Source organism: Chelon labrosus (assembly GCF_963514085.1).
Source record: "Chelon labrosus genome assembly, chromosome: 17".
NCBI lineage: Eukaryota > Metazoa > Chordata > Actinopteri > Mugiliformes > Mugilidae > Chelon > Chelon labrosus.
The window spans coordinates 24294182-24436484 of NC_140350.1; the positions used below are offsets into that span (position 1 = coordinate 24294182).

At 42.0% G+C, this 142303-nt stretch overlaps 9 protein-coding genes across 13 annotated transcripts; 5 read left to right on the plus strand and 4 right to left on the minus strand.

The window, feature by feature from the left end:
• Positions 1–8961: 8961 nt before the first annotated feature.
• pof1b (POF1B actin binding protein) lies at positions 8962–41823 on the minus strand. Of its 2 annotated transcripts, none has more exons than XM_084565423.1 (13): positions 41154–41823; positions 38021–38107; positions 23508–23752; positions 21659–21692; positions 21409–21486; positions 20616–20708; positions 18221–18334; positions 17322–17474; positions 17107–17229; positions 16554–16703; positions 14810–14880; positions 14543–14657; positions 8962–12924 (listed from the first exon to the last, which is right to left on the minus strand). In XM_084565423.1, exons 1-13 carry the CDS (start codon positions 41577–41579, stop codon positions 12919–12921), a joined length of 1695 nt encoding a protein of 564 aa, XP_084421549.1. In that variant the 5' UTR covers positions 41580–41823; the 3' UTR covers positions 8962–12918. The 2 variants fall into 2 exon arrangements, with proteins under 2 accessions (XP_084421549.1, XP_084421548.1); XM_084565422.1 differs by having other exon boundaries at positions 8962–12969.
• A 1445-nt stretch (positions 41824–43268) lies between these two features.
• Positions 43269–53859, plus strand: LOC311502320 (putative monooxygenase p33MONOX). 3 transcript variants are annotated; one of them, XM_084564499.1, is made up of 9 exons: positions 43269–43523; positions 44795–44918; positions 45051–45117; positions 45209–45384; positions 45466–45580; positions 45689–45816; positions 49605–49708; positions 49803–49987; positions 52029–53859. In XM_084564499.1, exons 3-9 carry the CDS (start codon positions 45093–45095, stop codon positions 52232–52234), a joined length of 939 nt encoding a protein of 312 aa, XP_084420625.1. In that variant the 5' UTR covers positions 43269–43523; positions 44795–44918; positions 45051–45092; the 3' UTR covers positions 52235–53859. The 3 variants fall into 3 exon arrangements, with proteins under 3 accessions (XP_084420625.1, XP_084420626.1, XP_084420624.1); XM_084564500.1 differs by lacking the exon at positions 52029–53859 and adding an exon at positions 50170–50321; XM_084564498.1 differs by having other exon boundaries at positions 43271–43523; positions 52026–53859.
• Positions 53860–54862: 1003 nt separating this feature from the next.
• On the minus strand, positions 54863–59827 carry LOC311502498 (rho GTPase-activating protein 24; the record flags this gene model as incomplete). The annotated part of the gene is made up of 9 exons (XM_084564746.1): positions 59745–59827; positions 59007–59120; positions 58498–58705; positions 58290–58422; positions 58115–58188; positions 57905–58026; positions 57527–57761; positions 55265–56233; positions 54863–55103 (listed from the first exon to the last, which is right to left on the minus strand). The coding sequence occupies exons 1-9, from the start codon at positions 59794–59796 to the stop codon at positions 54863–54865; spliced, it is 2148 nt and encodes a 715-aa protein (XP_084420872.1). The 5' UTR covers positions 59797–59827.
• A 10902-nt stretch (positions 59828–70729) lies between these two features.
• LOC311502499 (dual specificity protein kinase CLK4-like) lies at positions 70730–75996 on the plus strand (the record flags this gene model as incomplete). Its single annotated transcript, XM_084564747.1, has 12 exons — positions 70730–71073; positions 71174–71256; positions 71900–72065; positions 72923–72989; positions 73095–73208; positions 73318–73484; positions 73732–73826; positions 73924–74053; positions 74191–74273; positions 74365–74444; positions 75669–75759; positions 75844–75996. The coding sequence occupies exons 1-12, from the start codon at positions 71037–71039 to the stop codon at positions 75994–75996; spliced, it is 1266 nt and encodes a 421-aa protein (XP_084420873.1). The 5' UTR covers positions 70730–71036.
• A 6456-nt stretch (positions 75997–82452) lies between these two features.
• Positions 82453–85470, minus strand: gpr119 (G protein-coupled receptor 119; the record flags this gene model as incomplete). Its single annotated transcript, XM_084564563.1, has 2 exons — positions 84545–85470; positions 82453–83138 (listed from the first exon to the last, which is right to left on the minus strand). The coding sequence occupies exons 1-2, from the start codon at positions 85107–85109 to the stop codon at positions 82453–82455; spliced, it is 1251 nt and encodes a 416-aa protein (XP_084420689.1). The 5' UTR covers positions 85110–85470.
• A 7300-nt stretch (positions 85471–92770) lies between these two features.
• slc25a14 (solute carrier family 25 member 14) lies at positions 92771–107177 on the plus strand. Of its 2 annotated transcripts, XM_084565046.1 has the most exons (9): positions 92771–92986; positions 93620–93724; positions 94313–94451; positions 95698–95792; positions 100449–100534; positions 100640–100735; positions 101083–101207; positions 101292–101505; positions 103011–107177. In XM_084565046.1, exons 2-9 carry the CDS (start codon positions 93661–93663, stop codon positions 103050–103052), a joined length of 861 nt encoding a protein of 286 aa, XP_084421172.1. In that variant the 5' UTR covers positions 92771–92986; positions 93620–93660; the 3' UTR covers positions 103053–107177. The 2 variants fall into 2 exon arrangements, with proteins under 2 accessions (XP_084421172.1, XP_084421171.1); XM_084565045.1 differs by lacking the exon at positions 92771–92986 and having other exon boundaries at positions 93003–93724.
• Positions 107178–114456: 7279 nt separating this feature from the next.
• btg4 (B-cell translocation gene 4) lies at positions 114457–118124 on the minus strand. The gene is made up of 4 exons (XM_084564243.1): positions 117517–118124; positions 116208–116345; positions 115200–115485; positions 114457–114752 (listed from the first exon to the last, which is right to left on the minus strand). Exons 1-4 carry the CDS (start codon positions 117687–117689, stop codon positions 114549–114551), a joined length of 801 nt encoding a protein of 266 aa, XP_084420369.1. The 5' UTR covers positions 117690–118124; the 3' UTR covers positions 114457–114548.
• A 1794-nt stretch (positions 118125–119918) lies between these two features.
• LOC311502710 (heterogeneous nuclear ribonucleoprotein A/B-like) lies at positions 119919–123612 on the plus strand. Its single transcript, XM_084565051.1, has 9 exons — positions 119919–120010; positions 121086–121327; positions 121457–121625; positions 121714–121872; positions 122035–122166; positions 122364–122472; positions 122587–122733; positions 122884–122974; positions 123244–123612. The coding sequence occupies exons 2-8, from the start codon at positions 121110–121112 to the stop codon at positions 122952–122954; spliced, it is 1005 nt and encodes a 334-aa protein (XP_084421177.1). The 5' UTR covers positions 119919–120010; positions 121086–121109; the 3' UTR covers positions 122955–122974; positions 123244–123612.
• Positions 123613–126606: 2994 nt separating this feature from the next.
• LOC311502066 (cornifelin-like) lies at positions 126607–137903 on the plus strand. Its single transcript, XM_084564178.1, has 5 exons — positions 126607–127212; positions 132592–132679; positions 133406–133519; positions 134040–134197; positions 135301–137903. Exons 3-5 carry the CDS (start codon positions 133414–133416, stop codon positions 135421–135423), a joined length of 387 nt encoding a protein of 128 aa, XP_084420304.1. The 5' UTR covers positions 126607–127212; positions 132592–132679; positions 133406–133413; the 3' UTR covers positions 135424–137903.
• The last annotated feature ends 4400 nt before the right edge of the window (positions 137904–142303 follow it).

Sequence of the window (142303 nt, forward strand, 5' to 3'; positions counted from 1 at the left end):
TGAGATTAGTTCAACTATGTACCCACTTATGCCACATGGCTAAAGATAATTTTTTTTGCTTATCTCTACAACACATCACTGCTAGCCTCTTCCTGTGTGTACGCCCCTCAAACCACACCTTTATCCAAAAGGAATGCTCTCTGTTTCCCTTTGTTATAATCTCATGTCACATTAACATCAACAGCTAAATACAACTGATTTTTGGTCGTACCATCTCCCACCTTGGTTACCCCACCCCACCCCTTCTAATTTTTTTTTGCTGATATTTTGGTGTAGAGAGGAGAGTAGAGCCACTGATCCATTAACTGACCAGGCCCAGCTTGATTGGCTCCGGACGAACCCCTGAAATAGCAGGATTGGCTGCTGGCCAAGCGCCCATTTCCTGTGTGTCTGAGAGGAGCTCCAGCCACCGGGGCTCAAATGCATTTCCTGACTGTGTATAAAACTTTTATTAATGACCAGGAGTGCATCAGCGGCTCTGCTCGCTCACCCATACTCACTCGCTCATTCACTCACTCATCAAGGGAGAGAGAGAGAGAGAGGGAAAAAAAGGAAGCATGATTGAAGTGAAAATGAGTTGCGAAGAGACACGATGTGACACGAGCCAAGGAGGCGAAAAGGAAAAGGGTGTGTGCGTGGCAACGAGTGCGTGAGGGACGAACTGACACTGATGGATGGATCAGGAGATGGGTAGATAGAATTAAGTGAGACAAACCAGAGCCGAGACATTAAAAGAGGGAAAGCGAGACAGGGAGGGGATTTTCTACTGGCTCACAATCTACCATATCTCTTACAGTGTTACTCAATTATGTCCAAATACGCCGCAGGTCAGCGAGTCTACCTTTCCTTCCACTTAAGGCAAGACTAACGCACAAAAAAGACGCCTTAGGTTGATCTAAGATATGGACAGATTCAGGTGTTTCAATCAGACATGTAGTCTGAAGAATGTCTGATACAAAAGAGCTCAGTGTCTTCAAGCGCTGTACTCTGATGTCACCTTTGCAATAAGACGGTTTCTTGAAATTTCATCCCTGCTGGATATTCCACCGTCAGCTGGAAGTGGTATTATTAGAACATCGAAGCGTTTAGGAACAACAACAACTCAGCCACGAAGCGGAAGACCAAATAACAGAGCGGGGTCCACGACTGCTAAAGTGCATGGCTTCTGATTCCATAGTTAAAGAGTTCTGAACTTCCGCTGGTATTAATCTAAGCGCAAAGGAGCTTCGTGGGATTGGTTTCTCTGGCCGAGCAGCTGCGTGCAAGCCTCACATCACCAAGTCCAATGCCAAGCATCGGATGGAGTGTTGTAAAGGAGTGGCAACGAGTTCTGTAGAGTGATGAATCACACTTCACTGTTTGGCACTCAGATGGACGAGTCTGGGTTTGGCGGATGGCAGGAGATCATTACCTGCCTGACTACCTTGTGAAGTTTGGTGGAGGAGGGACCAAAGGGTTTAGGTTGGGCCCCTTATCTCCAGTGAAAGGCACACTTAATGCCTCAGCAAACCAAGACATTTTGGACAATGCTATGCTTCCAACTTTGTGGCAACAGCCTGGGAAAGGCCCTTTACCATTCCAACATGACTGCGTCCAAGCGCACAAATCACGAACTCTACAGAATCGATGAGTTCGGTGTGAAAGAACTTGCCTGGCCCACACAGAGCCCCATGGAGCACCTTTGGGATGAACTGGGGTGAACTGGAACGGGAGCCAGTCCTTCTCATCCAACATCAGGACCTCATAATGAATAAATGTGCACAAATTCCCACAGAAACACTCCAGAGTCTTGTGGAAACCCTTCCAAGAACAGTGGAAGCTGTTATAGCTGCAAAAGTATATGCATTTGAACGCAATAACATTACAGTACCTGTTGGTGTAACGCTTAGGCGTGGCCACATAAAGAATTCCACTGCAAAAGTCTAAAGTCACACTCTGGTTAATAATCTGGTAAATTTTCAATAGTACACCTTCGCTAGGGAAGTGCCAGCAATGCAAACCGGAAAGATGATGTTTGTCTTGAGGGTGCAGCTACAGAAAAGGTTAATATTTAATAAGAATAAGAAGACATTTCAGCCCTGCTGGCGACTCCAGTGGTGTCTGTGTTGGTGAGTCAGACGCATATTTTACTCACATTTATGATCCCTAGAAGATGAAACTTGCATTCTTGAGATTTTGTATTAATTTTTCCTCCTGTACAACCAGCAGATATAAGTTTTCACTCGTGGTAAAAGGCCAGTAAACAGATATTCACGGCTGATGTATCCTAATGAATGTTGTGCTCTTCTGACTTTTCCTCCAGTGACGCAGCGAGGTTGTCATGGTTCTGCGTTTTGATTTCCTGTGCTCATATTTTGAGTTTCGTTCATGTTTCATGTTTTTCAGTTTCCTGATTTATTTTGTTAAGTTCTTGGTTTCCTGTCTTGTGTCTCTTCCTGTATCTTCCCACCTGTTGTAATTGTCTGCCCCGCCCTGATTGTTTTCACCTGTGTCTCCTCTGCCCTTCAGTGCATATATCGTCCTGCCTTTCCCTTTGTCCTCTGTCACGTCATACTGTTTTCCACTGTTTATCTGTATTCCCTGTGATTTTATGCTCTCGTCTTGTCCTGTTAGGTTCTTGTCTTTTTTTGAAGGTTTTGATTTTTGTTTTTGGATCTCCTGCCTTTTTGCAGTGCCTTTTGTTACTTTTGGTTTAATTAAATTCATTTTTTGCCTACTCCTGCCTCGTCGCCTAGTGTCCAGCATTTGGGTCCTACCTCACCCTGAAAATCCATGACAGAGGTTCTCATTTGGGAGTTAAATATCACTCGGCACAACTCGTGGATTGTCAGTCATAGAATTATTGTTTCTTAAAAAAAAACTTCCCGTAACTTTTCATTAAACGCCATTGTCTGGTCAAAGTATTTGTGTCTAATACCAAAATGAATGATATTTTCTGACATTCTGCATTCTGTCGTTATTAAATTATAATCTGTTAACCTGGTTCAGAGTTTAGATTTTGGCAAAAGGGATAAGTTTGTGTCTGGATGACTATATTATATCTTGCTTTTTAATATGTGTACAAGTAGACAGAAGGTTGGAGAGGCTCTTTTCAGACATACTGCATATCTATATACTGTAAATATGTTTAAGATGTTAACTCAATGTTAAAGGGGTTTTCTTTTTCACAATGGATAAATATTTCTGTGCCAAGGTTAGCCAAATGCTTATTTTCACCAGACGTCCCTTGCCAAATGTTGTAGAGCCTCCTTTTAAAATAACAAAAACATGTGCAAATGCATATAAGAAAAATGAAAAGGAGCATTTTTGGAGAGAGTTTCAATGCTTTGAACATGCACAGTATTAAAGCACTCATTTGAATTTTGGTTTTCTGGAAAAATACATTTGTATTAGAATATGAGTCCGGTTACACGCTATTTGGATTTTAGTTTGGAGCGATCAGATGATGCAGAGTTGAATGGCGATGTTGCTTTAAGTCCACTACCGCATAAAGTTTGGGTTTGTTTTGTGGGTGGGGGAAGTGGGGCTGACTTCCAAGCCAGTCGATTTTCAGTATATAATGAAAAATACAAGTGGCCCCAAAGTTGGTCCTTGTGGGATGCCAATAAGTAGACGGTAGGTTGCTGATTGTTGTTTGTGAGCTCTTACAGATTCTATTCAGTCCAAAATGTAAAATCTGGTCCAGCTAAGAGCTCAAGAGGAACAGAAGTTAATATTCTGTGAAAACCAGCCTGCACTGGATGCAGGTAAAGTGAGTTGTCTGTACTGCTAAAGGTTTCTCTGCAACTTTAAAAACAGTAGGAAGGGTACTGATTGGCCTGTAGTTACACAAATACTTGATCAGCTTCTTCTGTGTGCAACAGATTTCCAAATCGTTGGGTCCGCCGTCTGTGACATGCGAAATGTTTTCCTAAAAATCCTGAGCTTTATCTAAGAACCATAAAAGCAGCCGAGTTCGTGTCTGAGCGATGAGAATCTGAGAAGGCAAATCTGTGAGACGGCAACACTGCGTGGCCTTTCATCCCGCCATAAAATGTGAATGGAGAGCTTCAAACGTGTATAGAGGAGGATAATTACATCAAATGGATGAAAGATGAGAGCTGTCGACACTTTCCAGGCAGGATGGAGAGACGGAGGCGGAGGAGGAGGAGCGAGGCAGAGAGAATGACGACTGCCATGACTGGTGGAAAACAGAAAATATCCAGACTGATTAGATGCAACCTGGACATGAACCAACCCAGGGCTGATTTCATTCTGTAAAAGTAGAAGTATGTATTAGATGTAGATGTTTGTACTTGACTATAATTTGTGAGTGATGTAAACGGTGTAAAAGTGATAAAGTGTTCACGTAGTTTACTTAGAGAGTGGTTCAAATACAACAATACGGCTGCATCGGCTTTGCTATAGAACTATCCCTGTGCCCAGATTACTTTGAGGAAAATAATACCAAGATCATTAAACCGAGGTGACCATGCAATTAACTTTGTGCTTTACATTTCACTCTCATTTCATTTGCATCGGTGCGAGCTGCAGCCTTTTGCCCTCCACAAATTCCTGGCTCTGCTCCAGTGTGGATGTGTGTGTGTGTGTGTGTGGGGTGAGGGGGGGTTGGAGATCATGTGTGGAGTGACTATGCACCCACTGCACGCACACACTTCCCAGCCCCACAGCCAGGCAGGGGGCTTCAGCGGGTCGCTGACCCCAGGCATGGGACCTGGTTACTCTGAGAGAAGGGGTCGATAGGCCTGGTTGTGTGGGGGAGAGGAGTCGATACGCTACGAAAGACACCGGAAAAATGGGATTTTCTTTGCCTTGTTGTATTTTGACCATTCTGTGTCAGTAAATGGGAATTGAATCATTACGTTCCACGATCTGGTCTAGAATTTTATTATTGTCAGTTAAATTAACCATAACTGAATTCATCCGAGTCTCATCTCAACTAATGACTGCCTTTACAAGCAGACAACAAGGACTTGTGCAATATCCCTCTATAGTGGATCTCTAGTTGCACTTAACTGTGCATATTTGTAAAGGGGCACATGACAGGTTTTGATATGCATGGTTGCAAATGTCCAATTTTTTCAGCTGTGGAAATCCTGCAGACAGAAGTGTTGACAGGTTTAAATTTTGAATACAAACATGTTTTGTTTCATGTAATGATACGTGCATCGCTGTAAAAGTGTAAAAAGCTGACTTAAACCAGACTGCAGAAACTGAATTATGTTATTACTGTGACATTTAAAGACCCAGAATAAAACAACATGGGCATCAACAGGTGTTTTAATTTTTTTTTGTGAGTAGCTTCTCATTTCTTAAACAACCATGTCTAAAGACACATCCTGTGGTCGTGGAGAAGATGTTTGAGAAGGGTCAAATCATTGGCATGCATCAAGCAGAGAAAACATCTGAGGAGATTGTAGAAACTACTTAAACTGGGTTAAGAACTGTCCAACGCATTATTAAAAACTGTAAGGATAGTGGAGAACCATCAGGGTAAGAAGAGAGGCAGATGAAGTGATGCACCCATCATGCCTAGTGTCTACTGTACAAGCCTGTGGGGGCAGTGCTATGATCTGGGGTTGCTGCAGTTGCTCAGGTCTAGGTTCAGCAACATTATGTTGCCCAAAGAATGAGGTCAGCTGACTACCTGAATATACTGAATGACCAGGTTATTCCATCAATGGATCATATTCCAAGATGACAATGCCAGGATTCATGGGGCTCAGATTGTGAAAGAGTGGTTCAAGGAGCATGAAACATCATTTTCACACATAGATTGTCCACCACAGAGTCCAGACCTTAACCCCATTGAGAATCTTTGGGATGTGCTGGAGAAGGCTTTGTGCAGTGGTCAGACTCTCCCATCATCAATACAAGATCTTGGTGAAAAATTAATGAAACATTGAAACACACTGGATGGAAATAAATCTGGTGACATTGGAGAAGATTATTTTGGCCAGGCAGTGTACAGTATTTGCTTGTTCGTCTGTACAGACATGTCTTAATAGTGCCACTCGTGGCCAACTCCACAACATTTAATTTAATGAATGTATGTATCTACTGGTGTATATCTGATTTTACATCATCAATGCTTTGCGGCCGGCGGTTCAACCATAATACAAATATTTTCCAGTTGCTCATTCAACTTCCAGAACAAGATTAAATCTGAAGTTTGGGAAGCTGTTCAGACTTCACATCTACAGCTTTAAACATTTAATCATCATTTTCCTGTGCATTGCCACCTTGTTGATGAAGCTTTTGCCGATATTAATATCATGCTTCCATTCATGCCAATAAACCATATTGATCTGATTAGAGAGAGAGAGAGAGCTAGAGAGCCAGAGAGAGAGGGAGGCTGACTGTAGAGTGTAATGGGGAAGCATTGATTATGGCTGATAACTCGGGCTCTTTGATGTGGATAATGCAGTCTCTCTCTTCCTGCCTCTGCACTGCCTTTACACTCTAAAACCCCCAGGCCTCAGAGGATATTGGGTTTACAGAGAGAGAGGGAGAGAGAGAGGGTTTGTGTTTGCACATGGTGCACGAGCCTGAATGTGACATAAAGAGGATTCATATGGGGGCGGCTGTGTGTTAGAGATTAAATGTTCCCATGAAGAAAAGACAAACGTGTGCAAAATAAAAACACAGCAAGGGAAAGTGTTAAGTGCTTATTGTTGGGGGAGCTGTGGAGCAGTGGTTAGAGGTGCAGCTTGGGACAGAGGGGTCCCAGGTTCACCCCCTGCTGTGTCCATGGCTGAGGCGCCTTGAGCAAGCATCTAACCCCTAAATTGCTCCCCGGGTGCAGTCCTTAGAGGCTGCACCAGGCTCCAACTGTATCACACTACTATTGCAGGACAATTAAAGGTTAAATTTCTTTCTTTCTACAGAAACAGCATCAGTCGCTTTAGCAAATGTCCAAAGACAACGCGTTTGTGTTGATGCGGAAAAGCCCAAAAGAATTTAAAGGTAGGAAATAGTGCAACCTCGTTATAGAGCCAATAGTTCTGCAGATAGAGGAGGTCAGGAACGATGGACGGGTCAATCAAGTGTCACAATAACTGTTGCTGCTACAATAAACAGGTTCTACATTCATGATATTACTGTGTATTTAGAAACTGTTCTGGTTATTTTATGTCCCACAACTTAAGCCCCCTGTTTACTATCCGCCCCGCACCGAACTGTACGCGAACATCTGTAATAACACCGGAAAGTTAAAATGTTTAAGTCGCATATTTCCCTTCGCCCTTGGTGATAATATATCAGTGTTGTGTTTACAACTAGTTTCCGCTCCCCTTGACCCAAAGGTTAAGTCAGGCGACGGCAGTTTACTCAAGTCAACATATGCTTTAAGATCTATGGTATGCCTAAAGGAAAGTCAAGGCCATGAAACACACTGAACGGATCTCATCAAAACAAAGAAAGTAAAATTGTTTGTTTTTGGCCTTGTGATTTGGGTGAACCGGTCCTTTAAAGCCCCTGATTTAAGAGCAGTCAGAGTTGCACGAGTGTCTCTATATTAAAGAAAATATAGAACAGGTCACGACTGTATCCTCGTTGTTTCAATGTATGTCCTCATATTTAATTTATGAGGCCGACATAGGAGCTGCACAACTGATTCAGTAAAAGAATGTGTCTGTAAGGAGAAACATAAAATGATATGTCCAGCCATATCATTATTAAGTATTAGTTTTAATGGTATGTCTTTATCAAGCTATTTGAGAAGGCACAATAAACTTAGAAAGAATAAAGTAGATGTATTAAACATCGCTGCACGGTTTTGTTTTAATTTCCCATGTCTCCTTTTCCAGAGTCCAAACCCAGATGATACCAAACTAATTCAATAATCTGATTAGTGGTAGTCTGATCATTTTTTTTTCTTTGGTGGGGGGATGTGATCCGTTACTTCCCAGAAGCGCTCTGTGATGGTTGGTGCTTTCTGTGTGACCATGTTGGCTTTGAGAACAGTGACTGAAGTCAAAATGGTTGACAGGCGGCCAACTGAGCCAAGCCCTACAGAGCTGCGATGACCTCATTCTCCCGACTCTCTGCTCCATCAGCTGCTCCGCTCGTTGACCACGGGGTCGGGACTGAGCTGCTGAGGAGAGCTGGCTCCCTCTGCCTGAGACACTTGGACTAGCAAGCTGGTGGAAATACTACAGCAGCTGTTTGTGAGCACGAGTTGCTTCTAGTGGCCACATTTTAAGAAAATTCATATGGTTTTCTAAGAATTTCCCCTCAAAGTTCAGAGTAGATCCTGGTAAAGATAAAAGGTATTCCTAAAGAATCTTCAGAGAGCTCCTAAGGTGAGATTTGTTCAGAGCAAGGATGAGTTTCTGAATCAGAAAGGAGTCATTTATCTGTTGTGCTATATTTCCTCATGCCTGCTTCTTGGCTTGTAGTGTGACACTGGAGCCAAATCTACATCTCAAAACACTTATATTCTCATTGACCAACTGAGCCAGAAGCAAACAGGCTGTCATTGGGTGAGAGTCATTGGATTTCAAGCTGTTTTTGCAGTGTCAAATCATGGCATGCTCTTCATTCCACAGAGATGGATAAAAGGAAGATGGGTTCCTCCATATGAGCTGGGTTCTTCCTGTTAAAAGTGAAGAATAAAGGGCTTGCTCTGGGGGTTTCAGGGAACAATGTGTGTCGCTATTGACGCTATATAAATAAAACTGAATTGAAGTGAAAGAGCAAATTTTCAAGCATCGTTAGCTCATGCCAGCTTACTTGCGTTTCTGGGATTTGCACCACGTTTAACAGCCTTCACGAAGCCAACAGAGACTCCTCAGGTGAGTCCTGGTTGAAAGTTATACAGAAAAGAGAAAGATAGGAAAAGCAAGACAGGCAATACATGCACAGATAACAGAAAGGTAAAAGTAATGAAGGACGAAGGCCTGTGACGCGCTGGGCGTGATCGTGCTGTAACTCCGTGAAGTAAAAACACAACAAGTGCACTTTTGAAAAGATATATTACTGACTTTAATCACAATCTATCTCAGCGGAAACATGTCTAATTGTGGAGGACCGAGGCAGCGCAGTCAGCCTAGCGGCCCATATCCCCTCTGGACTGAAAAATAAAGAAAACTGCATACGAAAATATATTTAGACACATATCTATCTGCATACAAGCTTCAACCAGTTAATTTAGCTCAACGTACAATTTATCATATGCTGGAAAAGTAAGGCAGGATTTGGTCAGATAGCAAGCCAATGACAGCCTTTCTTTTGGACTCTGCAGGTTACCAGACTGAGCTACGGATCAGATTCTAAACCAGGTAGGCCTCACATTAGCTTGCTAGCTTGGTAAAAAAAAAAAACATTAAGGCACTTGAGGTTCCACAATGTCAAAATATTTGTTCAGACTTCCTACAGAAATGTGGCTCTGTGTCCTCTGGGCAGCCATGTCCTGTTAGTCACGTCAATGAGATGTCCAGGGAGGATGCTGTTGCAATATGGCTGAGTATATTAGAGCTGCAGCCTGTTAAACCAGCATGACTGTAGTTTATGATTCCAAATTCAACAGAATTTACATGTAGTGGTGGATGACACACCGTGTGACCGGTGGTGCATGCAGAGACTCTTGCAGTTTATAGGGACAGAGTTAAAACCCAAGTTAGCTGCAGCCTGCTAAACCAGCGTATCTGTAATTTATTATCTGATCCACAAATAGTTTAAAATTAAATGATTAAATTCAGTGTGAAACTCGTCCTGACCCCTGAGCAGCAGAGAAATCAAATCATGCAAGCTTTAAGCATCATGCATTGCTCAACACACAGAACCCAGATTAAAAAAAAACAATACTTCACATCCCCTGAACAGTTTCATATCCTCTCTCTTTATATGTCTTTGTTACACTAATTGGGGCACTATGCAAATGAGATAACGTCTCTTTTTTTTTTTTGCTCCCATCACTCAAGCTGACCGTTCTCTAACAGGAATAAACTCTTTCGGTTTAACTTCTTTTCTAGCATTACTCAGCTCTTACTCTAAATCTGGAGCATCTCAGGCGTTCATTTGTCTAATCCACACACAACTGTGACCTCCACGACTGAAATCAGTGCAATGAGAAAAGAGAATCAATTACAAAGTTTGATTTCAATGGCCTTTTTTTTCTCTTCCCCTGCAGTGTTTCCAAATTCAAAAGAATTTACTTGTGGTGGTGTAGGACGCACCGTGTGACCAGGTTAAATTGTGCTGCTACAATTTACAGACGTCCCCTAAACGCCACACGTGCAGGCTCTGTGAGTAGACGGCTAAATAAGAGGAAAACTTCCACAATAAAATCCTGCGAATCAGGATTATAATTCTTCACCGACATTTAAGGACACGACATCCGACACTGGATTAGTTCCCGGGCAGCGTGCAATAAAAAAATAAAAGTAAAAATGCTCCAGAATTAATCACATATCTGCCAAAAAGTTCCATAAATAAAACATATCAGAATAAATGAAAGGCTGCAGTAGTTCGATTTCATAACACCTTCACTGATGCACCCGAGGCACTGACAATCACAGGTAGTTAGTAGTGGTCCCATACATACATATATGTGTGCATTATGTTTAGTTTGGGAGACAAACCACCAATCATCTGATTTCAGTGTTGTGTTTTCTGTAAACTACTGATCAGCTGGTGAATCAGGCTGCGGTCTCTTCCACACTGCCACCTAGTGGACACAAAGCCTTTGACATCCAAACTTATTCACTTGAGTAAGAAGCCGGAACAGAAACAACCATGAAAACACAAAAAGAGAGAGAATCGATGTACAGTTGACATGATATTGTGCTTTAAAAGGTTCTCCCACCATCATACACCCCTTTACAATCATGCCACATTTCCATTATACTCCTAACCCTCATGCCCACCCACCCACCTGGATGCCTTACACCCATGGGAGTCTGTACGAACTTTTCCTCTCATGGATGTGAGACATCACACAAACAGCCTCTGACCCAGATCCCACTGTCGCCTGCAAACACATCGAATGCGCATGTTGAACCCTTGCAGCTTCAGAGTGAAACTAAAACTTACCGCTAAGAACAAAACAAAAAGGACCAACAACCCGACCAGAACATTTACTTATGTTTTTTTTTTTTTTTTTTCAAATGTTCGTCAAACCCAGGAGGGCCGCTCTGCAGTCAGGCTGGAGAAAACCTTCACTGAGCATGCCCACCTTAAACAGCAATACACATATGTACACAGATATTTACATGCAATCACAGTGACGCATCCACTTCCTCGTCCCCCTGGGCTAGCATGGCTGTGGTGGTGGCTTTGCATGCTACCAGTCTCGCTTCAACATGCATTAGTGACAACTGGAAGCTGAGGTGTTGCCGCTGCATTTTGGTTCCACTACAGGACGTAGTCATCCCTTAAAGGAAAAGATGTCTGAACTTCAGTTAACGTGTCTGCAGGAGTTGTCGTCTTGTAGAGATTCAGTCTTAAATCAGATGTTTAGTGAGTTTAAAGCAAATTTATAAACTAGCTTCACATTTTTTTGTTGAGAAACTGCAAATGCTCAAAGTAAAGAGTACTTTTAATCAACCTGATCTGAGGCCACTTTATTAGGTACACCTGTAAACTCTACTCATGTCTGAATGAACTGAACTGGACGTCAAGAATCTCATGGAACAAAAACTGCCAAAGAAAAGCTCAGTAAAGGTTGAGGTGACGATTATGTGCACCTGTGCAACCTGTGCAATCTAATGCAGCGTCTAGTGCAGGGGTGTCAAACTCATCTTAGTTCGTGGGCCACGTACAGTCCAATTTGATCTCAAGCGGGCCGGAACGGTAAGATAACGGAATAATAACCTTTAAATAACGACAACTCCAGATTTAGTGCAAAGAAGAACAAGTAAACTAGGAGAATCCTTAAAAAAAAAAAAAGATATTTTTTAAGAAAAATTAGTGCAATTTGGGCACATTGCTGTCTGCTGTTTATTCCTGGGCCTCAGTGTTGTGTACATAATTTTCGCACTTTGCAACTTCATCCTGCGGGCCACATAAGACCCTCTGGTGGGCCACTTTTGGCCCGCGGGCCGTTTGTTGACACCCGTGGCCTCACTGAAGGGAGGAAAAGTATTATGAGGGATTCCGATGCAGACTGCAGGGATGACGACGTCCACGTGGAGCCAGATGCAGACCTACTGTGACTTATTAGCACCTCTACCGAGCAGGGATGGGACAAATGAATCAATATACCACAATGCAAATCTCCTGTGATACACAAAGCTGCATCTTTTGAGTGTTTAAGTCTAAACCGGTAGTTTAGGTGTTCCGGTTAAATCCCAGCTGTCTGTAAGGTTTAGCGAAACTGAAAATTCTCCTCCAGAGCTCCACGCTGTGCTGCATCACAGACGATTGCATTGTAGTATATTGTAGAATCACTTCTTTAGTGATTCTTTAGTGAAATGTTTCACATTTCCCACCCCAACTACATTAATAAAAGGTACTAAACTCATTAAAATATTGACACAGACGATGTTTTACTTAGTTAATGGACATGGGCGCTTTATTGAGAACTTACTTCAGCAGGACGAGGTCATAAAGGCGAGAGAAGACAATCTGAGCTCTGATCTTTAAGACAGAAACTCAACTATCACCCAGATCCCAGTTGTCATGATTACTTCATCGCCACCAGCCCTGATAACTGGCCGTGGCGCAGTCTGAATATAAATTTGTTGCCTGATCCTGATTGGATTTTATTTTTAAAAAAAAGAAAAAATAAGAAACACCCCAAACAAGCCCAATTTGCTCAAACCAAATATCCCAAATTTATATCGGGGAGGGGGAGGGAGAGGGGGCTGGAACAGGGGGAAAATTTCAACCACCACCGACCCTAGGAGCCCTGAGGGGAGGGGGAGGAGCATGCGGGGGGGAAAGCGTGGGTGACGTCTGGGTCTTCCTGTCGATCAATCATTCCTGTCGGAGAGAAGCAGTGTGTCTTTAAGGGGTTGTAATGATTTCCTGTTCCGAAATAAACAAAACACAGGTACAGCTGTTATATTTCGTTCAAAGTTATTTAGTTTGAGAAGATAAACTGAGAAAATGAAGGATGCGAAACAGTGACACAGCAACAACAACACACACTGTGTTCTCTCCCAGTCTTGGGTCGTTCCTCTCACTCAGTGCAGATGTATGACGTTTTATAATTCAGTTTTGCACCAATAGTTAGATTGCGTCTGCTTATTTCACTGCATGTTAAACTGAGGTTGAACTGCAGTGAAACGTGGAAGCTGCCTTGATTCTCTCACTTTTAATAACTTTAATAAAGTTATTAAAAGTGCATAAACACTTTCATAAAACTAGAAGATGACATCATTTACACGTCAGAAAAACCTTAAGATATTCTTATACTGCCTTATATATTCCTATATATTATTAAGTTTCATTATTTATCTTTAATATCGCTTTAGATCTTTAATATATTTGATTTGTTATTTTAAAAAACGTGAATTCGGTGACTTCTAGTTCTTCTAGTGTTCAAAGCAGACCAGACAATAAATCCAACAGAAATACATAAATAATAAATTTCATTTAAATAATTTGAAAAAGGCAGTAACCAAAAAAATAAAAACAAAATAATTAAACAAAAGAAAAGAAAAGAAATTAAAAAAAAGATTAATTACTATCAGACAGTTTGGGCTAATGCACAGTCATCATGCAAAAAAAATATACCAAGTAGAAAATTGTTCATTTCCTTCTCGTCATTTTCCTGACAACAATGCGATATATGTGTTTAAACTGGAAACAAGATTAGAAACCCCAAAATAAATAAGAAAAATAAAATAAAAATAGAAACCCCACATCATCCGTCATCTGGCCTCTTAAGGAGAAGGTGATAAACTGAACAATATCTCAAATATGATATTAAATAAAACTGTCTGCAGCTGCAGCTTTACTCCACAAGGTGGCACCAAATCACCAGCACAAATAACATAAGAGTAAAAGCACAGAATGCAGTGCAGCACTGCAGAGCTAGCAAAAATGATTTTGCATTTTGCAGATGGCCGTGTAAAGGAATGAAAGCAATAGTTATCGCTGTAAGTGTTTTATTTCCACTTGACTGGATCCAGCCGAATGATTCCCAACTTCACTGGAGAAGGGCTCACGTGAATCAAATTCTCTTTTCAAAGTGAGGTGTAATTAAACAAAAATGCACGTAGAGAAGTTCCAGAAGCTAAGCACCTTTTAAACTCTGTCATGTATTTTTAGATTGCTTCGCTCACGCTGCAGCCTCTGACCTCTGGGTCCTGCCTTCACTACATCAATGTGGAATGTAGTGCGACTCAGCGAAGCTAATCTGCTGTAAGACAGAATTTAGCACGGTGCCTCAACGCCAGCAGGTTCCTGAGAAGTGATCTGTCCGTCGTTCGCTCTCAGACCTTCTCTCTCATCCAGCTGGATTTCTGCTGTTTCATTTCACCAAACATTCACTATAAAGAAAGACTCCTGCACCTCCTGCTGACATCTTACCATACGACTCATCGAGCATCAATCTTTGGAGAGTGTAGTTTTATTTTTGTATTTGTTATTTTACCTGTTTGATCATCTCTCCGGTTCTCTCGATGACGATGGTCTTAGCTTCTTTGATGGGAGAGGTGACCTGGTAGTCGTCGCTTAGCAGGCCGAGGATCGGATACTGGTTCCTGTATCTGAAAACACACGGAAATATTACACAATACTCTGGTTGAGAGCTGATCGTGGCCTGGCAGATGTACACTGGGTCACCTGCACAGTCAAATAGTTTCATTCTGTCTTTTAGTGACTCAAACTGATTATATTATCTCAGCATCAAATACAGTACCTCTTGGTGATGATGGTTTTGGTGACGTTCTTGGAGGGGTCGTTCTTTTCCTGCATTAGCCTCCTGATCTCCTGAGGGCCGCAAGAGAACAAAGGTCAGCACAGTCGAGCACAGGTTTTATTAAAAATATACAGAATTGAACATTTTACAACTTCTGTTTATAGGTCTTTGTTTCTGAGCAGATTTTGTCACATTTTCCTTTTTCTTCACTGCAAATTAACTCCGAGCCAAGCTCCCTTTGTGTGTCATTATGAGAAACTACAGCACAGGTATGCGGTGCCAGCACCCTGAGGTGGCAAAAACATTCCTGAGCTTAAATTAAGAGCCACGCTCCAGCCGATGCCGCTAAAAGGTCAGAATGCGGTCGGACCTGAAAGGTGGCAACAAATCAGGTGAAATAAGGGAAGGAAGCAGCTCACAGGTTTAGTATTTCAGTAACGAGCTGTTTTCATTCACACACTTCATTCCAGGTAAGTCATGCAGCTTGTTTCTGCCTGACTGGATGAAAACCAGGAACGGCTTTGTCTTCAGCAGCCGTGTCTGCAGAGACTTATTCTGGGTCATTACACTGAATTTATCCACATTGGTTTCTATTCAGGATGAAAAGAAGAAGCGCTTACGTCAGCAGCGCCGTCGCTCCAGTGGTAAAGTAATAACAAAACATTAATCAGTCTGATGTAATATGTTGTATTTCAGTGTCTAACTGAGGATTACTGAGACTTCAGGTGTGCTCTCCTCCAGGTTTCAGACCGTTTCCTTTTTATAAACACGTCACTGTTTCAAGATCTTGGCAATAAAACAAAGTAAATATAATTTTATACACGACGGTTAAAACTGTGGGAATATGACGCACACAGACGCTGCGGCCTAGAGCTATTTCTGGTTTTTATACACACACGTCTATTTAATTTCTGCTCTATTTAATTAGTATTTCTCTTCTTTTTAATCTTTGTAAATATTTAGTTAGTTAGATTGCTTCCTTTGCACTGCATGGGATTTCACACAATTTTGTTGTACTGTTTTTTTAATGACAGTAAAGATTCTGTTTCTGATTTCCAATTAAATGAGGTTTTGCATGTTTTGGTCAATTTACTGCAAACCCATCCACGCTGCCTTAACTGAAAACCTCCTGAAATGATTTCTACCATTCCAGGCTTCCACCGTTTTCAGTGCAACTTAATGTAAAGTTATGCATGAAACTTGCTCCTTTTAATCTGTATTTAAATTAAAAAAATATGCCAAGCCGCTGTGAAAGAGGTCAGCAGCAAAAGGTATTTTAACGTATTGGATGTGAATTATCGAGGCAACGGTGGACAGGAAGCTTCTGTGTTGTGTGCATGTAAAATTATCATTTTTATCAATGGAGTCTGGTGGCTGTCTGGATTTCTTTCCCTGCCTTACATGCAGGTACTACCATGCTGTAATACTACGGTGGCTGAGAGAGCTCAACTTGTGCGCTGCGAATACACCAACGAATACAGAAGCACGGTGCAAGAAGAACTGAAGTAATGAAAAGACTCGAAATGAATCTTTAAATATTATTAACGCTATGAAATCTGTGAATGTTGGATGAACTCAGGCCATTTATGTCTGGTCTCCTAACCTAAGTTTGTCGCTTTTGAGCTACGAGACCTGAAGATATCTCGGTCTCGGGACAGAGGCCTTTAAATAAATAAATGAATCTGTCTGGTTCCAAACGACAGCGAAACGGCTGAAGATAAAAACAGTGTTCGCTGCTGCAGACCTCCTCCTGTCGGGTGATGGTGGTCTGCCGCTGGTCCAGCATGGTGAGCAGCTCTGAGATCTTCAGCTGGAGGGTCTTCTCTGAAGCTGAGGACGACTGGCTAGTGCTGCTGAAGGTGCTGATCTCCATCTCCATCCTTGATATCTGGGTCTGGAACAAAAACAACCGGAAGTGAAACCAGCATGTAAATGACAGTATTTTGCTTTTATGTTGATTTGTTCATCATAAGAGATGTTTGTTTTTTTGTTCATTGACTGGAGAGAGCTTATATGCATGAATATAAACGGTCAGAGAGCGTTACGGTAGATAATGTGAAACTAATGGATATGTAGGTAGTGCTGCACGTATGTTTTCATAAAAATGGTTAAACCAGGCAAAGGAAGCTACAAAACAATGAGGATATGTCTTCAGGAGATCATGAGTCACACATTTTACTTTAGTTGGGTTTTTCTCTGACTTCCTGTCCACAAACACAGCTGTCCAAAGCACATCTGTAACTTTCTGTTTGGTTCGTAGTGTGAAGATTAAGTAAATGAATCTTTGTCCCTCTCACCCTGAGCCTCTGTAGCTCCTCTTCTTTTTCTTCTCTTATCGTCCGGAGCTGTTCGCTGTACTGACGCGTCAGCTCGTCTGTTTTCAAGCGCAGGGTGCTGGTGCTGGTGCCTTGGCCTGCCAGCTAACGGACACAGAGAGATTCATTGAAACACTGAACCCTTTCATGCAGCTGCAGATAAAAATGTCTGGGAGTTGGGGCGAACGGTGAATGACCTTCTGTCGGAGCATCTCGTTCTCCTTCTCCAGCGCTCTCACTCTTCCCTCCACCTCTTTGAGCTGGAAGTCGCGGCTGGAGTCGGAGCCCCTGGTGCTCATCAGCTGGCTCTCCAGGGAGCGCTGGGCGGCGGTGGTTTCCTTCAGAGACAGCTGCAGAGAAGAACCAACATAGATTCAGAAACGCCCGATGTGATCTGCTGCTCTTTGCAGCGACAGGTTCCTGCAACCCTGACGGTCGTGAGGTTCACTTTTAGTTTTTATATTTACATTTTAGGCTGCTGAGGGCGTTCTGTGATATTTCATCCACCACATTTATATCAGTTTGAACTAAATATTTATGTCAGTATGGCAGAGACGTTAGCTATTTCGCTAATTGCATATCTTGTGCAATAACTTCTGTCACCTGCAATATATTCCATTTGTCTTAATGTTCACTTATTTTATCCTAACGGTCTGCTGCTGCAAATTTATTAAGGGATTACTTCATCTCGTCTTCTTTAATTTAACAGTTACTGTCAGAGTTTATTGCACGAGTTTAATTAACAACTCGTGTCTCGTTCTTGTTGTTTCAGCAGTAATAAAACTGTCCTCCTCAAGCTTCCGCACTAAACGAGAAGACGACACCAAAAGTCAGCAGATCACACGCATGTGAAGCAAAATGACGAGTTAGCACGACTTATTTGGAAGAGAAATAAGGCAATAATTGTGCAGTAAGAGTTTCTTCCTGCTATATAGTGTGCACAAGACCAGATACTGTGTAGTTAGTTGTATTACAACTGGTAGAAAGCATTGAAAATAAGGGATAAAGACATAAATTGTGTATTTTTATTTGTAGAAGAAAAAGAATAAATGTGTGCACCGTCCACAGTAACTCCAAACACAAACAGAGCACCTACCTGGAGCTGTCTGTTGTTTTCTCTGACGGCCTCCAGCAGCGAGTCGTACTGCCGGGCCTGGTCCGCTTTGAAGTTCAGATCTCTCTCCAAAGACTCCTTCTCACTCTCCAGACGCTGTGAGCACAGACAGAGCACAGTAAGTAATTTAGCTTATTTTGCTCTTACACAGATGCCTCACACGTTTAGTGAGGATGAGGATCTCAGCTGGTGACGCCACACGGGCGCCTCTTCTTCCTGCAGCATCTGAGGCACGAACACCAGGATACTCTCAAACTTTTACAGATGCACCGTCGAGAGTATTCTGGTTGCTGCGTCTGTAAAAGTTTGAGAGTATCCTGGTGTCCGTGCTGCAGAGGCTGGTAAAATCAGCCCAATGCATCACCAGGTCAGAGCTGCCAACCATCCAGGACATTTACAGGCAGCGCTGCAGGAGGAAGGCTCAGCGGATCCTCTGACCCCAGCCACCCCAGCTAGAGACCATTTGCACTCCTAGCGTCTGGCAAGCGGTTCTGGAGAACCTGCACTCGAACCAGCAGGTTCAGGGGCAGTTTCTACCCACAAGCCATCAGGCTACTGAACAGCTGAATTGCCACAAATACACATGCACAATTCTGTTTCTATATATTTATCTTATTTTGCTAAATATATCTTTTATTTTATTTATCGTATTTTTGCTTCCATGAAGTCAAGTGGGCTCCATGCACCAAGAATTTAATTACTGGTGATGATGCTGCATTGTTACAGAGTATTGGACAATAAAGAATCTTACATCACTTTGTTCCACTTTATCACTTTCTGATCTGAATATGTTCAGGAATTCGAGGGCACTACACAATAAATACGACCGCAGTGTGTGAGTAATGACAGTAATAAGCTGTAATTATCTGGCATCAAACCTGCACATACCTGCTGAACTAATTTGCATGTCTCATAAAAATCTCATGCGATATGTGCTCTTAATCCCGTGGGTACATACTGTTCTAGCCTGACACAGCCTGGAGTAAAGACCTGGATTTTATTTGATGTAGTTTAGTCGCAGTCCTGCCAAAAGGAATAAATATGACAGAATCTGGGCTGCAGCAATAGCAGTGGTGGGCCGTCAAACTTTATCAAAATCACTCACTTACATTTTAATATTTTCCCTTTAATCTTATGAAATTATTCCCAGTAGTTTATTCTTTTCATGTTAAGTCTTGTCTGTCTCTCAGCTGTGGTGTTTCTGCCAGTGTAACTTTGCATCAGATCTTTTATCCAATCATATTTCAGACGTCACGTGCTGCTGGAGTCACAGAAATCTGCCTATCCGGCTATCGATCTGGTTGCAGATCTTCTTAGAAAGACATTTTCACGGTGAACTTTCCAGGAAAAGCTGGATATTGTGAGGAAAGGCCGCCCAACCCTGGAGCTAGCTAGCCTGACCCAGCCAGAGACACTTTCAGGTCAGCAACTATGAGCGCTACCCCTGGTTGACAGGCTCTGAGGAGAACTCTGAATAGTTTCTAAGTTCTGGTGAGTAAAATGAATTATATTTACATCTGTTATGGACATTTTTGATATTTTATTGGGTGCTGGTGGCTGCAGAAAGTGAGTTTTTTGCTTTAGTAGTGGCATTCGTCCTGTTGTATTGCATATACACAAGGTAATTGAAGGCCTTGGTGGAAAATGCACGGCCTAAATAGTAAAAACACTGCTCAATCCCTCAGTTTATGCTGCCAGCTGTGAGCCATGTTTGACTATTCAGGAACTTGAAATGTGTATTTATGCAACAATTACACGAGAACAAATCTGTAGGAGAAGAACCGCAAATAAAAAGCCTGAAAATAAAGTAATAATCTATGCAGTCAGTGTTTTGCCTTCACTAGTGTTTGTGTCTGCTAGACTATTTGCATTCTTTGTTTTACAACATGAAAATGTGACCGTCTGAAATGTAGTGTTTGTTCTTTTAATTATTTTAAGTAGCCTAGAAAATAGCAACTTTAAAACGAACAAGTAACAGCGATTAAGCTTTTCATTGAGAATGCCCTCCTTGCTCTGGTAGGACTTATCAAACTGCGTGCAGAGGTTTAATTTCTGCTCTGTATTGGTTGAAACATGCTCCACAATGTCCATACCTTTGTGGATACTTATTCCAGAGAAATTTGTTTATTACGTACTGAACTCCCATCGGCAAGATGGTTTGATAATGTGCTAATGAGTTTGTTACCGTAGATAATTGTTTTGTTCTACTGCCAACGCGAGTCAAACTGGAAGCTCCGGTTTCTTCAAAAACCACAATTACTGATGAACTGCTCTCTAATGATCCTGTTTCACCTATCAGCCAGAAGTCAGGCTCATTGTGTTTGTACCGGAGCCCTTTTAGCATCTGTTAGCCTCAGAGCAAGGTGTGGACTCTCACCCTCAGGTCCTCAGACATGTGGAGGAGCTCTTCTCTCAGACTGCTGAAGGTGGACAGCAGCAGACGCATGCTCTTGTCTGCAGTGAGACGAGTCTGAAACAGAAAGACACAGAAGGGTTAAGACCAGGGCCGCCAGAGAGACACCTCCACTTATTTAAAGAATCACCAATGAACCTAACCAGCATGTCTTTGGACGGTGGGAGGAAGCTGGAGAACCTGGAGAGAACCCACGCAGACACGGGGAGAACATGCAAAGGGATGACATGGATAACAAACCAGAACCTTCTGGCTGTGAAGCATCAGTGCCATCCCTAAATAATTCATATTTATGCCAATTTTTTTCTCTCCCTTAATAAATTATGTGATCTATTTCCAACATCATGTAAAGTATTAATCTGTAATTAGCAGCAGCAGGTGCATTACTCTCCACTGCTGCTAAACCCATGTACATTTATTTATTTTGTTCTTTGCTTATATTTCTTACCTTTTTAATAAAAGTGCATTGTAATTTTTGCTCTGTTTAATATTATTTCCTTCTGTGTTAATAAAGTTCAGCCTTATCTTATCTTATATTTACTTACAGATACATAATGGTATAATAATGGGGTTAAAAAAAGCGATATCAGACTTTAGTGGAGCAGTTCACATCATCTTCTTTATGACCTGATACCTGATGTGATGAAATACACATGCACGTTACAGGAAAGGGTTTCAATGCAGAGAAATGCCTCATAATTACATTAAAACTAACTTAGCAACGTTTATTTAACTGGAATGATGGTTGAGTTCTCACCTGCAGCAGGTAGCGCATTTGTTGTTTGGTCAGCTCAGTGGCTCCTTTGGGAATCAAAGCCTCCACCTCTTTCTCCGTCTGAACGCAGAACACAGAAATGAAACTGATGAGGGTCAAACCTTCACTCTGTACGCCTGAGAAAAACACGGAAACCTAACGCCTGTGTTCAGCGTGCACGCGAGTGGTGAGTAAGCGCTCGATGCCGACCGCACTGACCGCACGCCTCCGTCCAGACTTGTGTGTTTCTCACCTTGTAGTCGTTGCAGGAATCCATCTGGAGTTTCCTGTAACACACAGAGGGGAAACGCAAACAATCAGGGTGGCTGTGTGTGAGTGTGTATCTGCAGGATGAACGCAGTGATTCACACGTCTGAGGCCTTGCTTTAACATCTGACCTGGGCAGTCTGGGGTCACAGCTGGCATTAAATTATGTCTCCATGTGCATCCCCTGCCAGTATTTGAGCTTCACACTGTATGCAGACAAACATCATCTGGGACGCAGCAGAGCAGTTTAACAGCTGCTGATACATCACACACCATGGATTAGAACCCAGAGCCTTCCTGCTGTGAGGCATCAGTGCTAACCACCACACCTTTTTATGTTTAAAAGAGAGTGATTTGATTAGATTTGGAAATGAAGGAACATGTGATTATGTATATCCTGGTTCCTTGTTAGTATAATCCTAGTAGGATCAGCTGATGAACCATAACGCCCTGTCCTGAGTCACTGTCCCTGAGAGACTCCCGTGTCATGGGTCGCTGACAGAGAGGTGAAAAGTTGGAGGATGAGTTTATTGCTGCTCTCTAACGGGACACTGTCACTGCCACATGCATCAGCCGGGCGTTAACCTGATGATCACAATCCTCACTTAAGCTTTCTCTGACTCCGATTGGCTGCCTGGGATCACCTGACCTACAGCTCCTGGGTTACCTGTCAACACCTGCCTCGTCGAGGTTTTCAGGTGACGTCAGCCGCGTAACGATAAACTGATGACTACGAAAACTGAACAAAGTCGTCCTAAACATCTCAGTGAAACCGTAGAGCCTCATGGATTCTGTACAGATCCAGAGTGAAGGGTTGTTGTATAAATCTCTGCATGTTTCTGTCTGTAATCTTCTTTGGGACGATAAAGCCTTATCTATTTGTGTCTTTTCCCAGGCGTCACTTTCCCAAGCCTTCATTCCCCAGCGTAGCTCCACGGTGGCACCCCCTGACCCTGCAGGAGAAGTGTGAAGTAACCGCAACCGTGACTTGTAACTGCAAGAATTTTGATTTGACTGAACAAACCGAAACTAGCCTTTGACCTGTCTGAGCTTGCGGCTCACTAATCAAAGCTGCCAAACCCAGCGTCTGTCTCCGTGACAGTGTCCCACAAATGAATGTTGATAGAGATTCTACTCACGCTGATGCCAGGACAATAAAACCAGAACGTTTATGATATCATTGTTGGTTATTCGTCTGCAGTCAGTCCCATCCAATAAAAACATTTTTGTAGCAGCTATAAAAACTACCCTGTGGTTTAGAGTCAGTCTAAGGACTGGGTGCACATAAACTGATCAGGCATAACATTATGACCACCTTTCTAATATTGTGTAGGTCTCCCTTGTGGTGACTCATCAGAGAATGGACATGGGCCTTCTGAGGGCGTTGAATGTTGTTAGTGGGGGGGCCTTGAGGGGAGGGGCCTCTGTGGATCATCCCACAGATACTTGATCAGTTTGGGATCTAGTGAATTTGGAGGCCAGGTCAACACCTTGTGCTGTTCTTCATGTTTTTTTTTTTTGTTGTTCCTAAAGTGTTTTTGTGTGTGTGTCTGTGTCAGGCTGCATCCTGCTGGGGATGGGTGCTGCCATCAAGGAGTGTCATTGCTATGGGGTGGGGGTGCCTGGTCTGGTCTAGGTGGGTGCTACATGTCTAAGTAACATCCACACCAATGAATGTCAGGTCCAGAAGTTTCCCAGCAGAACACTGAACTGTCACAAGATGGTCGATGTTATTTACTACTCCTGTCAGTGGTTTTAATGTTGTGGCTGATTGGTTTTATGAATATCACAGTTGGAAATGTCCTGCAGACAAGAGCTGAATGTAATGTACTTACTGTCCACTGATCTTGGACACATTGTCGGAGATGTACGAGTGGATGTCGCGGTTCTTCCTGTAGACGTCGGCCAGCAGCTCGCCGAAGTAGCGCGTGTCCAGCTTCGTGGGCTCTGGTATCTCCCTCAGCTCGGTCCTCACCTGACATCTGGAGATCCTCTCTATGGCCGGCGGTGGCTTCTGCTGTATGACGTTAACAATCTCCATCTCCTCCACCTCCACCGTTTGCTCCTCCTCCTCCTCCTCCTGCAGATAACAGGGACAGGGACAGATGTCTAACCACTGTGTGTTTGTTTTTTTTTGTTCTATACATTTTCTGCACTTGGCCTATTTTCAAGTTAAAGATTCTGGTGCTACTTCATCTAAAATACTTTAATGGAAGTTCTTGTAAAGAATTCCAATCAGATTTACCAACCACCCAATCCAGGCTAGAGCATCAGTTCCCATCGGAGAGACTCCAGACCAACTTTCCACCACAAAACAACGCGTGGGTGGCGAAAGTTCGTCTGGTTTCCAGGCTAGCCCTGTGTCAGAAAGTGCTGGGAGTCATGAATAACCATTTCACCCTAGACATCTCTACAAGTACGGACAAGCGCGGGTAAATCATATGTTAGTCATGTTGTGTGGACAATCAAAATCCATAGTCGAACACGCCATGCAAAAACATGGCCCTTAATCTGCTGCTGTAACAGTCAGACTCTCCACGGGGGAAGATTTAGGAGCTGTCAGCAGGGATTTGTTCCCATTCATTCACAAGACACTCCTGTCGGTGTGTGATAGAGTTTGGGTTTCGGTCTGAGTTCCAGCTCATCCCTAAAATCGTTGTATGGGGTTTAGGATCAAAAATCATCATCCAAACTATTTCTTTATGGATTTGACTTTGTGCATTGAAGCATTGGGCCGTACCCATATTATCGACACATGCCAGAAATTGAACTGTTGCATAGCAGCGAGTGAATCCTACACTTTCCGTGCTGCAGTTTACAAACTGTACCTACAACGTGATGCGAACACACCCATCGCCTCCTGTTAGCTACATGTAGCAACAGAGTCCACTCGAGCAGTAGTTGCATAACTGGTTATCTAACGCTGAGCTGTGTACTCTTCCCACACTGAGCACCTTCACTCTCTGCAAACACCTGCCAGTCACACTCTGTGTTTGTTCATGCATGAGCGACCGGTCGTCCACGATAACGCTGTTTGAGGAAGTCTTGCTCCAACCTCTCACACGTCCATTTTTAGACCGGGCGCTGCACTTTGAGACAGAGCCGGTGGTTAAAAAGTAATTTGCATATTATTTCTTCTCAGTTACACCCATCCGACCTTCAGTAAACCCCTGTGGCAACACCGTATTCTCTGGGCTTTCCGGTCCTGAGTCCTGACTTTGATTACAGCCTGATCCTTCTCAAATTCACACAATGGACTGTTTTTCTTGGAGATACAATAAAAATGACATAATACAATAACAGGTTTTGGTACACAGGTTTTTGCTTAGCAATAAGCTGCTATTATTACCTTCATTGGAGACAATAATATTTCTGTCAAAATGATGCATTCGTTTTCTTTTGCATGAAATCCTCGGGGGTTCATTCCCCAACATGCATCTACTTTAACAGAATACGTGAGTGTTCTTGTGCACTGAATGAATTCATCAGTGCTACGCCTGACAGTGGTGAAAAGATATTTCATTTTTGCCAGCGCATACTATGACCATGCCTGAGGTGCCTCGAGCAAGCAGCTAATCCCCAAACCACTCCCTGGGCGGCACATGGGTGGTAAACGGATGTTAAACTTTTGTGGTTATATCTGATTTATTTTGTCTCACCAGGCTAACCTTAACTACCACTTACACGACTTAAACGTTTTAACAACTGAATTTCTGATCAGAATTAACAAATAACGTGCAACAGAACAAAAACCGTATATATCAGCGGCCATATTTATATTTATCTTTCATGTTTTAGGTGCATTCTGCTGGTTAAACTTTTACTGAAATAGGGACTTTTAATTATATAGGGAAAAATATATGCAATATATATACGAATATTGTATGTTGGTAACCGTTGGTGCAAAAACGTGCATTTTATTTTGATCCTACAGTATAATTAGAGATTATGGGAATAAAGCTGAATTCAAGAGAAGTTCTTCCATTTCCGCAAAGATCAGTTTTGCACTTATTATTATTTTAATCTCATAGTGTTCATTGCCCACATGAAATTATCTTTGGAATAAAAACCAAGTGAGTTACCCCTTCCCAAATGTTTAGACAGGTCAGGTAAAGGAGAAACTGAGTCATTTCTACATATTTATCTCAGTTACATTATTACTCCATGTCCACTGACTAGGTTAAACATGATGTCACGGCTGTGCAGAGCGGTCCAGCCAGATTCCACGAAGGCTCCGGAGAAGATCAGGAGGCCGAACTTTACACTACTGTGTCACTGGAGGACAGCGAAGACGAGCACAGTGCCCCGCAGCAGTTAGACATAATGTTCGGTAACATTCTTAGTTGCAGCTCAGACAAAAGGTAAATATTTAAGCTTCAACTGAAGTTGCCGCAAAACAGTTGCATTTGATAGCACCAGAGTTGTACTGTACACGTGTTCCTGATAAACTGGTATTTCAGATTGCAAGGAGAAGAAATACTACTGATGGGAAAGGTCCCCTGTCTCATATATCTCCAAGGATTTCATGTGACAATCCCCCAGCAGCACAGCCGATGGGATTAGGAGTAAACTATGAAGTCACCACAACCAAAGGTGATTCTCGGGACTACTGGGGCCCTTGGCAAAAACCTCCAGTTTGCAGTTAATAAACATGACAGAAAGATAGCAGGGCCGAGTTCAAAGGATAGGTTTCCCAATTCAAATGCATCTTGATCTTGAAAGATCTACGAGCACATTCACAATCTTACAGCTCGCTCACTAAGCTGACAAGTCGCCTCGTGGCAGTATTTCGACTCACGCTGGCAGCTCACATGCAGTCATGGACAATGGAGCAGGTGAAATAAACAACTAAAGAAATAATGTGGTGCTAGTGGGACTTATTTTATTTAAATGCCTGTCCCCCATAGTTAAGGCTAGACAAGCAGCATTCAGTTAGCTATTTATTATTAGCCTTGCTTTCTTATCTCCCTTTTCCTCTTTCATTATCTGTCATTTTTTTTATTCTTAGACATAGACAGTATAAAGATAGCTGATGGAACTGAAGTGAAGCCAAAGCAAGTAGAGCTCCCCCTGGTGACTGGGTGCAGTATAGGTCATAAGCTCCACCCCCTCCATGTTAGTGGGCGGGACTTGGGCCAAACTAAAACATGGAAAGGATGGTTTCTGTCATTTTAGGTACTTAATATAATATTTATGCATACGCAAGTGTCCATTTTTCTTTTAAGTTTCGTTTTAGTTAGTTATTTGATGCTATCGAAACAGAATGTGACATCACGATGACTACAGGTTGCCATGCCAACCGCTCCATGAGTCCAATAACACTGTGAGAGTTGAACAAAATAAATAAATAAACAAGTGCAGTGTATAATCCAACATTTCCTTGTAACTGGTGGAGGCAGAGCAGAGAGTAGTTTTATTTAAACGAAAACGCGAGTGAGTCTGGAGGAAGTGTGGGCGGGGCATCGATGTCGCGGCTCCACGTGGCTCCACTTTTGGATCGTACTGATCGTACTGGCTGCGCCTGTATCAAGGAAGTGGAGACGTATTGTCCATATTTATATACAGTCTATGCTCCCAGCCGGATATCTTCTTGACATGTAACAGGGTTGTGTGTGCACAGTTGTATTAGGTGCCTTTACAGAAGTCCCTGTCTACTGTCACTGAAAACACTGAAACACATTGCCAATGCTGTAGTTTTAAGTGGAGTGGGGGGGGGGGCTGTGCCGGCCCTGGGCCCCAAGCATTTGCCTGCCTGTTGACGAGCTGCGTCTCGGGCCACAACCAGGAAACCAAGGCTCATGTGTTGAGTTACAGTATTGTTTTCATTAAGAAAAATAACGCAGGAAATTCCAAGGAAGTGGAGAACAACACAAGCAGCGAGGTGGCCTTCCATGGAAGTCAGATCTGATTCAAATCCAACATAAACTCTGGCTTCTCCAAAACTGTAATGCCTCAAAAGACCAACCCAAGCGCTCACTCATGATGAATAAGCTTGTGATAATGTGATGAATGGAGACTTTCTAAATTATTAACTGTGAATAAAAGCAGATATTTTAAACACAACGAACAGCAAGTTTCAGGGCTTTCACCGTGTTTGAATAGCAGCTTGGCACCAAAGCAAGACACTCCAGTGACACATAACTCTGGTATCTGGAGAGCTGTAAAGTCAAACCCTGTAAAGTCTGGCTGCAGCGAAGACGGCGTGAAACCTTGAGCCTGGTTTATGATCCGGAACGGCTCAAAGGTCACGGCGGGATTAAGGGCTCTGCTTTTCTTGTTCTTTTCACATCAGAAAAGTGAGAAGCAATTATATAAGTGTAGAAGGAATGTCCATGTGTGGTGCCTGGGATTGTACGGGAGTGGGTGTGTCTGCAGGGCTGTGGCTGCTACACTAACATACCTGTCATTCTTCCAGAGAAAGGGAGAGTGGAGATAACAGACATTCATAAACCAGTCTGGAGTCAAAAAAAAAAAAACAGGAGCAAGGTGCTCGGTATCACCAGACATGCAGCTACATATCAGTCCTGTTTGAATGCCAGTAAATACAAGCCGGTGTCTAATGTTTCTTCTTTAAGACGTTATTAACATACAAAGCTCTCATCGTCTTACATTTAAAGTTTGCAGTCAATGGTTCAGTTTAAACTGACTTCACACAGGATCCATTTTCTTTCACTTCATTTGATGAACTGTCACAATAGTATTTTCTCTGAAAACAAAGCAAACTTAACCTCAATGACTCCCTCTGTGTGCCTGATAGTCTTACACTCTAAATCTTTTTATATTTGGGTCATTTGGGTCATGTTGTAGAGTAGTGCAGCAGTGCGTGCATGTATAGTGGAGAATGTCTTGTCAGCGTATGTGAGACTAGGAGAAACAGTATTTCACTCTTAACCTCTCCTAACACACTGACGGAAGTGACAGTTGAACTTGAAGCTTTACAACAACAACAAGAAGCAATTTTCCGACTCAAATCGATCTGGATTAAAAAGCTCCAACATCGATTCATAAACCCCCCCGATCGATTTATTAATTTTCTGTGATCTCGCTGCAGTTTCACGCAACCAGATTAGTCCAAGATGTGAGAGAGATCCAAAGCATGACAGAACCCTGACGGCTTCGTCAGACCTGAAAGCCGTTTGGATTTAAACAGTATTAAAGAGACTACTGGAGGTAAAGCACCGTGCAAATGCAACAAATCTTTGTATAAGCAGTTACAGAAGATGAATGAATGAATAATTTCTGTTGAATCAGGAAATCAGTAGCGATAGATTTACAATGATTATGGCCAATAAAATATGAAATGAGCTTCATAAACAGAGGCTATAGTTCTCATAGCAGTGTCACAGGTTCAGTTCCAGCTTTCGCCCTTTGCTGCATGTCTTCCAAACTCACCACCATTAAACTAAATGCACCTCAGAACCCCTCAGGAGCTCATTCCTGCCCATGGCCACCAAACTCTAGACTTAATGTCACCATCCTCTGCTAATATTTCTATTTTTATTTTATTCTATTTGTATTTTACTCCATCTCCTTGCAACTGTCACTTTGTGGGAAACAATTTCCTTGAAGGTTTGATAAAGTTTTCTGATTCTGACTGATTCCTGTCTCTCTCTCCACTAGCAACTGTCAAAATAAAGACCACGAAATGAAATACGAAATGAATAAGCAATTAATAATCACCTGGAACATTAAGGAATTTTTCTGGATTAATTCAACCATCCAGTAAATCTACTTTCAAAAACAGACTAATATTTAAAGGATATATTAAAAGGTAAATAAAAAAGGATGACGCCTTTGTTCAAACCAAACATTTACCTATATATAAGAGCAGGGATTCTGAATATCGATTCATGATGTGTTGCACTGATCAAAATAGTTTAGAAGATAAGTTTTTGGCCCGGGAAAATCTCTGCAGAGACATCATCAAACATTTTCAACCAAACTAAATTGTGACTTTTCTGACACAGGAGCAGCTGTGAAGCTGAAGCTGTTTTTGTTTTGTCAGGTTCTGCAGATAAAGAAAAAACGCCCCGGGTGGACTCTGACAGGCTTTAATAAGCAGCTAACCTTCAGACGCTAAATTCCAGGGATCCTGAGCTGCACCGAGCACAAGCTGTGAAGACCATGTGGGAGGAAAACAACAGCTTTGTGATGATAGGTTTAGTAAAGCAGACTGACCGTGAAAAGAGTCAGAGTACAGAGAGAACAGAGTATATCTCTGTCACACCAGTTATTTCCTTTAAATTAAGTCATTTTATGGACTCTTATAGCAGAAATGTGAAATACTGTTTGGTCCCAGCAGCTTAAATGTGAGAAATGAATATCTCTCTGCTCTGATAAACTGAGAATAAACTATTTTTTGCATCAGTTGAGGTTTTATTTGACCAGGCTGTGTAGTTTGAACCGTCTCTGTCCAAGTTGACAAATAAGCTTACAAAGCAGCACCGTCCTGTTTCGAATGCAAACAAAAATCTTTTTATCGTCATCAGCTGACTGCTCTGGCTTTATGTCACTCCTGCGAGCTATGAGATGAGAACCCCCGAGGACCAGTAACTCAGTATCTAAACTCAATACGTCACCTCGCTTCTTCACCGTGTGTGATGTAGGTCAACGTCCTGGGCTCCCAGCACTCTGTGTGACCGAGTAACACTAGAGGTTGTTATTGGAGAGAGAAGAATCACCTTACCACACAGCCTCTTTGTGTGAGTCTCTGTGAATGTCTTTGTGTGCGGCTACTGTAAAAACCCTCAAGTCATTCCTGTGTGTGGCTCAGTGCGACAGTGAAGCAAGACAAAAACTGAGACGACTGAATCGCAGCAAGTTTTTAGTCTCTTTTCAAAGTGTTTTCCAGAATAAGGTTTAAGTCTGTAAATAGTTTAAGATATTTAATCGCGATTAATCGCATAATTTGCACAGTTAATTCACATTAACTCAAATTAATCGCATTTATTTGGAGGGATATTTTTCAAGTTTGCATTACTTCAGTATCTCAGCTGCTCAGATGTCTTGTCTAGCAGGACTTTGGAGCTGAACCAGCTTCTTGCTTGCTTTCTGCTGTTTCGATCACTTCCCGATTTCCCAAACTATGACAAACAGGTCGATGAGATAAAGGTTTCGGTTGTGTGTGAGAAATGATAAGAGACCGAAAGAAAAATATTAAGGATGCCTGGGATAATATGAGCTTTGCGCATACTCAGTGTCTCAAACTTTCATGCAACTGCAAACCAGGCCTCAAATCTACCACCTTTGATTCCCAACCGTTTATCTAAATGAATAAAGTGTGATCTCACATTCTGAGCATTAAGCCGGTCTTTCTGTGCACAGGATGCTTCATCAAAGCAAAACATCAAAACCAGCAACCTTCAGCCGCACCTTTTTAGGGAGACAGATTTATTCATTCAAAACCAAAAAGGGAAGCGCAGGAACAACCGCAGTTAAGCCGAGGATGAGATCAGAGGCAGGTGATGCTAAGTGAAGATTTTCAACCACATCTTGAGGTAATCCAGAGGTCGCCGTAGCAACCGAGTTAATTAACGACAACACATCAGTTTAGAGGGGAGGTTCTGTGTGTGGGAAAACTGCAGGAGAAACTGATACTACTGTACATACGTTAAACAGTCATCATCAGAGGTGTGTGACTAACGCCGTCAGAGGCGTCGGAGCTGTCATCATTTCACTGCGATTGAGTTTATGTCCACAATGTCCGTGAGACAAGACCGTGTTCTTTCAACAAAATGTGTTCAGTCTCATTTATTTATTATTACAAATCTGAATCACTCTGGGTTTGTTCAGCCAATAGTTCTGATATCACACATTTGTATGTCAGAAAAACGGCATGAGAAAAAGCATGGGTGAGGTCGACACGGTTGTACAGGTTGTTGCAAGACTTCTATAACAACAACGACGGGTTTCTGCTGACCGGTTGGTCAGAGCATGACTAACAAGTAGGGATGTCGGTATCTGGGTCAGTCCAGGCATTTCTAAAATGATTGGTATCGAGGTTCACCCAAGTCTGATGCAGCCTACAGTAACTGTAGTGGCTCCATTTACTGCGGGGGAGCAAAATAAATATGATTGGGACATGCATGAAAAACAGGATTTCAGTTTTGTTAATCAGGCTCATCTTTCACAACCACAATATAAACCAAAAAAACTCCACACTTACACATGATGCAATCAGACTGCACCACTAGGCCATAACTCAGTCACCCCCCCCCCACCCCACCCTCCCGGCTTCAGCAGTGAGGGCGTGCTACAGCAGCAGATGGCGTACTGATGTGATGAGATTAAAAAAAAGATACACACGTGTTTCAGCTTTTTGAGGATGAATGAAAACGAGTCGTTTAAAAGAGTGAAAGTTCCACGTGTGCCACTTTCCCTGCGTACTGCACATGCACCACCATAGCGGCTGCAGAGCGGAGCCGTATTATCTGTTTACTCGTAACATCACTGATGCGGCGAACGCTGACGGCGCAGAAATTACGACTGCAAACCCGTATATCCAGAGCGAAGCTGTGAATCTTGTTGACGCCGTAAAAGTGTGGAATGAGAGGCTTTGAATTTGTTTTGGTGTTATTTCTTAAAGCTGCAAATCAACTCCAGAGAGACAACCCTAATGTGAGGAAGCTAAAAAAAATATAGAAATATATTTAAGACCTTTTAATTAAAGCTGGGGAGCCACTTTTAACAGATTTGTTTGGCTCAGAGACTGAAGCACTAAAGAGATTTGCTCCTAAAAGCGTGACGTCCTCTTGCCTCACCACAATGCAACGCCCTCCTTCACCATCCTATAATTAAGTGTGAATGCTTCACATGCCCTGCAGTGGTGAGAAAAGCCTCTAACGAACCCCCCCCCCCAAAAAAAAAAAAAATTAGTTCTCAGATTCGTCATTTTCACATAGTCCTTGAATCTCAAACATTCATTACCGCTGCAGCACACGAGGAGCAGGTGGAGAGAAAGGAAAGTCCGAAGCCTCATCAGTAAACATGTCCATCAACAACCCTCCTGCCTAATGACACTTCAGACTACAGGAGAAACACCTTTCACTCAGGTCGACTAGCTCTTCTCTCATCGCACCGCTGAAGTGACAACGTCAGAAAATCTCCCAAAGCATGGAAGAATTTGCTGAATGTTACAGCCAGGACAAATATCCCCTCACCAGTGTTGTTAGACTTTAAAGTACAGGTGGTGCGGGGCATTCAAATAAAAATAAAGCCACCCTAAGTGAAAAGTGAAAGTATAGTAAGGCTGCAGCAAAAGCGGAATATTCAAATCCAAACTGTATTATGTGCAGTCCTTTGTACCTTAGCTCAACATCAAGGCAGACTAAACATTAGCTAAAAGAGCCTTAGAAAGGTCCAGCACTCAGAATAAATAATCAAGTCAATGACTGAAAGATTTAATTGAGGATTTTTTGCATTTTAAAATGAACATAATCTGCTTTTGAGTTTCTGCTTGGACCAAAAAAAGTACGTTCCAGTACATTTCAGACAATATATATACTTAACTAATAAAGAAAATAATGTGGAGACTGCTACAGCCCTATTCCCATTCAATTCATGAGATAAGATAATTTGTCCCACTCCCATATCACTGTAGAACTCAGGTTTCTATTTACTGTAAAGTAAGCCAGAGAAAAACACGTATACATGCTCAGACTTGGTTTTACCTATATCCTGCAGAAATTAAACCCTCTGTCAGGTCATAAACATCACAACATATATGAGGTTTTCTGTGGCGTCTTGTACACACCTGCAAACATCTTCCTATAGACTCATTGGCGTGCCACAGTTCAGGTGTCGCACCAGTTCAGAGAGGCCTCCCTTTATTATGTGTCACTGTTTGATCTTCCACGTTTGTGGTTTTCTGTGGAAGGTAAACAGGCTGACGACAAATACGATTCAGATCAGTGCAAAAGCTGAATTCCCCCTCATCTCTGCAGGCCCACGGTGTGAGACAGAAGCACAAAGCAGGCCCAGTCTGAGCCTGAGAAGAGTCAGTTAATCAGAACATGCTTCTGCTACCGTGCCCGTGCCAAGCCTTCTATTGACTCATCGCCGATCCTCATTGTTAATTTATCAAGTCGTGTTGGTTTTGGCAGTGACGTTGTTTCACTGCTGTCAAACGCTTGAAAAGATCATGAAAAGGGACATTCTTTCAAACTATAACAGCATGTGAACAACTGCCCGGGTGTCATTTTTATGACATTTTTATGACTTTACTGCTTAAAACAAATGATTCCTCAGTTTAAAACGAGACTCAAGCTGTGACTCTGACTGCAGGAAAACAGCTATATTTACACAGACGGCAATGTTCCACTAATAATCAGAATAAAAATGCCCCACGTGACCACCCTTTAATCAGAACCGGACCAGGTCGATCAGAGGGAGTTTTTAATCAGACTGAGAGGGGTGGTGTAAACCTGTGATAATTCATTCAACAGGAAGAAAGTAGCTCCTAAGAACCATGCAAACACTTGATCTATCTGCTGGTTTCTCTCTGGTTGGAATAAATCCATTCTCTCTGAGCACGTTTGCTCAGCACGTTGGGTAAACCTCAGGTGAGGAGTTTCCAGGAGGGACAGGAACATGGAGGTAGAAAAACAAGATGAACAGGGGCAGAGTCTATGTGGACACCTTGATCATCGTCTTCTGTTGAATTCAGTGTCCACATATTTGCAGCAGATCCAACTTTCCACAATGTGCACGCTGCACAGTGTCAACCAAACACGGTGCAGCGTGCACATGTTAAGTCACTGCCTATTAACTTCCCCTCCTCCTACGGAGTCACATGGAAGCCTCCACATCTGTGGCTCCTGCAGGTGTGCTACATAGCAGGAATTCCTTTCGTTACTCTCATTCTACACTGCAGATTCTTTCATTTCATTGTGCTCTGTGTGGCTTCTTCATTTTGCAAAGTGCTATGACTTATGAAAAAGCCAAAAAGCAAAGCCTCCCTGACACCTGGCACTTCAACTTTCACTCCACTCTACAGCCATTTGCCCTCCCACTCACACGTCCATACACATTCCAACCGTCCGACCCGCCAGCTCCACCTCTGGGTCTGTTTTTATTTCCAACACATGCCGCAAGTCGAGAAATTTCTACATCCCGGTCAAGAACCTCAAGTCTCCAAAAATAGCAATCATGTCACGCAGCAGCAGCCCTCGCCCTCGGAGTGTCTTCTGGTGTAAAGTCATGATGTTACAAATCAGGGCAAGGCTGAGAAACTTTCCTGTTCCTGTAGAAAAAACACGTAGGGGTGTGGCCCTCGTGGCTCCTCGACAGCCGTTTTCATCCGACTTTGCCCTCGCTGAACAATGAAATCATCAAAAGGTTTCCTCAGCTAGGTCGAGGAGCAGAGGATAAGAGCCTGAAGCCTGACAGCACAAATCATTTTCCATAAGCGGCAGCAGACAAGAATGAACACGCACCGAGTGAGTCGGAGCAAAAGCAGATTAGAGGGGTGACTCTGGTAAGCTGTGCACATGACGTACAGGAGAAGAAATATCGGAGTTCACCCTTCATTTCATTCTAACCTTCATGACCGTAAACCAGACACTGATGAACGGGTTAATTCAGGATAATTTCAACCAACTTCCAAATAAACAAACTACAAATGATGCCACTGGAGAGCTCTACTTCTATAACTGCAAACAAGATCCCTGATTTCATCTGCAACTTCAAAGAGTCTGGCGCTTTATCTCATCTTGATTCTCAGATATGGGTGATTTCATTGTGGACCTTTGCACTGAGCAATGTTTTTTTTTTTTTTTTAATGTTTTATCATGTTAGGTTTACGGCTTTTTAAGCTGGTACACTTCAAAACATTTCCTCTTGTAGAAAAATAAAGATAGGAACTAAACTGAGCTGAATTATTCAAGAGTCAAAAAACTATTGGCTGATTTATTGCTTGACTTATTACTGAGAAGCTTCTTGTTCTAAGTGTGAAATATTAATTTAGGGTTTTTCAGCAATGCTTAGAAATGGATAACTTCTGCAAAATCAAGTGCTCGATTTCAGGACTGATCTCTTTCTGGTCAAACTGGCCAAGGACTGTTTGGGTGGCAGGGAGACAAACGACAGCTTTTGACTTCATCGAGCTGTGCCAAAGAAAAACGAGGCCATAAATCAGAGAACCTCCCTGTTATGACAGGCTTCCATACATGACGCTGCAGGTTCAAATCAAAGGAATGCCCCCACCTACAACGGAGGCCTCAGGGAAGCATCCAGACACGCCTCAGTTCAGCACCCACCCTGTGTGGTTTGTTAATGTTGCGACAGTTTTAAGGTCCTGTGATTATGAACAAAGTGCAGGGCGTAGCTGCTGCACACCGAAAGCCGCCGTGCGCAGTGATCTGCCGCCGGCTCAGCCGAGAAGATTTTTAAACAAAACCTGCACTTTTGCAAACAGACGTGTTCCTGATTTGAGGCTTCATGCTTCATGGGTGTGTCTCTGCCGCGCTAACAAAGGGACTGCACGCCCCCCCCTGCATGTTTTTTCTTCTTTTTGTTTCTCAGGTTGAAGGAACAGCTTCACGTTCTACCACATAATTACAATTCTAACGTAGAAGCCTCTGGAGAGCTGGCGCAGACGCCGGCGTTTGGAAAAAAACTTTGGCTTTATTGAAACAGTGACGGTTGTAACCCCATTAAGAAATCCAAGTGGAACCTGGGCAGCATTTGGTTGAATGTTTTAAATTTCTAACCATCTAGGTCTCATGTAAGATCTTTTTGGTACCAACCAAAAGGCGTCTTTAGCATTGTAGTGTCAAAAATACTTTAATACGGTCATGTATTCATTCAGCAATGAGACTATAAATCACAAATTTGCCCATTTATGTCTTAAAGCGACAGTATCAAACTCTGGCAGTGAGTAATTATACAAACACTGTACAGTTCCTCTTCAACGAGGAAAAGCCACATCAGCTTGTTTAGACTGTAATCCTTCACCTGCACAGCGTCAGAAACTTTTTTTTGCTTCCTAGATTCTATTTCATTCTTCATAACCGCAAAGATCACAACACACACTCCCCTAGACCAAGCAACATGATGACAAACACTCACAGGCCGACACATGCACGGAAAAGACCAGTCAGTGATTAGAAGGTAAGGCTGATGCTTGAATGGTTGGTTGGGTTTACAGCGTGGAGAGTGGTGAGATAGAATGGAAACCTAGCGGGACTATTAGCACGCTGCTAGGAGTGGCAGACTAGTGAGGAACATGAGTGGACGGAGTGGTCTTTTACCTGCACATGTCAGCCTGTGTGTATGCGCCACACTGCTTTTTAAAGGCACCCATTCGTTGGTGTAGGGGTGTTTACATGCGTGACATAGGGGGCGCATCCCTAAAAGTGGATATCAAACCTTAGCTACACTCTTTCATCCCCAGCAAATAACATAATGCTGGTTGACCTAACAACACCGGCAACGAAACGGCAGCACTTACACTAGATTTCATTTGGCGCTGATGGAGTTAACACAGAAACTATTTTTAAAAGTCCAGCACTATCTCTTTAAGGTTGTCCTCTGCATCTCAGAAGTTTGGCATCTTTTGTTGACCTAAAAATACCGAAACAACATCTGATCAATCTGTTACGGAGACAGCCAGAAGCCAGACCAACTAGCACGAGTACAAATATTTTGTGGAGGAAAGTTGGTCTGGGGTCTCTCCGTTGGGATCTCATTAGGCTCCTGCAACGTTCTGCTGGGCCAGAAGACGGACAGAAGAGTAACAGTGACAGGGTCATACACGTCTACAAATGACGCCGATAGTGTGCAGAGGTGTTTTTGTCTCGTTTAAATTCAGAGGAACATTAAAGTGGAGGAATGATTGTCACCTGCTTGCTGTTTGTTTTCATAGGAACAGCGTCTAAATTCCTGAGATACCAGTCCCGTAATTTGATTTAAGGTAGATGTCTATCTCTCAAAGGTCTTTTCTCTTTCTTTCAAAAAGCTAAACCCGCCGACTAAACTACAGCACGTTTCTCTCATGGACGTTTTCAGACATTGGGATCACCTACAACTTGCAAGTGTTCCCCAAAGGTCTTTCATCGACTGTTAATGAGGTTTCAATGTGTAGTTTCCTCATCCTCGACTGTATTATTGTAACTGTTGTAATAATTTCTGCGTTTTTAATCAGTTTTCATATGTTTCATTAGTAAAACAACAATAAAATGTTAAAGACTTTTGCTGTAGTTTATTTACACACAAGCAACGAACACATGCTTGTGCATTAGCCAGACTTCTACTTTTACTTCACTCAACATTTTTTACTTATCAGAAGGAATGTGTAGCGTTGTATGTGTGTGTGTGTGCAGACTGTTTATGTGCGTGTGCGTGTCCTTGCCTCCTCTTCCTCCTCCTGTACGCTCGGCTCAGGGCTCTTGTTAGAACTGGACGACTGGCTGAACGCCGAAGACATCCCGCTGGTGAACTGGAACAGATGACAAAAGAAAAAAAAGGAACAACTTTATGAATTGAAACTGCAGGAGAAAATGATTTACACCATATCTGAGCTCAGGCAACAAGAACCTTCAAGAAAAGTCATTCAGCTAAATGCATGCATGTGGTTTGCACATAAGCACTTGATGAAGACAAACGGGTCGTGATTTGTTCTGTTTCAAAGCAGCAGAGTTGAAAATATGGTTATGTGCTGCAGGGGGAATGACTGAAACACTGAGGACGTGGAATGTCTGTAAATAACTTCACTCTGATAAAATAGACCCACGACTTTAAAAGGGAGACACCACCATTCATCTTCAGACACTGTAAAGAATGTCACTGCCTGCAAATGCTCTGATTACTTAGTCGTCTCCAAAGCTTCACTCATTGCATCATTACGACACAGAAACCGTGTCTGTCTGAGGTTCAACTTGTAGTAAGCGGTCACAAACATAAATCACGTCTGGTTGAAAGCCGAGTAAAATAACGTTTAAAAGGAACTTGACCTGATAGTGAACCAGTCGTCATCAGGAACAAACCAGGCTATATCAACTGGATAAAAGTGGGAAACGTATTTCACCCTTGTATAAAGTTCAGAAGATGTCACTACTTGTCCTCATACCTTGATGTCACTCTGAAGGCATCAGCTGTATCAAAAATTGAATCAGAGCCACTAACAGTCAAAATGCATTCGCACGAACTGGTGGACAAGAAACGCAAAGTCCCTCTAAAGCCTGCACTGTGGCTAAAAATGTAAAATAATCTATTAATTCAGTGATCAAGGAAATAATGAGGGAGGCACAGGTTAGTTTGAGCTTTTACATGCGACAAATAAGGGAATTCAGAGTTAATGAGAAGCTGAAATCAGTATATTAAAGTAATAGGTGGCACAGTGGCTTGGTGGTTAGCACTGGTGCCTCACAACCAGAAGGTTCTAGGTTCTAATCCAGGCCAAATTTGCCTTTCTGTGTGTAGTTTGCATGTTCCCCCTGTGTCTGCGTGGGTTCTCTCCAGGTTCTCCAGCTTCCTCCCACCGTCCAAAGACATGCTGGTTAGGTTCACTGGTGATTCTAAATTGGCCGTAGGTGTGAGTGTCTCTCTGTGTTAGCCCTGTGATAGACTGGAGACCTAACCCTAACCCTAACCCGCCGGTTACAGAAGATGAATGAATGAATGAATGAACATTAAAGTAATCATGTTTACTCTGACTTGCACTGCACATAATGCAAGAAGGTAGGACTCAAACCAGCCGATCAGAATTACGTGTCCTTGCACGGCATGTTTTCTTTAAAGTTTTTTTTTTGTGAGCTACAAATTACTGACATAACACAAAGCAGACGGTCAAGTTTAAACCAACACCTGCTGTGTAACCTCTGGTCAGTGTGATTTACTTCAGCAGAGGTGATGCAGCCGGGTGGGACAATGTGTCTTTAAAAGCCAAGGTGTGTCACCTCTGTAGAGTCATACGGGGCGCGGCTGATCTTCTTCTTCAAACTATTTCTGAACGTAGCAACACTTACAGCAGAATGAAGTCGAGTTAATAAATTATCAGGGCGGGCAGCTGATAAAAACAAAAGTCCCTAAGGAAGAACTCTGGCAATATTCTACTGCACTCAAGACTAGAAATACTGTGAAATAAAATCAGGAAGCTGGTAGTTTAGGATGCAGAGGAGGAACATGTGGGAGAGCTGATATTATTCAAATGTTTTCAGGCGACACAAGAAGGCTCAGAGGCCAACACATTCAGGAAGTGGTTGTTAACAGATCCAGGACCAGAACGCCGCCACCTATGAGGCAGTGACAGTTATCAGAGAGTCTATGAAGCAGTTGATAAACTGGAAATAGTCCAAATTGGCAAGTTTCTTAATCCTTCGATGAATGTGAGGAAACGTTATGCTACTAGAGCTCGTCCTAAAGAGATCCGATCAAGCATTCAGTGTTAACCTTCGATGCTTGACAGCTGTTCATGCTCAAGTCTGTGGACGCGGACCGCACGCAACCGCTACTAAAGATAATTGGATATGTTTTGTATCACTCAGTGAAGGTTATTTGCATTTAGTAGAGTTAGAGACATGTACTGACAGCAGACAGCTGAGACTGAAAGGAGACATCTGTCAGACATTCTTCTCAGCTTTTTAAAGTGCAGTCATCAAATAGAAGAGCTCATTTTAATTGTGCGTACAATTCAAGATCCCAGAAAAGTTTCTAAAAGTAAAAGAAAGCAACAAAACTCTGGTTAACTCCCACTTTTTTGGACGAATTTGCGTAAATAATCAAGTTAGGTTACCCACAAGACAAAAAGAGCATCTGAAAATTAGGTACACAGATAGCAAATGACAAAGAGAGAAAGGTTTCTTTAAGTAGGCCGGCAAGTAGGAGGCCTGAAAGCCTTCCAGAGCTGCAGCTTGAGCCTTCTATCCATCATATTCTCCTGTTTATCCGAGATCACAAGTTGTGAAAATCCATTGCTCGGTGTGAGAAATAATACACTGATGCCACACGGGAAACATGCTTTATCTGGCGGCTGCAAGCTGACTCCCACTGTTTACATCCTGCAGTACAACGCTTTTCCTAAAGAGCTAACCAAGACGTTCAACAAGCCAGAAGGAGCAGGGACGGATTCATGGTTTTATGAATCCATTATAACCCCTCAACAAACAACAAACATGAATCTATGTTCATTCCTGCCTGAATGTGCATTAAAGCAAATCACCTTAACAATTAAGCACAAAAATGCAGATAAAAGGCAAACTTAATTTATCAAGAGAACTGTATTACCGTCAGATTAAGATCTTATATTTGTTGTTTCTAATTCTATCCTGCAAACGTCATGTATTTTGTACCGTTTTTAATCATTTAAAGTCACATAACAAGATAAACTTCATTTGAAAGGACCTGGAGGGTTTTATAGTTGTAATATTAGCTGTTAATAAACCAGGGTTTTTTCTCCAAAATCTGATGTGACACTGAGTTAAAGGGGGAGATTTGGTGCAGCCCTGCTTAAATATAATAAAGTTGTCATCATTCTGAGGACTCACATCCACGGTGTGGTGCTGCTGCTGGTACATCAGGTCGGACTCCTGGCTGCTGACGCTCAGGCGCTGCATGCCCTGCAAGCCCTGCACGGTCTGCACATTCTGCAGGTACACCGGGGACATCACCTGCTGCATCATGGGCTGCTGTATCACGGGCTGCTGCATCATGGGCTGCTGCACCATGTAGTAGGACTGCTGCGGCATCGCCTGCTGCACCGGCACCAGGTAGCGCAGCGTCTCGTAGGAGCCGTTCACGGTGTACGGCAGCGGCGACACGGGAGACGCCTGAGACACCTGAGCCACCTGAGACACCTGAGTCACCTGAGCCGGTGACGCGGGCCTGGCCGAGATGGTCAAGGGCTCCGGAGAGGCTACGTTCACCGTCCGGTAGGTCGTTCTCGTCGTCTTGTGGCTCGACTGGAGAGACATCTTGATGGATCAGATGATCGGCTCGGACCCCCCACGCGCACAAAAACCGAGAGAGAAGGAGCAGCAACAACGAAAAGTTCTCAAATCAGAAATAAAAGCCGCGCTGTGCCGTTTAAACCACGCAGGGTACTCAGGGGACCGAGCTGAGAGCTGATCCGCCCCAGTTTAACTTCCTCTTATGCAGGGTATAGACCAGAGTAGAAAGTCCGGTTGGAGGAGTCGCTGCTTGCGGGGAAAGGAAAACCAGACTATTGAGGGAGGTGCTCCTCTCTGTATGCAAATCCTGCTCTGTGCATCAGAGGGTGGGAGGTCTCAGGGTAACATGCTGATCTCAGCTGACTCACTCAGAAGGAGCGCACAGGTTCAAACCAGTCTGTCCTCCTGACTACCGGGAAAAATATATTGTCCAATCACATTTTCCTAAATGAGAAAGAGAAACGTACCAAAGCCCCACAACTTCACATTCGGTGTCATTGAAATTCAGTAGTATGCAGTGGGTGGGAGATATTCAGGTTTGCAAATGTCTTCCACAGTGGACACAGTTTGAGGTACTGGTAGGAGGATGTGGTTCAAACTTGAAATCACGGTTAACCTGACCGTGGAGTTTCCTTCAAAGCATATTTACACTTTTATCTGTATTCTGAATACTACAGTAACGGGGTTTCCCCTTTAATAAACGTGTTTTATGCCGGAAGTACAAAGGATTGAAATTTGATTCAAAACACTATCACCTGCAGAGAAAAAACGCCACAGGTGGTTAGTACAGGTAAAGAAGCAGCTCAGTGTAAGTCTGCCACTAGGTGGAGACAAACACTAATGATATGAACCTTATGTGAGCACAGATGGTCTTTAATATTTCAGCACGAGTCTAGTATTTCAGGAAAATATGTGAAAGGAACATGGTTAAAAATATGGGACCAACAAAAAAAAGTGCAGTATTGTTAAATAAACAATAAAACATTAGGAAGAATCCAATAATCCTACATTTTATTTCATGGTTATTGTCACAGTGATAGTGTTGTTTACTTTCTTTTGTTATTATTTTATTATAATTATTATTTACAGTTTTGTACAAAAACAACATACCAATTAACACAGTTTTGATTTTTTCTTTTTCTTCTTCTTCTCTTTCTTTATTAAACTTCTTTAAACAAATTAATTATTCAGTTTACTGAGCACAGTAACATTTATTTATAAAATAAATGTGAAAGTGCATCTTGTTCATTTGTAGAATAAAGTAAAAATAATTCATTTTGTCAGAATTCAGCTTATATCATATTGAACGTGAACACATGTAAGTGAATGTGCAGATATGAAAATATGTTGTTGATTATTATCATTTTATCTATAAAATATTTTTATTCATTCACTTATCACTGTTTGGAGGTTATTTCAAGTTTTAGAGTTTGCAAGTTTTCAAGGATGAGATTTCAAAGTAGGGTACTGTCCTCATGTATTTATGTATTTCATGTAATTGAATGAAAAATTCTGTAATTCCAGGTTTAATATATTTGCATTAATGTATGAGATAATTCAACAGAATGATATTGTCTATGATAAACCTGTTTCTTTGTCCTCCACAACTACTCCACATATGTTTCATTTAAATGTTTTTTAAATGTTTTAAATTTAGTTTTACACATCTATTTATTTGTAAAGTTCATTAAATTGAGATTGTGTAAGTAAATGGTCCAAATAGGGAAAGAAATAAAATATTTCAGTGAGCGTCCTCCCTCACACACCAGGAAGACGTTTGAGCTAAAAGGAACTCTCGCGATATCTAGCGAGAACAAGCCAAGGTCTCGTTCATCAAGGAAACGTCTTTTATTTATCCAACACAATAATGGCCGTTTCCCGACAACTGCGTTCTTCTCTGAACGGACGAGTCGACTTTGGAGGGTTACCGATGTTTAAGTCGTCGCTTTGAAGCTGCCGTTACCTCCGGTGAGTTAAAATAATTCATACCAGGCTGTCAGCCGTCCTTAGTGACCGGCTGTGCGGCATCTTGTCCAGCTCAGACTGGTTCCGCTATCTCGTACGGCCAGGACTGCCACAGAGCTACATTAAAAAAAGAGTTAATTCAACGATGCGACGTTTCTCGGTGAATTGTCTAAATGGAAACGCTTAAGTTTAGACATTTTATAAATCCGTAATGGCTACGGTTAAATTCGGCATGAGTTAAAACTTACTAATCAATGCCAGCATTGTAAAATACGTGTTTAATCGAGTGTTGAAAAGCTGCTTCCTCTGTTTCCTTTATTGACGTGCAGACTAAAAAAGCATCCTGTAGGATTTTCCTTTATTCTAGATAAGACTGAAAAATGCCTGCATTTCTGAATGGAGTTTGGTGGCCTCTATTGTAAATAAGCCTGGCAGAATTTTGTTGCTGTAATGTGAGTTTATATTTACTCTGTAGGGTACAAAACGATTATGATTCCACTTTAAACATAACATATAAACCTGTCACACAGAGGTCGTAGCTTGTTTACTTTGTGGGAATAAGTTATCTGGTACATCTGCACACATGCATCCATATTTGTTATATCCTGAAGTGCTGACAGTGGTTGTGTGCATGCATATATGTGTACTACATGAGACGTTGTCTTGTCTGTAGTGAAATTATGTAAATGTCTCATCTGTGCTGCAAGGTTTGATTAAAACTCCACCTCAGGAGAAACTGTCAGCTTTTATTTTGAAGTGTGGTCTTTGTCAGTGATGCTGCATCCTTGCTGCTGCAGCAGGAGTTACGTAATCCTGCTTGTCTGCCATCATCCTCTGGAATAATCCTGCAGTCAAGCTGATTGTAGACAGTATTATCAGACAAGCTCCTTACATATAGCTCCACTTTTTCTCTTTATTTGTGTCCGTATTGCTTTGTAACTGTGACTTAGAAACTGAGATTTAGAAATGACTTAAAATCTATATTCTGTGTTTGTTTAACATTAAAATCGTGCACAAGTTCAGTCATGGTGTCTTGAATTTGAATGCATCATCCTGTTTAGATAATTTTGTTTTAGGTCAACATTGAAACTATTTAAGTGGATCTGCAAATAACAGAATTTACATATATGGATGAAACAGAAAAAAATATATATTGATGAGAAGTTAAAGAGGGAATGCATGTTTTTTTTTTTTTACTCTGCAACGTTAACACGGCTTTGCCTATAAATTAATTGAACAATACAAGTGACCTTTGACCTCTGCTCTCTCCTCAGTTGCTTCCCTGGCCACGCTGCTGTCCCACAATGCATTGCCAGAGGCTTTTGTGTGCCTCATACAGACCACTTTAACTGTTGCCGCCACCTCTGCTTGTCCACATAAGACCAACGAAGCAGGAAGGTAGGAGCCCGTGAGCCAGTTGTTGTGCTAACTTAAACTCTTTTGTTTCTGCACATTTTATAATTATCTCAGTCATGTCACCAGATCCACAGTTTGCAGACAGAAATGTAAAGTCCTCTCTTTCTGTTTCAGGTCCTACATCTGTCTGATCTTGTTCATTGTCTTACTGCGATCATGTCTGGTTCGGGCGACCTACCAGGTGACTATTTCCCCACAGCGTGACATTTTGACGTGGGATAGTTTTTCCATGGGTTTTGGACGAGGCCTCACTTTTTGTTTTTCGTTTGCAGCCATTGAAGGCTCCGGGATGGGCGGGATGAAGCTCCCGATCGGGATGACCCGACGAGCCCTCAGCTACGACGACAACCTGGAGGCCCCCATGTCCACGCCCCCGCACGACATCAGCATCAACAACCTGTGGAGACGGCCCATCATACCGGAAAGGAAGTTCTCACAACTGGCTGAGGTAAGGGAGCGTCTCCTCCACAGGTACAGCTGCAGAGGCAGAGGACCTGATGATGATGGTGGTGTGTTTTATTCCCACTAGGAGGATGAAAGTGGCGTTGCCAGTCAGTCCACAGTGCAGGACAGTGCACCCTCCAGGTCGCCAACTGTAGTGAAAACAAAGGCCTCTTCCGTCATCATGAATTCCCTAATCACCAGTAGGTTGACTTGATGTCAGAGTAATGCTCAGCCCATTTGCTTTATTTTGTTAATGTTTTGCACTTTATTAAATTTGAAAACGTGGTTCTAATTTCTCTCTTTCTCAGAGCAAACTCAGGACAGTGTGTACAAGTTTGAGCAGAGGGCAGGGCTCACCGACACCAGCTACACGCCCCACAAAGGACTTACCGCTGAGGAGACGAGACACCACCATCGCATACCCGAATCCCTCCAGGTCAGACACGCACAACGCATCACGTACAGCGTGTACATCCAGAATAAAGCTGATCAACATTAACTGCAGATAAGAGTCCGGCGCTAAAGCGATGTAATGGTCTGGGATCTTCGTTTGTTTAAGTTTGTGTGCACACCTACGGTGAAGCTTAAGCTTTTTGCACCCTACGAAATTTTCTGCATTTCTGCATAAAACTTCAGATTCAGAAAACCTTATTTGTCCCCATTGTGTCAATTTAAGACACAATGGACCAAACAGTCCATGGACGAGGTAAACATGACTGTGAGTAAAGTGAATAAAGTGCAAATGTAAACAGGAATTACAGGGATTATATATTTACATACGAGTACGAAAAAAATGTGCTTGGGGAAAAATATTTGGGAATTGGGAAAATAATAATGACTCAAAACATCCTTAATGTAGACGAACAAATGAGACATAGACCAAATATTTGGGCATTTACTTATTCAAGCAGCAAATGAATCATTTTACACATCTGTGAGTTACAAAAGTAAGTCAACCCTTGTTTTCAGTATCTGCTGTGACAGTAACATCAACTAAATGTTTCTGGTAACTGCTGATCTGTCGTCTACAGCGGCTTGGAGGAAGTTTAGCCCATTTCTCAGAACAGAACCTTTTCAGTTCTGAGATGTTGGTGGGTTTCCTCACATGAACTGCTTGCTTCAGGTCAGACAGGTGGGAGTCACAACATCCACAGAAAACAAGGCTGGTTCTCCAGGTTTTAGCATTTAAATAGGTGAACTACAGTTTGCTTTGCGGCTGCACCTGCGGTTATTGTAAACACCTGTGTTCTCATTTAACCCTTAGTTGGGTCAGATGAGCCAGTTGTGTGATTTATTTATTTCATCTTGGGAGTTATTAAGAGATCTACCTGGTGCAGAAGTTAATAATAACATACTGTAGTTGTTCTTGTTGTTTCCATGTGTAATATCGCTGAGTATACTGTTCAAGGTGATCGTTGTTCACTAGTGTATAGTCCAGGCTCTGGTTACCTAGGTAACTCTCTAGTGAAACAAGCAGAACATGAATTGCTAATGTGGATATAGACAGAGCTAGCTCTTCTTGCCGGCACCGCTCTCTGTTTGAAGGGGAAAATATCATCAATGCGGTCGCAGCACCGCCTGGGTTCACCCAATGCTCCAAGCCTGCTATTAGCATGGTGACTTTGGTGGTAGGAACCAAAGTGTTGGACGGTGTTTCCTTGTGTTTGGGGAACTCTATGTTAGTGTCACATGCAACTGGATGCGTTGCTCCCGTCGGCCAACGCCTTGAGATTATTTCAGCTTGATACCTTCTCAATTTGCGTTTCCAAAGATGTGAACTCGCTGAGTTTCACGAAGATAAGATTAGACTCTATTCGTCCATGTGTGGAAATTTATGTGTTAAAGCGGTTAGATATGAAATAGAATAAGGTAAGAGAAGGAAAAACTATATATTTACAGACTTAATCAAGTTTTAAGTAAGTGTATAGCAGGCTACTACAAATTAATAACTACAGTTTGGTTTAAATAAAAGGCTGAAAATACATCATTGACATTAATGAATATCATAAATAATAACAAACTAGGAGGACTTCTTTAAGAAATGATTGCACCAAGAATTCCATGATTATGAGAACAAAGTGAAAGTAGCATAGATCTGGGCGTTGCACTTGAGAAACAAAACAAAATCACACAATACAATGATGAACAGGTTTACACAGATGTATTGGGTCCTTCCATGGAGTTAACATTACATTGTGTCTTGTTGCCACAGTGCTGCCGGTCTCTTCCTCTGTGTACAGTACCTAGAAAGCCTAGAATTCCCTCTGGCCTTTTTCCTGGAAAGACATCCCTTGTTGATGACGTAGTGAATACGGCCATGTCTGGTGAATAGAGCCCAGCCAGTAAGCTGCCTCTGCTCTCTGATGAGAGATTATGTAAAGTTTATCTAACGTTTAAAACCTGAATTCAGGTTTTATCCTGCGTGTTTGTAAGTGATTTTTATGCAGAAAATACCTGAAAGAAGTTATCAATACCTTTTGAATATGATATTTAGTTTTAGCTGTTTTAGCTGTGACACTAAATAATTAACGTTACTAGAAGAATACTTGGATGAGAAACAAAACACTCTCAAGAAACCCAACGCTCCAGTTGCCCTTGTTCCAGCTTTACTTTTTAGACACTCACTGTTTCAGGTTAGGCCTGTTTTTTATGCTAAGACAGTAATTTGTTTGTATTCTACATAAACCAAGTCTACAAGCAGGGATGCAAAATTAATTATATGTCAAAGGTAGTGTTCCACATAGTTTACAAAGCATCTTCTAAGTCATTGACTCAAAAAACAGCAGATTTCCAAAGAGGCTCAATAACACCTCTTCCTTCCAGTGCAGGAAAGAGTCCAGACAAAGATCTGTACAGATTCAGCTGCTCCCAATAAACTGTAGCACACTGCACGGATGTAACACAACAACAGAATGTGTTCTTTCCATTTCCTTCTCACTGTACCTGGACAGGTTAGCGTCCAAGCACGTCTTTTACATGACAAATCTCTCCAGTAACACCCCTACCACCCCTCACAGACCCCCGGAGTGCATGCTGTCAGGTTAACACAGAGATTACCAGTGAGGGCAAGTTGCTGTATAATTTGAAATAATTATCACCAAGAAGGACATAACTATTGGCCTAGTGCATAGGTCACGGACGTAGAAGCCGTCCCACATGGACCCGGACCTGCAGCCAAAACAGAAAGTTAAGATTTAAAACCTGTCGGGGCACTTCATCTGTGTGTGACAGATGACACTCTGGACTGTTGTGTTTGCACGTTTGCAGACTGTAAATATCGCGACTCTGGATGAGAGAGTTTGAGGCGAGTTACACATGAAAAGACAGTGGGAAGGAAAAGAAAGATAGGGATACACGTAGAGAAAGCAAAGGGAGAGAAACAGACGAGTGTTCGGTTGTTGAGATGTGTTGATTTATTATCTGTGAAGTTGGTTGACACTGTTGAGTCAAGATGTGAAACAGAAAAGGGGGAAATTCAAGCTTCTCCTCCCTTTATTATGTTTTTTTCTAAGCACTTTGAACATGCACAGCTCTAACATTGTATTTATTTTCTGTTATTTTGAAATGCAGCTTACTTTTATGTAGTTAATGAGAACATTATACAAACAAATCTGCAGTCAGTCCATCTTTAAATTTCACGTAATAACGTGGATATTGGATTTAGCAACAAATCGCAGCAGCCTGTGCAGTTAATGTACAGGAAAACTAAACATAAAGCTGTTGAAATGTGGTATTCTGTGGACAAATGTATGTAAGATTAAATAAATTAAAAATCAGCGAATAAAACTGTTGAATGTCAATCTAACTTTGCTAGCTAGTGCTTATAAAGCTAGTTCACGTTACGTCTGAAGTTGTTTCCTCCCAGTTTTGACCAACTCTCTTTAAATAATATTAAATCTCCATTGTCTAAAAAATCAAGAGCACAAACATCAGGTTTTAAAAAGAGACGCTTTCGGGAGCAATAGGAAAAACAACGCAAACACAACGTGCAAAAAATATTTCCGATTTGTTATGAGACCATGGCGGAGTAAATTAGACCCTGGCAGGCTGCACCCTGCAGCTGAATGAAAGGGCGTGTTCACAATGAAATATGGAAATACCCCAGCACAAGGGGGTAAACAGGAAACCGTCTGGGTTGGGCAGTCTAGATGTGGCTGTGATAGGCTAGCACGTCATCGACACTGTGAAGGCTGAAAAACTGAAGCTTGTGTTGTTGCTTCACAGAAATTGCAGATCCAGAGCCTGGAGGCCAAAGAGGAGCGGCAGAGCTCCTCCGCCCAGTCCACCCCATCCAACACTCCACACAGCTCCCCGAAACAACAGCGCAGGTACACAAACGCACACAGGGTGCTTGGCATTTTAACCTAAATCTGTCGTGAGCGTCTATAAAACCGATCCCGTTTACTTTGTGTGTTTGTGTAGGGGCTGGTTCGGCAGCACAAGTTCAGAGGTCAGTGTTTGCTCCACCAACAGCAGCGTAGACATGGGAGGAGGAGACGTGGCAGCAGGGGGCGTAGGAGGTGCGGTGGAAAGGTGGGGAGCGTTTGGGCCTCGGCCTCAAGTCCAGAAGTCGACCTCTGACCTGGGATCAGAACCCACAACTGCAGGTAATAACACATCCTCAATGTGAGAGCACCACATCCTCCCCTGGGTCATTTTTACTCAGCAAACAATATTCAAATGAAAACAAACACAAAACACTGGAACGGTGAACTCGTCTCCCTTCTGTTTGTTCAGACTTAAACTGAACCTGTTCAAACCTGATGTAGGTTCTGCTCCATATCAACAGCTCCATACAGCATTTGGGTTAGTGGGTGAATGATTGACCTTCAGACTCACAGCAAACACCGGCCAGCTTTACTGTTGACAACCTTGAGAGTCTCTCTCTGCTCATTGGCTTTTGCAAATGATGAAGATTTTTCATCATCCCGGAGATAAAAAGCTGCTCAGAATAGTTTGAACTTAAGATCGCCGACAGCTTCTCAGAAACAACGTTTTCGTTTTCATGTGGGATGGTTCGCTCTGACGTGGACAGACTTTTAAAATCCTTTTTTCCAGGATGACTTTAGGTAGGTAATCTTAGGATGAGGAATACGTTTGTGTGGAGTTAAGTGAAGGCATTACTCTTGCTGACCTGCTTTGCTAAAACAAAACAAAAAAACGTTTGTTGGCTTTTCAATAAGCTAGATAAATGCCCCATGCATTACTGTCATGGTGGGGGAATGAAGATTTATGAGGCTGCTGCCATAAAGTGCCACTTAACTTTGTGGTGCTCTTCATTTGAAGGTAGATAATAATTATTATATAATAATATAACTGTTAAATATTCAGTGTCTTTTTTTTACTTGATTAAAAATATCATGCAAATAGTTTTTAATGAGCTTTTGTGTACAAGACATTTCTGATGCAACTGCCCGAAGGATTTTCATCAGCTCAGATCCGTTCATTAAAGATCCATGAGTTCAATAAATATTTGAATCCAGCTTTAAAGAAAAATAACAAATAGGTCAGTAAGCTTCAATAAAATGTTTTAAGAAGGAATTGGAGTGAAATTAAAAAAATAAATAAATGTGTTGTATTTTAAGTAGGGCGGTCAGCACGTTAAAATATTTAATCACGCTTAATCGCATGATTTCTGTAGTTAATTTCTGATTAATATGTTTTAAATGTACTTTTTCAAGTTTTTAATACTCTTGTCAATTTGTTTTTAACGAGCTTTGGTATATAAGACATTGCTGCACAGCTGTTCACGTTTTCTCTCAAATCATGTCGCTAATATCTGATTTAAAGGGTTTTCAACGGTTCATCCATTGAAGATTTATTATTTCAATAAATAATTAATCCAAGATAATCAAAATCATAAAACTGGATAAGAGCTAATAGGTCAGCAAGCTGCATTAAAATGCGTTTATCCGTCGACACCAGCTATCTTCAAAGGTTTTGTATTTTAAATAGGTCTGTTAAAAGATTTAAATATTTAAACACAATTAATTGCATGATTTCATTTGTAATGCACGATTAATACAAATTAATCCCATTTTTGTATTTTAAATGCACCTTGACTGGATATATTCTAAGTTTTTAATACTCTTGTCAACATATGCTTGCTTTATGCAAATTGTATTATTATTGCAGCTGTCTAACACGAAGGCAAATACACTCCAGATTATTGTTTGTGTCTTTTCCATCTGCTTGATCTGGTGATAACTCACCAGATACATCTGAAACAGTGAACAACTTTCTTCTTCGATTTTTGGATTGTTTTACTGCAACCTCACTTGAGATTCTGCTTGCTTTCCATAGCGTTACTGCTGCTTTGATCACTTCCTGATTTCTCAACGGATGTTTGTGGGCCTGGTCTTGATGATCGAAGATTCATGCTTTAATTGTACATCTAATAAATGGAATCATAAGGAATTATAGGTCCTAATTTTAATTTATCAGTACATGAGTTGCTTTCATTTTATTGGCACTGAAGTTATTATGCAGCAGAAAGCAGCAAAGTTTGTCATACTGTTAATACCAGACGCCAGAATGAGTTTAAAGGAAGTTGTTAAGTTGAAGTCAGTCCTGAATTCCAGTCCTCTGAGGCTGATGTCACTTTCTTGCCAGCACATGAGAAAGTCGTTGTTCCTCTTTTCCCAGCAGGCTTTGCGCTCCAGGTGTACCGCGGTGCCCAGAAGCCGACCCCCATGGAGGTAATGAAGTCACAGGCGACGCGACTGGCCGACGCCGCTCAGAACGTGGCTCCGCCCAAAATGGAGATCCCCACCGTGGAGGGTCGACGGCAGGGGGCGCGCCCGCACAAGCTCAAACACCGAGACATGAACATCCTGACGCCCTCCGGCTTCTGAGAGGACACCCGCCGCGCGATGCTCAGACGCTAAAGGTCCCATGAAATAAATGCCTCCACGTATCCCTGCGTTTACTGTTACGCTGTTCTTATTGTTATAGTAGCTTTTGAATATATAAGCAGGTTTTTTTTGTCTATTTTCATGTCAAATTTATTTAGTCTATCCATCCTGTCAGTTATAATAACAGTTTATGGACCAGGGTAATTACTGACGTCTGGGAACGCAGTGCCATCTCTGACAGGAAGAACAACAAATCATCAGGTTTGACAAATTTATTCCAAAGAGAAGCTGAGCAGTAAATTTAGTTCCTAAACAGACGCAACTTCCTACAGCTTGGACCTACAGTAACTACTGTCATTTTTTTGCTTCAGTTTTACCTCCAAATAAATTGGATTAGCTGGAGTGGCTAAACTGCTTACAGCCTATATTTATGTTTTTGTGCTGGAAAGCTGGTCTGGGGCCGCTCCTAATTCTTGCTAGCAGCATACGCATAGGTTTGAATTCATGTTTTTGTTACTTCATCCACTAACAAACACTTAAATCTGGAGTTTTAAAGGTGAAACGCTTTATTATTAATAGTATTATTATTATTATTCTGCAATCCCGTTCATGTATAAAACCTCAACCCTGCAGCTTCCAAGCCATTTCATGGGACCTTTAACGGCAGCTCTAACCACTTAACACGACCATACTGTCCACCATCTTTGCCACTGAAACAAATCAGTCTGTACTGCTTTCAGAAATTTACCTTTCTGTTTTTCTTCACCACTGTAACTCTTACATCTACCTGTAGCATGCTGGCATCAACATGGGCTCGGACCAATAACATTTAGCATGAACCAGCCCACGGGTCCAGATGAAACGGAGGGCTACTGTTAGACTCTGATGACTCTGGTTCATGTTTAAAATAATTCCATGTAAACGCACTTTATCCACACAGAAATCTCAAATCCTCCTCATGTTACAGAGCCCTCAAGGATTCAAATCGGTGTGAGAAAACGTCTTGATGTGTCGTCTGTCTCTTTGTATTTGTCTTTTACCAAGCAGGATGGCAAAAATAAGTCTAACCGGTTCCGTAAGTGTAGTTTGGTGGAACCAAATCAATCAACAGAGCAGAAATATTCCAGATATATTTGAAAATAAGAAAAAAAAATCTCAGGAAAATTGGCAGGCTCCTGCTCAGTGAAACGTTTCACTCATTTGTTTTGATTTAAATGTTTTTACTTTTTTTATTTTTTTTTAGATGTTTTAATGTATAGATGTAAAACTTTTCATGACTTCGGTGGCAGCAGAAAAAAAACAAATGCCCACGTGGCGTGTGTGTTCAAAATAGACAAACTGATCAAGATAGCTTTCGATGTGCGAGCTTAGTTAGCATGTCTGCCTTCCCACGGTTAAATATGAAGGATTCTTGTTGGGTTTTGGTGCTTAAAAGCTGCTGTGTGCATACTCCGGTCTGACGAGAGGCTTTTAAAGATGTGTTTTCACTCGCCACAGTGCACAAAAAATGTTCTGTACCCCAGGAGTAAAGATGTGGCCTTACCATAAGAGGTAAATGAGTTTTATGCAAAGATACTGCAAGAGAAACAAATGAAATGTGGCTCCTGGCTGATAATTGGTGACAGTAGGTTCAATGTTTTATATGAGATAGCAGTAGAACATTCTGTTTATGAAGTTTCAATTGATCCACCACCTTGAACTCTGCTGTGCTGTTGTCCAGATGTTGTCAGTTTTATGTCATCGCGTGTGAACAAACCTAAAGACGGACACAGAAAAAAAAAAAAGCATTCCGCAATCAGGAGCTGTAGATATTAACTGAATATGACTGTTTCTGATTTTGTTGTCGTGAATCTGTTCCCTTTAAACCTCTCCCACGACTGAATCTCCTCTGTATATCTAAGCGTGACCGTAATACTGACTGTTCAATATTTTTTTTCCAGCTGACCGTTAAAAAACATTTTCCTTGATTTGTAGTCCTCTGCACAGTTTCGTTTTATTTGCCAAAACTGTTTGGGGAATAAATGTTTCATTCTCATTAGAAAAACCAAAGTCGATGACTCGTTATTTTAGAAAACCTTTTATTAAAACAAAATTTGAATGGCGCCTCTTATCACTGCCTCTGAGAGAGACTCCGTTCACCATCCGGTGACAACAAGCATCGTGTGTAGATTCCCTCACAGGCAATAGAGAATCAAATCAGAGAGAACGTCATTTGATGGGAGTTTGTTTTTCACTGGAAAAGTGTTTTCATGCAGAGTGAACGGGCCGCACGACATCTGACATCTGACATCTGACACTGCAAGAACAAAAGCATCATTCTGTTTCAGCTCCGTGGAAAGTCCCGCACGGCAAGTCATTCTAGTTCCTGAAAAAACAAGTCGTTTATTAAAGCAAACAGTCCCCATGTTGTAATTAGAGCTCACAATAGTCTGGTAGCCAGTGGGGAAACCTCCGTGTGATCAGATACCTTCAAGTCTGATAATACTGACACTCAAGAGAGCAAAGACAGGATTTGATTCCGCATTCAGTTCCCTCCCAGAAGTCAGGAAATTTGCATTGACTTGGGTCCTGAGTTGAGAAACGCCAACATGATCTTTATAAAGGTTTGAGGAACAACTCAGTCAGTCTTCATATACTTCCTCCTCCTCTTCCTCCTCCGTCTCTCCCTCTTCGTTTGATCTCTCCATACATCTGGAAGAACATCTCCATCTCTCTCTGCAGCGTGCTGTTTCGACGGTCGGCGTCGGCTTTGGCTCGCTCCATGTTGCGTATCTTGATCTCGGCAACGCTTTGGCTGCGCTTCTGCTGCTCCAGGCTGACCCGCAGTACTGCGACCTGCCGCTCGAGGACGTCGTTACAGCGCTCCAACCTGCAGCACATAGATATGACAAATAGTCGTTAAGCAAATAACCATCTGCAGTATATGTAGCACATGGATTTTAATTCCAAACACTAAAGTAGAAGTTTTATGTGTGTTATGCAAGTGTAGGAAGACAGGATTTCCTCTTAGACCATGAGCAGGTGTCTCACCTCTGTATCCTGGCCTGGTACTCAGCCTTCTGCTGGGCCATCTGCTGCTGCAGCTCTCCCAGGAGAGACTGAGCTTCTCTGGGCTGTGGCTGAGGCTCAGGCCCCTGAAGATCTGGAGGACCAGAGGGGAGGAACACCTCTGAACTGCCGGTACTAAGAAAGCTGTCACTGAGTACGGAACAGGAAGCTGGGGAGTTGGGGTGGTGGATGTCATTGTTGTCATGTTCTTCATCATCACCATCATTGTTGTTGTCTTCGTGACTGTCTTTATCGTCGTTTTCCTCCCCTGCCACCTGATTTGATGGCAGCCTTTTAGATCTCTTTGGCGACACACCAGGACTAAATGCTTCTTTATCAATGTTCTCGTCCAGTGGTAACACCTCGCAGGAAGACCATGAGGAGGAAGAGTCTCTTCTCTCTCTTCCCACCTCCTCCTCTAGCTTCACCTCTTCTTCACAAGTTCCAATATGGCCTCCTGGAGAGTCAGTTTCAAACTCTCCATCAGTGACATCCTCCATCCTCTGATGCAGAGACACTCTGTCCAGGTTGTCGTAGACAGAAGGGGTGCTGTCCTCCTGACCCTCACTGCTGCCTCCACTGGCTGTTTCTGGCACTGCACCGTCTTCCTGTGCACCACCCCATCTCCAGAAACCACGCCCTGACTCTCCTGGGCTTGGACACGCCTTAGCCCGGCCGGTTAGCACTGATCTAGGCTTGACGCTGTCTGGCAGTGGGTCTTGCAGCTCGAGGCTAGTCGTGGAGGACTGGACAGCTGCAGAGGACAGACCGTAGCCAGAGTGATACTGGTGATAGTCTACGTTGTGTCTGTCAGGGTGGTGCTGAACGGGCTGACTGGAGGAGGGCAGGGGGTAGAAGCAGTTCTCTGGGTGGGAGGAGGTGTAGCGATGGCCGAGATGTTTCTTCTGACCAGACGACAAATCTGATTTGGCGGCAGCAGCGTAGGTACAGCTGCAGAATGCGAGGAACGGGAGGTTAGACTTTTAAGGTAACACTCATTTTTATACTGCGTATTTTCTCAAGCAATAACAGAAAAGGTTAAATGTACGTAGGGTTTTGACAAACTGACGCAAGATAAGTGATGAAGACTAGAAGATGAGCCTGCATAAGAGTTCCAGACAACTTCCGGAGCATGGGTATCCACACTTTCTTGCAAACTAATTTTAAAATGACCAATTCAAACTTATCTACCTCAATCGCTATCAATGTGTTGGACTCCCCTGATCTGGAGAATGGAGGAAAGAGGAAGGATAGTAGGGAGAAAGGAAAGGAAGCCTGTAGCTCCTGAAGAGGATGGGTACACTTGACAGATTATTTAGTGTGCTTGATGACCACAGCATCTTTAACAGCTCATGTTTCTTGTCTAGCAGCCAGGATTGTACCCCCTCTTTTCTCTTGCTCTGTTGGACCGTAGCTTTTGGCTATTCCTCTTGCTTTCTCGCTTCGGCTCTCAGTTTCCTATTGCAAATGTTTTCGACCTAGATCTTGAGCTTCATTTATACTTCTGTGTCTGACCTTTGTCACTAGTACTTGCAGAACTACATGTCGTGAAAACCAAAATAACTGTGATTGGTCCTGAAATGCAACTGATAATTTCAGAGAACTCCTTGTCCTTGTGCTTCCTGTACACAGCCTGCTCAGATGTGTTCTGTCAAGTCAACATTTTTCAGTCATTCTTTGGACATAGAAACTCGTGACTAATCGCACACTAATTACAGGACGGTACAGACATGTCGAAGGCCAGTTGTGTAGGCTGCAACGTAGTCTCTGCCAAGATCCATTGCCAACAGGGCTGTTGTTGTTTCCACCTCTTGACTGTCAATACCTCTTAGTCAGTTTCACCCTTGTCTATTCGTCCCCCTGTCTCAGTGGTGTAGTTGTCACTTTCTATGTGAAGACAACACTTGTCATTCTACCTTTTGTGTGAGCTCTGTCCTTGTCGCATTCTCCCCCTGTGTGATAGTGTCCCACTCTGAGAACAACACCCTCGTCTCTCTTCCCTTTTGTGAATAGTGACATTCCTTCCTTTCTTTCTGTGTGAATGGTGCCCTTGGATTTTGTCCCTTGTGTGTTGTGTAGTGTGTTCCCTTTCCCAGACTTGATAGTTGCCTCTCTAGAGCCACATTCTTCATAAATATTTGTAATAAATCTTGTGTTTCCAATGACTGCCTTGACTCTTAAAGCTTCCAGACAGAATGTGGGATAAATAAAGGATTATCTTATGAGAGAGTTTGTATGTTTTACCCAGAGTTCTCTGCTTCTGCAGCGAGCTGTTCTGGCTCTCTTGACCGCTCCGCGATGAGAGGCAGAGACAGTTGGCGAAGGCAGGGCAACGGGTGGAGATGAGGCTGCCTCAGAGGGCTCGGTGATGCATGTGAGCTTCCAGGCGGACGGGTGTAGACGGGCGGAGGGACTTTGGCGAACAGAGATTCATGCTCTCGGATTAGCTCTGACATCAGCACCTGGACCAGGGCTGCACCTGGGACACAGACAGGGTGGTGAAGGTCATGTTTCTATCTTAAAATGTCCTCCTCGGACACCTAATATTTGTCCAGTGACAGTTATTCTGAGTAAGGTTTGGTTTGTTGTGCTGTAACAGATCATAGCGCTTCCTGTTTCTACCTCCCACGATGCTTTGTGGGTCTTCAGCTTTGGCTCGAAGGATATTTGGCCCGAACACAGTTGCCAAGTTCTGGACACTCATCTTGTTACTGCTGGAGTAACACTGGACCTCATTCAGAAACCTACGACATCAACAGGTAAAAACAAAAACCTCAACTTTAAGCTTCACATTTTCAATCTATTTAAACAACAAGGCAGCAGAAGTCTTACTGGCAGATAAAGTTGAGTAAGTTGAAGTTTGCGACTGGTAACTCACGAAGAAGAGTCCTCAACTCCCCCAAACCCTGAGAGGGGAAGGCAGGAGGAAGAATTTGAGATAAATAGTGAGTGAGGGGTGATTAAGTGTTTCTTGTTGATGGACTGTAGTGCGCCACGCTGCAGTTACCTGCGTGCGGTCCCGTGACAGCTTCTGGCCGCAGAGCAGGAAGTCCTGGTAGTGGCTGTAAGGAACCAGAGGCTCCGGCAGCTGTCTGAGGTAGAGCTTCAGCAGTGATGCCACAGTGTGGACGTCTGTGCTACTGCACGCAAAACAAACCTTGTCAGAACATGTGATTGTAAAACGGCAGAGGGAAAAAGCAGGATAAGGATTGTACCTGTCAAATGATGGTCTCTCCCCCGAATCAAAGGCCTCTTGCAGCTCTTTCACCAAACTGGCCTGTCCCGGCTGGCGAAACAAGCCCACCTCATGTAGGCCCCGCTCCTGGATGAAGGTCACACACTGCTCCACCACCAGAGGAACCAAACGCATCCCATAGCGTCGCTCGTAGAGCACCGTCTCCTCCAGACGCTGACCAAAGACGCCTGCAAGAGAGAATTTTAAATGAGACGACTATTTGTTCCACCTCCTCCGATCAGAAACAAGATGTTTGGTCTTTGAAACCTTTTTAACGTGGTACTAGAGACTTGTAGCTGTTAGATTTATCAGAAAATCTGGTAAAGGTTCAAGATGTCCACCCTCAGAAATAAAAATAATATCCAGCGTAGGCTATGAACGTAGGTTACGGCGTCTATGTCCCACAGAGGCATGTGTACTTGCACAACTAAGTAAAGGGCAGGGGAATGCTCCTCACAAAGATCCCCATTCTATTATGTGTGTATTTACCTGTGAAAGGGATCCAGACTCCTTTGTTAAGGCTCTTCAACCACTCATCACCCTGACCGGCGCTGTTGGATAGGAAGAAGTAGGAGCCAGGGCTGGCCAGCACGTCTCTGTTACCTACAAATATACACAACAATGGATGTTTTTAGAACCAAGTCAAGATGAAATGCCGTCACTTGAGTCTTTTATCTGATAGGACTGTTTTCTGAAATGCCGCACCAAGGTTAAAAGAGTACTTAGTTATGCACTTCCGTGACACTGTAAGGCTTGTGATGTACAGTTCTAAAGTACTGATGCAGTAGAAAGGCAAAAAGCATTTATACAATATTTTCCTATAAATATTGGTTATATTTTGCATGGACGCTAAAGGGTTTATTCAACTAAATGCACATTTATGTCATTTTAGCACATGCCGTATTCCCATTGTAAGTCTGCTTCAGTGTGTAGCTCTTAGGCTTAGCTTCACGTTTTCCTTCCAACCTCCCCCGTTGTAAATGAGGCCATAAAAATTCAGTCCCTTACTTTCTCATTAAAGCACTTTCCACTCTTCTCCCCATTTCCCATCATGCTCCACTGTCCGTCCTCCTCAATGTCACGTCAAACACACATGTGCCGTCCACGTACACGCCACGGCGTCACCTCACATAGAAGACCCTGACTCAGCGTTTAACAGGAGGCACTCAAGGAGTGGGGAGGGGGATTAAAAAGTAATATGTTGATGGCGTGTTTGCCTTGTCTCACCTTTGTGGCCTGTACTGTCATGTTTCCAGGACTTGAAGCAGCTGAGTCCCATGCTGCAGCGCTCCTGCTCAGGCGCAAATCACACACAGCGACGTGGATGCTTTTTTGCAGACTTGTAGAAGAATTTAAGCATTTGGAGAGCGTAGAGGTTTTTTTTGTCTTGTTGCTTCAGTATGTCTATCACCACCAACTTTGGCTAGCAGGAATTAGGGCATCACGAAGATTGGTCAAGGGAGTTGAAAGCCTTCGAAAGGAAGCCTCGGATATGTCACTTTAAGGGATCTACTGAGCATTTATTGGTGTATTAATTTGCAGCAATGTCCTTGGGGGTGGTAAATCTTAAATACTTGCATATTGCCTCAGTAAGATATCCCAGGTGGAGAACAGGGCTTGTAGAGAGCTTCCTCGGTTAAAGATGATTAAAAAGGCAGAAGGTGAATATTAAACCTTAAAGACCTTAACATGCCTTAAAAAGAGGTTTCAAACTCTCGTCTGAACATTATCGAGAGGTTTCAACTTTGATTCAAGGGGAGTTCCTGGTGGATAGTGTAACATTAGCAGGGGAAGCCTGCAGGGTAGAAGAAAAGAAAGAGAAATATTAAACTTAATGCATACCGTTTTCTGGTAAGTATGCAATCTTCAGGTTGGCTTAAATGGACGTAAAGGTTATTAGAAAGGCTTTTAGTAGGTTTCTTGTGGTTTAAGAGGCTCAAAGGTGCAGGCATCTGAGATTTCGACCTCAAACACGACTATCTGGATTAGAAAGCCTTAAAATTACAACTTTATATTACACCTTCAAGGGCAGGTGGACAGAGTGAGTAGTTCCAGGATTAATGCCACTTCTTCGTCAAATGTCTCACGTTGAAATAGAAGACGTTCTCAGTGATTGTTATTGGACATTGAGGAGAGAATCCTGTTGAATATGGAGTCACAGAATGAGAAATGTCTTTGGAGGATGCAGCAGTCTTGCCCAACACTGCAGACAGATTTTTATCAGATTTTATTCAGATATTTCTCTCTCTTCGACAGTTTTATTCAATCAGTTGCCTTCCAGCTTCCCCCACATGATCCCTCACTCCAGAGCCACAAACATCCATCTGGTTTCTCAATACTTCCTGAGAGAATCTGTGAGAAAACGATTGCACCATACTGCACGGTGATGATGAGCAAGCAGACAAAATTTTCCCAAATGTTCCAAGCAGCTTGTTGCAGCTTCAGACGGGATGAGTTGGTTCTTCTCTGTGGAACTTCTCTTAAACTTCAACCTTAAAGGGTTTCAAATAATTTGTCCACATCCAGAAGCCCAGGCACAGAGTCTTCCATTGTCCTTTTTATGCTTTAAAGAGGACAGGCATTGTGGAGGACGCACCTTTTCACACCCATGGACTCAAACGTAAAGCCTCAGGAGACTGACTTCCTGTCTTTGGAGCATCTCATGATGACTGTGTCACTGTCCGGGACGCGGATTCTGCATTTTTCCACCTGTATTTCTCTGCCTGTGATATATTAAAAAATAAAATCATCCAGACAGAGCATGAACTTGTCCCCTCTCATGTGTTTTTCCTTGCCTCTTCATCCAGCCAGGGAATCAGACCATCGTCCATGACCAAAGACACAATCTTAGTATTCCTTCCTGCATCCTCCCTCCTCCTCCCTTGTCTCCCCCTTCTCTATGTCCTTTGCTTTATTAGCTCTTTAACTGGACGTCCCGCTCCATTCCCAGAACATCTGAATGTCCACGTCTTCGCCATCCCCGTCCCTCTTCTCCCTCTCCTTCTCCTTCACTCCATCCCTTTTTCCCTTTCTGTCCGTCTCTCCCGTTGTCCCTCTCTTTGTCCCAGTCTAGCTTGTCCTTCTGTCTCTCTCTCCCTCCCTCTCCCTCTCCCTCTCTCTCTCTATCTCCATTTCCCAGCAGTGTGTGCGCCCCTAGTTGCCCCCCTCCCCATTTACCTCATCAATAACCATGCTCTGTGTGTGTGTGTGTGTGTGTGTGTGAAGACTGTGCATTAGGAAAATTGGTTCTCTGCGACGCAGTGCTGTTTTACCAAAGTAATCACAGCTGATGGCGAGAGAGAGAGAAAGAGAGAGAGAGAGAGACTCAGAGAAAGAAGGAGAGATGATCTGGCTCAAATTCTGCTGCTGCTGAAGTATAGTCTGCTGCAACACACACACACTGTCGCCATGATTCAAGTGGACATGAAAGCGAGAGAGGCTGGTCGGCCCAGTCAACTTTTGAACTCAATTAAAGTATGAGGAGCCTCTCTCTCTCTCTCTCTCTCTCTCTCTCTCTCTCTCTCTCAATGGAATCCAATTCAATAAGTCTCATTGGCCTGAAGTACAGTATATACCGTGTATCGACAGTTGTTCTTCCTCTGGGTGAAATATGTATCCCATGCATGTGGACATGTGGACTTTACAGCCTTGTGTAATATTCTAAAGGAGCCCCCACACTCCTGGCTTTTCCGTGAGAGCCTGGAACCTGGCCGGACACTTTTTGGCAAGCGCCATTCCTCCAGGGCTGAAAAATGAAGCTGAAAGCACAAGTGCCAAAAAAACTGCAGCTCCTCGAGGCTGGGCTCTGAAAGCGGGCGGTCCCTGCTGATGTTAAAACTTTACAGCAGAAACTGAACGTGCTGGAACAAAGATGGTCTCGATAGATGATTTCTAACATTCGTGACAACAGAAGATAGATAGATAGATTGATGCTGCGTTGCTGCTAGGGGTTGTACTAGATCCCAAAGTGATTAAGTATCTGTGGGATGATCCACAGAGGCCCCTCCCCTCAAAGCAGGGAGACCTGCACAATATTAGGAAGGTGGTCATAATGTTATGCCTGATTGGGTTAACCCTAACCCTAACGGCCAGAGATGCCACACAGATGTTTAAAGCCACTTTTCACTTAATCTATGGGTGACGTCATGAAGAACAACTCCCCTTCAACAGTCTGCAGTTTTGCTCCAGCCACTAGTGAGGTATCGATGTGTTCATCTCCCAGTTCTTTCTTTATTCAAACATCTTGCATCATATGTGAACATCGGTTGCCATACTCGTCCTGTGGGTTTTGCAGCATTTCCTGCGCTGTGGTTGTTTGGGAATATCTGAAGTCCCGGTGCAGACAAGCGAGAGACGTTTTCAAGAAACATGGCACCAAATTTTAGGGTGAATGACCTTGTTTTACCCAAAAAAGAAGAAAATAATGCAACTGAGCGAACAGACTGTCACGTTTTAGGTTTTCACAAAAGGATGTAGGACCCACATTCCAACTTACAAGCACTAAAAGCGATGCACAGCCTGATGCAGGGTGATGTCCAAGCAACAAAGTGATCCAACCAAGAAAATACATAAACCAAAAGAAAACCCAAATTCCTACATAAAGACAAAAGGAGTCAAAAAGACAAGGAGGGGACACTGGGAAAACACAACCGGTGCATACTGGAAAACTCAAAAGACAACTTGACAAATGACTGGAGAAAGACAGGACTATATATACTAAGGTGATCTAGGTGAAACATAACCAATCTACATAAAAGTTCTGAACCTTTGTTTCTGCCAGACGGCCACACGTCTTTATTAATCAAACAAAAATCAGGGGGTTTTGAGCGCGACACACTCCCAAGCCCTTCTAAGTTCTCTCTGTACTGTAAGTCCACAGGTTTGTGAGTCTGATTGACTGATTTCTAATCCCAGCTGAGAGCTTTTCACATCTGTCAATACAACTGGCAGCAGACAAGCGCGCTCTTCATTACAAAGTGCTGCGTGTGAATGAGCGTGAATGTGTGCTCTCCACTAAATGAAATGTGTCACCTCGTCTCCTCCTCACTCTGACTGCATGTCTGTAATTAATCACATGTGCATGGAGAACGTTGCCGAGCAGGAGCCCGGGGTCTCCGTCTGTCTCTGTCAAGGAAAATTAACAAAAAAGAAAAACGACTCGAGGTCTGAATCGTCTTCACAAAATCCAACAGCAGCACCCCCAAGTGATCAAACTCAAAAAGTACAATTTGATTTGATCCAGTAAGAAACAATGAAATATCTGAGAGGGAAGAAAAAGATAAAACACCAAAATATGAGTAACTTAAATAAGAAACCTCAAAATAATGTCAGAGTCGATAGTGAGAGGAAGTAATCACTTTGTCAGAGGGGAGGCCCACTCGTGCTCGCGACGGGATCATGTTCTTGAGTGAGAATTTGAGCCATGCTTCTTGTTAAAGGTGAAGATATTTTTGTTTTTTATGCTGAGGAAAGAAATTCAAGCACGTTGCTGGAGGTGAATTTGCGTCAAAGCGGCAGTAAACACAGCATCTGTCACATTTCACGGCAGCTAACCTGCTAACCTGCGTTCACACACCTGGCCGTGGAATCGCACAGATCATGACATGCTTAAGCACTTCATCTCATTTTAAGTTACGCTGTCAAACTTCATAACCTCATTTAAAACGGATGCAGAAGTGAGACTAAAAGCTGATGTTTTACTGTTGTTTTGGGATAAATTATATGACAAATATATATAAAGATCACCACATTTCTTTGCCTTCCAAACATTAAACTTTGCTGATTATTATTTGCATTTTGTAGCTTTTGTTTTTAATCCTAAAAAGTGTAATGAACAAAACTGTGTTTCTTTGTAATAAGATATTCACAGCGTTACCAATGTTGTAAACGCACATATGCATTTTTGTTTTCATGCAGATTTTAATCATTTTAAAGATTCAATCTACTTCTGACAGACGTAGACCAGCACTGACTTCACTCCACCCATATTGGCACCTAAAGGAAAACACCACAACATATTTAAAGGTGAAGTTCTGCAAGGTCTGCTGCATCTGCTGCGGCATTTCATTCAGCCCTGGCACGTCAATATAAATTTTACTAGTGTTGTTGTACATGCAGTTCTCTGTTGCAGGCTGTAAATCTAAACATAGTTTGTTTGGAGGTTTTATAGTGAAATCTTGACCTTTAGACTTTTTAAAAAGGGAAGCTGCCGCGTGGTCCGTTATGCAACATTTATTAACAGCATGAGCTTTAGAGGAGGAGTGGAAAAAGATGACGAGGAAGATAATTTTATATCCAAGTCAAATTATTTAAACAACAGCGAGCCTAGACTTGAGCTCTGAGGAACACCATGTGTAATGTGGTGCTGGTTTCAGAGGTAGGACTGAAGCATTAGGCAGTATTAGAGGCTGCAATTGTAGTGTGAATATATCGTATGTAAAATGAACCATACATAGGCCTGCTTCTTCTTCTTCTTTTTTTTGTCTTTTTGACCACGTTGGGAATTTGGAAGAAAGTTGAAAACAGTAACAACGGAAACATTAGCACATTTAAAGCTGATAGTATGACCAAACCTGCTAACATCTGGTGGCTATGGAGCAGAATTAAAGTAATTTTGATCGAGTAAGTCTTGTGTTTATGCCCTTTTTGCTCTTTTTTGGTCTCTACCACAGCCCAAGAGAAACATATGGCTCTGTAGCTGCTAAATGCTCCATTGTGTCCGCTAGCTAAAAAGTAGAAATCCGAAACGCTGTTGTAGAACATTTCCAAATCTCCGAAGTAGTTTGAGACTAAATTGAACTTCTAAGACCTTTTTCTACAGGTGTCATCCAAACCGAAATCCGTGTTGATGTTTTAGAAATAGCAGCAGTTTGTAATGATCTCTAATTGGGGACCAAAGTCTTGTGCAACACTTTGTTCGCTTGGTTCCATCTCATACATCACGTATCTCCCGCATCATCCTGCATTAACAGTTCCAGATCAGACATAGTATACTGTGTTTTCTCCCGCAGAATGAAAGAAGAGCCCCATGCAGAGCCAGGCCAAGGGGTCGAGGCAGGAGCAGCTCCCCGTGTCCCTTTTCACTGCAGCTGGCTGAGGATTTTACAGCCTTCGAAGTACACAGGAATGTCCACGGCTTGGTTTTCTGAAGGACATAATGTTTTATTGCACCGCGGACACGGTTTCTGCCTCTCCATGTTTGGCAGATATGCGGCGTGGCAGCAAGTGTTTGTGTTACGCCTGGTATGAGGAAGCCGGAGGAGGGTAAGTTACTCAAACAAACCTGCAGGAGTCCAAACAGCAGGGAGAAGCAGAAGACATCACACCTCAGGTCAGCGGCAAAGACAGGTGAGCTAAAGAATCACTAAAGCATTGAATTGAAGTGTGGATGAGAATCTCTCATTTCAAAGCTTAAACTAACCTAAAAAGAAAGCACAAAATAAACAAATCTAATTATTTCACGGGCCTCCAAAAGATGTTAAAGTAACTCCAGTGAAACCCAAACTAAAAAAACGTACATCATTAGAGAAAGTTGACTTTTCTACCTGTATTTGTTTTTGTTTTTTTAATTAACTTTCATTTATTGCAGCACATTAACCCGACAGGTCTGTTAAAGGTGTTGGAGCTTCTTCATTGTAACAGACTGACTCAAATGATTCAGGATAAAATTCAAGACACTGCATTAGGCATTCTCAAATGGCCTCAAAAAATTTTTTTACGGTTATAATTTGTAGGTAATTGAAGTTCTAACATCTTCACAAAAAATAAAAAGAAAAAGAAAAAGAGAAGCTATGTTTAAGTCTTAATGAATTTTCAAGACTGGTTAGGTCTTTGTCTACAATGCTTTGCCATATGCAGCAGTAAATTAATTTTACTCTTTCAGTGTCCTTAGTATTCCACATGAATAGACGTTGCGCTCTATAGCAGCACTGTGGTTAGCCGGCATAGTGCTCATTGTTGAGAGCTGTGGCGACTGGTCAGCTTTCCAACCTCAGACTGTTGTTATTTCCAGCCATATCAGATGAACATGTGAATAATCCCCTTAAATTAAAAGCTATTAGCCACCTATGACAAGCATCCAGACTGAAACTGATCCCGCTGCGTTTCAAACAGTGGAAGAAAAGAGCTTGAAGTGATCTTTTGCCCGGTCTTAGGAACGGACTGACAGCTTTTTGGGACTGGTGTGAGTGCTGCAGATGGTGATGACAGTGAGAGAAGACATTCAGTATAATGTTTTACCTTACCGTGTCACAGAGAAGTCTGAGGAAACATCTTGATGCTGTGAAAACAGCATCAAGGTTACAGGGAAAAGGACGGGTCAATCATGCAAATGTTTGATTGACACATGAGAGTTGTCAATATCAGATGTGAGTTGGCGTCTCAGTCGGCCTCTGTTGCCGGCAGTTCTTTGGTATCGGTTTGGCGTGTCTTTGCTTAAAGTGAAAGGCTGCAAAACAAGCATTAATGTCAATAAAACAGTGGGCCTAGACTTGAGCTCTGAGGAACACCACATGTAATATGGTGCTGAAAATGAGCCATTTTATGTTAGTTTCAGAGGTAGAACGGATGCATTAAGACATATTAGAGGCCTCTATTATAGTGTAAATATACAATATGTAAAATTAACTGTATATAAGCCTGCTTTGTCTACTTTACTTCTTTTTTGACCATTTGGGGAAACTTGTATCTCTGTGGCATTATTAATTTTGAGCATTTTGTAATAATAATAATAATTAACATAATTTTGTGTGTCTACCTAGGAAAGATAAATCTAGTGTTTACACCCTTGTAACTCAGGATTTGGTCTCTACCACGACCTAAGGGAAAAGTATAACTCTGTCGATGTAGGTTAGCCCGCTCAGATAGTCAAAAAGTATAAACCTGAAACAATGTTTTAGAACATTTTCAAATATCCAAAGTTGTTTGAGTCTAAATTGAGCTTTACAGTATTTAAAATTAACAACATATAAGTGTGCTTCTTCTTCTTCTTTTTCTTCTTCTTCTTCTTCTTCTTCTTGGTCATTAATAAGTGAGGAGGTAGTCAAGAAGTAGTAGGTTGCAGAGAGCTGACCAGGGGTGGAATGATGGGTTAATGCAACATTGACATGCCGTTGTTATGCCGCTCTGTTTTTCGACATTTCACAATTGTCATTTTAACCTGACCCAACCTCACGTTAACACAGCTAATCCTCAAGCTCACTGATAGAGATGTAAACCTAGATGTTAAGATATGTGGCGAGAATCTGCAATCTTTCAAAGTCATTTAAAAGTAAAAGGGACGAGAACCGCTCCCTGAGGCACACCATTCAGAGGATTGACTGAGAAAAGTCTATTATCTAACATAGACTTGAGTCCTTATCCCAGTGTTGAAAGCCTCGCTGACTACAGTTGGCCTAGACTCCTCTTTCCAGCTGTATTAACGCCTTGTATCTGCCTATCAGGCTGCAAGCAGGGTGACACCCTGTGCCCTCCTGACGGAGGCTGGTGAGTAGTGAGTGTTGGAAGGGTCTTAAGTGAGTGACAACGGTCCTGCATGTTGTCAGCGGGAGAGAGTCGTCCTCCTCGCTGATGATTCATGGCCGGTCAGAGACAGCTGAGCCAGGCGGCGTGGAGGGACAGATCCATTTCTCCGAGAGGGAGAGGAGAACCCTGGGAGGGAATAACTAACACTCCTTCACATTGTTGAGTATAAAAAGCAAACCCCTCCGGAATCTCATGTGCCGGTCAACCAAAACATGTAAATACCTCAGTATATATAGGAGCACGGTAAAAGATACAGGATGGAAAATGTACCCGTGAACAAATGTGAATATTTTAAAGCCGCCGAGTGGAGGTGACGCTGACTCCTGCTGCGAAGGTGAAAAGGCTTAGCAACAGCACGGATAGATAGAGGAGTGGAGGAGGAGGGGATGAACAGATGAGTAAGGAACAGCATGCAGCATAGAGAGATGGTGATAGGAATGACTGCTATTTGTGGAAGAGGGGCAGCGAGAGGATTTCCTTGCATATACACTGCCTGGCTAAAAAAATAAGGTCACACACTCTAGCATTTCGTTGAACCGCCTTTAGCTTTCACTGTGTCATTGTTTCTATAAGCTTCTGCAATATCACCAGATTTATTTCCATCCAGTGTTGCATTTATTTTTCACCAAGATCTTGTATTGATGATGGGAGAGTCTGACCACTGCACAAAGCCTTCTCCAGCACATCCCAAAGATTCTCAATGGGGTTAAGGTCTGGACTCTGTGGTGGCCAATCCATGTGTGAAAATGATGTCTCATGCTCCCTGAACCACTCTTTCACGATCTGAGCCCCATGAATCCTGACATTGTCATCTTGGAATATGATCCATTGATGGAATAACCTGGTCATTCAGTATATTCAGGTAGTCAGCTGACCTCATTCTTTGGACACATAATGTTGCTGAACCTAGACCTGAGCAACTGCAGCAACCCCAGATCATAGCACTGCCCCCACAGGCTTGTACAGTAGACACTAGGCATGATGGGTGCATCACTTCATCTACCTCTCTTCTTACCCTGATGGTTCTCCACTATCCTTCCAGTTTATAATAATGCATTGGACAGTTCTTAACCCAGTTTTAGTAGTTTCTACAATCTCCTTAGATGTTTTCTCTGCTTGATGCATGCCAATGATTTGACCCTTCTCAAACAGACTAACATCTTTTCCACGACCACAGGATGTGTCTTTAGACATGGTTGTTGAAGAAATGAGAAGCTACTCATTGCATCAGTTGTGGTTAAATAACTTGTTGTCAGCTGAAAGATAATCACCCATGCAGTAATTATCCAATAGGAGGCTCCTACCTGTTTGATTAGTTAAATCCAGGTGGAGACATTTTGTTTTGGCCAGGCAGTGTAGATACAGATAGGAGCACTGACAAGTGCATGCTCGTGCTGCAATGAATGCGACGAATCTGCATGCCACCGCATGTGGCTCCACAAACTGTGAGCTTGAGGCCACGCTGTTGTTGAAAGCAGCCATGGAAGTTTGTTTTTTAACCGTCAAACCAAAATTAAGAAAGATGTTTAAAAGATATTGTCAGGTTAACCAAACATTTTTACAGTTAATACACGTCAATAAGGTCCTGGGTTGTTTTATTTTAGATTTAGCCTCTTTAAATTCTTTTTATTTTTTTCAGTTTTTGTTAAAGTACGTATGTTACTAATCAGATGAATACGTCATCCTCAAATCAATAAATCCAGAGAAAATGAAACAATTAACTTTCTGAGCTAACTATCTCTAACTAGCTGTTCTGTTTTCACTTGGCCATATCTCGTGACTGCTCCACAAACCTAATTTCCCCTCAGGAACCAGTTTAGCGTCACGTTATCTCCTCACCCCTATGGGGGGGTCTGCTGGCATGCTTCACAGCAAGTCGTAAATAAAGGGAAAGCCCTGGAAACAGCGGCGCTAGGTTTGTGGGCTGGTGCGAAGTGACGCTATGTATAGCTTTGGAAACAGAGAAGAGGGTATCAGGGGTTTGAGGGGAAAGGTATAGAGCTCAAGCTGTGAAGGAAGGAGACGCAGTAGAAGATTCCTGCGCCTCTCTCTCAGCAGGCAAACGTGACTTTTCAGAGGAATCTGTTTTGCTCTAATTTAATATTTCGGTCTTTGCAAAGTTAGGCAGAGAAATAAAAGGAAGACCCGGCAGAGATTTTTGCTTTTTGCTCTGAGAAACAAGGTTCTTCATTCAGGTGCAGCAACAATTCTCGTAAGTTATAACTCTTAATAAACTTTTAGAAGCACCTCATTTGTGCCAAAATATTTAGTCTGGTTAACTAGATGTGGCGACAGAGTTCAGACCAGTTTGATGAAAGAACTTAATGGACTATTATTTTCCATTTTTATTATTAAAAGAAACATTTATTTTTTAATTAACAAAGATATTGTCTGTTTAACCTAATATTTCTACTGTAAGTACACATCAATAAATCACATTTTTCCTGTTAAAGAGAGGTTTATTTTTGTATTATTATTATCATTGACACCAAAATGTCCAAGTGATGCAGAAGAAATAAAAGTTCTGCACAGTTTGCTGCTGTTATTAACATGTAAACACTTACTACTACAGGTACTAAGTCTATTAAAATGTTCATTTTCAGTTTGCATTTGTGCAAAACATCCTTATATTAGTATATTATCTTAGCATAACAACATTTCCTTTAATATTACACACATTATATCAGTGGTATTGATACTGGATTCCTATTTATGGACTTGAAGACAAAATTCTGATGCACCAACATCATAAACAAAAACACGTTTTAGCCTCATGCACGACCTTAAATGTCTGACAGTATACAATTTATTTAACTACATTTATAGAGACAAATACTATTCTGTGCAAGATAAACGAAACAACTTGCAGAGGGTAAAGCAGTTTATTGTGATATTTCCTTGACTTTTTTTCTAATTTTATACATATGTGCAGCATCTGACATGTTTGGTTGTTTCTCCATCTCTCTATCTCCCAGTTATCACCAGATCTCCTGAGATATGGGCAGGAATGACGAGGACTGTGAAACCTGGAGAGGTAACTTCTTCATTTAAATCTTTTCATTGTGGTGGTGGTTGTTCATCTTTCTTTACTGCTTTTGAATCCAGGAAATCTGTGTGGTTCTCTGCTCTGGTAGACGCTGATGATCTGAAAGCCGACCTGAGCGCCGATACAAAGACTGGAAGCTGCAACCAGAGCACAGCAGAAATTTATGACTCGGTAGGACACTCTCCTTCCTGTTAGTCTGAATCCTCCTCTGTTCTCTGAGAGAGTCGTTCTTCACTGCTACTTGAAATAATTATTAACTCTTCTGCGTTCATGTAGTGTTTCGAGCTATTTCAGTCAGAGTTTGTTGCTTATTTACACCTCGGGGTATTACATAATACAGCAGCAGCAGCGTCCAATGTAACACGATTACCAAACCACCATCCGCTATCAGTTTTCTCAATAAAACACGATCTATACATAAAATATATTTTTAGTTCAGTTTGAACTCGTGTCACTGTTGCTTGAAACATTTCTAAGACCTCTGGTAATTAACTTTTAATTTGTTCTGATTCGCCAGAACTCCTTCTCATATTCTCATATGAGAAATTATTTTTTTTTATCCCCTTCACATGTGGTATCATTGAAAACCCCTAAATGTCTTCTGTGGACAGCAAAAGGAGTTAATTCAGTTGTATGTAGTGGGTGGGATATATTCAGGTTTACAAATGTCCTCCACAGAGGACAAATTTAAACTACTGGTAGTCAGGAGGACATAGAAACAGATTCTTGTCTGTCTCTTCTTGCACCGTCTTCTCCACATCGTCTCGTTTGACCTTTGTCTCCCCGTCTTCCATTTGTCCAACACTCATCGCAGGCCGATGACGCCTCGCTGGGGCCTGAATCCGCTCCTCTCGGTGACAGCGCTGTCAGTGCTGCCGCTGAAGATGACGGAGTAAAGAGGAGTCCGGAGGGAGATGGCTGCGAGGACGATGAAGAAGGCCACCTGCTCTATCACGTCGGCCTGGTGATGAAAGAACGATGTACTCAACGCCGACCCTCTGTCTCTGGTGTCTTTTCTGTCCTTGTCGTGGCTTTGATGCGTTGAGTTTCTAAAGGCTTAACGCCACCGACAGCTACAGAAATAGTCTTCTGTTGTTCGTCTCGGAGGCTTTTCTTGGCACAGAGAAGCCGGATGGAGGTCGATATAGGCAGCTTGTCGCACGTTAATCGGTTATTGATGAGCTCCAGTGAGGTTGCTGGTGGCGTGAACACGGGCCTAGGTAGAGTTTTTGTGCATTGTATGTATGTAAGGAACTTCATCCAGCACAAACTAGAAAGATGTTATTGTATTTTTGCAGATAATAAAATGTGCTACTTGCAACCTCCGGCTAAGACATTTCCAAATTCCATCTGTAAAGCCAAACTGAGCGACCTTTGAACTCTGTTGATCGGAGAGAGACACCAACAGAAGAATTACATTTTCACTTGAGCCTAATCAGATTTCTGAGAGTCAAGAGTGAAATGCATGTGGGCAGACATTGCAGGAAACAGCAAAACCGACTTAAACACAACAAAAGTGAACGCACCGTCCACACACATGGTGCACAGTTTTTGAGCAGTTAAGGTGCAAATAGAGTCGCTTTCTGAGAAACAGAAAACAAGCTGAAAGAAGCATCTTGAGTCGTCTGCAGATAAACAGTAAAATGAAAGAAATGTACTGATCATAGTCTTTTTTTTAAAAGCGGCTGAAGCTTCTCTGTCACCGGTAAAAGCCACCTTCTCGTTTGTGACGTCCTTTATGTTTTTGCACAAGCTTTCTAAGACTCTGCTGCTGCTGCTGCTGCTGCTGCAACATCTGACTGAAATAAACATCTCCACATCTGTCCTTTCTCCTCAGATGAAGTGGTGTCCACACTGGGAGAAGGGGCCTTTGGAAAAGTGGTGGAGTGTATTGACAGAGACAAGTGAGCATGCATGCTCGTCCGTCCTTTAATCAGTTTCATTTCCAGCACAACATCCAGAAGCTTTGTGTAAATCTTTAACGTTTTCTGTGTGTGTCTGTTCGACAGAGACGAGCGCGTAGCCGTGAAGATCGTGAGGAACATTGACTGTTTCCGTGAAGTGGCCAAGTCTGAGATTGCAGTGCTGGAGGAGATAAACAGCCTGGACGACGACAATATGTTGTGAGCTATTAAAGACTCTCAGCCGTGTCTCGTTTTATCTCCTCAGAGGGTCAAGTGTTGGGCCCCGTGCTCATTTGACGTCTCGCTCTCTCTCTCTCTCTCCTGCCAGCGCCTGTGTGCGGATGCAGGACTGGTTCGAGCACGAGGGCCACATCTGCATCGTGTTCGAGCTGCTCGGCCTCAGCACCTACGAGTTCCTGCGCCAGAACAAGTTCCTGCCGTTCAGCGTGGAGCAGATCAGGCACATGGCCTTCCAGATCTTCAGGGCGGTCAGCTGTGAGTCGAGTGTGTGTGTGTGTGTTTCCAAGAAATATGTGACCTCTGACCCCTCAGGCTGCCCATTATTGTAAATTAGTGTTGTTGGCGATCTTAGAACTGAAGCGTCTCGAGTGCAGTTTTAATGCTGTGGCTGATCTTATTGCTGTATCTTATCTTAACACAACAAACTACGTGTTGCTATGCTCATTTTGTGTTGTGCTGGACCGACACACGGTCACAGTGTGTGTTTTTGTGTGTTTTACAGTCCTGCATCGTAACAAGCTGACCCACACCGACCTGAAGCCAGAGAACATCTTGTTCGTCTGCTCTGACTTCGACCTCGACTATAACGACAAGAGGGTAGAGGATATAAAACGCATCATGTTGTTATTTCAGAGTTCGCCAAGAGGAGTTGGGTGTTTAACAACGTGTATGCTTGTGTATGTTTGTGTGTCAGAAGTGTGAGGAGAGGAAGCCGAGGAGTCTGGATGTGAAGGTGGTGGACTTTGGCACCGCCACATTCGACCACGAGCACCACGAATCTCTGGTGTCAACTCGCCACTACAGAGCTCCGGAGGTCATACTGGGTACGTACACTATCCACACACACACACCCGCACCCGCACCCGCACCCACATACACACACACACACACACACACACACACCATCCCTGCTGCAGGTCAATCAACCGTTTCATCTTCAACTGTATGTGCTCCTTCTCAGATCTGGGCTGGAACCAGTCGTGTGACGTTTGGAGTCTGGGCTGCGTCCTCATGGAGTTTTACCTGGGACGTACACTCTTCCAGGTACAAACACACACACACACACACACACACACATATATATACACGCACACACAGAAACAAGTTGCAAATTATGCACCTGTCTGTGTTTCAGACCCACGACAGTAAAGAACATCTGGCAATGATGGAGAAAATTCTGGGACCCATTCCGCCGCATCTGCTGAAACAGACCAGGTATCTGGGTTTTGATCACGTGGAATACGTTCTATACATGTAATTAAGTTTGACGGATCAGTCTACTCCACTGTGTTATGTTGCGGGGTCATTCGTTATGCACAACATTTGAAAACCAAACCTTTCCTGCACAGACGACTGATTTAGGCTCGAAGCAAACAAGACAAAAGTAAAATACTACTTTGAACTTTGAGCATTAGCTTTTATGATCTTGGAACAAATCTGCTTCTTTGAGGTTAGGGTCAAGGTGACCAAAGGCCTAGCATGGTAGTATCTGCTTTCCCCGTCCTCCTTAAATCTCCAAGTTCATCCCGGCCGGTTAGAATGTGATCTCTGTCGACCTCAGGGTCTCTAAGGTCAGGTTTCTAAATCCTGCTCTGTGCGCTGGAACTGGACTCCATCCTCAGCACCTCGACACTAAGGGGTCTAAGGGGAAGGTTCCAGGTTCTAATCCATGGGCTGACTGGTTCCTTTCTGTGTGTAGTTTGCATGTTCTCCCTGTGTCTGCGTGGGTTCTCTCCAGGTTCTCCAGCTTCCTCCCACCGTCCAAAGACATGCTGGTTAGGTTCATTGGTGATTCTAAATTGGCCGTAGGTGTGTGTGTCTCTCTGTGTTAGCCCTGTGATAGACTGGAGACCTGTCCATGGTGGACCCCACCTCTCGCCCCAGTGGCAGCTGGGATAGGCTCCATTTTCTTCTCCAAGAAAAGAAAATGTCAAGGCAACATGGTGTGGGTTTATTTCATGTTTTCAATTTCAGGACTCCTTCCTTTATATACAGAAATCTAATTTCTTCACTTCAATACGTGCATCATGTTTCCCTTTTTATCACCAACTTTCCCTTTTATGTCTCTCACATGTACATGTTGTTGTTTTTGCTTGAAAATGCTCATAAAAATCGGTGGATGACACACAACTTATTTTTGCACAGACACCAAAAAGTCATACGCACATTTTAAATTGTCGATGTGAAATGTCAGCATCGTACGTCCCCAGGGAAACATTTAAACGGCAGGGGTGAGCACTGCGCCCACCAGTCTCCATGGTGACAGCTGCTCCCTGCTCCTGACTGAAAAGCAATAAGCACCACAGGTTTCCTATTTATGCTCTCTTCTTAAAGAGCTCCACACTGCTGCAGGTGTGACTTCACATAATAGACCAGTGGGGTAAGCGAGTGGGTGTTTCTGCAGCTAAGCCATAAACCATGTGTACGTGCTGTGTGCAGGAAGCAGCACTATGTGCACAACGAGTGTCTGAACTGGGACGACCGGAGCTCCTCCGACGACTACGTCAGGAAACACTGCCGGCCTCTCAAGGTACCCAGCTATCACATCAGCTCGTCAGGTAAACGTGGCAGCAGCAGCAGGACGGACATCAGAGTAAACATTCTGTCTCCACAGCAGTACATGCAGAGGAAGAGCGAGGAGGAGAATCAGCTGTTCGACCTGCTCGGCCTCATGCTGGAGTACGACGTCTGCAGGCGGGTCAGCCTGGAGGAGGCGCTGTGGCATCCGTTCTTCAACCCGATGAGGGCGCAGAAGCAGCGCAGCTAGCACACTACACACACTACCCACACACACACACACACACATGCAGCTTGTGAACATGCAAGGCAGGCCCCAGACCAGTAGGGGGCCCCCAAGGGCTGATAAACCTAAAACTACAGTAGTGGCAATGTGCTGAGTTGTCCTTGAGGCTGAAAGAACATGAATAAGCTAGTAGTTGAAGTATTAATGCTTAATAATTAGCGAGTTTGGGTGCTGGAACAGATATTCACCTGTTGTTTTATATGAGACTAGAGGGGGGAAATGTCCACAGACATGCTTGTTTGGTTGACTGGTGATTCTAAATAGGTTGTAGGTGTGAGTGTGAACGGTTGGTTCTTACGGAAAATGAATGAATAATTGATTTTTATTTTTTTGTAATGTTAGTTAACTGTATATTTTTATCCTATAGTCCCAGTCAGTTTGAACTTTTGTCACAGTTCGGATTGAAAGATTTCCCAGAACACCACAGCAATTAAATAGTTTGCATTATGAGCAAAAAGAAATTATATTTTTAAAAAGTATTTTATCTTCACTCGTGAGATTTAAACCAGACTGCAGCAAACGTGTTTTACAGTCCTGCAACATGCTGACGCACACAGAGCAAAATACACACATGGTCGTTTCATGGTCTAAAGTTTTACCCGCCGTTTGATCGGACACGACCGTGGGGGAAACTGTGTTTATTCTGTAATGTTATTTAACTGTTTACTAGAGTTTTTTTTGTCTAACGGCCCCATAGTTTTTAATGAATGCATCAAACTCCCTGGTGCTCAGCTCATGTGACGCTGCGTTGGACTGTGAGAAGAAAAAACACGATTACGTTATGTGGTTTTTATTTTTGCGTGTGTTCACTTAAGGTGACACACATCGGCCTATTTTCCAGATGGTCATTTCTAAAGTTTTACCTGTCATTTTATGGGACACAAGTTGTAACTGTTGATTGTACATTTTTTGCCCGTGGCCCCAGTAGACTCTAGAATCACTTCTCCACACACACACGACTTCTACCTCAGGCTGTGATTTAAGCCTAAACTGTACAGGTTTTTAATTCTGAGTGGGATTTTCAGTTTCATAGAGCATTCCTGTTTGTTTGAAATCATTTAGTTGACACGGAACCACGATCCGACGGTCTGCACGGTTATTATGAGTTTTAAATTTCTCTTTTGTCAGCAGTTTGTCAATAAATATTTTTCATTTTGATGCCTCTTCCTTCTGTTTTATGCAATGACTTACTCCTCCTGGGAAGAAATGCCCTTATTTTACTCATCTCTATGACTTAGAATGACACTGAATTCACAAGCAAAGTCATTCATTCGATTTGGGGAACAGAAGGAGACTGATGAAAGACCAAATCCTTCATTTAATCATGCACCATTCTGACGAGTGTTGAATTATGGGTTGTAGTCTTTATATTATTAGCCCTCATGCATCAGTTTATTTTGCTTCCCTCTGAGTCATTAAGGACAAAAATATCTGCTTTTTTTCTGCATAAATCTCTTAAACCACTTCAGCACTTTACAAAACTGCCAAAATCGTTTTGAGGATTTTAATAGATTGCATTAGTAGTTTTTGTGTTGCATCAGATTTAAAATTTACTGCCCTCTTGTGACCTTACACAGCACACACACCCACACGTCTTAAAATATCCTGCTAAACTCAATAACACGGACATGAAAACCAATGAAACAACATTTTATGCTTAGGCCCTATAATGGGGAAATGGCTGATTTTGGTGTTGAACACTAAAAATGACAAATTTTATATTATTTTTTCTCAAAACTGAAACCCTAATATTGCTGAAGGAATGATTATATTGTGTCATGGCTGAGAGATTATAAAATGTGCTACACAAAAGCTAATAATTAAAACAAGTGATAGATAATTTTGCTCATATCCAAGACTGATTTGAAAAAATTGCCCCCAACATTAGTTTTATGGAAAATAACAATTTTTTGGGGTTTTTTTTTTCATACAAGACAACAGTTAAGTAATTAAACTGTCATTTAAATGGTTTAAAATCCTCAAAATGATTGAATATTTGATAGTTTTGTAAAAGTGGTTTAAGAGATTTATGCAGAAAAAAAAAGCAGAAAAAAATATTAATCAGTTAAGTTTTTATAGCAGTTTTTTGGACATTTTTGTCCTTAATGCCTGAAGAGGACAGTCAAATTTTTATTATTTTATTTTTGATTTTGAATTTCAAACTTTGTGTAGAGAGAAGAAATGTGCCACATGCACTAATACAACCAAAGTGATGAAAACATTGCCCAAATGGACAAAAATGTCCCTAATGCTGCATAAGGGCTTAGCATAATGAGTCTTTTAGAGCCCTTAAAGTGTTTAATTATCTCAGATTAATCGTACATTTAGATTATCTGAGTATTTTTGGACCAACGTGATTATTTGAAGCTAAAATCTGTGCACAATTAGTTATAAAAAGAAATTGAAATGAAATTGAGCATCATAACATCAGAAACAGACTGAGTGGACGGAGGAAAGAGTGGTGGAAAGTCCATGAGGAGACCAGAGCAAGCAGACAGGTATGCATACTGTAGGTTTAATGAGGTTAATTAGACGAGTGTGCAGCAAGAAGCAAGATGAGGGGATTTGCAAAAGGTGGGAAAATAATTTGGAACTCTGGTGGAAAGAAAATGACGTATACTAGATGACAGATTATGACAAAAAAAAAAATCCAGTTTGGTGAGTGTGTCATTGGGGAGGAACACAAATCTCCCACAATGCAACACACAAAGGAAATGAAGGGGCTTCTCACAGGTAGCAAACAATTTAGAGAACAGTCTCCAGTTTAATTGATGCCTGTTTTGCAGAGTTGCAGTTTTCTGGGAGGGAGCGTCGACAGATTTAATGGCTTCAGTTCTCCATCCCAGAAGTGTGTCTTACTACAAGTAAGTAGAAAGTTTAGTGCACACTAAATGTGATTAAATTTTACTTATTTATAGATGCAGTCAATCCAAATTGTCTCGAGACGCTTTAGATCTATAGCTGCACAAGTGATTCAGTGATATCTGAGGCAGCATTAACTACATATGCTTTATTATTTATTATGAAGGAACGTTTTAAGCCTAACCTCAAAAGAAAAGAGGGTGTCTGCCTCACAAACCCAGACGACGCAGTTTCACATTTGAGTGTGTAAGGAGAGGGAGTTTTTACAGGGAGCCAGTGAAAAGTGTGATCTCTTTTTCTGCAGCATTTTGAGGCGTCAGCGCTAACCACCACGCCACTGTGCCGCCCCTGTTTGGACAAATAATAATGAAACACAATAATCCAGCAGTAAAGAAACGAATGCACCAACTAGTTCTCCAGCACAGGATGTTCCTAACAGATAAATATACAGCGACCTTCATCTACTACAGGTGATACACCTCATATATGCCTGAACGATCCCTTAGGTGTGTGCTGTTCCGATCTATGTTGACTGAGCACCACAGGAACCTTTTGATTGCGCACACAAGTAAAATAATCTGAATGAACCCTCTGTACGCTCTGCTCAGTGTCTATATGTGGAGTAGTGTGATAGCACCAGAACAACCAGAGGTAAATTAGCTCTATTTCCAGCCGAGCTGAGTGGACTGTACCCTCGCTGCAGTCTGTCAGTCGTAAGCAGACGTTGGGTCTCGAGGCCACCCTGACACCGACGAGTGTGTCTGCCTTGTTGATCCAGGCTGCTGTCACGCAAAGCAGACGGCAGTCATCAAGACTCAAACAGCCGGGGAAGTTTCCATGACTGCATATCTATCCAGTCATGAAACATTACATACACTATAGATAAAAGTCTGGCTCGTCTGCTATCTGAGAGCCATCAGTTTGAATTGCGTGCGTGTAATAAAGCAGGATAAAACTAAGTTTATGTTTAATGTCATCGGTTCCAACCTGTCTCACGACCTCTGCTGCACTTATTTGTGATTTGTTCTGCTTCAGTTTCCTCGGCACAGAAGAGTCATATATACAGTATATCTATATATATATATATATATATCCTCCAGACTTGATGTACCACTTCTAAGTGAGTCATAACACAATGCCTGAACAAAATGTTCTGCAGTAAGTGTAGGACCTAGACTCAATCAATCACAGCAGACCGTTTTTAAGTTCAAAACAACCAAAGTTCAAGTTCAAAACAACCAAGAGGTTTGCACATATTCTTTAGCAAAAATTAATTTTAATCACAGTTTAGTTTCCACTGCACACAGACGGTGTTCTCTGAGAGTCTCTGAGGGGTTTCAGACTGGCAGTAAGTGTGCATGAAGGGCTTGAAAAGTCAGCGATTCCACACTGGGACAGTCCCGAAGCCCTGAGGCCTCACAGGGAACGCACGTCAAAGTCTGTGAAACTGGCCTGCCCTCTGCTGCCAGTGACCTCTGACCCCTCTGCAGTGCTTGTCTCTTTCATGAGAATCCTTCCTCCTGCTACTGTTAGTCACCACAAGGAACACAATCCATATTATAATCTGTTTACGGTGAGATCTGTCTTCTTACTCTGATGTTTTCTGAAATCTTTGCCTTTGCATTGTGGATTTATTTCACGTTATATCTGTAGAAATCTTTCATATGAATGTAATTTAAATGAAGCTTATAGTTAGGACCGGCTCAGATGAACTTAAACCGTCCCCTAGTTCTGCTGCCATTGTCATGGTTCTGTGTTTTGAGTTTCGTTCATGTTTCATGTTTTTGAGTTTCCTGTTTTATTTTGTTAACTTTTTTCTTGTTTCCTGTCTTACCTTCTTCCTGTCCTGTGATTTCCCACCTGTGTGACTGTCTGCCCCGCCCTGATTGTTTTCATCTGTGTCTCCTCTGTCTTTGTGTATATATAGTCCTGTCTTTCCCTTTGTCCTCTGTTGTGCCTGTTTTTCCATTTTTTGTCTTGTCTTATTTTATTTTGTTATAGAGTTACTATTTCCATGCCAAGTTAAGTCAAGTTTTAGTCTTATCATGTTCAGGTGTTCTTCCTGTTCTGAGTTTAGTTTTTGGATTATCCTGCCGTTTAGCAGCGCTTGTGTTTCCTTTTGTTTGATTGAATTTGTTTTTGCCTACTCCTGCCTCATCGTCTGGTGTCCAGCATTTGGGTCCTACCGCACCCCGAAAACCCTGACAGCTATTGGTCCGGGTTGGATTTAATTGAATTCTATTAAGTTTGGATGTTCAGACTTCACTGACAAAAACCTTAAAGACAATCTTCTACAAATATATAATGCATATAAATCCACAGTGCAAATGCAAACTGTTCAGCATTGAAATGAAGGAAAATTAAAAAAAATAATAAATAAAATGTTATGACTGTAAAACACCAAACCAGCAGTTGACCAGTTGATAGTGTCAAAACATTATAGATCGCTCTGATTGGCTGATCAGCTGAGAGACACGTGCACACTACTGCCACCTGCTGGAAGGCAGAGTTATTTCCTTAAAAGCAGAAGCAGGACACAGGGTAGCTGGTTGTTGGCTTTAGTACACTGTCTGGCCAAAACAAAAACAATGTCTCCACCTTTATTTAACTAAGAAAATAGGTAGGAGCCTCCTATTGGATAATTACTGCATGGGTGATTATCTTTCAGCTGGAAACAAGTTATTTAACCCCAACTGATGCAATGAGTAACTTCTCATTTCTTAGCATCAGCAACATTATGTGTCCAAAGAATGAGGTCAGCTGACTACCTGAATATACTGAATGACCAGGTTATTCCATCAGTGGATCATATTCCAAGATGACAATGCCAGGATTCATGGGGCTCAGATTGTGAAAGAGTGGTTCAGGGAGCATGAGACATCATGTTCACACATGGATTGGCCACCACAGAGTCCAGACCTGAACCCCATTGAGAATCTATGGGATGTGCTGGAGAAGGCTTTGTGCAGTGGTCAGACTCTCCCATCATCAATACAAGATCTTGGTGAGAAATGAATGAAACACAGGATGGAAATAAATCTGGTGACATTGGAGAAGATTATGGAAACAATGCCACAGAGAATGTGAGCTGTAATCAAAGCTGAAGGAGGTATAATGAAATATTAGAGTGGGTGACCTACTTTTTTTGGCCAGCCAGTGTATTTTTGTTGTGTTCAGGTGCTACTCTTTGATCCAGACACAGACATTTGTTGGCACTTAGTCCTTGTGTGTCCTCAAAAGTGATTCATTTATTACTCGTGTGTGTCAGTCAGTGCCAGTAGCTAGGCAGAAAAAGAAAAAGGGGCTGCACTTGTTGTGAAAATGTTTGATTGTCATGATATTTGATATGTTCCACCCAAACACTGGAAAAAGAAAACTTTTTGGGTTGAATCAGACTGATTTATCTCTGTAGGGTACACACACGTCACTTAAAAGAAACATATTTAATGGTATTTTCTGTCTAACAGATCTCATCTCTCTAAGAGTCTTTGGAGTCTCAATCAGTGTCCTGTCACCTGTTGTCAGGATTAATTTACATGGTTTTTTTTACTGTTTCTGTCACAAGCTACTTGTGGCAGACAGTGGTAAATGAGCCTCGTGGGTAACTCCCTGCATCGGCGTAGGGTTGAGAATATCTCCTCCAGAAACACAGACTTGAGTCTGCACAGGTGGCTGCGGGCCACACCTCTCTGTGACACCTGTTGCTCCAGCAGCCGACGACCTGCACGTGATGCCAGAAAATATGGCGGCTAACTGCTGCCGCACCTCCCTTTGCCAGAAGGCATACACCAGAGGGTTGATGAGTGAGTTGCACAGTCCCAGCAGCCACAGATGATTCTCCAGCACGACTTTGAGTCCGCAGGTTGAGCACAGAATATGGACTATGCACACCACAAAGAAGGGACACCACAGGATTGAGAAGCAGCCCACGAGCATCGCCACAGTCCTCAGGGCCTTGACATGACTCCAGTACCAGCTCCTCAGCTGCTGATGGTGGGCATTATGCTGGCAGTGTTGGGGGCTGTGGTGGCCACCGGTCCTGATGCTCGCTTGACGTACTCGGGAAATCTGCTTCTGGTGGCCGCAGGCGATCTTCAGGATGTCCAGGTAGATGTAGATGAACACAGAGAGGATAGGGAAAAAGCACACGCTGAATAAAACGATGATGCCCACTTCCTGGATGACGGAGAAGAAGGCACAGAAGCCGTCGTAGTCTTTCTCCGCCTGCAGCTGCCGCACCATGACTGAGGAGGAGAGGACATTTCACACATGATGCTACATGAAGACAAACTGTCCACCAACAGAGATGTCACTCAGGGAAAATCAAGCAGCAGCAGTCATTCAGGTATGAAAACACTTTACGATTTGCTCTTCAAAGCGTCTTTTCTGTTTACCGTTTATTTAATACACTGTTGCATTACATTGTTTAGTCTCCTTCATTTTCTCACAGCACTGAACGTCTTGTTGCATTACCTGCACCTGTAGGACAGCTGACCTGTGTCAAAGTATTTTGCATGAATTGCTTCAGCAAATATACATGCAACAGCATATGCAAATCAAACCCAGCTACTTTGATTCTTAAATACATACAGTAGCTTAGGTCTTTACCAAGCCAGGGCTATGTTACCCTCATTGGTATTTCCTCCTTTGTACTTAGCTGGCGCCTTTACATTAATTAATTTGGCATTTTACGTTTATCCAAGCAGCAACCTCTGGGCTGGTCTGTGGAGGTTCTCAGTCATCCAGATCACGACACATCTATGAACAAGACTTTGAGTCCAGATGCTTCAGCTTATTTTTAAATAAACCTCTGGGGGTTGAAGAAAGGAAGAAACCAACACTGAGCTACCAAAAAACTGCAGTTCCCCAAATGTCCACTTGAGGCCAGCTCCAAAAGTGAGTCAATCCCGACAGACCTCCACTTTAAAATGTCCAACTTTAATAAACATGTTTACAACCTGATAGACAACATATGACTCACCTGGTCAAGTTTTGCATAACCTTAAAGTTTTGCATAACCACCCGTCTACTGCAGCTCCACTTACACTCCACCTTTTAACCCATACTTAAATTAGCTGGTAGTTAGGTGGAGTCAGGCACAGCCAAGATGGCCACGTCCTGAGCCACCACACTGAGGTTCAGAATCACTCATGAGGAATCCTATAGGTAACGTCCTGGAGGACTCATCCTTCTGCACATACTCTGAATGGTATGGGTTGTATGTATTATATTTGGAGTTCAGTTTCAGGTTGGCGACATGCTAACGGCCGCTGTACAGGTGAGATAGCAGAAAGTAGGCTTAAGTAGGCTAATGAAAAACTTAAGTAAGACATGATCTGCCTATTTCTGGTTGGGGAATTACAGAATTCAAGGTGAGCGTGACGGCCAGGTCATGTTATCTCTAAGCTTAGACACCTGCTAGTTCATTCATTCTTCTTCCGTAACCGCTTGTCCTGTGAAGAGTCGAATCTAGAAATCGTGCAGTTTACTTGCCAACTGAGAGGCAGTATATATTAAATCCTGACAAACAATCAAATTCATGGCTTTGACTTTCCGTGCCTCCTCTCACATGAACCTCTACTACAATGAAATTCCACACCAACTTCATTTCAAAAGCGCCATAAATAAATTAACCATTTTAAGGTCTCACCTGGCAAAAATCCTATAGTGAGGGAGCTGATCCACAGAGCAAGCAAGGACCCACATGCAGTCCCCTTCCCAGACAGCAGGGAGTACCGCAGGGGCATCTTGATGGCTGCATAGCGGTCAAGTGAGATCAGGAACATGGACATGATGGACGCCGTGCAAGGCGAGATCACGAAGGCCATGCGCATCAAACACCGTGACTTGCCCTGAGCGGCCGGAGGCGTGGCGTTTGTAGGAAGGTTGGCGGGGAAGTAAACGCGCTGGTTGCTGTCGAAGTCCTCTATGGCCAGGCCGGTGATGGCCACACCCACCAGAAAGTCGGCCAGAGCCAGGTTGAGGACGAAGCACCAGCTCTGGCTGCTCTTCTTCACGAGAAGCTTGAGCAAAGCCGCCGCCACCACCACGTTGGTGGAGATGATGAGGCAGGAGGCGATGCTCAGGATCACGCCCATCATCCGAGGCCTCATCTCACCTTGGGTCGTCGGATGCTCGGGGTCCATGGTGTCAGGAGCTGCAGACAGCACCTTAACCGACGGCTCAGTGCTTGACTGTCCAATTAAATATGCCATGTTGGTGAAGACTAAAACAGTGAAGTCAGAGAGCCAGAGGACGGTTGAGATGGGCTGATTGGAATCTACGTTTTACGCCGTGTGCTCCAGCCATCATCACAAAAAAACGATGCTCAAACTTAGGTTAAGACTGTGTAGAAAATATCAAAGATCCTCCTCCAGAAGCAAAGAGTCCAAGTGACGCAAAACAAGGAATGGTACCAGAGTTGTTAGGTTAATCCAGTGTTGTAGTTTCCACGCTGCAGGCTGATCCCAAACTTTCAGAAAGTTAACTTGCTCCTAAATCATTCATTCTCAGCGTCTTCACCACTGTCCTTAAAACCCTTTCAGCAAATGCCAGAAGGACAGGAACCCTCGCAGCGTTATCAGCCGGTCTCTGTAATCCCCTCCCCTCAGACACACACACGTAGACACAGAGCATATAGACGCACACACAACAACAGAAAACACATACGTATGTAGGCTTGCTGATGTTGCCTCTCTCTCTATATCTGACCCTTGTCCTCGCCTCCTGCCTTCTGGCTCGCCGCCAGGCATCAAGATCTGTTTTTATAATCCGATTTCAATCTAAAATCAAACGCTGATTAATGCTTTGTGTGTTACGAAACCCTCCATAAGTGTCAAATCAATAAATGAACAAATAAATCAGTGCAAAAAGCTGAGCAGCCATCAAAAAGTACGAGTGGAAATAATAAAAACATGCGTCAGTTTTTGGATCCTGCTGTCGTGCATGCTGTCCTCACTGTCCTGTAATAATGGGACACTCGAATGTCACCCAGGAGACTCCTGTGTTGGGAGTGAGACTACAGCTCATGTTGGAAAACATAAAGTAGACTCGTCACTGCTGCTGCTGCTGCTGCTGTTTGGAGCTGTTTACGGATGCCATTATAAAGAGAAATACGAATGGGAATTAACAGTGTGTGGGTGGGTGGGGGAATATTTCTGGAGCGAGCCTCTCTTTCCCACACTCCTGACTTGTCTCTATCTTTCAATTAAAAAGTTGATTTAAGTGAACACCAGTGTGTTCCCTTTAAATTAATTAAGGGAGACATGCAAAAAGACTGCAGAATTAACTGAGTAGGATCGATGCATGGTGAAATTTGGTGACTCTTTTGTAACATCTGATCAAGTTCATGGCTTTTACACAATGTAGAGAGAAGAAGGAAAGTAGGTAGAAACCAGAGATTAGACAGATCCTATGTTTTGTCTTATTTCTGTATCTTTTTCTGTTCATCTGTTTTTTATTTAATTTTTATTTAAAGCAGAACAACACTCTCACTATGTGCACTGAAGCAAAGTGTGTGCTCTGCAGCTTTGCAGTAAATGAGTGTCCAGCAGTGCGATCACATACAGTAACATGTGACACTGAACCTCTAGGAGAAATACACTTTGAGTTTCCACTTGCACACCTGATGAGAAATCTATGGGATTGTTGATGATAAGCTTTTAAAATGCTGCATTAAAACAAACAAACAAAAAAAACTCAGACAGCTTTATTTTCACTGGAAATTATCAAGTAACGGCTAAAGTGCACTCCGCAGGGCTGAATGGGTTTAGTTAAACTCTAACCCCGTTGGCTGCCGTCATGTTTTGGTCCCAGCGTCCCCAGGAGAGAGACATCTGGCATGGTGGGACCATTTTCCACAAGGATTCACACACAAATAGATCTGGCTAATGGTGCTTTCTCTCGTCACTATCTGGTGTCACACTTCCAGCTTCTCAAACCAGCAGCTGTGAAAATATGACAAGAAAGACTGAGAAATTCTTTTTTTTTTTTGTTTTGTTTTTAAAAACTACAAAACAATACTAATACAGTTTTGATTGTACGTGTTGGAGAGAGCATTGTGCAGGTTTGAGCTCCAATAAACATCGAGGCTACAGAAACAGTACGTAGTTTAAAAAGGGTCTGTTCATTAATTCGAGCGTCCAAACCTGCAGATATTGAAGGGAACATTTATATGAACTCATTCAGTGATTTATTATTTTATTATGCCTCTGGATAAGCAGCAAAGTAGCCACTAGCTATAAATAGGAAGCAATAAATGTCTTTTATTGTTTAAGTATTTGCATTACATTTTTTTTTTTTATGTAAAACAAATATTTGGCACAATCTCAAGTTTATTATGTTTGTCTGTAAATGACCAAAACATACGTATTGACTGGGTGTGTGCAGTTAAATAAAAGAGAAGGATGATTAATTTTACTGTTTCATCCAATCAAGTTCAGTCATAGAATGTATTGATGGAGGCCAGAGGGTCGATCTGAATCATCTTCATCAGATGTGAAGCCAACATTCATAGCCACCAGAGAGTGAATCCTGGAGAATTTGGTGGCGAACTGATTATTTTCTGCTGAGCTGGTTGAGCACAGAAATTTGACTTTTCACCGAGTACTTGCAAAACTAATGAGGATCCTGTTAGCCTCATGTGCTAATAGGGAAATGTTAGCATGCTAAGCCAACATGGTGAATATAATTTTCGAGTGTTAGCATCGTGCCAAAAACTAATTGTACTGAACTTCATTCTATTGCCCCGGTTCCGGGGACAGAGACTGTGGGAATGTAGGTCAGTCGGTCAGTCTACCCATTTGGCTCTACGTAAAAAACTCTTCCATTCATTTCCATGAAGTTTAGTTCAGATACTCATAGTCCCAGAGAGTGAATCTTAAAGAATGTCTTGGTCATGTAAGGTTTTTTCTGCTGAGCTGGTTTAGTTCAAACTTTTTGACTTTTCACCTCATTCTCTTGCCATGTTAGCTTCACTTGATGCTTCACTTGATGCTTCACTTGATGCACTCTACAGGAAGGGACAGAGCAGGCTCTACCTTCTGAGGCGACTGAGGTCTTTTGGAGTGAAAGGGGCACTCCTGAAGACCTTCTGTGACTCTGTAGTGGCATCAGCCATCCTGTACGGAGTGGTCTGCTCACTGCAAAAAAGGGGCGTCTGAAAACAAGATAAAAACACTAAATCTGAGGTAAAAGGTACTCAAAACAAGTGAAATTATCTGTCCATGCAGCAAGATAATTTCACTTGACAAGATTTCTTGAATTAAGATTGTTAAATTTGATTTAAGATTATAGTGTAAAGTTGAACACTTAAAATAAGAAATTAACTCTTAAAACAAGACAAATTATCTAACACCTCTAAATCTAAGTTTTTTTTTATCTTGGTAAGAACCGAATAATTTGCAGTGCTGGAACAGTGGCATCACAGAGAGGGAGAGGAAGAAGCTGGATAAGATCATCAGGAAGTCCAGCTCTGTCCTGGCTAAACTGTCCTCCATGCTGGACAATGAGTCCCACCCCCTGCATGGTGACCTGACAGGACTGAGGAGCAACGTCAGAGACAGACTGCTTCACCCTCGATGTGTGAAGATACAGAAGGTCTTTCCTTCCTGCTGCTGTTAGGCTTCAAAACGAGCGCTCCTAATATGTGCAATATTATTACACCATAAGGTGAAATAACTTTATAACCTAGCTACACCAGTCTGTGCAATATCTGACTATTCAATCTGTGCAATCTCTGTCATTTCTGTGTGCTGTTGCAAACTGCAGTTTCCTCATTGTGGGACAAATAAAGGTTTTTCTTATAAGCTAACGTTCCACGATTGAGCAGCTAATACAGTTTTTGTCTTTCTGGTGAATCTATGGCTCACATACTCATGCATGGTATGGGTTGTGTGTATTCAGGAGCAAACTAACGTGTGTGTGATATAAAATCAAAGAGACATCGGTGTCAGTCTAAGACATGAGAAGGAGATTTTAACCACACTACCGGCGATGCTTCAGATACAGAGAACGCGTGGATGCAGGTCGATCCACACACGTGGTCCTGACTAAGATATATCTGTTAAATGAATTGCCCTAAAATTTGGTACAGACATGCATCGTCCATAGAGAATGTCAGACTGTACTACTAATACTACCTTCAGGCTAATGTCATTTGCACTAGTTAGCTAATGTTGGTTTGCTAACATATATTTTCCAGAGGTTGGTGATTCGAGTCTTGTGAAACTCTTAATAAGTCATCTGAGGAACCTAATCTTCTGTTAAATAAGTAACTTATTCCTCAACGTAGCTGGATGTTTGTAGAACGTCAGAGGACAGTCTAATAGCGTTAGCCACGACTGACCCGTCCGCTCTTTAACATTTTGTCCCCCAGCCACTCGAACACCAACAAGCAGCAGCCGAGCGCATGCTTCCTCTGGTTCAAAACTGAGTCCAGGGCAACCTGAGAGGAACGATCCTGTATTTATTACCCCTCACACACACCCCTCCCTCCTCCCAGGCAAACTAAAATAGCCCCAAGCGACGCACAATGCAGGAATGTTATTCACCCCTGCTAGACCTTTCAGGACCTTTCAAAAACAAAGCGTGGGTCAGCACTAATTGTGCCCAGTGCCCAGCAGCACCCAGGACTGTTTACACCTCTGCCAACGGCATCCTCCATCCGCCGTGAGGGATTCTCCTGACTCCACCTCCGCCTGGAATTCAATTTGAAGGAACTGCTCAGAGTCGTTTTTATTTTTTTAAACGAAGCGAGGACGAGTCTATCAGGGAAGAGTTCTTCTGGACCAGATTGTTAAGGTGATGATGATGATGTTGATGTGAGATGGAGGTGTCAGGATTTAGCTGTTGCTTACACCATCAGTACGGCCTTCAGTAGACTCTTAGAGGTCTTGGTGGTGTACATACTTAGTGGAAGGAACTGAAGTGACAAGAAAAATCCCAAATTTGTCAGACATTCCCCTCATGTATCTTCAGATCTTTCTTCAACCTCTCTTCAATCTCAGTGACACCCTCTCTACTACTTACGTAAGGGTGATTATAACAGGTTTTCCAGGATTTATTTGAACAAGTCTTACAAGCTCAGTGTGTACAGAGCAAAAAGGTAACTTCAGAAATGTTGAATTCTTGGAGTAAATTACAAAAAGCTGTATGAGCTGTGTGTTCTGTGTGTCAGCTACCGACAGCAGCAGATGTAGATGAATGTGTAAACATATTTGCTGTTCACGATCTGTTCCATGTGTCTCACCAGACTGAAGATGTCTTTAAAGCGGCGGCTGCTGTCCATGCTGTTGTGCTGTGTTTACTGCGTGGCCTCGCTCTTCTGCCTCCATCCGAACCGCAACAACTGCTTCTCTGACGGAGCCCGGTGAGTCGGCACTCGCCATTCAGATGCCGAAACGTTCTTGACTGTCAGAGTTTTGAGGGGGAATTAAGACCTTGGCCGTAGTTGAGAGCTAAAAGAACAGGGGCTGATCTAATCTTGGTCTGACTCATGCAGCATTTCCTAGAAGCTATGAAACTAAAGCATCTGTTCCTAATTCAAAAATGCAGAAAGACACAAAAGTCGATATAAAAGTCGGATATTTTATCAAATGGGAAGACTAAAAGCAGCTTGTAATGAGCATCACTGTAGGCTTAAAAGCTGACATTAAGACCAGTACAACTTGAATGATCTTCACTAGGGGATATCCAGTGTTCAGACTCTTGTGCATGCTGACTCACTCATACAGCTTCCTGGGACAGAGGGTATTTGGCCTTTGTGCTATGCTTTCCCATCATTTTCTCTGGAAATAGGAAAACAACTTCTTCTTCACCTTCTTATATACTATAAAACTGACCAGGATGAGTAAAAGTGACAGAATTAATAATTTAGTGCACAGAAAACTGGATTTAATGTTGTTTGTGAAGACACACTTCTGGTTTGAATACATTAGACTAAATATATAAGGCCCACATCATTGATGCTGGTAGATTTAAAAGACATAATGACAGAATTTCATTCAAATTCAGTGTTTCTTCCTTCAGGAATATGGCGTCGGTTGTCCAACAGCTTTACCAGCGGGTCATCCGGCTCCTGCGCACCACGCTGTGAGTCCGCAACGGTCCTTGTGTTACAAATAACACTGGACCTGTCCTGCCACCATGGCTGCCTTCAAGTATGCCCTCTATCAGCGCATCGGCAAATAAAAAGAAGAAGAAGAAGCAGAAGAAGAAGTGCAATGACGTCGCGCCGCTGTTGAACTGTGGCGTATTTATCCACTCTGAATGCCAGGATCCTCTGACTACGTTTTAGATGTAGAGGAGTAACTAAAAATGTCTATTTTTCTACTGATGAAGGTTAACATTGTGGACATTTGCTGTGTGTGAAGTGGAAAGGACATCTGCAGTCCTGTTTTAAATGCATTTTCATGCGTTCAATGCTCTGTAAAAAGCCAGGAGGTTGGCAATTAAAATTCCAGGACACTTTCTGAGTATTATTATTACAGACTGTTTGAATATGCAAGGGGCAACTCTTCACTTTAGGTAGGTAGGTTCCTAACAGTCTTGTTTCTGAGGCGTTTTACGTGAGCCCTGTTCAGAGCGAAGCTTCAAATATGAAAAGTTATATGTCTTAAAAGTTACCCAAGGAACATAAATTAACTTTTAAAAAAAGATGAGTCAGAACTTTTACTCCTCTTAGAATCAGTGTTGTTGTATATCAAACATACGCCTCATACACCTAAACCCTAAAGCCTTTTACCAGCATTGAATGAGTTCCATCCTTTAAAGATTTCCAGGAGGCAACAGTGTGTAAAATTGTCTTTGTATAACTAGAAACTTCCTTGTTTGTGTGCCTATGCAAAGTGTACGCTACTGCATACGAGCAGCTGATCCAAAAACAAAAAAAGATTCCCTCACGAACTGTGATTTCACACAAATAAAGTTGTTGCAGATTCATTAACACGGCTTTGAGATATTTCTGAGATTTTTGTTTTTGACGATAAAACAATGGAGGTGAATGGGATTTTGTCAGAAAACATAGACGTATGAACAAATACTTCCCGTGTTGTGTGTCACTGAGGTCTGGCATCTGTAATCTGTTCCAAACCTGTTGAAAAGAATGGTCAGATCTGGTTGTTGAAACATTTGACTTTGAATTTGCGTTGTTGTAAAACTGTGGACAGGGAGAGTGAATGGGTAAAAGTTGCTTTCGGTTGCAGATGTGCGTCATTTGCATTTGGATTTACCAACTTGCTCCAGTCAAGCTTACGCCAAGCTAGCTGATTACATATATAGTTGGAATGGTTGAGTTAAATGAGTGGCCTGCTATTTTCTGTGCTGCCTGAGAAGATGTTCACTTTTTTTTGTATGAAGTGAATGTGTTACTTTTGCAGGGTCAACTATTTCACAATGAAACGGCAATAAAACAAAATCAGTTGTCTTAAGAAACACGTGTAGAACTTTTTTTCTATCAATCAATCAATGATCTATCTATCTATCTATCTATCTATCTATCTATCTATCTATCACATGCCAGGCTTTTATTTTGAACCCCTTTTGTGTTCCTATGAGTGGTTGCATTCAGGGAGTGTGGGAATAAAGCCATGGGTTATAAATCAGAGTGGGCCAGAGAAAAAGTATGATATTTTAGGGGAAATTTTGCATTTTTATTTTGACATTTCAGTCACAGTTTTTATTTGTAAGTCATTCATTAATTACACAATTTAATGATTTATTTGTACCATTAATGATTGATACAAACTTAACATTGTTCATATACTTAAATGACATTATGGAGATATTCTTTTATTTAACTTCAGATAATATTTTATATTATATAAATATATATTATTTTTCAACCGAAGGAAATTATCATTACTTTTTACAAGTATGACACTGTGACCTTGGCAGTTATTTAACAAGTTGCTTTATTTTGAAAGTGTTAACGGAAATCCTGTTTTCTTCTGCGTACTTGACGTTAGCTAGGGTAGGTAGCTAGCAGCAGGCGAGAAGTTTTCTGCCTGCACTTTATTAAAGTCGAGGAGCGTACGCACTGAAACATGGGAGACCAAGTCGAATAGCGGGTTCGCGGATTTTATTAACACCACAGGTACGTGAAATTTTATTTCAATGCAGCGTTGACTGTTTGCCAACAAGTAACCTCCGCTAACAAGCGGGCTAGTAATTTCCAGAAATGTTAGCCGACCGGCCGTTAGCCTAGCCGGAACCATCTGTTTCGATACGAACGTTCGAAACCGTTGGAACGGCCATATCTGTAAAAAAAACAAAAACAAAGCGGTTATAATACTCAGTTTTCAGTACTTATAGTTGAATATGAGTACTAGAACCTTTTTATTTTGTTATTTATTCAGCGTTTTTTGTTGTTTGTCTGAGTAGCGCTAAGAATAATAAATAACTTGTTTTCTTTCTCGTGACACTGTTGCTGTCATCCACTGTCACCCGGCTCGGTGTGGCCTCTCCCGGCTCGCCAGCCAATAGAATCCCTGCAATGTTTGATTGACGTAACTCACAGCCAATAGCAGCCCCACAACAAATATGACGACTCCCCTCGCGGTGTTCCATACAGCGGGCGTCTCTTTCCGGCGCAGTACGCTGGGATGCTGATGCTGAGGAGCCTCGGTGATTTGTAGCATCACATAGATACCAGTGTTTTTCGACATGTATTGCTTGAGGTTGCACCACTGCGTTGACCTCTGTCTGGGCGGCCTGCTCTTGTTTTTAGCGGGGCTGCAGCAGGTGGAGGCAGCCGCCGCCGCCACGGAGATGGCCAACTTGAACTGGAAGCCGTTCATCTACGGAGGGATGGCCTCGATTGTCGCAGAATTCGGTACGTGATGCACCACAGCGTGCAGACGCGAATCGACACCTATGCCTTTTATATATATATATATATATATATATATATATAGGTCTGTAATGTCACGATTTATGCAAATAGTTTTGTCATTTGCAGAAATCTGCAGCCGTAGGGAAATTCTGCCCCAGTAGGGGTAACACAGGCTTTAAATAGGAAACGATGCATGCAGCTGATTAAACATCAAAGCTAGCTGGTGCAGATTTTATTTCTTATAATGTCACTGCAGATACACTCAGTTCATAAGGTTAGAATTCAGTCGGGTTGTTGAGAGAAAAACGTGTTTTTATCCTCCATATATCTATAACAGTGTTCATTCGCTATACAGTTTAATTTTTCACTTGTATACTTCGACTATCGATTATTCTGTGTTGATTTATCTTGCTTTCTGTTATGGTGTTATATTGCATGTGTCAGACAAGATGATAATATATAAAATGTGTTTGACTGGAGCGTTAAGATGTGAAGTTACTACACTATACATCTGCAAAATATCCTTTGCCTGTGTCTTTTTAATTTTCAGTACCAGCCGTCATTTTTATGGTTGTGTTTCATCCCCAGGGACGTTTCCCATTGACCTGACGAAGACCCGCCTGCAGGTCCAGGGTCAGTCCCAGTACACCGAGGTGCGCTACAAAGGCATGTTCCACGCCTTCTTTAGGATCGGCAAGGAGGAGGGCATCCGGGCGCTCTACTCTGGGTACGGAACCAGCTATTACAGGTCACATTCTGTGTCCAGACCCAGCAGAGAGCATTCTTCAAGATCAGACCTCGTCTAATCGACTTGTTCTGAGACAATATTTACAACATAGATATGTTATAATCTAACAACCAAGAACTTTCCCACTCTGAGTCTGGAGGCTTCAGTCTGTTGCTATGTTTGTGTCCTTATTTACGTTTTATTGGTGCTATTTTAACAGCTCAGATCTTGTACAGTAAACCAAAATACATTACCAGGAAATGGTGGGGGAAAAAAAAACAGAGGCAGTGATATAGCTTGAATTAATTCCACAGCTTTTGAGTTGTCAGAATAAGACATTCCTTCATATTTCAGCTTTATAGAGACTCCCATTTCTAGCGTCGGTGTAGTCTCGGGTGCCTTGCTGTTCCCAGAGGAGAGAGCTTTCAGTTCTCAGTGTGCCTTTAAGTAGATCTTGTTACTTCTTTCTGCTGCGCGCTGGTGATATGCTCCATGCTGATGGAAACGGCACACGGTCGGTACAATATGCCATAATAAGCTTTGCACACAGAGCTGTTACACTTGGTGGGTGGTACGACTGAATCCAACCGGCAGATTTTAAACGAACTCACTGGGCCTTGAAAGGTATTCCGTTTTGAAATGGGATAAAAAAGAAGCTCCTCTTTGAGTTTTTAATCCGTGGGCGCGTTGAATCGCATGTGAGTGTTTTGCATCTACAGTTTTTAAGATATCAGCTTAAATAAGCCTGAATTTCACACTCCTCACTAAGGCCTCAGACCTTGCACTGGGCAATGAAATGGGATGTGGAAGTAAAGTAACTAACGTCGGGAAGGAGACAAATGATTAAAAAACGCGTGTGCTTCCAGTGAATAATAGAGACTTTACAGCTTGCTTTAAAATATGTATAATTTCCCCATGAAGCACACACAGCTAGCAGCTGTTGGTGGTTCTGAAACAGACGTAGAGATCCATTAGAGACAGCAGCTTCTTACAGTATTCTGTTGGCCACCAAATGGTGTTGGCATTTATTTGCATACAGAGTACGAAACTAAGATCTCAAGTGCTGGCAAGTTATTTAAAGCTCGCCACTTATAATCGGACTGCCAGGGACGGATGTTAATGCAAGGTGTGGAGGGGGCCTGAGGCTGAAATTTATATTTAGTCAATAATAAATACCTGATTTCAGTTTCTATGTATCATTTACAGTAAATCATTTACAAAACTTATTTTTTTATTCTCCTCCCAGCATTTCCCCTGCTCTTTTGAGACAAGCATCTTATGGGACAATCAAGATAGGAACGTACAACTCTCTGAAGAGGCTGTTTGTCAGCCATCCAGAAGGTGGGTGTCTCTATTTCTGTCTTTTTGCGAACCTTTCTTTCTTAAGTCTTTCATTTAAAAGGGTCACACTTTCAGCTCGCTCATAAGGACAGAGACCAGCCACTGAACTCAGAGGATTCAGTTAGACACACTGTTCAACTAGAAAAAGATTCTCAACTCCATTGAAACCCAACTAAAACCCATGTGAGGTGTGACCGAAATTCTTTATAGCCTACTTAGGTTTTAGATGATAAATTTACTTTAAACTGTTGTCTGTAGGGAGGACACCGCTCAGCAGAAGTAATTTCCTTACTTTCTTCTCTCTTTACATTTTAGCTGCTGTAGTCCAGAGCAAAGTACTCTATGTAGTAACACATGGTTGGATAAAACTCACTCGTTAGACATATGGATCAGCATCTTCAAAGCTCTCTACTACTGTGTAATGACTTGACGGTACTCTGAAGGATACCAGTGAATGAAATCCAGCCCGTGATATGTCATGAAATGGAAAAAAATAATTGAGTTTGGCAGTTCAGATAATTCCATACATTTAAGAAAAATGGCTCTATTTGGGATTTAGACAAAGTATTCATATCATATTTATAGGAGAACACAAACTCAACAGAGGGTTGACTCGTCAGCGTGGTTTTACATAATAGTAAAGAATGATGACCCAAAATAAAGTTAAAAGTGTTGTGACCACATTTCTTTCTGCTTGTTTTTGCTTCTCATCCAGTTATTCCCTCATTTCTTTTCCTTTTGTTCAGACTTTTTTTTTTTTCGTGCCTCAAACAACACAAACGCTTTCATTTCTTTGTTTATGTTGGGACACTGTGCATGCAAGTTGGGTGTTTTGATCTCTCAGTTGCATATTAAAAGGGTTAATGGTCTGTGTTGATGATTCTCTTGTAAGTGTCTTGAAGTGGTTGGGGTTTTGGGGAATTCAGAGATATCAAACAGGATACGCCTCTCGGGATCAGTAAAGTATAGCCACATTAGCTAATTACACTTTCTGTCTGTGAACCTTCACAACTGGTACGGCAAACAAAGTGGGATCAATGCACAGACAGTTGAATGTTGCAGCAGTTTACCCTGGTGACATTGGTGCCATTACATCTGTTCTGATGAATGAATTTTTCGTTAGGGGTGTAACGGTACATGTATTTGTAATGAACCGTTTCGGTGCAGGACGTTCGGTTCGGTACAGGGCTGTGCACGGGTGAGTTCCCGGAACGGAAGCTGAGATTGGGTACGTTTCCGGCAACACGACAAACATGCTAACTCACCTGAAACAGTGGGTGTTCTCAACCGCTGGGGACTTTGTAACTGCCAGCTGATCTGCACTTACTGCAGACAATGTGGACACGTACATCCTTCTGGCAAAAAATATGAAGGTTGAGTAAAACTGAACAAGGCTACATGCTGGAACTGTTAGTGCTGCAACTTTACTCGTTGAAAAGTTTTGTTAAAAGCTGTTAACAAGCTATTTATTTATTATAATATTTCATATATTTGTTTATTTGAGAATATTTTATTTAACTTATTACCAGGCAGAACTTTGCAATAGTTTTCTATTTTTTTATTCTATTATCATATTTTGTATAATGTTTGAATAAGCAAATGTAGGTTTTGCATTGTGTTCCCATACTGTACCGAAAATGAACCGAACTGTGACCTGGAAACCGAGGAAACATATCGAACCGTGATTTTTGTGTATTGTCACACCCCTAATTCTCACTGAACGAATTTCTCTTCACTGCATTAACACTAAATGTATATAGCCTTGCAAACTGCACACACCCGCTGAAGAAAAGAACACGAGCCGCCTGAAAGCAAAGCGAACGTGTTACCCTGCTAGAACAAATTTGCAAGCTAAATAAATGGCAAAGGGCTTTCAGGAAGGAAGGGACAGAAAGAGACAGACGGAAAGAAAGTACGACGGTGTGAGTCAAGCTGTGTTCGCCCTGCAGCTGTAAGTGCTCCTCTATGTTCTTACCCCACATATTTGACATAGGTCAGATAATTTAGTCTCAGCACAAAACTGCATTCACTTCATCGATATAAGTTAATTGTTCCTAAATCATTTTAGACGCCAACAGGCGTTATGATTGTGAAGGAGATGTAAGATATTCCTCTAACATAACTGAAATGTTTGCAAAAGTAGTCACGGAGAGAAAAGAAAGTAGAGCAGATGTTGTTGTCTGCAGCTCAGGTGATCACTCCACCAGTCACTTCATTTGAAAGCCAAATGGATTTGCGCTACATTTATCAGCGATTGACCGGCGCCAAGATTCACAGGAAGTTTTTAACCACAGAGTCTCTCTCTTCCTCTACTCCATCCCTTTCTGCTTTTTTTATGTGACATTTCCTGTCAACTGGTTCCTTCCTTATCTCTCAGTACCTTCCACTGCCTCTATCCACAGCCTCCCTGCTCCTCTGTCCCTTCCCTTTGTTATCCTCATTTGCTTGTTTCACTTCCTCTTTTTCCCCTCCACTTGCCTCAATATTTAATGGCCAATTAGTGTACAAAAGATAAATGATGTAAACAATAGAGTATATCAAGGCAGATACGGCAAAACAGAAGTGAGTCACTGAAGAAAATCATTTTATGAGAACTGATGTTCCAGTGGTTTTAAGTTGTTTAGTTGATTTCAACTTTTTTCATCACACTACTGTTGCAGTGACAAGTCAACAAATCATATGCGTTTGTTTCCCCTGTTCATTTTTTAAAGGATAACTTGCTGTCAGCGTAGCTAGCCAAGCTTGGCTGTGTTTTAGCTTTTGTCCCACGTTTGTAAACGCAGTTGCTAGACATAACCTTAAATGGCATTTGCCTTGGTCCTTTTTTCCTTTAACACGCCACTTTAATTTCACTTTGACTCTATTGAACAATACAGAGGAAAAATTAGAGATACACACATTAAATCCTGTAGTCAGTGTATTTTCTTTGTCGGCACCAATGAATCAGGGTAAATGTTGTGTGCGTTCAGTGTGTTTTTCATATACACAGTTATTTTGAATGTAACTGAGGGTTGATGGGAGGGATTAAGTGTCTTTGCTAAGTGCTCCTTTATTGTTTCTGATGATCGTTTGCCTTTCCAGTCTGCATGCTCTGTGCCACGATGGTGCCACTGTGTTTTGAATGCTTGTTTTGATACAGGCTTGGGTTTGCCCTGTGGTTGTGGTGGGATCGAACGCCCTGTTCCCCTGCCCATAGAATGCAAGGCGCGAGGACCGCCACACTAACTGTTGGTCAGATTGATCAAGGATTACTGTAACTATTGTTCTGAACTCAATCCATTTATTATTACTACTTTATCTCCTCCTTCTTCTTCTTCTTGCTTCATCGTAGACACCACACTGGGTTACTACTACTACTAATGAGATCCACCACTTGCTAACACTGACAACCTGCGCTGAGGCTAGATACTGACAATAGCTGCTGTTATTTAAAGCCAGAGTAAATGGAATAAGCAGTGTCTCTTGCAATAATTTCAATTAGTTCTCACTGTTTGTTTTAATCTGCTTGTAGTGCCAGCTGGGTGGAGTGCGATGTCTTGAGTGAGAAACAGTTTATGTACAGGTAAACTCCACCCATGAGGTGTTCCATGTAGGTCTGAGCAAATAACAACATTAGTTTCAGTGATCGCTGAAATTCTCACCAACCTGTTTGTGACTTATTACTGAAGTAGTAAGCAATAATTTCTGAAAATAAAAGATACTGTTTTTTGGCTTTTGTGTGTAGAAACTTATGTTCAGAGTTCATTGCAATCCTAAAAATCTTAATGTGTCATTTTCAACACACTCTTTGCATCTTGTTTGGGTCAGAGCACATGTTTGTTTTAAATAATAAGATCCAGGTACAGACCTAAAGATGATGAAAATATATAAAATACCTTTCTAAAGGCTTGGTTCTGTCTCTCTATATTGCACAGGATTGTCTTATTACTTATTTTATTGCTCTAGTTGACACAGAGAATGGAAATCAGCTTTTATTCTTGGCAAAATATTAAAAAGACAGGCTAAAAACTCTTTTAGTTAATCCTGAATGATGACAAACTCTCTGTGACATCAAACATAGGTTTCCCAAACAGCAGTTTTAAAGCTCACAGTGGGCTGTACCACTCGACGCCATCTTGGCAGTGCCCCATGCTCCACTTAACCAGACAGACCGAAACACGTTTTCTTTTTGTTACAGATTGTAAACATGTTTAGTTGGATGTTTTAACACGGAGGTCTACAGGGATTGACTCGTGTTTTGAGTCAGCCTCAGGTGGACTCTTAAGGAGCTGCAGTCTTTGGCACATAGTCTTAATATTTTAGCCTTGGAGGCTGCTGCTTGCATTTGACCTCAGTGAGCTGTCTGTTACAAAAACGACATCCTCTAATTAATATCAAGAATAATAATTTTACTCCACCATGAAGTATGTTATGGCTTTCTGCTGTCTCAGCTCGTGTTACACTGATGTTTTGTCCCAAACAAGATCAATTATCGTGTTAAGAAAGACGCAAATAAATCTAATTTCTTCAAGCAGAGAATGTTAATGATCATTTTACAATCTAATGGAAATAACATACTATAACTCCCTCTGGATATCTATAGAAAGTACATCTTAATAGCATTCTCTGTGAGGGGTTTGTTGGCTAATCAAATGTTTTGTCTCTTTTTTTTGACAGAAGAGACCATGGTCATCAACGTCTTCTGTGGTGTTGTGTCTGGAGTCCTGTCCTCATCTCTGGCCAACCCCACTGATGTGCTAAAGGTTAGAAATAAACCAAAACAAAAAAAAAATCAAACGTTTGCTTTGTGAATTATTGTGAACAATTTATTTGACCGTTTTTTTGTTTTGTTTGTGTGTTTCCTGCAGATCAGAATGCAGGCACAGGGCAGCCTGCTCCAAGGCAGCATGATGTCCAACTTCATCAACATCTACCAGACGGAGGGAACCAAGGGGCTGTGGAGAGTGAGTGTAGTGGAGAGTGAACTCTGTATGCATTAAGAGTACTGTGTACCAAGATGGTGGCCCAGTTATTCCAATGAAAGCCGCTCACCAGGTTCATACATATGAAAATACTTGAGGCTTCTATGAATTTAGCTGTGTATCAAGACATATGAAAGGTACAGTTATTCTATAATGTCTGTGAGTTTAAAATGCGGACTCTCTTCTTTAGTTTGAGAGCATTCACATCTAATTTGGCGGTAAGATGTGGAAATTACACTCAAACGCTGTAGAGACGTTCTGATGATTTTTTTGTGTGTGTTGGGTTGTATTGTTGTCACACTTGTTTTCTTCATCCTCCTCTTCCTCAGGGTGTCATCCCCACAGCACAGCGAGCAGCCATAGTCGTCGGGGTCGAACTTCCCGTCTACGACATCACAAAGAAACACCTCCTTCGCTCTGGCATGATGGGAGACACCATTCTGACACATTTCATGTAAGTTCATCACTCTTTATTTCTCTTCTTAGGTTAGAACACTGGCTCCAGCTTTTGTATTTATTATATTCCATGTGTGTGCAGTTCAAGTTTTACGTGTGGCTTGGCGGGGGCGCTGGCTTCCAACCCCGTGGACGTAGTCCGGACTCGTATGATGAACCAGCGGGTTCTGTCTGGGGGCCCCATGTACAAAGGGACGATGGACGGACTAATGCAGACGTGGAAGAACGAGGGCTTCTTCGCTCTCTATAAGGGATTTTGGCCCAACTGGTTGCGACTCGGACCATGGAACATTATTGTATCCTTTCAACTCTACTGTTGTATTTGCAGGAAAGTAAAACCTGGAAACCTTCTAATTCTTTTAAAAATTACCACTTGCATACCCCCTTTGTAGAAGAAGATTTTCAGATTCATTTCTACATAGTTTATTTGACTTTTTAGTTCATTTCATGAAGTTATCCATTAAAAACTATATCTTGATAGCCAGCAGTATCAAAAGAACCAATCCAGAGAGATTCAGGCCCTGATATGATTCAAACTTATAGACTAGAGTCACATTTATTTCTCATTTCTTCTCCATGTTTAAGTAGCTTTAGCGACAGTAAACTTGCTTTTAGTTTTAAAGGAACAGTATGTAAGATTGTGGCCAACACTGGTACTGCAATCACTTTCAAAATACTGTAGAACGGTGTATCCCCTCCAACCTCCCCCCTGACTCGAGGTTGCCAGGTTACCGAGGTAACGTTAGGCTACTCAATACGTCTCAATTACGTTTCACGTTGCCATAATCGACGTGCTAATGTTGTTTTCCTCGGCGTTTCAGCATAATGACAGAGAAACAGGCTCATAATGCTAATGCTAATGTTAGCAATGACGACTCGCCGTTTTTATTTCCCAAACAATTCCTTACCTTTTCAATTCGATGACCCACCTCCTCTGTATGCGCCAACGTAACGTTACTTTGCACGAACATGCATAACTTTGTTCGACTGTCGTGAATATTTGAAATGTCCATTTACATTATGTACAAGTAAGTTAGCCAGGAGAGAATTAGCAACGTTGGTGTCTGTCTTCAAATTCTTCTCCGTTTTCAGCCGTCTCCATCTTTCAAAGGCATCTCCTACAAATCCTTGTTTTATTTCGGACTTTGTCACGACGTAGTTCGGATTCATAACGAGGTCTAAGGTTTCGTAACGTTATACATGTTTTATCCGACACGTTCGTAGCTGCAGCTGCGGTAACTAGAGCAGAGCTGGCAACCCGGATGACGAAACTCTACTGACTTGGTGATTAGTAGATAGCTGGAGGGTGGCGCCTCAGACCAAAACACAACATGACAACATCAACATCAGTTGAGGGCTGCAACTTTCACTTTTAAATGACAATATCCTGGCCGGACCACTGTTGTCAGTGATATAAGTATTTGAAATGAACATGATTTCTTCATGTCTAGTGACATATCAGGGCCATTTTATGATTAATTGAAATACATTTCTTACATACTGTTCCTTTAAGGTATCGTCAGTTGAACTCAGCACTTACTGTAAAAGTCTTCCAGCAGCTAAATGAGCATATACACAGATCAGCCACAACGTTTAAAGCACCAGCTGATATGTACCACCACTGACTGGTCTGCATCTCCACAGCTCCATACAAAACAAACTGGGATAAACTAGATGAGATTGAACTGTCAGAGTCACCGTATATTATGCTTAATTTACCCTGTGACAGAATAATTGATTTATTTAGCATATATTACCAGGTGGTGTCTGCATACTGTTGTCTCCTTAACATCCTTTTCAGTTCTTCATCACCTTCGAGCAGCTGAAGAAGCTCCCGTTTTAACGCCAGCAGGAAGCGAGGCTGCACTTGTCTGCTGGACTGTGTCAGAGATAAGTGGAGTGTGAGCTCGGCAGCACCTGGAGTTTTGGCACCAATATATTCACACTCCCCTCAAATCAGTACCAGATACAACACCGCGTCACTCACCTGTATGTTCAGATCTTATGCTGATTTCCGTTTTGTTTGTTGGCGTTCTATTTATTGTCACTGGTTTTATTTTCAAACTCTCACCCTCGACCACCTTCGACACTCCCCAGGCAGCTAAAGTGTCGTCATCTTAAAAAAACAAAACAAAAAAAAAAAAAAGGATGACAGCTTTGGAGGTTTACTTCTAAGAGCTGATGAGAAAGAGTTAATCACTGGGGGTGAGTAGAGTCTGTAAACTTTGGGTTTTTGTAAAGAGAAATGACACTTCTCATTACTTGCTCAGGATTTCTACGCAAATCTTGAAAATATATTTATTAAGTAAGAGTAGGAACTGCAGAATGTCAGTTCAGACGTGCATGTCTACTTAGATTTTGGAGGAAGGGAAATGATGTGTAGGAATTCTAAAGGGATGGACGCTGCATGGCGTGTGCTGGGAGCTGATCATGTAAAGGTGCAAAGGTGAAAAACTGACTGTTACAGACGGTGTAAGGAAATGAAGGAAGGAGTAAGCGACACTCCTAGTGACTTATCTATGATCTGTTGTGATGTTTGTTATAATGGAAGGCTGCAAAGGCTCTGATATTTCTATGATTCAAGTAGATCAGGTAGAAAAACTCTCAACACATGAACGTATATATATGAATCAGCTTTTTCAGTTCATTATTTATATTTGTTTGGAAAAGGCAGTTTCTAGAGACTTAAATTATGAACATCTTAAGAACCAGTGATGTTTCACAATCAGAAAACTGAACCAAAGCATCTGGTGAGACAAAGGAGAGACACATTTTCTCTTTGAATATTTTTGTGTGTGTCTCTTTGCTGCCATAGGGAGTTGTGTTCTTCATTTCATTCACCTCCAATTTAAATCAGTATTAGGAGGTTGCAGGTACTGCTGCCATAATGTCATTACTGACAGAGAGAAAGTCATGCAGCACATAATGTAAGTTTATCTTGGGCATGTCCAGGTGTAAATACGATGCCTTTTCGTGCCACTTTCCCCGCTGTGTCCCTCCTGTCGTGCCAAAATATGTTTTGCAGCTACTCTCCGTCCTTGTTAAAAGCCTCTGTAATTGGACTTGTTGACGCTGCACATGTGAGTAAATCACATTCTCTAAACTCCACCCATGGAAAAATTGATTTTTTAAGTGATTGTATTTTATTTCAGTCCATAAAACGATATCCCAACAAAAGCTGCTGAACACGTTCCTCTCTATAGTCGTGCAGCAAGGCCGCCTCTTTCATCATTCTTTTATAAATGTCAGATATTATATTTTTGAAGTATTCCGCGTACTTTAGCTGTGTTTTTAGGTGTTTAGTCAGAGATCCTGGAAGAAATCTGCTCTGGTTGGACAAGCGTTATCTTTCTTTTGCTTGTGAGTCAAGTTTTCCATCTTGACTCCGTCAGTCTGCTCCGTGTGCTTCTAGTTCGCTGCCATTTTACCCTGGAATAAATCAGTTACGGAAATCTCACAAACTGCCTTTTTAAAAATAAATAATAAATTCTGATGGCAAAATTCAATATCAAACAGACAACGTCTTCCAATCTAAATGCCATCCCGGTCACTAATATAGAGCAACCTTGATATTTCCATTTAGTGACGGTTATTGTCTCCTCTCCCCGAGCTTCGGTCGGAGCCATCTCAGATACATCACATGTTTTTTTCTTCAGCAGTTTCTGGTTTGCATCTTAGCATTTACAAGTGTACTTTTTATATTTTGTGGGTCTCCAGTGTAACTGTGACAAGTTCACAGGTCGCTGGTGGAGTACGGCCATCTCAGAGCTTTGGACAGAGTTGCGCGGTTTCACTTTAAGTTGTCTGAAACACGTGTGTTTTTCATATAGTCCTGGATGAGTTGCTCTGTTACAGCCTTACACTGTACGCTGATAACCTGCTGACACCGTCTCTCCTCCGTCCATTCGGATGCCTCATAACCAAACTGTGCACAGATTACAGTTCTCAAGACTTGACGTTAGTTATTTGTTTCAGTAGTGAGGAGGCGTTGCCTGTTACCTCAGCAGTCATGCTTTCTGAGCCATTTAGCCACCTGTGTTTCATTGTTGTGTTTCATCCCTGGAACATTTGTCTTGAAGCGTTCGGGTTTGAAGTCGTTACCACCTGATAGATGAACAGTTAGTGACTGTTCAGGTTTTTGCCCCCCCCTCCAAATTTCAGGATTTTATTCATGAATAAAAACATACTAATGCTCATTTGCAGATCAGATCATGTTGGCTGCATCAATAACAGATGCAGCAGCAGCAGCATAAGCTATTTAATGTGCTAACGGCATTTTCAGACGTTGCCATACGAGTGTGGACGATGCAGAAAACACGCACACAAAGACTTCCTCTCCGCTTGGTACAGTACATTGTAAGACTTGTATGTATTTATTAAAACACTCAAAGTTGAGCCAAAAACATGTCAGTTTATCCAAATTCATCTTTTTCCTGAAGAATGTTTTCGATCCCCGGGCTTCACCCACTGCCTGTAACTGTCCAGCCTTTAAAACGTCCAAAGCTTTTGTTTCTCCTTTCTCTGTTCGTCCAGCAGTTTAACTGTGTCTGTGACTGAGTTTTATGTAATTATTTGAAAGTGTTCTGCTGTTTATGTTTCTCTCATTTAATCCAGCTATTTATTTTACTCTTGTGTTCAGTGAACCTGAAGGCACCTGAGCTCGTGCTGCTTTCCATTCCTGCTTTGGCTTCTTTAAAAAGCTTTTACTGCTCACGCTGGCGGCATGTTCATCTTATATTTGATGTGTTTACTTGAACTCGTCACTTTTTTTTTGCCTGATCATTCATTCCCTTCACGACCCCCTTCCTAAAACATTCAGTCTTGTGTGAAAACCCTAGCTACGTGTCCTCGACATGTCATTGACCTGAACAAGAGCTCTTGTGAAACATGCTGTAATCATTTCCTGGTGAAGAACAGCCAGAGATTGTGATTGTCAAGATGAAATACAAAAAAAACTTTTACGCATTTTTATTTCTAAGCACAATAAACTGGTGAGTCAATTAGTGGACATTTCAGCTTCAGAGAGAACGAATCTGTCCGTGACCTTCTGTTTGTGTTTCAATATTAGTCGTTTATGATCGTTGATTCCTGCTCACACCAGGAAGTAGTACAGCACAGTACTCTTGTTTTAGATTTAAAGTAAAAGGTTTCGCTCATGAGTGAAACCATTTACTTTTGCGTCCACTTTTTAAAACATAATATTATTTATCTGAGAAGGGACCTTCGAGTTGACCGCATCAGCAGCTGATAAACAGCTCCGTCTCTGAGCGTTAAAACTCTTGTCGTTTTCTGTGTTTGGCTCCTTGTCGAGGCTCCTTGCTCTTCCTCTGACCTACGCTGCCTTCAAATGGAACTCTCTTGGTTACAACACGAGGAGTCGTGTATTCAAAATGTTTGGCGTTCAAGGGGTGACGTCACTGTAAGCGGTGAACGGGCCGCTGCTAGGCGACTGTGGCGATCCCGAAGGCAGCGTGGCGAGGCATTTAGCCCGTGTTCATTCAATGCAAATGTCCACTTTCCCAGCTAGAGCACCGTGTCCCAGTCTCATATTAAACAAACGTAAAGCACTGATTGAATTCGACAGCGTCATTCCTCCTGATCCCAGCATGCGAAAGCTACAGCGATCATTTCTGAGTGAATTTGTCTGTTAAAGGCCAAATTCTACGTGACCTGCTCCAGTCAGTCAAAGAAATTGACTTTCTTCTGACGTCAAAACGTTTTTTTTTTTATTGCATCACAATCTCATCTGACAAATCCTCCTCAAAATCTTGGGATATTTTTGTAATGTTTATTTTCCCTCCCACTGATCACTTGCGCTTCATTGTCTGCTCGGCGTCTGTCACTGCTGTCTATAAGCTGGCTGCTTCATTTGATGAATTTCTACGGTGGAGGTTTTAAGTGGCTTTTTGTTTTCATTGACAGGAAGCGTTTGGCTTTATATAAATTCAGTGTTCACTCATAATAAAATATAAACTGTGATCGTTCCTGTATGTTTATTTCCTCTCACTTGAAGCTGAAATCAAATATTAACCCTGTTTTTTTTTCTTTTATTCATTTTTATAAGCTAATAGGACAGGGGACAGGGACAGGGCCAGACAAAACAACAACACAACAACAAGCTGGGAATAAGACAGAAAGATCAGTTCCAGGTAAATGTAACAGGTACAGTGGGAGCTGAAAAAGAACAGGGTTTTAATGTGTAATGTGCAGAACATTAAGTGACTTGTAGTTGGACATTGCAGAACACAGAAGTATCAGTAGAAAGGAAATCCAGCAGCTGGGAACGTTGTTGATTTCTGAATATGGATCAGTAAAGATTCAGATTGGCCTCTGACACTTCTGGTTTAAAACCTCAAACTCATTTTAGGTCGGGGGCCACATACGGCCCAATTTGATCTCCAACGGGCCGGACCAGTAAGATAACAGAATAACAACCTGTAAGTAACGACAGCTCCAGATTTATTCTGTTTGTTTTAGTGCAAAGAAGAAGAAGAACAAGTAAATTAGGAGAATGTTTACATTTATTAAACTGAAATTTCTTAAGAAAAATAAGTACAGTTTGGGCTCGTTGCCGTCTGCTGGTTAGTCCTGGGTCTCTGTGTTGTGTTCTGTCCGTTCCTCTTACTAAAACAGTGGACAAATTAGGGATAGCAGTTATTTTCAGTCTTCTTTGTAATTTTCACACTTGCGGGCCAGATTAGAGCCTCTGGTGGGCCCTGTGTTTGACACACCTGATCTAAACGCTGTGATGTAGTGGGACGTTGTCCATGAAAGGGTTTATTAGTGTCTGTTTGCCTCCCTCTAGTGGTTTGATCTCATCCAAACGCTGCTCTAACTCTCTTAAGATTCATTCATTCATCTTCTGTAACCGCTTGTTCCTGTGAAGGGTCGTGGGGTCTGCTGGAGCCTATCCCAGCTGTCACAGGGCTAACACAGAGAGACTCTCACACCTACGGCCAATTTAGAATCACCAATGAACCTAACCAGCATGTCTTTGGACGGTGGGAGGAAGCTGGAGAACCTGGAGAGAACCCACGCAGACACAGGGAGAACATGCAGACTACACACAGAAAGGAACCAGTCGACCTGGATGGATTAGAACCTGGGACCTTCTTGCTGTGAGGCATCAGTGCTCTTAAGATTTATTTTTTTTTTAATTCTAGAGGAGGTCCATAGGACTCCAGAAAATGTGAAACTGAATAATTAATTAATGATTAGAAAGTTTGCATTTTAAGAATTTAAATGGTTTAATATTACATATGGTATCTTTGCAATTTAACAAGAGGAAATGTGGGAAGAACAGACGAGCGGGCGCCGGTTTGCCATTAACCCTCTGGGGTCCAGAGTATAATTGGCCGTTTTTTTCTACTTTTGGTTTTACCTTTATATTTCATCTTAAAAACAGTTTACCTTGCCTTGTTGGGTGTCATTCTCTTCAACACAACCTCACATGTGTGATTATACAGTTATTTTTTCATTCTGATATACTGTATTAACACAGTGGACCTAAAACCACACTAAAAATATTAAATCCGAGTAGGAAAAACCTAGATTTTTCACTGTGAAAACCACAAACATATTTAACGAACCATTTGTATAACTTAGAATGCAAATCTAAACTGTAAATTTCAAAAGCTTATATAAAAATTTAGCAAACAACAAAGTTATTTACAACTATTTACATTGAAATACAGGAAATGCATCAGGCGTTTTTTGCACAACTATTTAGAACCATCTGCAAAACTATCAGGCGTCACAATAAGTAATGTCTAATAAGTAATGTCTAATAAGTAAGGTAAGTAAATAACTAAGGTCACAAATGTCTCAAATCTCAAAACTCGTTTCTCTCTCTCTTCACCGTCATCACTCCATAGATTGTATATAGCGTCACTCCCACCAATTTTCCCTCTTCCTTAGCAACCATTACCATATAATTTTCTGATTGGCTGATGTGATGCATTTTTCCACCAATAGGAAAGAGGGTGTCATGTTTTTTTTTTTTTTTTTTTTTTTTCGATCACCTGAAGCCGGCTAGCGATCTCCGCTTGCTAGCGTTTTCCTTTTCGCCGTATCTTACTGCACTAAACGCGCACCAAATATGATGACAATATTCAGGAAAAAGCATGCCGTATATTAGTTTTCATAAGTCCACTTTTACTTGGCCTATCAACACAATTTAAAAACTGGTATATAGTTTGAAGTTAGCACTTTCTGCACAAATTGAAACGGAGTCTCAGTGAGACTTCGTCTTGCTGCTACATCGTCTTAAACTGGTCATGTGATTTGGACGCGCCGGCGCGTCCGTCGACTCCAGAGGGTTAAGACGTGAATAATGTTTATTATAAGTCAATGGAAAATACAATTTTAGAAAATGTGTACATTTAAAAGGGAAAAAGTTCAATACTTTTCTAAGATTTATTACTGATTAACTAATTAGTACTTTAAGAGCACTAAAAATCTATTATGGCAAAATGTAAATGTGGGAAGAAACCAGAGTACCTGGAGGAAACCCATCGCGAACAATCGCTCATTATAAAAAATAAAAATAAAAACCTACCAGAGCACCTTGTGTGAACTGAAACCAGTCCTCACACTATGGAGGCTGAGAGGTGCAAACCAACATTACAAAATGTGAAACACTTTTGCGAAGCTTGAGACAAACACATTGAGACTAACCAAAGAACCTAACCAGCATGTCTTTGAACGGTGGGAGGAAGCCGGAGTACCCGGAGAGAACCCACGCAGACACAGGGAGAACATGCAAACCCCACACAGAACACTGGCCCATGGATTTGAACCCAAGACCTTGTTCTCGGTGTGAGGCATCACACCGAGAACAACTTTTTTTTTCTAAAATGTAATTTGTCTAAACTTTGTAAAGGTGTTTCACATTTTGTTATATTGGTTTGCACCTCTCGTATGATCGAACTAGCTTTGTCCACATGATGACAGCTGGAGTTTAAACGTGTCGTCAGGGATCACAACACGAAGAGAAGCAGCAGCTGAACGGCTTCTTAATGGCTCTGCCTACAGATGAGAAGAACCTGGCGAAGATGTTCTTCTTCGGAGTGGGCCGGGTCTGACTCACGTGGGCCTTCAAGCTCATGATAACTTGATGGTCAGCAGCGTGCGATTTCATGGCTTCCAGGACGCCACGCGCAGAGCCAAACTGGCGAAGCAGATCTTTAAAAACGGCTTTGGAGACATTGTCGTCTTCTTCATTCAGCGCAGCGACAGCAGAGAGAGGGATTTCTACCAACGCCTTCTCGCTAAGATTGTTGATGATTCCACTAAAATCCTTCAGGATAATTTCTGCCTTGGCTTTCTTTGCGATATGCAACAGCAACTTCGTGAGAGCCAGGGTGAGCCTCATGTCGTGTTCGGTGTTTTCTGAAGCTGTTGATGGCTCAGAAGGCGTTTCAGAAGAAGCAGTTGCCGCGTCGCCCTTATCCCCAGGGAGTGTGGGTGGAGGATGCGGCTGAGGATCAGTTACGGAAATTTCATCGCTCGTCGTTAACTCAGGCAAGTTTAGCGAATATGAAGAAGACATCGTGTGCAACTCCTCAAATGACATTTTGTCTCCCTCGCTGTCAATCTGATTAATCCTAATGTCATCACTGTTTTGATCATGAATCCAGCCGTACTCCACACTCCAGGTCCCATCAGAGGATCTAGATGTACAGCTACCATTTAACTCTATTACTATACTTTTAATGTCTTTGTTCAGTGTCAAAAAGGAAATGGACATGCCCTCAGACTCTGTAAGTAGCAACATCGGGTCTTCATCTGATGACTTGAGCCTTGCAGGTGAATCGGTGTGAACATTTCCTGTGGGCGGAGGGCAGACGCATTCCTCGCGGTACCCACAATGTGTTAGATTATCAAGAAGTTCAGCCATCGTGTGCAGAGTCACAAAACTGATGCAGTCACAGTCACAGGGTGTTATTGCCGTTGGCACAAAACGGGAGCCCATTATCTCAGCTATCTGGTAGTTGACTTTTGTCGCCACCTGGCTTGCAACCAGCCGGAGGAACGTGTCAAAGCAGTGACAGTCAGAAGGCTCTCTCTCTGTATCATTCACCAAGCAGTACATTAAGAGGAGCTCCAGGTTCATGACCACTTCATCCTCCTTTATTCCAAAAAAACACTCTTCAGGTTTTAAACACTCGTAGATGTCCTGGGCTTTCTTCTTCCACGTGGAAATAAAAGGTATAATGAATCCCGCAAATTTTTTACAACATATATCAACTAGTTCCTCGCATGCAACCGCTAGCTCCCAGCTTTCATGGATTCTACATTTGCCTAATCGTCTGTCCTCCGCAGTGTGAAGAAATAAACAACGGGCATGTATGCTGTCCGCAAGTTCATAGTCTGTAAGATATGGGAATCTTATATACGCAAGTAACATTAACGTGTTGGAGTCTTTGTCATCACCGGGTTCAGATGAGCTGTCGCTACACGTGCTGCAATCATCAGAGTCCTCTGACCTGTCATCTACAGCGTCAACACTAGCTCCAGATGAAGTGACGTAACTGGCAGAGCTGCTGCCACAGATCCCTCTCGATTCTGATTCTGATTCGTCTTGTCTTGGCCTTGGAGTAATATAGTCCGCCTCCATTATTCGTAAAATGTGTGGGTTCAAAGTAGTAATGAAGATGGTGCAGGGCCCCCGCTTTACACTCGCACACAGTGGATTTTGTTCTGGCATCCTGAGTTCAGGCGTTGAAGGGGGTTTCGGTACTTGTAAGGTGCACTCACAATGGTTTTGGCATAGGCATTTTATCACTTGAGTAACTAGGTTAACCATCTTGTTAAGAGTTAGAAAAGAGATGCAGTTACACAGGGATCTCCTCTGAGACGAATACTCGTTGTACAACGTGTCACTTAACCGCTTTTCAACTCTCGACGTCACCTCTGCCTCCACTAAGGAGATGAATTTCTGTAAACTAAGGCAGTTGACGCTGTTGTCGGTTTTCAAAGTGTGAGCAAAACTCTGCTGAAGGATAGCAGTCAGGTTATTGAAGACGACATGCCTGTCTAAGCCAAAGAAGCACGTTCTGGAGTATGCGTGCCTGTAAATGCGACAGGTTTTCTTGTGCCATTCGTTAGCAACAGGCCTTATAACGTCCAGGATGTGCAACGAAGCCATCATAACGAGGCCATTACAATGATCAGACAGCAGAGCCAAGCTGGTCTCATTGTGTTTCCCGTTCTCAATCACACACCAGCAGTTTTCAACAAAACACTTAATGTTTGTCTCATCCCATACGTCGGCTTCTGTCATTAAAGGGAACTGCACAATAGCAGTCAACTTGAACTCGCTTTCCTCCATGGCCACTGAAGATTAGGTTTTCAGAAAATGCTAAAATGCTAAAAGTATTTGTCGTCACAACGAGAGCAATGCACGTTAAGGTCTGTGGTCAAATGTCTTTTTAAAAAGAAATGTGGTTCTCAGTTTGTGTGGTCACTACAGAAAGATAAAGTAATAGATCCTTGTCTGTGGGATAAACTAATGGATGGCGCTAAAGGTATCAAGTGGTCACGTGATCATGACATCAAAGCCCCAAAAGACGCCTTTGATGTCGTCACAATGTTTTCCTTTGAAGATGTTGCCTAGCAACAGGCTCACCCCAGCTGCTCTCTCTCTCTCTCTCTCTCTCTCTCAAATTCAAATTCAAATTCAAAATTCAAAATGGGCTTTATTGGCATGAAAGTTTCTTAAAAAAACAATATTGCCAAAGCAAAGCATTAAAGTACAATACAATAAATCAAAGATATATACATTATGAACATTCTATTAGTTATATACAGTGTGTGTGTGTGTGTGTGTGTGTGTGTGTGTGCCTCGATCACTCACTGTCCCTCAGGGTGTGGCATGTTAACACATACTGGGCAGCAAGGTGTGCCCGCTCTCCTTCTCCGAGGAGTATTTTTAATTTGGAGAGGTCGTCCAGCTCTTTGAAACCTGGAACCAAAGAGCTGAACTTGTTCCAATAAATTTCTCTAGTGTCATTTAATTCTGTAGATTGTAGGAGAAAGTGCATCTCCGTCTCAACCTCACCTGTCCAACAGTGACCACATTTTCTGTTTTCTTTTGGTTGTCATGATTTTTTGTGTCTTCCTGCTTGGATTGCCAGTTTGTGGTCACTGAACCTGTACTTGGTTAGGATCTGTCTCTGCTTTCTATCTCTGACAGAGAGATATTCTGCTAATTCATAATCTCTTTTAAGGGCAAAATAACATTCCAATCTACTTTGGCTTTTAGTTGTTTCTTCCCAATGGTCCAGATAGCTTTCTTTACATTGTGATATAATTTGCTTTACTCTGATTACTGTTTGTAGAGCAGTGTTGTTGTGAGGCTGGTCAGAGTGTGTCTGAGAGGGGGCAGTTAGCCTCAGGACCAACTGACATAGGGGACTCTTCTCTGGGCTTTGGAGTGGAGGGTGTCTCTGGGGCTGGATTTCAGGTAGTTAAAAAAGTTGAGCGTTCTCTTCTGAATGTTAATTATCAGTGGGTATCTGCCTAATTCTGCTCTACATGCATTTGTTGGTGTGTTTCTGTCTCCGCAGCTTCAGTCAAATTCAACATAATATTGTCCATCGTCGGATTATTTCCCTGGTGACGGCTCCAATTTTGTAAGGTGCAGGGAAAAAAGAGCCCTTAGGCGATTTGTTTTAATACTTTTATTTCTTATTTATTCACAAACTAAACTTGCGGCAAGGGGAACAAAGGAATCTAGAAAATCTCTGGCTCAGCTTTAAACACTGAGAACATCCCTCATCCTGAGTGAAAGATTGTTCTCACACAACCAATCACCAACTCCACTACCAGTACAACCACCACCCACAAACACACACCTGCTCAGCTACAATAGCTTCCAGGTTGAGGTGTGTTTTGTGTTGGTTTCTCAAGATAACTTGATAAATAAAGAAAACAGCCACATGTTGGTTTAACCAGAGCACCCTGATGTGTTTAAAAGTTCATTAAAAGGAGACTTTTTAGAACAACCAGCAGAGCTGACACGAACGCATTTATTTCTTTTCAATGACAGTTCAATGTTACTTTATTCACACCTACTTTAATTTTAAGTTTAAAAACCCATTTAGAGAAAGATTTAAAATACTTGAATATATCTTAAAAACATGCTTAAACAGCATTACTTTAAATCATTATCACTTTAAACCATTTACAAATAATAAACAAATCCTTTCAACATATTCCTGATGGACACCCCCCCCATCCCCATCCCCATCCCCATCCCCATCCCCAAGTCTAAATTCAGCCTCCGGTTCCCAGCAGTAACCAGAATCCGGTTCGCGGGCTGAAGGCTCGGCTCGTTCTAGGATCGGGACTTGCTGATCCAGTGGTACTTGTCGATGCGAGGCCCTGTGAAGGTAAACGAGGCTCGATGGGATTTGAAGCCTTTTTGGCCGGAGAGCTGGGAAGCCGGAGCTCCGGAGGGAGGCGGGAACAAGTCTGCAGCAAATGCCTTCCGCTTCTCCCTCAGCCAGGTCTGAGGGGCGCCTGGAGAAAACTCACTGAACTGAAGACGACAGAAACATTGGCCGTCTTAATTTAATGGCATTGCATACAAAACATATCTTAAAGTTAAACTACCCAAAATTTATAATATCCTCAGTCAATTCATGGCACCAACTTTATAAATAATGTTAAATTCTGGATAATTTTTTGGACAATAAGTTTTCACTCATCTTTAAAAACGCCAAATGTTAAAATTGGACCACAGTAAATGCTGCTGGAACCTGCAATCATTTCTACCAAAATGGTTTTCTACTCCCTGTCCATTACTCAGGTTGCCGCCTTTTTTGAAAGTCTCCAGATTCTCTTGAGCAGAAATACAACGTTCTATAACCAAAGATCAGATGATGTTCCCATCGAGCCAAGACCTTTGCTCAACCCAGAAATCACTTTTCCAGTTCTTACTGATGTTAAGAGTTTATAGAGACTATACTCCACGTTTTCAACCTACCCTGTAAACGCTGTTGGGGTTGCTGACGGTCGGGATGGTTTTGGGTTCTAGGTTGGTTGGTGGGACCGGAGCAGGCCAGAGGGCCGGCTGGCCGCCACCGCTGCTACTGCTGCTGCTGCTCATGCTGTTGTCTCCGGCACCGTCCTCCTCGTCTGAAGAGCTTCCCGACTGGACTTCAAGGCTCGCCCGCTCTACGGCATCGTGGATGCGGCGGGAAAATTCCCTGTCGCCACGCCGACAGCTGTCCACCACCGAGACGGAGAACGGAGCGCTGTGCTCGCCGTATCTGCAAAGGAGGAACCAGGAATGAATCTTATTGCAGGAGTGAAGAGCCACAGGCCGAACACTGAGATCTGCATGAAGTCAGTGTTGTTCCAGAGCATATGTGAAAAATCTGAAAACCAGATCAATACACGTCCACGCTTTGCAGCAGCGAGTTGGTACACTGCTCTGACAGAACTTTGGTTGGCCAAGATGAGTTAACCAACTAGCCTCTGCTGATCTGCTCGTCACCAAACTGAACAACCAGTCACAGTGATCGCAGAGATTTGTTTGCTGCCGATTCAACCAGCAAAAGTCAAGACCATTTGCTTGTCGTGTCCTGAATTTTAAGTGGAGGGAGAGAGCTAGCCTGGATCTTTAACAAGTTTTAAAACGATCTATACATACACTTGTAATTCTCAAGTTCATTGATCAAACTTTTTTCCAGTCCACGCAGAAACTAAAATGCAAACACGATTGGTTTTATGGTCCAAAACAAATACTACAGCTAAACTAATCACATGCCGGCCGTAGCATCATTCTGTTGCATAGACATGTAGACGTGTATCCCAAAACTTCATCACACTGAATCAGCAATGTGACATTATGGTGTCAGTGAGGAGTGTTGATGTGAAGCTCAAAATGACTGGGAAAGTTTGAGGTTGTGCACCAAGTGAAACCTGTTACGTCACAATGTGGAGGTTTTCAGGTACACACTCGTGGCTCTACCGAGTTCAGCTGCCTGACCTGCAGGACACCTCTCCGGGGTCGACCCACACCGTCAGCTCCTGGGGCAGGCCCAGATCCTCGTACCGCACCAAGCTCCGCTCGCAGGCCTGCTGCAGCACCGGGTCCTGAAGCCGGACGCGGTTCATACGCAGACACCTGGGTAAGCATTTGGTTTATAGAAAGAACAGGTTGAAACAGCCGTCAGCAACATCATGTCAGGAAACACAAACTGTTAACATTTAAGACAAATTATTTATTTAGTGAGGAAATAGTTTTGTTCTTTAAACAGACATGGAAAACTCTGGCACCTTAAATAGTTGAATTCCAATCAGCCACAACATTAAAACCACCGTAAAGTGACCTAACATTGATATCTCATTACAATCCAACGCTCTTCTGGGAGACCTGGGTCCTGCCATGTTTAGATTAGTCCAGTTGTTTCCTCACAGGGAGGCGTTGTAGAGTCAACCTGTCCATGGAGCAGGACAGAGACGGCAGCCTGTCACTGTCCTGTAGAAGCTGGTGGACATTGTTCATGATGGACCAGAGCTGGTTCGAGGTCCTTCCATCCACCACTGATGTCAGGGACTCCAGCTCTGTCCCTACCACAGAGTCCTCCTTCTGGATCAGCTTGTCCAGCCGTGAGGTGTCCTTCTAGTGCTGCCTCCCCAGGACACCAAAGCTTAGAAGAGGACACTGGCAATGATAGTCTGGTAGAACATGTCCAGCAGCTTCCTGTAGATATTAAACCACCTTAGCCTCCTGAGGAAATAGAGACGCCTCTGACTGGCTCTTTTTTTGTATATTGAGTCTATGTTAGACGACCAGTCCAGTTTGTGATCCAGCTGTAGACCCAGGTACTTATAGGTCTGAACCACCTCTACACACTCCCTATTGATGGTTGAGGACATCCACTACCATCTCCTTGGTTTTAACTGTATTGATCCAAAGGTGGTTCACTTCACATGGGGCTGTTCTTTGCATCTTTATGCACATGTGGTCCCCAGTTAATCAGTGCACACGTAGCCAGAAATATATGTGGATGTTCGAGAAAACACTTTCCATCAGACCAGGCCACTTTCTTGCATTGGTCCTGTTCTGATGTTCACATTCACCTGTAGGACAAGGGTCATCATGGATACCCTGACTGGTCTGGAGCTACACGGCCACATACAAAACAAACTGTGTGTCCTGACACCCATCTCAACTTTTACAGCAATTTGAGATGTGGTAAATAGTCCCTGATCAGACCGCACAGGCCAGCCAGGAATTAAACGGGTATTAATTCAACAACAAAACTCCAGTTTTCTAAATACAGAGTACCGACCTGTAGGCCTGTCCCTTGGTGGGTGCACTTGGGTGCCAGTGGTTCTTGTATTTCTCAAACAGGACGGAGGTGAGGGCAGCAGCAAAGCGGTCCCTGCTGTCATTATCCAGACAGCTGTATCGCTTCACCAGCCGAGCCACAAAGAACACAGCGGCAGCAATCTCCTCCTTCATGGCTGCGCTCTCTAACCTTCAGCTTCAAATCAAACACAAACCTGTACGGCTAAAAAAGACTCTTCAGAGATTAAAACATGTGTAGGATGAGCCTACTATTAATAAAACTAACAAGACAAACTGGAAGCCGGACGACTCAAGCAAACATATTTGCTGCTGAAGCTCCAAAGAGGACTCAGCTTTGATTTATAATGCTCCTTCAACAGAGACAACATATATATCAACATGAAAATAAACCGGTGCACGAAGCTGCAGCTTGTTTCGGGACGCAACCTTGCTCGCGTCAAATACTAAGAGTCTCTGCAGTCTGAGTCTCTCCTGGTTTAATAAAACCACAGTTCAGCTGTGTGACAAGCTGGCACACCTGAATCTGGTTGACTTAATGAGTCTGCAAGAGAGAAACGTGTGGAAATGTCCCAGATGTGAAGGAACCTCTGAATGCAAAACTGTAAGAGAAATTAAATTAGTCATTTCACATAAATAACAAAACGAACAAGAGAAAAGTTTAACTCTGACTGAAATCAGTGTAATTCAGTTTTTTCTTCCCTTCACCTCTGCCATGAATATGCAGAGCTGGCTTCTCCTCACAGCTAGCTGAAGATCTAGAGCTGGAGTGTGTGACTTAGTGCCCTATGAGCAAATCCAAGAGATATTCATCATTGCTTCACCCTCTGGTCTCTTCATTGATAAACACATTGAACACTGGGTGTCATATACGTCTGACTGACTGAAAACTAAACGCTATAGTATAGTTTTATCAAACCAGATCAGTCACAGGACGCCAGAGACACAGCAGTTTTTTTATTGTGATTTAAAAGGTCTAAGACATTTTGTTTTACAGGATAAGATTTGAAAATTCTAGTGGAGATCTTAATAGTTTGAAACCTGGAGAGAATATCTCCAGATGTTTTTTTTTAAATCAAGATTACATGAATAAGTCACGAGGCACCCCAGTCGTTCATGCTGCAGCAACACAACCACAAGATGAAGGTCGGATTCCCTGCGTTGACCCTCTGTGCGTTCTTCCATCTTTTAGATTTGGGATTACTCCAGGTACTTGGATAATTTAAAATATCTTCAACAATTCATATATATATCACAAATTGTGGATTACTCTGTGTCTATTTAAAATGTCAAAGTCTCATCTAGAATTTAAAATAAAGTCTTGAGAATTGTAATAATGTCTGGCTGGACGTCATGACTTTTAAAACGGTTTGTGAGGTTTTAACTGGAGTCAGGGGTCAAAGGTTGAATGAAAATTAGACAAAGCCACAAGAGGGAGACAAATAGACTCAAATGACACAGATGTTAGTGAATTGTCTGCCAGTACGATAATCAATCGACCTGAAAACGATTTTCTGAATTAACTAAATACTTTTTTAAAAAAAATAACCATTGCTTTTTTCAGTCAACTGCTGAACGTAGATATGTATTAAAAAGAAATGTTATGGAAGTGTTATATTTTGTGTATTATCATCGAATTACATCACATTTAGACGTTTCATTCTCCAGTTCTGTTTTGGATTGCTATTTGTTTTTACAGACTAAGGACGAACTGTTTCAATTCCAATGAAAGCTCCAGGTACAGTTTCCAAATGTAAATACCAACTTGGACCTTTTAACGGCTTAAACTGATGAAGAAACAATGAATGAATATTATCCTAAACATGTATTTAAGTGAATTCTCCAACTACTCCTAATAGTCTTCATCATATAGTTGATATTCCTAAACCCTTCATGCAATTTGGATGCAAACATTTTCAAATTAAAGCTGCCAGTCAGTATTAATTATGTCACTGTCATTTTTGTGTTTTAGGAACCAGTTAAAATAAAAAAAACTAAGAATACATGGAAGTACGTATTTGATTTGAACACATCCTTCCTTAAAAATCAGTGTTTATTTAAACAATCAACCTGAACTCTGTGTTTGATCCTCTATTGTTACAGAAATAGAAACTACGCAGACAGATGTAATCTCACACTTCTCACACATTTTGAATCTGCTTCAGAAATCTGAAAACATTTATTTATTTTTTTTATTAAATTTGAAACAGCGATCCAAAAATTGTGGTTAGCAGCTGAGCGGACAGGAAGCAGGAAGGACATTCAAGCCTTTTGTCACAGCGAACTCGCCGTCAGCCAATGACGTGGCGCCTTCAATTGCACAACAGCGCGCCTCGTCCAATCGCGGGCGCTCTCATTGCGAGGTTCCCCGTCTCTCGGTCACATCCGGTCGTATATATGTTGCCACGAGTTAGCGGCGAATTTGGAGAGTGTCCATTTTGAGTAGCGACTCGGCGTCTCCGGTATATTCCCTTAAAGTAAGCACATGTTCTTGTTGTTATCCGGGTATCGCAGGATATTTGAACAAATTCCGCTTTACTTAGAGAATATTTTCACTGAGTTTACCCTCACCGTCCTGCTGCCAGTTATGTGTCGTCTTCTATTTAGCTAAAACTATAGCTAGCTGTTTGTTAGCAGCGAGGATGCTAATGTGCGTAACCGCGGCTATTACTTTGAATGACTTACTCATTCGCTAATCGTACTGGTGTTTAGGCTTTTCTGCTTTACGCTGCGCTATTTATAAGTGCATTAACTGCATGCAGTGGGAGATCCCTGTATGCTTTATTAAATTCAAATTTAGCTGTGTAGCTGCTAGCCGGGCCTGCTCTCTGCCCCGAGCGGTAACGGAGCAAAGCGCGGTCCGCTTGAACAGTTGGTTAACATGGAGACTCACGCTTTGTGTGTTAGCTAATAGCCTCTCTTTGTAGCTCTGAGTAACAAGTGGATGCCGGCTTTGCTTTTAAATGCAGCAACACACGTCCCACGTTTAGTGTACAGGCTCTTTAAATGCGAAACATTTCATAATAATAATAAATATATTAGATAAAGTCGCGTTTGTTGCAGAGCTTTAGCTGCATGTTAGCATGCATGCAAACACCCGCAGCAGCAATAGTAGCCTTTTATTAGCATTCAGCATTCAGTGTTTTTTGTTTTTTTACTAATAATTAGTTTAAAAAACTCAATTAATAGCCTCAATCAGACGTTTTGCACTGTAAGACCAAAATATAGCCCAGGGAACATTGTGTATCTTTGTCACGTAAATGAGTAAATTTAAATATTGCATCTAATTTGGAGTCACCATCACCACAAACAAGGCCAATGCATTGTGTGATTGTGAAGCAACGAGTAGTTTAATGTTTCTTTTCATTCTTGTACTTAAAAAAGTTCTTAAAAGAGACCAGAGAAGCTGTTGGAGAACACAGAGAGCTTTAGTTGATCTTTTAGGCTTTGTCTTTTTAATTAGAGGAACACGAGGCTATTGTTTCTGCTTTATTGCTACTGTGTCAGCTGTCCATGCTCAACCAATGTTCGTCCTGTCCTGTCCTGCTGCAGTCTCTTGTAGAACCCACCACCAGAATGGCAGACGCTGAGACTGAGAATTTGCTCATGGAGACATCGGAGCAGAACGGCAACGAGGGAGAGGAGGACGACCAGAACGGAGCCGAGCAGGAGCAAGAACAGGAACAGGAACAAGAACAGGAGCAGGAACAGGAGCAAGAGCAGGAGCTGATGATCGGAGAGGATGGCACAGACGGAGGCAAGATTGACGCCAGCAAAGGAGAGGAGGATGCTGGGTGAGTGTTTAACCCCTGGCCTCCACGTGTATAGCCACGTGTGGCTTCATTAATCTAAATTATACCGGGACGCTGTTAAAATGACTTGAAATAAGGAATTAAGAGCGTTGTGTCCCTCTTGGTTTTCAGTAAAATGTTCGTGGGTGGCCTCAGCTGGGACACAAGTAAAAAGGACCTGAAGGACTACTTCAGTAAATTTGGTGAGGTGTCAGACTGCACCATAAAAATGGACTCGAGCACCGGACGATCCCGAGGCTTTGGCTTTGTTCTTTTTAAGGACTCCTCCAGTGTGGACAAGGTGAGATGTCTGGAAAAGCGGTATTTCATTCTCTCTTGTCTGACGAACGCTGGTGGTTTTCAACTACAACTATCGTCTTTGTCTGCAGGTGCTGGAGCAGAAGGAACACAGACTGGACGGACGTCAGATCGACCCAAAGAGGGCGATGGCTATGAAGAAGGAGCCCGCCAAGAAGATCTTTGTTGGGGGTTTAAACCCAGAGGCGACTGAGGAGGCCATCAGGGAATATTTTGGCACCTTTGGAGAGGTCAGTCTTAAAGGCCATGCTAGATACTCCTGATATGTGCTGCACCGTGTCTAGATTGTATTTGGTCAAACATTCTGGCGCTCGTTGTACAAGAAGACGGGGTGTATGTGGTGCAAAATGTGAATCGGACTTTTAAAGAATACACCTCCACTCACTTTCCAGATCGAAACCATTGAGCTCCCCATTGACCCCAAATCAAAGAAGAGGAGGGGATTCATCTTCATCACATACAAAGAGGAGGCCTGTGTGAAGAAGTGTCTGGAGAAGAAATACCACAACATCCAGGGTGGAAGGGTAAGTTTCCATATGCTTGAACATCTGGGTGATTAGTGTTGCTGGATGCTGTGCTTAAGTTAGGACGGTGGAGTTGCCTCAAATGAACTGGAACATTTTTCTACAGCAACAATTTCGGTCTGTACTTGTTGTGAATGTCCGTTTTCTTACTTGTGACTGTGAAGTGAGGGTTAATGTTTGCGTCTCCTCCTCTTCAGTGTGAGCTGAAGATTGCCCAGCCAAAGGAGGTATACCAGCAGCAGCAGTATGGAGCAGGACGTGGAGGCGGCTACGGAGGAGGAGGCCGGGGAGGCAGAGGCCGTGGCGGTAAGGGAGAAGACTGTGTGTAATTCAGTGATTTATTGAAGAGTTGTTTCTTGTTCGTTTTTTTTATACGCCTGTCTAGTTGTATTTCTGTAACTTGGTGTCATGGTGTCTCAGGTCAGAGCCAGGGCTGGAACCAGGGCTATGGCAACTACTGGAACCAGGGCTATGGCAACCAAGGCTATGGCTACGGTGGATACAGCGGCTATGGCAACTATGACTACTCTTCTCCATATTATGGATATAGTGCTGGATATGATTACAGTAAGTACTTGACCATTTCAGAGATAAGTGTGGTCTGTTCTGTTGGTGAGGATATGGATCTTAAAACATAGGGGGTGGCGTATGTGCTGATTAAAAGGACGCATGTCTGTGTCTGACTCATCCTGTATCGTCTCTCTCCTGCTCTTACAGACCAGGGCAATGCCAGCTATGGGAAAACCCCAAGACGGGGGGCACACCAGGCCGGTTACAAGCCATACTGATGATCACTTGGATGTTCAAGGTATGCCGTTGGCTAGGATTCCCCCTCAAATGTGACATGTAGAAACGTCCACACGCTTGCTAACATTCGTTTTGGACACATGAAGGCATGGCAGGAGATAAACTTGCTGTTTGAGTCATTCAAGACTCTGTATTTTCCGTATTGCCATTAATCGCTGACAAAGCAATACTGCAAACCTTAGACTGAACCTCGTGTTTGAGCCAGAGTTAGGCCACTAGTTTTTTAGCGGCTGCGTCTGATTTATCATTAATGAATGTGTCGTTCCTCAGGACTCCGGTGATCCACCATGACACCCGACGGCTGGACGGACACACTGGGCCTGGCTCGACCTCTTTTATGACAGAAGACCATTTGTACAGAAAACATCCGAAATGTAACTTTTCCATGTTATTTTTTTTAATCCTTTCATTTTTAGGTTTTACTTTTCCCTTTGGTGTTTTTTGTTGTTTTCTTTTTTTTTTTTTTTTCCCCTTCTCCACATTTCCACAGGAAGTGTAATTTTTACTGTACTTTTTGGTACCCGTTTTGATTCTAATGTATTGTAAGGGTTGTATTTTACGTGTTTGCTGGCTTTACAGGTTGGAAAATCTCGGCCCTGTAAATGAGCTTTTTTGACAAATAAAAACCGTTTTCAGTAATTTTTCCCTGTTCTGATGCTTCCAGGTTCTGGGAAAGAAAATTAAATGTCAGATGGGTTTAGTAGTAGAATTTACAAGTGTTTGAGCCATTTGTTTGCCCTTTATGTGAAGTCTAGTGTACCAAGAGGGAATTTTAACTCACCAGAACTTAATTACTCTTCTAAAACGAGAAGGATGTTTAATATACTGCTGAAATTCATCTCTGTAAGCAAATGTGTAGGATGTTATGAGGAAAATGCTTTTCTGAAGTAAAGTGCGTGCTTTTGTAGTCTTCAGGCCAATATAGTCTACTCGGCCAGTGTCTCTGACATTTACTACTAATAAAGCATTTTGTTTAATCTTTTGTATTTTTAATGTTACCGTTAATTGTCAATTGTTGAGAACTGGCTTTTTTTCCCCCCCTCAAACCCCTTCCAATGCCACAGAAAATGATAAATTAAACGGGTCCATTGTGTAGAGTTTACTGACATCTTGAAGACGAGTTACTCGCTGAAGGTCTTGGACAAATTTTATTAATCCACAAGGGAAATTGCTTGGTTACAGTAGCTTAGTTCCACATAACACCCTGAGGAACCACAAGTAAATGAAAGATTGAAGAAAAATGAAAAATAATATAATGGTATTGGCATGCATCAAGCAGAGAAAACATCTAATGAGATTGTAGAAACTACTAAAACTGGGTTAAGAACTGTCCAACGCATTATTAAAAACTGGAAGGATAGTGGAGAACCATCGTCGTCCAGGAAGAAATGTGCTGGGAAAAAAATCCTGATTGATGGTGATCTGTGATCACTTAAACGTTTGATGAAATCAAATAGAAGAAAAACAACAGTAGAACTCAGGGCTATGTTTAATAGTGAAAGTAAGAACATTTCCATACGTGCAATGTGAAGGGAACTCAAGGGATTGGGACTGAACAGCTGTGTAGCCTTAAGAAAACCACTAATCAGTGAGGCTAACCGGAAAAAAAGGCTTCAATTTGCTAGGGAGCATAAAGATTGGACTCTGGAGCAATGGAAGAAGGTCATGTGGTCTGATGAGTCCAGATTTACCCTGTTCCAGAGCGATGGGGGCATCAGGGTAAGAAGAGAGGCAGATGAAGTGATGCACCCATCATGCCTAGTGTCTACTGTACAAGCCTGTGGGGGCAGTGCTATGATCTGGGGTTGCTGCAGTTGCTCAGGTCTAGGTTCAGCAACATTATGTGTCCAAAGAATGAGGTCAGCTGACTACCTGAATATACTGAATGACCAGGTTATTCCATCTATGGATCATATTCCAAGATGACAATGTCAGGATTCATGGGGCTCAGATTGTGAAAGAGTGGTTCAGGGAGCATGAGACATCATGTTCACACATGGATTGGCCACCACAGAGTCCAGACCTTAACCCCATTGAGAATCTTTGGGATGTGCTGGAGAAGGCTTTGTGCAGTGGTCAGACTCTCCCATCATCAGTACAAGATCTTGGTGAGAAATGAATGCAACACTGGATGGAAATAAATCTGGTGACATTGGAGAAGCTGATGGAAACAATGATACAGAGAATGTGTGCTGTAATCAAAGCTAACGGTTCTCACTAACTATAACTCCTGCTGCTATACTGAAAGCCAGTACCAACGGACTGAGAAATGGTTTCTTTGCAAGAGCCATAATCGCACTGAACAACTCAAATAATAAACAAATAAGAATGTGAATGTGCAATAATTCTCACAATGTGCAATAACTTCATATGAGCAAATGTGCAACACAAACAAGTGCAAATGTGACGTGCAATAATAGTGACTTATTATGTGTGAATGGGATTGTTATGTACATTTCCTTTAATTTTTATATATTTTTAATATTTATTTTTATTCCAGTACTTCTACGGCACCTGAGGCAGACCTTAGGTACCTTAATTTTGTTATACTTGTACAATGACAATAAAGACATTCTATTCATTCTAAAACCTGTTATACTAATAAAACATACCAGTTATTTTTTCCCTTTTTGGTGAAAAATTATCGCAGGCATTAATGAAAACCTAAATTAAATGTTCATTCACTGGGGTGTTTATTTTTCGTACGGATGTAATACCCTTTCTCACCACTGCACGCTTGACAATGGTGGTTTGGCGCTGTTTGGATTTACGCTCACTTAATCTCATGTAATGGGAAGAGTAGAAGTAGTCATTTAGAACCTAGCTGGCAGTTGACAAAACTTTTAACGTTTATTCAACTTGTCACTGATCTGGGTTCATCTGTTTGTCCTCAGTGAACAGTAAGTCTGTTATTTAGATGCTTTAATGTTCGTTTAGCTACTTTAACAGACAATTAACTTTGGTGAAAATTAAAAAACAGTTGGTAAACAATACCTAATAGCTCGATAAATTAGTATATTTCACAGACATTCAACTGCTGTTGATGTTAGCTAGCTAGCTTTGTCGTCTTTTAAGTCAGTAACTATAATATTGTGATAATTTATTACTATTATTATTAAGTCGAAATTAATTTATTCATTTGGATGTTTGGGAGTTTAATTTAAGTGTTAAAATAATTGTTAATTTGTATTTCAGTCTTCAAAGCCACTAGATAAACAGTGTTTGTCAGTTATTTTACTATTAACTATTTTTTTTTTCTCCCCAGAATGAGGAAACAATAATAGTTTGACTTATCAGAATTACCAGGTTGGAAAGGTTTTTAAGAAGATTTAAAGTCCAAAATAAAAGTCGATTTGTTGCCCTCGCCAAATGCATTTATATAAATCTATATAGGCAGGTATCTACTTATTTTAGCATAGGTGAGTTTTTGCTGTAAGCCTGCTGTAAGTTTTTTCTTTAATTCATTCCACTGCTTCCTCTGGACTGCTAATAAACATTTTGGTCTGTTAAAATACACAAAACATAACCTGGTAATAGACCTTAAAGTGCACACTCTGATTATTCTGCACTGCAAGAATAGACACCCAACCACAGTTACATCTGCAAATGTTTGCATTTTAATGAGAAAAATATTGGTCCATTACATTCTATACACCTGTACATTTAATCACACAAAGGCTTTGATAAATCGGAGTCTAAATCTCAGTGATTACTGGTAGTATCGGGGCTTTAAACCGTCTGGATTTTCTGCACACGATGCGACAATGAGACGTCCAGACGCGCACACCACCCGTCTGTCTCCCTGCTTGTTTGTTGGCTGAGGACTCACCCTCAGGTGTCTGCTTTGCCTCATCTGTCTTTTTTCCTTCGCCCATCTCTCTGTCCTCAGTCATCTTCCCGCTGTTCGTAACTGGAACCGATCTGATCCTGGGGTCCTTGAGGTAAATCTTGGCGCGGTTTAGAATCTGGTTTTCTTCTGAAGTTGTTTTACGCACCGAAAAGTCAACATGAGAAAACTGCCATGTTTTCTCTTCCTTCTCCAGCCATCCTCCACGGAGAAGCCGCGCTGCAGTGAGGAAAGAGTCCGTGTGGCTGTGCGTCTTCTCCAGGTGATCCGGTCGCAGAGGCCCCGGCGTCGCCGACATCATACCCCGACCAGGATGCATGGGCTTTTGGATACTGCCGCCCTCCATCGCACTGCTCTCCCAAGTTGCCACCTTTCCTGCTGTAATACAAGAGGTATGGAGGTACCAAAGCTCTGAATCACATTTTTAAAACCTTAGATTAAGCTATATTCAATTAGATTATTGAGTTTTTCTGTTGGGATGTTTACAAAGTCTGAGAGAGTGTTTATAAAGTATTAAGTCGTCTCTGGACACATGGGGGTAAGACGAGAAAAAGCAAGCAAACAGGAGTGTGTTGATGTTAATCATTAAGCAGATATGGAGCAGCTGTAGCATTGTGCTGTGTTTCAATTCCCCAATTCATTATTCAAATCCTAGTTGTTAACGTGTCTGTGTGCCAGGCAGTTAGTCGTAAAAAAAAATGACAGAAGTCCTCCTCTAGAGGGAGGCAGAGCTCTTGTGTAAAAACACTGCAAGCTGGATCAGTTCAAACAACGTGAATGTCAAAGCAGATATTCCTTAAAGGATAGAAAGTTTACTGCAGTGTGGAAACAGACCAGCTAAGCTAAACCAACCGGTATCTGCGGAAGCTGTCGTTGCTGTAAAATCTGCCGTTCTCTGGGTGTGGAGTCTCTGACAGCAGCCACACAGCCCCGGCCGAGGAAGTTAAAGATGTGCCAGCTGAAAGACGTCAACTCAGGTCTCCTGGTTGCTGCAAGAAAAGTTTAGAGAAAGATGAATAATAAAAGTATAACGAGGAAGTCAGTATAGAAATGACTGTCGTCCAAAAACACATTTGTAAAAAACTAATTTTTCTGGCTGTAAAGCTACTGAAAGGTTAATAAAAACAATGTTTTGGTTCTCTGGCTGCTCACCACTTTTAACCGAACCTCAGATAAAAAAAAAAGTCAGACGCTCATCGCAACAAATAAACAAAGCAAAGCAACACCGACACACATCAGAGGTGTTTCTTCATCTCTAGATCATTTCGGACAGCTCCTGGGTTATTAGCATAAAACATAAAATGCACAATAAACTATCACATGTTTGAAGATTCAAGTAATACCTGGTTTCAGTTTCTCTCTTTGCTCCTTTTCCTCCACTCCACTCAGGACTGACTGCTTCTCTTCACTGTTCCTTCTACCCGACCCTCTCTTTTTCATATCTCCCTCCTTCTCTCTCTCTCCCCCCGCCCTCCCACCCTCCCACCCTATCTGTATTTCCACGTGTCCCATCTGTGTGAGCTTTTCCAGGAGCAAAGACAAAACGTGAAGTTGTTCAGCGACTCAACCCACAGAAATTATCTGCAATTTCTTTTGAGCTCGTTGAGGGATTTTAACATCTTCAAGCTCATTGTTTTGGTTTTACGCTCTGCAGCTTTAATGTTGCTCCACATCAATGTGATCATGTTAATTGGCATCTTTTTTCATGCATTAACAACTTCCAAATGTCAGCGTGGTGTATGTAAATAAATTCGTCTGGTCTTAATCTGCCATCCAGCAATCTTAAAACATTTTTCCAACTTTAACCAAATGCTTCACGTTGCTCATACAGAAGGCTAAAACATTAACAACGTTGTGAAGAAGCAGAATGATTAGGAGATAGGTTCATCTGGCTGCTTCATGCATCAAGTCAGATTTGGATTTGAGACAAAAGGTCTAGATGATGTTGACAGTGGATGGACTTGGAAACTCAGCGTGCAGGGCCCCCCTCTTCTGACGACTGTTTGCTCTGATCAGACGTTGGCTTTCTGGTCTTCACCTCATGAGTTCAGCAGGTTTATCAGCTATGGGCCAAGCAGGAGGGCTGTGCGCCAATTGAGTGACCACATAATTTACCAGTTCTTGCAACATTAATTAGTAATATCGATTGAAGGTTTTCCAGATCTTGCTTCGATTTCGCAGTCGCATTTTGAAGAAACTCCCTGATGTGTTTTTAGCTTCATTATTTCCAGATCCTCAGTTGGCTGCTGAGTGTTACCCAAGCATCATCCTGCTGGGCTGAAAACCTGAAACCAACATCTAGTGCCCAAATCTGCAGTACCTCAAATAATCACTTGAGCCTTCAAAATCAAGTCAGACGAGCAAAAATGAACATTCACAACCAGTTTTGGATTCTGTAGCTAATTGCTCTCATTCGTGACAACTGTCGTGGGCGTATTTTTATTTTTAAAGAACTCACCTGTTCAGATTCTATCAAGGCATAAAGTTATGCATAATTCACGGTATGGTGCCTTTGAACGGCTGGAGCTGCCACAGGTCGCTCGGCGTCAACTGCCTGCTTTGGCTCCACTCATGCGAGTCCTGAGTTACCACTGCCAAGATGGCACTGGCCAGACTGAACACGCTGGGCTTCAAAATCTCACTCGCTGACTCTCACAGTCAGAGGATTTATCTCAACTTTTTTAAGGGTCAGAGAATTTCTCAAGAATCTCTGGACCTTCCTTACAAGACTTGACAAGTTCTTGATGTTCCTAGTGTCTGACGTGAACACATTCCTGCACATTCCTCATCTGAAATGTTTGTTTATTCATTTTTAAATGAAAACAATCTAGTAGTAGTATAACCAGTAGTATAATCAGTAGTATAATCATTAGTTTTTTCCACTGGTTTGAATCAATGGGTAGAAGAACATTAGACACATACAACCTTTCAGTATTTACTTTGATTCATCTGCATCCAGATGCTGCACATGCATTGATAAGTTCAAGTGCACGTGACTTTTGTAACTCCTCTCTGCTATTTCAAATATTTAAGGATTTCACTAAATCCTGTGATTTTTGCCCCCCTGTCAAAGCTGCTTCACATGTTCCCCGTAAACTCTGCCTCCATACGCAGAACTCTCTGGATCAAAGTTCGCATTGGGTGAGCAAGAGCACGATCGTAGCGTTTCTGGGTCACTTAGCTCGGTTTGTGCTGGCTCATAGCGGACATCAGACTCGGTCAAAGGTAATGGGAAAGCTGCAGAGTGCAGGCTTTATCAGCAAAAGCCACGGATAGCACAGACTTAAAAGGAAATTTGGTTCAGGAAAGAGATCTGCTTCCTTCCCATAATATGAACGCTTGACTACCAGTTTCAGGCAATGTGTATATCAAGCAGCAGCTTCTTGGGCTGAAAAACAGCTCTAATGACCACTTGAATCGGAATAAGCACCAACATTCAAATGTCAACTGCACAGTCAGTGGTGTTTTTACATTTTTGTCCACTTCAGAAGGGAAAAGTTCACCTTTCTCTGTTATGTTGAGAGAAATGATTGAGTCTGTGTCAGTATTTAAAGGAGCAGACATTGCTGCACTGCAAATAAGGCTTTTTACCAGTGAACCTGAATGCAAACTGCTGTGGAAAACTACCTACCGATGCTTCTCTTTGTCAAACTAAGTCTTTTCAGGAAACAAAAAGCTGCTTAAAACCACAAAAACAAGCACGCCTATAGAAAAAGAGCAAATGATCAGTGGGAATGAAGACAAAAATTACAAAGATATCTCTAGATATCCGTCTCACACAGATGAAAAGTTGTCAGCTCATGTTCTGACCTAAAGAGTTTTAACATCAGAACAGAGGTTGGCAAATTTATGATTTATGAATTATTACTGAACTCGTCTATAGGAGGCGTCTTCCTTGCTGATATGCATGCAATCAATATAATAGCCAAACACTATTTAGGTCAGTAAATAGGTCAACAATGGGGTACCAAAAATGAATATGTTCTGCTGCAAGAAGCTAAACAGACATACAGACAGACAGCACCAGTCTTCAGTGAATTACATCATCTAGTGTTGAAGACAGCTCTGAATTTCTTCTGGTGATCAAGTATTTCCAGAAAAAGTTCCAGTGTAGCTCTGACCGATCTGTGTTATTGTATTTAGGATGATTGTGTGAAGCAGCTAAGCCCTGTGGAATTCAAGTGCAACAAGAATGCAGGTAGAGCGCCTCTATTATGTAGATCAGTTTCTGTTTTTAACAGCTGAGGTAATCCTTAAGTCACAGGCTGTAAATGATTGTTGATAAGCGAAGAGCAAAGTCACGCAGTAACCTTATCGGCATCAGTCTGGTGTTCATTTCACTGAAAGTGTCTATTATCGTCTAAACATTCCCAGTCTACCCACAGCCTTTAGTGTGCTTTGCAGTTGCTGTTGTTTCCCACTGGGAGACTCCCCAGTGGGAATTGTCATGGGATGGGAGAGGTTTATTTAATCTTGCTCAGTAGGTTAAAGGATAACAAAGCCATACATTTGCGTCATGTTCCCAACCCAACAACAACAATGCTGCAGCAGAGACCACGAAATGTTAAAGAAATGAAGCAAGTTCTGACAATGATGGGAGACTGGTCTCATCTTTGTGGCCACAACCAATGGGTTCGAACCATACAGTTGACTGACGTGATGCAAACACACGTCCTCAAACGTTTATTGCAAGGAGACAACGTCCACGACTTTGGTTCCTACCACCTAATCTAACAGCTGATCGAGCGGTGGTTTCATTGACAAAATTTTCTTTTCAAGAGAGCATGGACGGCTCTGTCCATACATTAGGACTATTTTTATATAGTGCATAGTGGCAACATCCACCATGGGGCTTAAGAGATAAAAATATTTTCACCGTTGCCTGAAACGAAACGTCTTTCATGTGAATTCGGGCAGCGTAGCAACGGCTAAAGTGGTGTGAAGTCTGTATATGATCTGTCAGGAAGGTCAGGAGTGAAGATTAAGTTGTGCATCATGTGTACCTCTTGTTTTGGAGGATCACAACCAACATTTATTTGCTAACTTTGACCCAGTAGATTTAGTAGTCAAAAGACAACCAAGTTTTTAAAAGAAATTATTGTTCGGACAATTAATTATCTTGTAAAAGTAGGCGAGAAACCTGGTGTTTGAGGTTTCCGTTACCAGACAGAGTGGTTTGGGTCTGGATCTGAGTCATTTGGATCATTTATTCCATTTGAGACCTCATCTGACAATAAATACAAGGTGAATAGAGAGCTTTATTAAAAAAAAAATAATGATGACTGGAGTTGGTCAAACCAGCCAAACCACTTTTGGCAGCCAGTTACAAAAGTATTACACTTACTATTCATACAATGAGGACTCTTATTAAAGAAATAAATCCACTTGGCAAATTGAAAAGTCATCAGACAAAACCAGTTTATTATTATAGAAGCTAACAAAGATACAAATAAAAACCCAAAGAAGTAATGGTTCTTTGACATTTATTTCCTCCTCCAGCCCTGCATGTTTACATCCAGTCACTGTAAAACAGATCATGATTATCTTTAGGAATTAAATCTAACTCCGACTGAATGACACTGATTTGGATTTACGTTGCATGTCAGAGAGAACCACATTATGATTGTTCTTACATTGAGCCATTTCCTCTCGTACACGCCCCACCTTTGTGTTCGAACCTCTGCGGGTAACAATAAATAATAGAGATGTGTTCAAAAAAAAAAATTGCAGGACGAACCAGTGTGTCCGGTTTGTTCTCTTGATGCCTGTAGCTATTTCTGCACTCAACTGACTTGAAGAATGAAAGCTTCTCATTGTAGACATCCGTCGTGCCAGGAACACTGAGCTTACTAGTCTACGGTGAGTCTTTATCTTTTTGTTTGCTTGTTTGTATTTTCTTAAACTCAAATTCAGTAAATTCAGTCTAATAGGGACATTTCTAAAAGAAAATCTTAATTTATACATTAATCAGCATCCAAGATGGCTACAAATATATAATTTTCAGAAGGAGGAAGAAAAAAGACTATATATATTCTATTAATTTACTTGAATTATTGCACAACTTGAAAACTGTATTTGCTTAAAATGTTATGACTTAAAAGTGTGATATTATTAAGTACTTACCAACTTATCTGAGCTAGGTACCTAATTTGACCTCATGGTTATATTTCGTGCCTCAGCCACATGTCAGTAAACAAAAGTTTATTTTGGGCAGTGATCTTTTTCTTTCCTCTGCTCCGTAAATTTTACAGTTTTTACTTTCTTGCTCATTCTCTGCACGATAAAGACTATATAGAATCAAATTATCCATGTTTATGTTTATTTATACATGTGAATGATGTTTGCCTAATCCCTTTTCTATGCTCAAAATGCACAAATGTAGCTGCACATATCATACTTGGTTAACGTTTTAGCTAGTTCTAGTCAAAAGTGATGATAAAGTGGCGTCAATAACAATCCAGGCAATATTAAAAACAACGTTGACTGTTTTTTAGAAACTTGATCTTAACTACAGTTTATTTTTCCTTTTTATGTCTTATTTATTAAATGTATAAAATGATAAATGCATCCGTGTTTCCTCTTCAGACTTCGTCATGGCTACCAGAATGGTCATCACTCAGCCGCAGCCGGTCATGATTTCCCAAGACTCTGACGAGTGGGGTTCGGGGATATGTGATTGCTTACAAAATGTGCCAGAATGTAAGTGTCTGATCTTCTGTCACTTTATTTCCATATATCAAAACATATAGCTTCCTTTAATACGGTCATCCACATATTTATCTAGTTAGAGCCGAGATCCAAATCTTTTCCGATCTACTAAGATTGATGTATCTCTGTGACAAAGGGATGTGATTTATTTTAACTTTCGATACAAGACTGTGATCCTTCATTATCTTATAAATTGCAAACATCTACACAATGTACAGAAGCTTATAGTACAAATTAAAACCATATTTCTGATTTGTTGATTTAAACAGTTTCATAATTTACAGGATAAAATCTTAAATCTTGGATTCAATAAAATGAACCCTTATAAAGATTTGAAAGGTGAGAGGTTACTGCTCACCACAAATATTTCTGGAATGGCATCGTCATGGAAAAGACATTAGACCTGCACTGAACGTGTTTTTCATTCACTTCCTCATATCTTTGACATGTCATTATTGGCAGTTGTGTTCCCAGCATGCTAATCGGTTTCTGGGTATTTATTTCTACTAAGGCTGTTTTGCTTACTGGTGCTGCCCCTGCTTCGCCTGTAAAACCTCCAAGGCCTATGGTGAGCCTCTATGTCTCCCACTGCTGGAAATCTTCAGCGGGACCATCCCATCCATCACCATGTCCATGAGGGTCTCCATGCGCCACCGCTATGGCATCAAAGTAAGGCCACTGTTTTCTGACCATATAGTTCATGGGTAGATAGTGAGGACCGACCTTGGTGATCAAATACAGATAAATAGTTTGCAGCAGACCTCCTTGTGAGGGAGAAGTTTTGGTTCAGTTCAAACACATGGCAGGGGAGATACCGTGATCAAGAAGGCGGTTCACGCAGGGCGAGCCCATGTTAGTGGGCGGGACTTGGGCCAAGCTAAAACGCTAAAATACACTACAATTATTATTTTTTTCAAGGATGGTTTCTGTCGTTTTAGGTAGTTAATATGATGTTGATGAATGTTCAAGTGTCAAGTTTTTGGTTAAGTTTCGTTTTAGTTAGTTATTTGACGCTATAGTAACAGGATGTGACATAATGGCGACCACCAGTTGCCATGCCAACCGCTCCGTAAATCGGCCCTGTGGGTACAGTCTATGGTGGAGGTAGAGCAGAGCGTAGTATTAATTAAACTAAAACTAGAGTGAGTCTGGAGGAAGTGTGGGCGGGGCATCGATATCACGGCTCCACGTGGCTCCAATCTCAGACCGTACTGATCAGACTCTGGCTCCAAAGTCACAAGATGGCGCCGAAATAGCATCAGTTTGGATAATGCGAGCAAGTGGGGATGTGTTGTTCATATTTATATACAGTCTATACTTGGAGCAGTGGGCTGCTACACATGTGTCGCAGTTTGGGCATGAAGTGGTTGCTCAAGGGACCTCAGCCTGGGAGGATGCAACATGCAAACCTGTGATCTCATGGTCCCAAATGACAAGCATGCCCTGTCTGCAAACAAACCTATGACTATCAATCAATAGTAAGAGGCTCCACCTACTGGAACAACCTGGTACTACAATTGAAAATCGACAGTAATAAGAAAGTCCAAACAACAATGTTTTTATGACTTTGTAGTTTTTTGGTAAAACTTGTAACTACACAGAGACGTTGTCAATGTAGTCTCTGAACAGATCAGCAGGTTATGTTGTCACTAAACTTTCAGTTCTTTTTTATTTTAGCCGATGGGAGCCTAAACTCTCCTATAAATAATAATGAAGGAATAAACTGAAACTCAGATACGTGTTGACTTGACGTCACCGTGTTTTGTCCACAGGGCAGTCTTGGTCGGGACTGCGTGTACTCGACCTTCTGCATGTCCTGCGTCTGGTGTCAGATGTCCAGAGAGATGAAGAGAAGAAACATCCCAATCGTTCTGGTCACCGCCAAAAACACATGACCGCTCTTCTCGCTCAGCATCACCACCAGGGCTCTCACATTATATTTTTGTGTATCTCAGTAAACCATAATCTGCAGGTCATTTTAATAGTATGATACACTGAAGACAGAAGCTCCTTGGGAAATAGTTTATAGTACTGGGTTAGCTTTGGTTGACCAAAGCTCTTGCCACAAGATATGAGGTTTTTTCTTTCAGATGTTCTGTACATATAGCCAGTATCTTTTCTTTGTATTTCTATTTTAATTTTTCCTTCTCAGCTCGTCTTCAGTGTATAAAACGTTATATATAAAATTTTATTCACGCACCTTTAGAAGTAATTCAACTTAAATACAAAGAAATACGAAGACAATTTTTGGGGAATTTTGCTTTTTTGCACTATACACACATTTAATTTGTGATTATTTTTCTATTTTAGGGTATATGCTAAGATCACTTTTATCAAGATTTATTATTAATAAAAGTAATCAAATGCACATTTAATGAATGCTGTTATTTCTTTGAAGAGAAGGGAAACACGCTGAATCATATACTGTAAAATAATTTATTAAATATACAGGAATATGAAAAGGTTTTATACAGGTGTGGATAAAATGCTGTAAATTAAAAAATGCATTAAAAAATGAAAACGTTAATAGTTTATTTTAATCAGTTAACAAAATGCAGTAAATGAACAGAAGAAAAGTGACCACCCTTTCCCTTCAAAGCAGCAGAAATCCTTCCAGGTACAACTTGCACACAGTTTATGAAGGAACTTGTTGGGTAGGTGGTTCCAAACATCTTAGAGGACTAACCTGCAGAATAAATTTGGTCTTTCTGTGTGTTTTAGCATTGAGGACACCATTAATCCTGACCAAATCTCCAACTTAATTTGCAGAAATGCAGCCCCAAACTTGCAAGGAACTTCCGCCATGCTTCACTGTTGCCTGCAGACACACATTGTACCGGTTTACCAGCCCTTCGGTGAACACACTACCCTCTGCTACAGGCAAATATTTCAAATTCTGACTCTTTAGTCCAGAGCACCTGCTGCCATTTTTCTGCACCCCCGTTTCTATGTTTTCATGTATAGTTGAGTCTCTCGACCTTGTTTCCATGTCGGAGGTATGGCTTTTTGGCTGCAACTCTTTCATGAAGACCACTTCTGGCCAGACTTGTGTAATGTATGTACCTGGGTCCCACTGGTTTGTTTCTGCCAGGTCTGAGCTGATGGCACTGCTAAGTTTCCTTGGCCCATGACTGTGTCTACGATCCTATGAAATCCCCGTCTCTGTGCAAGTGTTTGTTCTGTTGTTTGCTCACTTTGCATTTTGTAAATTGATAAAAAATATTATTTATGTTCCTGAAAGCATTCTTAGGTTACAGCATTTTTTTTCCTATTATCTATCACCTGCCTAAAACGTTTGTACAGTACTGTACATATATAAGAGACAGCACATCAAGCGTGTGGAGTCACTTTTAATCATTTTAATTCAAAGTAAATACTAAAGCCACTAGAGGGAGTCACAGGCTTCACAATGAGCCAACAGCTTGTTACAGCTGAGGTCATTGTGGGTTACTCAGGATGGGACTGACTGACCACAGCGTCCACTGCCATGTCTCACCTTAATATCTGTGAATCTGTAAGTTGTTTTTGTAGCTCCTGTAAAAATTACAATTTAATAGAAACTTTCAGTTATGTATAATTTTCAAATAATTTCCCAGAAAGGTAAACTTGACCCTACTTGTTCACTGTTAATTCGGTACTTCAGTGTTTGTCCACGCTCTGCAAATTAGAACATACTGAACAACCTGTTAGTCCTAAAAAAGACTTCACAATACCGCAAGTTTCTACTCTAATTTTTTCCACCCATGACCAGGAAAATCCAGTGTATGTAAAAAATCAGTTTTAATTACCATAATAACCATAATTACGAGACATTAGGTTAATATTTTGATATGAAGTCAGAATAATTTACTAAAATAATGAATTATAATTTAATAACTTTACATTTGGCATGCAATTAAGAAATAAGCTTAAACTGAAAATACAGACAATGTTTTAACACTCCCTTACCCTACCTGCAGCATAGATATTTAGTAAATAGCTAGTGAAATTACTATAAAAATAATAATAATAATAATCTTTATTTCTGTAACACTTTTTAAATCAACATTACACAGAAACCGGCACATTAACCAAAGATAACAACGCTCAAAATCCAACTAAAAACGCTATTAAAACTCGATTTACTCCAGGAAAGGGCTCTCTGTTTAAAGTAGAGATTTAAAGAACATCACGGACGACCTTATTGTAGTATTTATCAGCAAAAGAGACACATATATTTTTCCGGTAACTAGAGCTAAAGCGTTGATTTACATGTATTTTGTTGGCATTTTAGCAAGTATTCGTTGGCTCGTTCTACTCAGAAATGGATTGAATCATTACAAAATGACAGCATATGTACTGTGTGGTCAGATAAATAAAATTTTCTATTCACTTTGAACTCTTACGGGGTCACTATTATGTCATCTTTTGTCAAATTACCCCCGATAAACTTTCCCACTTGTCCTGTCCCGTTTGGGTTCCAGCCGAGGCCGTCCTTCTCCTCTGCCGGCAAACTCGGCCCCGGTGTTCACTGTAAATGGCTCAGTGGGTTGTTTTTAATGGGATTATAATGACAGTTATGGTTTGCAAGAATTGATGTTTGTGACTTTTATGGGGTGTGAGTGAAGGGGCGGGACCAGGCGGCTCATAAAGGCCGCAGGAATGTTAATTGGTCGAGGCCACTGCTGCCCTCTTTGTTCTGCTCGCTCATACTGGGCTTCTGTTGCGCCCGTTAAAGGCCACAGAACTGATTTAAAATCTGTGACTTTAACCCCGCACACCCTCCACCTCCGCCTACACACACATATGTACACGACTTATCCCACCTACGACCCCCCCGGTTCATCCCCTCCCATTCTTTCTTCTAAGTTTTTTCTTCCCACTCTTGAAGAAAATGGACCCCTTTGCTGCTCTCATTTCCTCCATGTTGCTTAATCAGGTGGTTGGCGCTCCCCTCCCTGCTGGGTTTGATCCAGTGTTGGGGGGGGGAGTAATTTTATCACTTTTTTCTTTACTCCTTTCTCTCCTGTGGCCACACGGACGGCTGTGCCTCCAGCCAGGACGAGCCAGATGACTCTGAGCTGAAGGGAGGGAGGTTTGTCAAAACCCCAAAAAATGGGGATTTGTGTCAGAGACATTTTTTATCGTTTGGAAATATTGAATAAATGAGCATGACCATTTTGACATAACTGTAGAAAAATATTTTCATTGTTTCAGCGTGCACTAGTTCTGGGTTCAACCTCAATGCTTAATCTTCGGGATTTCCTTTTACTTTGAGATGGGCTCTTACTTTTTGTTTTTTAATCTGCCATAGTTTTTTTTGGTTTTACCTAATAACTTTACGTCATTTATGGAAATTAGGGTTCAAATATGCTTTAAAATTTGCAGCTAACATTTAGCAGTAAACACAAAAAAAAGAAAAAACAAATTAAATCTGCAAAATGTCATGCCAACATATTCAGGTTTTTTTTAATATTATAGTCTGGATGAGGGCGGTCATATAAATACGTTAATGCAAATCCCTTTATGACCTCGGCCCAAGTCGTAGTTTGCAAAATACGTAAGCCCTCAGTGCAGCAGTAACACTGTGGAAAGCAAGCAAAATCTGAAGTGCAGTCGCAGTGAATCTGTACCCCCTGTTGTCTAAAAAGTGCAGTCTTTTGAACGATAATAATACCTAATAATTTTACGTCATTTATGGAAATAAATGTTCAAATATGCTTTTAAAATCTGCACCATGTTATGTTAACATTTAGCAGTAAAAAAAAAAAAAAAGACTTTATGACCAGTTAACTGCATTGGCTACATCTTTGAGTTGCGATGTTTGCAATATGCAAACGACATAAAAAAGTAAAGCAATCACACAAGAGCATACGGAGCACACATAGTCTGGATGAGGGTTGCCATAATAGTGCGTTAATGCAAATCTCTTTATGACTTCGGTCCAAACCGTAGTTTGTAATACGTAAGCCCTCAGTGCAGCAGTAACACTGTGGAAAGCAAGCAAAATCTGAAGTGCAGTCCCAGTAAATCCTTTTACCCTGCAGAGGACAGTGCCCCGTTGTGTAAAAACGGCCAAAACTTCCTAAACAAGCAGAAGAAATAATTAAGCAGAAACAAACGAGCAGAAATGGATAAAGATGCTCAAAAGACCCACATATTTATCTTCATTTGTGGCTGATATGAACTGAGCAGGGAGTTGAGATTTTGATAAGAGTTAATAAAGGAAATAACTCTATTAAGCAATTAAACGCGATTAGATATTTTAACCTACCGACAGCCCTAGTCTGGACAAATGTGCTATGCTGGAATCTTTCCTAAACAGAGATTTCAGATCACTACAAGAGGACCTTGTTTCAACATCAGAAAACGAAGCTAAAGCAATGAAGTCCTCTAACCTGAACACTCCATACAAGCCCTTGTTGTCTCAATGCAGCCTACAGGAACAGAACAGATATTGTCACAAAAACAGCTTGGAAATCCAGTGTTGGGTTAAAATAGAGAATTGTTTTCTTTAGAGTAACACTGTTGAGGTGATGAGACGTTCATAGTTAAAAGAAAAAGCAACAACTGGTTATGCTGTCCTACAATAAGATCACGTCTTGTGCTGCTCTGCCGATTATTGTGGCCACTCATCTTGTCATGAAATGTGACATTAGCTTATAATGGCATGCTCGTCCAAGCAAACCTGTGGAGCTGGACAGCCTTAGAGTCTTATTGTGCTTAATTTCAACAAAATTGATTTATTCCTGCAAAAATCCTCGGGAATCCTGAGATGGAAATCTGAGGTCATGAGATGTATTTGAACCTTAAAAACCTGGAATCTTGCGTGAAGCGTCTGAGTGTCATCCTGTCTGTCCAGGGGTTTCCACCATGACAGATAGAGACGCAGTCTATCTGCCCGAGTCCCTCCATAATTTCCTGGGGAAGTGTTCCTTTTAAAAGACAAGGTTGGAGTTGCCGGGGAGTCGGCTGATAACGGCTCAGGTTAAGATGAGGCAGGCGGGGGAGGCGTAGTCCGACGCGCTATCAGACGATGGGCCTCCGAGCAAACAAACAACCCTGACCTCTCAAAACAACGGCAGCAGGGAGCAGCTGATAGGGAGAGACGGATAGGTAGAGGTTGGTGATGGTGCAGCATGTGTGTGCAGGGGAGGTAGGGACCAGGGGGCAAAGGTGCTTGCAGGCCGAGAATTATCTAAATGTCTCCATTAAAATCAGAAAGCCGGGTGTGAAAGGTAGTTTTCTTTACGTTTGTCGCATCACTGTGTCTAAACTCTGGTATGAGTAAAGACTTCTAGTAGCCTAAAGTACCCCACAAGTTCCTCTGGAGTGGAGCTGACGTTCATAAAAGCTGCCACATCTTTTATATCTTCACAATTGTGCATCTGATCTACCTTTGTTCTGTCTTCTGCGTTGAGATGTGCAACGAATGCTCATCAACATTTAGTACTCATGAATTATTGAATCAAATCATACTTTTATGGCACCGTTTGCACACGTCTGTTCAGTTCTGAAGATGCAGATCAAACTCAAATAGTATGTGAGACCAGTTCACGCAAGAAATTAAAGGTATATTAAGAATAAGAATGTTAAAAGCTAAAGTTTAGTCTAGTTTTCTGCTAATGATCAGAATAAAAATGTCAGACTGGGAATTTGCAATCACATTGATAATTGGTATCAAAACATTGAATGTATTAGCTTTAGAATATAGGAAAATCTTAGCTCCTAATAACCCTTTAAACATTTTCTGTTAGACTGATGTATTATTTTTATCAGAGTCTTTATACTTACAACAACAAAACAGGTTGTCTCTGCCTTCCCGTTGGTGTGGTTTTGGGTTGAGTTTCAGTTACTAAACCTGCAAGATTAGAAAATGTTAATGCACAAGGTTAAAAAGGAGTCTTTACTCTTACGAGAGTCACTTTTTCCAGCCTCCCTGAGCGTCCACGTTCAGATGTGTACACGCCCGCATTTGTCTGTGACACATGCAGACAAATGAGAGAGGAGGGGTGGGAGTGTGTGGCAGCAGAAGATAGTTCAGTGGAGGGGAGGGAGGGTCAACAAAATCTTTGATTACTGAACCTTGTCATTCAGATAGCGGAGGGCTCGAACGCTCGGCGAAAAGACTGAAGGGCTCTGAAGACCGGGCGGTTAAATTCAATTAGTTTATGGCGCTGTTCGGCCAGACTTGTGCACCAGATTTATTGTTATTATTGTAACCTTTGCTGGCTGCAGAGTCTGACATGCAAACGGTCTGTTTTGTATTTGAAATGGTTTGAGTTTTGGACAGTTGTCGTGCAAACTGAGCAATTTAAAGGCATCACTTTTGGAAGTTGTAATAGGTTTATTCCACCATTTTCTGGTTTGTTATACTTTAAAATGAATAATTATCCTCCCTTACATTTTATGGTACATTATTTGTTGGAGTACCAGTAATATTAATAGGAGTCTAGGTGGAGATTAACAGAGCATCAGTATACATAGTCGTATTAAAGTCTTCCTCCACTAGTGGGCAGTAGTGGGAGCTAAACGCATGCCAGACTCCTTTGCAGAGGATTCCCCCCCACAGTTGTTAGCCCTGATATATGGCTGCTGCAAACAACCTCTAAGTGCATCTCAAGGTTCATTGAAAGAGTGAATAAGATCTATAACTCTTGTGTGGATGCCACCTCTCTCCTTCCTTCAGAAAAGTCACTTTATTTGTTCTAGAAGTACGGCGCTAACAATTTTAATGTGTTTTAATATGCTGTGTTTTTGATGTTCATGTGTTAAGAGTGGATTCCTGTTGATTTT

Coding starts and splice junctions, on each gene's coding strand:
- pof1b (XM_084565422.1), bottom strand. CDS start 41,579: ATGTCTCTCCAGTCGAGCCACAAGACGACGAGAACGACCTACCGGACG. Junction 23,753..38,020: donor TACAGGAGGAGGAAGAGGAG/GCAAGGACACGC, acceptor TGTTATCTGCAG/GAGGAGGAGGAGGAGGAGCA. Junction 16,704..17,106: donor AGGAGCTACAGAGGCTCAGG/GTGAGAGGGACA, acceptor TTTTTGTTCCAG/ACCCAGATATCAAGGATGGA.
- LOC311502320 (XM_084564498.1), top strand. CDS start 45,093: ATGTCTGGTTCGGGCGACCTACCAG. Junction 45,817..49,604: donor GCATACCCGAATCCCTCCAG/GTCAGACACGCA, acceptor GTTGCTTCACAG/AAATTGCAGATCCAGAGCCT. Junction 49,988..52,025: donor ATCAGAACCCACAACTGCAG/GTAATAACACAT, acceptor CTCTTTTCCCAG/CAGGCTTTGCGCTCCAGGTG.
- slc25a14 (XM_084565045.1), top strand. CDS start 93,556: ATGTATTGCTTGAGGTTGCACCACTGCGTTGACCTCTGTCTGGGCGGC. Junction 93,725..94,312: donor CTCGATTGTCGCAGAATTCG/GTACGTGATGCA, acceptor TTTCATCCCCAG/GGACGTTTCCCATTGACCTG. Junction 101,506..103,010: donor TCGGACCATGGAACATTATT/GTATCCTTTCAA, acceptor CATCCTTTTCAG/TTCTTCATCACCTTCGAGCA.
- btg4 (XM_084564243.1), bottom strand. CDS start 117,689: ATGAAGGAGGAGATTGCTGCCGCTGTGTTCTTTGTGGCTCGGCTGGTG. Junction 116,346..117,516: donor ACCAAGGGACAGGCCTACAG/GTCGGTACTCTG, acceptor ATGCTTACCCAG/GTGTCTGCGTATGAACCGCG. Junction 114,753..115,199: donor ACCCCAACAGCGTTTACAGG/GTAGGTTGAAAA, acceptor TGTCGTCTTCAG/TTCAGTGAGTTTTCTCCAGG.
- LOC311502710 (XM_084565051.1), top strand. CDS start 121,110: ATGGCAGACGCTGAGACTGAGAATTTGCTCATGGAGACATCGGAGCAG. Junction 121,873..122,034: donor ATTTTGGCACCTTTGGAGAG/GTCAGTCTTAAA, acceptor CTCACTTTCCAG/ATCGAAACCATTGAGCTCCC. Junction 122,167..122,363: donor ACAACATCCAGGGTGGAAGG/GTAAGTTTCCAT, acceptor CCTCCTCTTCAG/TGTGAGCTGAAGATTGCCCA.
- LOC311502066 (XM_084564178.1), top strand. CDS start 133,414: ATGGCTACCAGAATGGTCATCACTCAGCCGCAGCCGGTCATGATTTCC. Junction 133,520..134,039: donor CTTACAAAATGTGCCAGAAT/GTAAGTGTCTGA, acceptor ATTTCTACTAAG/GCTGTTTTGCTTACTGGTGC. Junction 134,198..135,300: donor GCCACCGCTATGGCATCAAA/GTAAGGCCACTG, acceptor TTTTGTCCACAG/GGCAGTCTTGGTCGGGACTG.